The sequence below is a fragment of the Cornus florida genome, unplaced genomic scaffold (assembly GCF_030987335.1).
Source record: "Cornus florida cultivar Cherokee Brave unplaced genomic scaffold, ASM3098733v1 CherokeeBrave_3.0.0_Hap2_Chr03, whole genome shotgun sequence".
Classification (NCBI taxonomy): domain Eukaryota; kingdom Viridiplantae; phylum Streptophyta; class Magnoliopsida; order Cornales; family Cornaceae; genus Cornus; species Cornus florida.
Window position 1 is genome coordinate 20,312,754 of NW_026775573.1, and position 125,446 is coordinate 20,438,199.

The following is a 125,446-nucleotide window of genomic DNA, read 5'->3' on the forward strand; positions in this document are numbered from 1 at the left end:
TGTCTTTCTTTTATTCGAGATAGGGTTTATAAGAGAAGATTATTAATCATCAAGGGTTGATATATCATCTTCTGCCAAACTATTTCAAGGTTAAAAGTTTAAGCTAGGGATTCTACCAAAAAAAAAAAAAAAAGTTATCTGAAGTTGATTACATATACTATTATGATATGAGGAAACAGTAAATTGAAACCAAAAAATGACGGCAAAAATAAAATCCATAGAATCATATTTGAGTAGAAGAAATAAATTTTTTTTTTTTTTTAAATAACTTAATTAATAACCTAAATTAGATGAAGCCTATTTTAATAGGGGGTAAAAGTGTTTTGAAAAGTATACTTCAAGGGTGTTTTTTGCACTTCTCCCTTTTTAATACCATATTTTGTTTGGATAGATATTGTGTTGTTCTTAGCTGGTTACTTTCTTCAAAAATGGAGGATTATATGAAATTGGTATAGATTATAATTTTGTAGCTTTATGTGTTTTGACATTTTGTTTTTTTGTTGAAAATGTTTGATTGAATGCTTGAGATAGAAGAGTTATATGTTAATTTTATGTTTTCTATGTTAATTGTTGGCACCTTATATGTGTGGATACCTCTCACAATATGAATTCTCGGTTTAAGAAAAATACCTTGAGCATCGAAAGAAAGAAATGCAAAACGAATAATATTTACACTGACTGGACAGGTCGTGACAATGTATGTCCGAGTAAACTATGGATTATCAATATGTTTTAAGTGTAAATTTAATAATTGTATTATACAAAAGTGCTAGTGTGTCCACTGTCCACTAACTGTAACATAAATGAATCCCACCAATTCAGTCAATTTTTAATTTAGCCCTTGACTCTTAGTTCATGACTCTAACCTTCATTTCATTGACACTTCTTTTGATTCTCGCATTCCCATAATAAGATTGCAAAATGAAAAGTTTGCAGCCTTTGTCAGTACAAGCCTTTTAGAGTTCCATGAATTCCAGAATAGAAAGGTAGTCCTCAAATGATATGAAAATGTATCATGTATTCATCAATATTTATCTCTTTGTATTTTCTTATGTGACCAGTATGCAAATATTAGGGAAAGAGGAAGATCAAAGTTGACGTGGATATTGGTTGTGCTAGTGATGAAGGATATGATGCATGTAGTTTGACCCCTTAAATAGAACAGAGTTGAAACATAGGATTCATGTAGCCAACACCAAGTAGTTGTAAAAAAGGCTTGGTGGTTGTAGTTGTATTACCAGTGAGGTATGCACAAATTGAGGTCTAGGATCGGTGATAATCTGAGCTATTTTTTTCCCGATCTCAGTAGTTTGGGGTTTCCTGCTGACCTTCTTGCTAAAAGTAAAAATTCATAATATGTGGTGTTACAATCGTTTTCTTTGTAAATTTTCTACACCCTTTTCTAGGAAAACCGATGCATGTCAAGTTTGTTCTGCTTCTTTATTTGTTAAACCTTCTGAAGAAACCTCACCTCTTCAAACCAAATTTTTTTTTTTTTTTCCTGAATGATGCATGATAAGCGTAAGTAATGATTCTCTAAATGCAATGCAAGATTGAATATTGAGAATAAGAATATTAATAAATTGCTAGTCAAACTGATATTCCAAGGAAAATTTCCAAAAAGATATCTTAATCAGGTAGAATGGTGTTTATGAAACGTGGTTCGTAGTTACGGTATTGGTCGCGGTCGAGATGTAATGGATTCGGGATGAATATCGGTGTAAACCGATCGAATTGGTCGAACCTTTGAAGAAGGGTTACGAACCGTCCGCCATGCTATGAAATGCATAATAGCTAATATAGTGATAGCCAACAGGTCAGTGGTCTAGCGGTACCAAACTCTTACTTCCCAAAATGATATCAGGTGTTCGAGTCTCGGTGGAGGCATGTGTGTGTGAGTACTAATTAAGAAAAAAATATATATAATATAGTGACAGCCATTTCCACTTACTTTGACTTGTGAGGTATTAGGTATTAAACTCAAAATTAAATGAGAGCGAGAGAGACCGGGGAATTCTAAGGTCTTTGTATTTGTACAGATATCACTTAAATTCTCATTTACATGGAATTGCTCAGAAATAAAAAGCTCCTTTTTTTTTTTTTTTTTTTTAGGGGTACTAGAAAATGAACAATTTATACAACCCATATCACTTCAACCTTTCTATCACTTGAGCACAGATAAACAGATCTACTCTAATCCTGCTAAACTTTTTGCACCTGGATCCTCTGCTATAACAATTCTCTGATGTAGTGGTGTGCTGAAAACAGTTTTTTTTCTTCGTAAATGGTGTTGAACACATTAATTCTGCTTTTATGAAAAACCCTACAGCATGGTGCTGTAACAGCAGATGATCCGAGCTACAACCCTTGTACCAGTTGAGTTGAGACCGGAAGCACACAGATCATTGCAAGCCACTTGGTGAGTGAAGGCTGAACGGTGTCGCACACTCGTGCAAAAAAATCATGTTTCTCCACAGAACCAATGTCACAGCCCTTCTTCTGCCCAGTTTGAAATTACTGGTTTTGTGACTATATTTGCGATTTTGTGGGTTGACTCTGTCTCTTTTCTTTGAAGAACTCCCTCTATTTCATTTTGTGAGTCATGGTTTCCGAAACCGATATTTAAAGTGAGACGGAGGTAGTAATAAGATTGTCCCGTAGACACCACCATGAAACCAAGCATTAAAAACTTTACACTAGCGGGATCCCTACCTAGAAGAGGGTCAAATCATACTTTTTCATTACTACTTTGACACCACCATGAAAGCAAGTTCTGTACTGATTACATATTCCCATCAACAAACCACAAAAAAAAAAAAGAAGGAAATATTTGATGTAATATCATTATGGAACTATTCCACTTCTGAAGAGTTCAATCAGAAATGTTTTATTTTTCGTTGGTTAGAAACACTGGCACACATTTGTACCTAACAAGAGTAAAACCCTCATCTTCCACTTTCAAAAGTAGAGGAATGTTGCTGGATTACAGACCTTGGCATACAACCAGCAATTTAAGAAGAAGAAAAAAAAAAAGAAAAAAAAAGATAACATTTCATCGTTGAAGCAAATTAAGAAGTACAAATTCAATTCAGCCATTACATTACACAACAGCCCAACCAGCAAATGTCTCCCATGCCTAAGGAGTGGGCATCACTTACAGTCTTACAGTACACTACACAACTTGATAGATAATTTCACAATAACTCAATAACCAAATGAAAAATACTGGACAGCCCAGCAATATATATATATATATAAGTTCCATGATTTTGTGATTCAGCATTAGTTTTCCAACACAGTATCCATTAAAATCCACATGTCCCCTGCCAAAAAAAGAAAAAAATGAAAAAAAAAAAAGGGGCATCCATGGGTTTTGTCAGTCAAGAATGTGAAAATTATAATACCCAGTAACAATAAAATAATTAATAATAAGAATTGAACTCAAAACACCCCATAGATGTCTGTTACCATATTGTAGTGGCTTTGGCACAATTTTATATTTCACCAAAAATGATTCAAGAAGAAGTCTGCATGTGTTTTGAACATATGCTAGTCAATTTGCCTACCTCATTAATTTTAAATCGGTCCAATTTTTATTTTTATTTATTATTATTATTTTTTTTAACAACTGAATTTTAGATGTTGAAGTTTTGAGCAGTATTTATAGATTGAGCATTTAAAAAAATATATATATATATGTCTTAGAAAATAAAAAATGAAGGAAAAAGAGAAGAGGATTTCAATAAAAAATTATAAGAAAACAACTTTGGATAGAAAGCAATTAACAAGGAATAGAGAACATTGAGAGGATCCGTGATTTGGTGGCCTTGTATAGTCACAAAGCTGCCCACAACAACTTATTCCTGTACCCGTAACATAATAGCACTTCCACCACGTACATAATAGAAATTCAATGAATAGAAGCACTTCCACAACAACTTATTCCTGTACCCGTAACATAATAGAAATTCAATGGATAGAAGAAAGAAACAAGTTTGGTTAAGTTGCAGGGAGTGTAGAACAAGTACCTGATTCGGTTTTTCTGGACGATTACAAACCACTCAATCATTCTCACTCTAAGTTTATTATGTCTTGTCCATAATCGAGCTGTATGCGGCGGATTCGGGAAATCTTGGACCAATCTTCCCCTTTCTCCCTTTGGCAACGTGGTTCCAGCAATGGACATTCTAATATCCCCAGGTAAGAGAGGGAGTTGGGCAGCCCCTCTTCTGGCAAGGACTGGAGCTTAGGGCAATCATAGATGGATAGGTTTGTAAGAGAGGTGAGGTGTTGAAGGCCCTTGTGGTTCAGTGCTTTCAGATTTGAAAGGTTCCAGATGTGAAGTCCAGTAAGAGTGGTGGGCAACAGGCACTCCTCCGGAAATGACTCCAACTCTTCTTCTTCATTTTCACTTTTGATCCAGAATTCTTCAAGAGATGGGAGTTTTTGCTGCAAATCCCACCTCATCCGGCCCTTCATCAGTTTATTGCAATTAATGATACGAAGTCTCCTTAAGTTGGATGGCAAACCTTCGTCTGGAAATGATTCAACTTCCGGACATTCTTGTATCTGAAAAGTATTAAGAGATTGGAGGGTGTGCATTTGATGCGGTAGCCGCTTCAGATTCTTGCAACCCCAGATTCTCAAATCCATGAGATTGGGAATGGCCAATAATCCTCCTCCATCTCCACCACCATGGGGAAAGGATACCATTTTAGGGCAATTCACTATTTCAAGCGTTATCAGATGTTGAAGCATGGTTGGGATCAAGAGCGTCTCCAAATCCATACACGACTGGATGTAGAGATCACGAAGCTTTGGAAAGAAGCCTAACCACAGCGACTTGAGAAGATCACAGCTTTCATTAATACTCAAAACTTCAATGGATGTGGAGTAATTATACTCCTTCATCTCCTCGGACAGGGGAAACTCTAATCTCCTACAGGAGGAGATGTCAAGTGTTTTCAATGTAGCGATGGGCAAAGACACCTTAACAAGAGATGAACAATTAAAGATGTGCAACTCTTCAAGACGAATATTAATGATTTCCTCTGATGGTACTGTTGCTGCTGCTAGTGACTGTAGAGCTTTACAACGTTTGATGCCAAGTTTTTTCAATGTAGCGATAGGAAAAGACACCTGAAGAAGAGATGAACAATCAGAGATACGCAACTCTTCAAGACAATTGTTGATGATTTCCTCTGATGCTAGGGACTGTAGACCTTCACAACTGCTGATCTTTAGCGTCTTAAGCTTCGGCGGCAGCCCCATGTCTGGAAATGACACAAGCCTCGGGCATTCCTCTATCTTCAACCTTTCAAGATTTACTAATCTGCACAACTCCTGTGGCAATTCCTTCAAGTTTGACATCCCTGAAATCTCCAATTTCTGTAGAGAAGACAGGTGTTGCATTTGCTGCGGCAATTCCGTCAAATTTGGAATATTTGGAATCTTCAACCCCTGAATGCAAGGAAGTCCTTGCAGTAACAGCCTAACTTGATTGGATTCGGAAATGTTAAGCTTTGTTAGGATTGGGGAGCGGATAGATAATTCACTGGTCAACTTAGGACAATTGTCTATAGAAAACTCTATAAGCCTAGAGAACTCTTCAATCCCTGATGCATCCCATTCCTCCCACTCTGCCATTTTATGAAACCTTAGTGTCTCCAAAGATTTAAACGGTTTGATTGAAGAAGAAGCATTCCCATACAGCTCCCCACCGACCTTCCTTATTGCATTCATGCTTTCAATTGTTAAATATTTTAGAGAGGGTAACTGCCCAATTGACGGCAAAGAAGAGCAATTTTCACAGCCTATAAGATCCAAGGACACCATGTCATGAAACAAATTACCTTTCTCTAACCAATTTGAAAATCTTGTGCCCCCATAGTTAATGATATGGAGATGCTTCACTCCCGCATGAGGATGTAGGTTGTCAAGTACAAGTTCTTCATTTTGTAAATTGTGAGTATGGCTGACCCATTTCAGCTCTAACCCTTCAAGATGCTCCTTTCCTTTTAGATTAGCCTCTGATGCCTCCGGACCACTGGTTACGTTTTGAAGCTCTGAAATGCAGAGTTGCCCCCGAAGTTGACCGAGTTCCTTCAACCCACTAAATCTTGACCAACCATCCTTGGCAACAACAAAATCTGTTAGATGTTGGAGATCTTTCAATATGCTCATTTGAGTTGGCATCCTAGTCAATCTAGTTTTTCGGATATCAAGATAGCGCAACTTTACTAGTTTTCCTATGTTGACAGGCAACTCAATAAGATCCCCACAAAATGACAAATCTAATGTCTGTAAGTTGCACAACGTTGTTACTGTACCAGGTAATCGTTTGAGTAGAGTCCGAGAGAGATCCAAATAGCGTAAATGTATCAAATTTTCAATCGATTGAGGCAGTTCATGAATCTTATATCTTGACAAAGATAACACCCTTAAGCATCTCAAACTTGGTAACATATCATGTAGGACCTTACTGCCCAAGAAAAAAGACCGTCCTTCACTTCGAAATGATATGAAACTCCGTAAACACTTAACCTCATTAATAACCTTGAATTTCTCAAATGCATCAAATTGGCACTGAAGATATGAGAAATGGCGAACTTTTTCACATATATTATGAAGTGGTTTGTCATCATCCAACCTAACACAGAACTTCCCAGATATATCTTGAGCTAAATCATTGAGTAGGTCATGCATTACAAAATAGGAAGGACTGTCACTTAATCTCTGAAAGAATGACCTTGATAGTAGTTCATGAAAGTAGTCATTACCTTCTTCCATTGAATTTTTGCTTTCGGGCTGCTGCGGCACAAGATCTTCGGCTATCCATAACCGGACTAATTTCTCCTTCTTAAATACGTAATCTTTAGGAAATTTCGAACAATATGCAAAGTATCGCTTTAAATACGAAGGAAGATACTGATAGCTCAATCTTAGAGCTGGAATAACGTTTTTCTCCTTCAAACCCCATATCTTGCTTTCCAGTATTTTTTTCCACTACTCAATATCCTGATTGGACCTCAAGAGACCCCCAAGTGATTTTACAGCTAAAGGCAGGCCTCCACACTTCTTCACAATTTCTCTTCCAATTTTCACTAGCTCTGAATTAGGCCTATGATCTCCATTCACAAATGCATGCCTTGCAAATAATGACCAAGAATCGTCAACCAACAGTGGCTCCAAGTGATGACTAGGAATGGCGCCCATTACTGATGCAACCTTTTCACTGCGTGTTGTTATCATAATCCTACTTCCCTGTGCTCCACCAATGAAAGGTTTTCTTAAGCGGTCCCAGACATTATAATCATCGTTCCAAACATCGTCTAAAACAATAAGAAATTTTTTGCCAGTGAGGCTCTCTTTCAACTTGATTTGAAGCTGGTCAAGGTTGTCGATGTCCTTGTTTGTTCCGTTAACATCGTCCAAAATTTTCTTTGTTATCTTGTAACTATCAAATGCATCGGAAACGCAAACCCATGCTTTCAAATGAAATTTGTCCTTTACTTCAGTGTCATTGTATATATGTTGAGCAAGGGTTGTCTTTCCCAAGCCACCCATTCCAACAATGGAGATCACAGGAATCTGATTCCCAGTTGCAATATCGTCGGTCAACAATTTCATTATATCCTCTTTGTCTTTGTTCCTCCCATAAATCTGAGACTCATTTACCAGGGAAGTTTCTTCTCTGTTGTTTGGTAAGTGGGAAGTTCCTTGTCTTCCAACATTCTCCATCAAATGAAGAGAATTTTTTTGGTTGATGAACTCGTCCAACTTACTGATGACCTTTTTCATCATCGACTCTATAGCATTATCAGAATGATAAGCAGGAGTCGAGACAAAACAATTAATTCGTAACAGAAATTGCTTCATTAGATGGAGAAATCGACGAACAATACTTGTGCTGCTTTGGGTTTGGGGAGGATGATGATCATCAGCTTCCAACTTGTGCCTCAAGGCCTTGGTAGCTATCTCGTCCAGTAAGTCGTCAGCTTGGTAGACAACATGTTGAAGCTCGTCCAGCCAAGCTTTCACTGCCGGGTTGGTAATCTGCTTGTCCTCGGCATCATCCAACACTACTTGAAGGGCCAGTAACTTTGTCTTCATATTGCCTATGAGTCCATCATCAAATTTTTGTTTGGAAAAGAAGCTTATGAACTCCGGAGAAGCCAGACGATCAAACAGCACGTCAAAGGAAGCCGAGAGAAGTGCTCCAACCACCATTTCAGCCATTTTCTTGTTCTTTAAGTTGCTGAGTAAAGCGCAGAATAGAAGGAAAGAGTGAGAGTGCAAGCAGAGTAGGTATGTTTGCACAAATATGGATGCTGCAAGCAATACTATTAAAGGTCCCCCCACACGGCTAAAAATTAATGAAACTATTTGATTGTGCATTTGGGTAAGTTTGTTTCTTTTTATTTTTATTTATTTTTTTTGGTTTAATTGAGATGTGAATAATTACTCTGTACTGAACATGAGTGGGCAATCATAAAAACAAATTTGAAAATATATTTCTATAGTAATAATATATTGGCCACAATCGTGTTTTTTTTTTTGGTTATTATTATTATTTTTATTATTATTTGGTTATTATTATTATTTTTGTTAAATTGATATCGACGTGAATAACTTACCCAAAAAAAAAGATTTCGATGTGAATAACTATTCTGTACTGAACTTGAGTGGAATCATAAAGATATCGAAAATATATTGTAATAATTGACCACAATTGTTTAAGATTCTTTTTAAAAATTTTATTTTATGGTGATCATAAAATGAGGATTTGATAAATTAGACAAAACTTTAAGCTACATTTTGTAAATTTCTTGTTAGTGGCTAGCTAACTTAAAAATATCAGGAAAAATCTCTTCAATCTTCAATTTTCTGCTTTTGTTACATTGGATACTTAGTACAATGAATTGCATAAAGCTCAAAAACGAGCCAATTTTATACTTTTTCTTTTTCATTTTTTCATAGTTTTGAAATTTTTGTTACATATATTAAATATAAAAATAGAAAATATAATGAAATTATAAAAAAAATATGTTTTACAAATTCAAGAGTCCTTGTTTTAAAAATATGTTTATTACATTGGCCGTGAATAAAATTTTAAATTTACCCCTTTGATGAGGTCCACCCATTTTTGGAAAATTGAGACTTTGATAAATTAAAAATGTTATAAAAAATAGTACATTAATTTTTAAAATGAAACAACAATAATAAAACAATCGAAAATAGAAGATGGATTATTAATATGAGAGGAAGGAAATAAATAAATAAACAAAATTGTATAATAATATATTTTTAATTATTTATTTTTGTAAGGAATTCTTAATTTCTTATGATCATGATTGCAAGAGAATTGGAGGATGCATTTGCATTCATTCACATGGGCATGTGGGGACCTCTGCCCATCAAAAGCGACAGTGTAGCTGCCAGGCTGTACTAGATTCATTTCACATTTGACTTTGTAATAATTAGACCACAAAAGCTAATAATTTGTGCTGGGAGGCCATTGGCTCTTCTCATATGTTTTTATTTTTCCTATTATAAAGATAATTTTCACACTGATAAATGCACTTCACTTGTTTGTCTTTAATTTTCGTAAGCAAATGACAAAAATATCCCTAATTCTTATACCCTTGAACTAAATCATCAAGGGTTGATATATATATATATCACCAAACTATTTCAAGGTTAAAAGTTTAAGGGATTCTACCAACACCCAAAAAAAAAAAAAAAAAAAAAAATAGTTATATGAAGTCGATTATATATACTATTATGATATGAGGAACCAGTAAATTTTAATTAGAGAAGAAAATACTAATAATAATATAGTAACAACAAATATTAAAATTCAATAAATGAAAATTTAATTAGAGAACAAAATTAAAATTTTAAAAAGTTTATTTAATAATAGAGTAGTAGAAAATCTAATTAGTGAAGGAAATATATACAATTAAAAAACTAAAAATACTAAAATTCAATAAAAAGAAATTTAATTGGAGAAAGAAATATATAATATTAAAAAACTTATTTATTCTATTGAATAAAAGGAATTATAATTAGAGGAGGGAAAGAATACTGAAATTCAAATAAAGAATATATAATTAGAGAATGAAATATATAATTTATTTTAATAAATACAAAACAATTCTAAATCAAAATATACCAATAAAATAACAATGCAAAACTTTTAAATACACACTTTCACTCATGTGCACCGCACATATGTAAGTGATTATAATTGAAATCAAATAATGTTGCATTTTTTATAGTAACATTTAAAGAGTTTAATTTATTAAAAGAAAAAAAATCTAAAAATAACATGTAACAAAATTTTCAATACACACATATTTATATATATATTAAACAGCATATTAAATTTCAAACTTTAAATAATTTAGTAAAAAACTCTTTTTTTCTCAATTGTCTCACACCCTTGCAACTCCATCTCTCTCTCTCACTTTATGCACTTTTTTTGTTTCTGTTTGTCTCTCACCTTCCTATCCGAAACATAATTTTTAGGTTTGCATTGAAGAAACGTATGAATTAATTTGTTTTTTCCCTAAGTGAAAATATAAATTAGTTATGTATTCTCTCTCTGGTAGAGATCAACCTCTCCTTTTTTTTTCAAAAAAAAAAAAAAAAAGGAGGAAAAAAAAAATGATGATAAGCATTTAGTGTTAATTAAATTACATAAGATAGTTAATAATATAAAATATTTGCGTTCTCATTCAAGATTGGCAAAGAAAATAAAAAGAAAAAAAAAAGATGGAAAGGATAAGCAAATAAACTACGGCTAATAATACAAAATAGGGACTTGAAAGGGTAAATGTAGTGAACTTTGAAAAACTTAATCATAAATGCTTCAAATATTGTTTTGTGATTAAATTATGATGTGGTTACAACTTATTACAATTGTTCTTTTGTGATAATGAAAAGTTTATACTATTTAACTACATGCCTTTTGGTATCAGGAAAAAACCTCTTCAATAGTATAACCACAAAAAGGAATCAAATTTTACAAGAAAACAAAAACAAAAAAATAATGTCGAAGGTAAACTCCCAAGAATCATATTCAAACAAAATAAATTAAAGAATTAAAAATTCTTTTAAATTGAAACCTCAAAAAATGACAGCAAAAATAAAATCAATAGAATCATATTTGAGTAGAAGAAATAATTCTTTTAAATTGAACTCACAAATGAGATTTATTGGAAAACAAAATGTGTATTTTTAATGATCAATGTACCAAACACTTAATCAGTTCACAACTTGTTATAAAAAAAATAAAATAAAATAAAAATGATCAGGGAAATTTTGAAAAATAATGTAACTTTTGATAATAGGTCACATTCAATAAGGGTTTTGGGGAAAATAAAATGTTGAATTCTCATTCTAATAGAACAGATAAAATTAGTAAAAAATAATATAGAAAAATATTTTAAGATATTGTAATAATTGGCCACAATTATTTAAGATTCTTTTTAAAAAGTTTATTTTTTGGTGATCATGAGGTTTGATTGTAACTTTAAGTTAAATTTTGTAAATTTCTTGTTAGTGGCTAGCTAGCTTAAAAATATCAGGAAAAATCTCTTCAATCTTCAATTTTTTGCTTTTGTTACATTGGATCCTTTTTATGGTGAATTGCATAAAGTTAAAAAACGAACCAATTTTATACTTTTTCTTTTTCTTTTTCTTTTTCCTTTTTTCAAAGTTTTGAAATTTTTGTTACATATATTAAATAAAAAAATAGAAAATATAATGAAATTATTAAAAATATATATATATATGTTTTACAAATTCAAGAGCCAAGCTGGCTTGTTTTTGAAATTGAGATTCAAAATTAATTTTCTAAACTTGTAAAGAATACTAGTTGAAATCCAAACTATGTATGCATAAATCAAATTCAAACTATCTTGAACTCAACTTGGCATGACTTAAAATATATATATATATATTCAAAATCATTAATATATCGTCTCAATAAAATTATCAACTAATGAAAATACAAACCCGTATATTATTTATATATATATATAATTTTAAAGAAAAAAGTTCAATATGGACTGAAACATCACTCCACAAGTTTAAAAATAAAGCAAGATTCCAATCTGACTACTGAAAGAGATTTGGCATTGATATTGGCACATCGAAGCCAATAAAAAAAATACTACGTATGTTTTACAAATTCAAGAGCTAAACCAGCTAGTTTTTTGAAATTGATATTCAAATTTAATTTTCTGAACTTGTATAGAGTACAAGTCAAAATTGAAGTACGCATAAATTGAATTCAAATAATCTTAAACTTGGCTTGGCATGACTCAAAAAATATATATATATATATATATATATATATATATATATATATATATATACATATAATTACTAACTAATGAAGATACAAACCTATATATTCGAAATATATATATATATATATATATATATACACAATTTTAAAGAGAAAAGCCCAATATGGCATGTGTAACATCACTAGTCTAACATTAAAGCAATTATTTGTTCGGCTAGGTAGAAGAAGAGAATAAACTTAGGAGAGAATGAAAGAGAAAGTTTAATTGTTTTTATCATTATATTCAATAATATTTAGTGCTAAACTCATAAAACTCTTACTATTTTTAATTTTTGATCATAAAATCTCAAACTGTTTTGAAAAACTCCAGTACTATTACAAAATTATCACATTGCCCCAATTCTGTTAGTTTGGGGTGTTAAAATTGCACGTCCTGCTCACTTGTATTGGCAAAATATTTTTAGTGACAAAATTACTACTGCAAAACACATGTGCCAACCATGTGTTGATACATTTTTTGTTATTCGAAAAATGCCCCTAAGCATGTTAAATAATAGAAGGCAAAGTTTACTCATTCATGAAAATGATTGAATTAAAATTTTAAATAATTTATGACTGAAGACATTAAAAGAATATTTTTTAAAAAAAATTACCATCAAATTATGTATTTCCTTTTAAAACACAGATAATTCCTTTCATTTTATTTATTTTTTAGAAATATAATAAATCTAACTTTGAAAATCTTATTCCAATTGAGTTTTGAATCAATAGTTTTTTTTTATATATACTATTTTTCAAAATAATAAATAAAGTTTTGTAATTAGAGTTTTATTCTAAATTAAGTGGTTATCCAAAATCAATTAGTTTTCCATTTAAACATATTTGAAAAACAAAATATTAACTATCCTAATTGTTGTCAATTTTTACATCTAAATTGTGTAGTAATTAGTCAATTTTAATGACTTATTTAATTTTTTGTTTACCAAATTGTGAATTATACAAAAGACTTTTTTATTTAAATTAAATGAACTAAATTATAATTTAACACATAACGTAATATTCATAAGAGAATTGGAGGATGCCATTCACATTCACATTCACATTCACATTCACATTCACGTGGCCATGTTGGCACCTCTTCTCATATGTTTTTGTTTTTTTTATTAAGAAGAAAATTTTTGCAGGGATGAATGCGCTTCACTTGTTTGCCTTTAATTTTCGTAAGCAAATGACAAAAATATCCCTATTTCTTATACTCTTAATTATAAAGTTAGGAACAATAATGTCATCTTGTTTAAAAATAAAGTATGGTCATATAATAAAGTGTAAATGTTGTCTTTCTTGAATAAAAGTATGGTCATATAATAAAGTGTAAATGTTGTCTTTCTTTTATTCAAGACAGGGTTTATTAGAGAAGATTATTAAGAGAGAACTAAAACATCAAGGGTTGATATATATATATATATATATATATATATATATATATATATATATATATCATCTTTTGCCAAACTATTTCAAGGTTAAAAGTTTAAGGGATTCTACCAACAACAAAAAAAATAGTTATACAAAGTTGATTATATATACTATTATGATATGAAGAAACAGTAAATTGAAACTTCAAAAAAATGACCACAAAAATAAAATCAATTGAATCGTATTTGAGTAGAATAAATAATTTTTTTATTTAAAAATAACTTAATCAATAACCATAAATTGGACGAAATATATTTTATCAAATTTAACAATAAAATAAAAATTTTAAAATAACTAAAAAGGTAAAATCAATAGAATCACACTCAAATAGAATAGAAGAAAGAATTAAAGATTCTTTTAAATAAAAAACTTAAAAATAACATAAAAAAAAATAAATCAATAAAATTATACTCGAATATAATAAAAGAAATAATTTTAAAAAAAACTTAATCAAAAACTCTAAATTGGACGAAACATATTCCATCAAAATTCACAAGCAAATAAAAATAAAAAATAATTAAAATCAATAGATCGTACTCAGATATAATTAAAATTCTTCTAAATCAAAATATTGAAAAATAAGGAAAAAAAAAAATCAATAGTCAATAGAAAAGAACAAAGAATTGAAAATTCTTTTAAATCAAAACTTTAAAAATAACGGCAAAAGTAAAATTAGTATAATTATACTCAAATAAAATTTAAAAAAAAAAAAAGAATTTTGTATAAAAAAAACTTATTTAATTAATAAAGCAATTTTTGTATAATTAAAAAAAAAAAAAAAACTTATTTAATAATTTTTTATAGCATTTTCCAATTAACATTGGACAAAGTAAAGCTACTTTGGATTACGGGTCCCTCACAAAAGCATCATGAAAGAAAATACTCCAATAAGTCTAATATGGTTGCTGCAATAACACGGGACAATGTACCTTCCAAATATATATAGCTCCACTATTAAGTTTATTATTAAAAGTACAAAAATTGTTTTCATCAGTATATTAATTTATTTAATAATATAGTAATAATAATAATAATAATAATAATAATATAATAATAATAATAATAGAAAATATTTGAAATTCAATAAAAGGAAATCTGAATAAAAAATATATATATTGAAATTCGATAAAAAGAAATCTAATTAGAGAAGAATATATATAATATTAAAAAAACTAATTAGAGAAGAAAATACTTATAATAATATAGTAATAGAAAATATAGAAATTCAATAAATGAAAATCTAATTAGAGAATAAAATTTATAATATTAAAAAAATTATTTAATAATAAAGTAGTAGAAAATCTAATTAGCAAAGGAAATATATACAATTAAAAAACTAAAAATACTAAAATTCAATCAAAAGAAATCTAATTGGAGAAAGAAAAATATAATATTAAAAAGCTTATTTATTAAATTGAATAAAAAGAATTATAATTAGAGGAGGAAAAAAATACTGAAATTCAATTAAACGATATATAATTAGAGAATGAAATATACAATTTATTTTAATAAATACATAAAATTCTATATCAAAATATACCAATAAAATAGCAATGCAAAACTTATATATACACACTTCCACTCATGTGCACCGCACGTGTATAAGTGATTATAATTGAAATCAAATAATGTTGCATTTTTCATGGTAACATCTAAAGAGTTTAATTTTAAGAAATAATAATAATAATAAGAAAAAAAAAAAAACATGTAACAAAATTTTCAATACACACATATTTATATATAAAATAAACAGCATAGAAAAATTCAAACTTTAAAGAAATTAATAATAAACTTCTTATATTATTCTTTTCTTTATCTTTTTTTTATTTCAATTTAAGCAATTCTCTCTATTGTCTCGCACCCTTGCAACTCCATCTCTCTCTCTCTTACTTTATGCACCTTTTTTTTTTTTGGTTTCTCTCACAACGTCTCTCACTCTTTCGTAGAGATTTATCTCTCATTTTTTTCAAAAATAAAAAATAAAAATGATGATAAGCAACAATATTTGATGATAAGATTGTACCCTAACCGAGACATAATTTTTTGCTTTGCATTGAAGAAACGTATGAATTAATTGAAAAATATATATATTATGATGCAGATTACATAATATATACAAGTAATATGCATTACCTAAGTGGAAGTGGAGATTCTGAATTCTCTGTTTGTTTTCAGGCTTATACAACAATCAACAAATAAAGATGTGTCTGCAAAACAATAATTGAATAATTAGTATAAATTCTGACAAGAGAGAGTAGGAGATACCACATATGAAATGAAATGAAGATATAATAAATTCACAATTCAAATCTTATATATACTATAATGAGATTTATAAGAGAAGATTACTAACAGAGAACTAAATCACCAAGGGTTGAGATATATATATATATATATATATATATATATATATATATATATATATATCATCTTTTGCTAAACTATTTCAAGGTTAAAAGTTTAAGGGATTCTACCACTCAATAAAAAAATATATATATATAGAAGTTATATGAAGTTGATTATATATACTATAATGATATGAGGAAACAATAAATTTTAATTAGAGAAGAAAATACTAATAATAATATAGTAATAGAAAATATTGAAATTCAATAAATGAATATCTAATTAGAGAACAAAATTTATAATATTAAAATTTTTATTTAATAATAGAATAGTAGAAAATCTAATTAGCGAAGGAAATATATACAATTAAATAACTAAAAATATTAAAATTCAATAAAAAGAAATTTAATTGGAGAAAGAAATATATAATATTAAAAAACTAATTTATTCAATTGAATAAAAGGAATTATAATTAGAGAATAAAATATATAATTTATTTTAATAAATACATAACAATACTATATCAAAATATACTAATAAAATAATACAAAACTTATATAAACACACTTTCACTCATGTGCACCGCACATAATTGAAATCAAATAATGTTGCATTTTTTTTGGTAACATTTAAAGAGTTTAATTTCTAAAACAGAAAAAAAATAAAAATCTAAAAATAACAAAAAGGGAAAAATAACTTAAGATCAACATTTAAAAATTGTGATAAGCATTTATGTATTCTCTCTCTGGTAGAGATCTATCTATCCTTTTTTTTTTTCAAAAAAAAAAAAAAGAAGAAGAAAAAAAAATTGATGATAAGCATTTAGTGATAATTAAATTACATAAGATAGTTAATGATATAAAATATTTGCGTTCTCATTCGAAGATTGGCAAAGAAAATAAAAAAGAAAAAAAATTGTAAAAGATAATCAAATAAACTATGGCTAATAATACCTGAATCTCGATTTTATCTTGCACATATAAAAGGGAAAAAGAACTTAAGATCAACATTTAAAAATTGTGTTATAGACAAGGTTATATTAGTAGAGTTATTTATATTCAAATGTATCCTTTTATAAAGGATAAAAGAAAATTATATGTATACCCGATAAAGCTCTCTAATAAAAAAATGCAGTCACTATGGTAGTTAATAAAAATGGTATCTCATACCAGCACAATTGTAATATAGGAAATTTAAAATCAAACAACAAAATCAAGCAGTGAATTATAATTTTAGAACACCTACCGGGAAAAATAATAATAATAATAAGCAGATTACATATTATACACAAATAATATGCATTACCTAAGTGGAGATTCGGAATTCTGTACTTGTTTGGAGGGTTATATGACAATCAACAAATAAATAAATTGTGTCTGCAATACAACAGTTAAATAATTAGTATAAATTCCGAAAAGGGAGAGTAGGAGATAATTCATATGAAATGAAAGCAGCGTTTGTTTTGATGTAAAATATTCTTTTTGAATTTTTTTTTCAAGTAAAATATTTTTTTATTTTACTTTATCGGTATTTGCAAAAGATCTATGTTGAGATTGAGGTCATCTGCATCGGGCGGGACATGTAAAATTATTTGCCGAAAATTTATGAATAAATTATTTTTATTAAATTTTAATTTTTTTTTTCTTTGTAAATATTTTTACGACAACCAAATACTCAAAAAATAAAAATATATTTTTTAAAAAATATTTCACGTCTAGACAAACGGAGTTGAAGATATAAATTCATAATTCAAATCTTTTGTAGATAAACTGATAAATATATAATGCCAAATCGTAGCGAAGTGATGGAGAAAACCCAATTGTTTACACAAATAGAACCCAATAGCATTAATTTTGACGCAGGAGTATGGTTGAGGTAGGATAGCTCAATTGTCAAAGAATTGTAAAAAATTCAGATCGATTTGTTAGACAGGATTTACGTGACACAAAAAGACTAAAAATATTTAGTAGTGGGCTATACTGACTCATTACAAAGCATTGAACTCCTAATTTTCTTTCTTTAATTATCTTCATTTTCTTTCATCTATGGAATTTAATTCCTTCTTTAATTATCTCCAATTTTTACTCCCTAAATATCTCTGATCTCTATTTTTTGTCGTCTAGACTTAAACAAAGGAAAAATATATATATATATATATATATAGAGGTTTAATTGATTGTAAAATAAGAGATAATAAGAAAAGGTAAATGAAAGTCAAAAATTAAAAGGTTAGTACCCACAAAATCACTTTGAACTCTATTAACATTTAGTACTCACATCCATTCTTTATAATACAATTTAATTTTATTAAGATAATTTATCATTAAAAAATATACAAAAGTCTCAACAATCATTTTAGACTCCATTAATATTCATTTTTTTTTGTAATACAATTTGATTTTATTGAAATTTTATAAGTAAGCATCATCACTAACAATTAATCAAATCTCTCTCTACAATTACACGAAGGTAGAAGATGGATGAAATAATCAGAGAAAAACTGAAGAGAGAGAAAGAGAAGGAGAGAGAAAGAAAAAAAAAAGGAAAGAAAGATAAAGATTGGACTCATAGGGTGAAGATGAGAAATGATAGTAAAAAACAAAAGAGATAAAAATTTAATAGTTATTGCTTTAAATATTGTGACATCCACATAGATTAGGTAAGATAAATTAGTTTACTTCTTCTGTGCAATTATCATTTCTCTTATATATATAATAAACAGCATATCAAAATTCAAACTTTAAATAATTTAATGGCAAAAGAGGTAAAATGAAAAATAAAAAAATAATAATAAAAAAACAACTCCTAAACTATACTATTATTGAATTATTTTTAAAAACAAGTTGTTCCCTTGAATTATACCATTATTGCAAAATGCCCCTTTAAAGGCTTCCGGAAGCTAAATTCCGGCCAACAGATAGACACAATTACTAATATGCCCTTCCTTAAAAATTTATTATAAAAAGTGCAGCTAACAGAGGCATCGATAACTAATATTCTCTCTCTACAAACTATCTCCTCTATCTGGCTAAAAAGTGCAGAACCGTTCCGGCCAAACTATTGGTATATTAAGACATCAAAAACAAGTGTAACTGAACCAACTGAACATTTCAGTTTAGATGCTTTTGATGGTGCTGATGAATTCAGTGTCATTCTTTCAATTAGGCAGATCTTGATATAGACAATGTTATATTAGTATAGATATTCAAATGTATCCTTCTTATAAAGGATAAAAGAAAATTATATGTATACCCGATTAAGCTCTCTAATAAAAAAATGCTGTCACTTTGGTAGTTAAAAAAAAATGCTATATCATACCAGTACATTTGTAATATAGGAAATTTAAAATCAAACAACAAAAGCAAGCAGTGAATGATATTTTTAGAACACTACAGGCAAAATAAATAAATTGCAGATTACATAATATATACAAATAATATACATTACCTAAGTGAAGATTCCGAATTCTCTATTTGTTTTGAGGCTTATATGACAATCAATGAATAAAGAAATTGTGTCTGCAAAACAAGGAAGAGTAGGAAATGCTAAGGAAGAAAAGTCTTGGGCTAGATTGAGATACCACACATGAAATGAAGATATAAACTCACAATAGCATTAATTTTGACGCACAATAGCATTAATTTTGACGCGGTAGTACGGTTGAGGTAGGATAGTTCAGTGTCAACAACTCGTACAAATCCAATTATTTAATGACAAAGTAGAATCATTGTTAAAAGTTTAATTTACGTGTGTATTATGGTTCGTCATATCAACGGACATTCGGTTCGTAATTTTTTTTTAAGGGTCCGATATTGTTCCGCACATCATGAATTACTCCGTTCGGCCAGTTTACATTTACATTCGTCTGAGCCTGTTATACCGTAATTGCGACTGATATTACAACCGTGAACCATAGTGTTTTTCTTTTCCATTGAATTGAGATTGTGATTGTGTGTTTATTTTGTCCAGTATATGGAAAATTTGGCAGAAGTTTGCAATTTACCATCAAAGTACCTGTCCAAAAAAAAAATATTTATGAAAAGAATTACCTATCATAAAGAGCAAGTCGGAGACGTCAATGGATTCCCCACACCCACCAATAATGCGACCAAGTCCATGGACCCAAGAAAAGGGACCTTTCTTGGAGGGAGGACAAAAGCACATGCCAGGTAATAAATACATGAACTACTAACAAACTTTTAATTTCCCAAATTAAAGCATTTATTTATGTTTTTGGGTCACATAAACTAAGCAATTCTACAATTTTGGACCGTCATATTAGTTATTTCAAATTACAAGCGGCCATTCGGTTAATATAAATTACAGCGAATACAAAATTTGTGCTATGCTGAATAATATATTCAGCTTCAATTTGTAAAGTATCTCTATTAGATTTTCGAATTTCGAACAAAACGCAAACAAATTTATCCAAATTTGGCACGTTAGTGTTCTTGTATAAGTCCAAAATTCATGAACGATAATAAAAAGAATAGAGGTGAGTAGATTCCAGCAAGGATGAAGGAATGACGGCGAGGAGAAACTGAGGACGCGAGGACTGTTGACGACGATGAGTTTTGATTCGTTGTGGTAGAGAAGTATGGAGAAGATACGAGGTGGGTGTTGACCAGAGAGTTGGTCAGCGATGATGTGGATACGGTAGCGGGACGACGGTGTCAACCTTGGTTCCTGATCGCGCCGGCGATGGATACTCATGCTCTAACCGGTGTCTCCGACGATGATTGCGCCGCCAATGGACGACGAAACCAACTATGAACAATTGATTTGCTGATCGGCCGTAACCCTTAATCCTTTTCACCGTTTGCTGATTGCCCGTCACCCTTAACCCTTTTCACTGTCGTCACCTCCTCCTCTGCAACCCCTCATCGTCGTCCTGATAACCCTTGACCCCTTTTATTTTTTTAATATTATATAAATTTTTTGTACACATGATTTTTTTCTATCTGGCCGTGTCTGTGTCTAAAACGATAATTTTATCTTGTTTTATTTTTTTAATATTATTTTATTTTACTAAGAGGGTATTATAATATTTTTATATAAACAGGAAGGTATTTGCACTTGATTAAAAATAGATGGACGTTTTATATTACACAGAGATTTTTTTATATTATAACAATAGGGTTTTTTGCACTTAACCCCATTTTTTATTGCATTAATTAGTGAATGACAAAAAATAAAAATAAAAAACCAATTTTGTAGTTTTACTTTTTCCTTTTTTTCCAGAATTTTGAAAATTGTGTAACATATATTAAATACAAAAATTGAAATATAATTAAATTATATAAAAATATATTTTACAAATTCAAGAGCCAACGGCTTGTTTTCCAAAATTGAGATTGAAGTTTAATTTTCTGAACTTGTAAAGATATCCAGGCTAATACGCGTGAATTGAATTCGAAGATTCTTAAAATCATTTTGGCATGACTCAAACAAGTAGATGAAATATATATATATATATATATATATATATATATATATATATATATACCGTTTCAATAAAATTACCAACTTGTCAAGACACAAACCAATAATGAGATTGATATATATTAGAAAATACGTAAAACTATTCCATCCATCCAAAAAAAAAAAAAAAAGATAAGATAAATGGTATTTCTCACATTAAATTTAAAAACTATGATTTTTTAGTTAAAATCCCCTGTTGGCGTGATCATAAAATATTACGGAGTATATTCTTCTCTAAGTGATGAAATTAAAAAAAAAAAAAAAAAAAGAAGTTCAAAATGACTTCTGCAACATGACTACACAAGTTATGGACCAATTAAATGAGTAACTATTTGTTGTGCTTGTAGTGCTTGTATCGGGCACATCGCAAGTTCACAACCGTCCGCACTTATTGTGCACAGCAAATATTTATTCTTAGTAAAGAAACAATGCATTCACATTCACTTGAGCAACAATCTCTGCCCCATCGAAAGCGACAATACAACTACTAAATTCAGACATTGAAATAATTTATGGACCACGCAAAGCCAATTTCAACATTTATTGTTTGGTGATTATAAAATGAAATTTGAATCAAATTTCTAGATATGAGTTCTATCTTAGAGCAAATACAACTTCTATATCATAGAAAATAATTAAAAATAGGGTAAATTCAGACATTGAAATAATTTATGGACCACACAAAGCCAATTTCAACATTTATTGTTTGGTGATTATAAAATGAAATTTGAATCAAGTTTGTAGATATGAGTTCTATCTTAGAGCAAATACAACTTCTATATTATAGAAAATAATTAAAAATAGGGTAAATTACATTTACCTCCCTCCTAGTTAGCTAAAAGCTCAAACAGCTACCCTCAATTATTCAAAATATCATTTGCCTCCCCTAAAACAAACTTCCGTCAATTAATTGATGATGTCAGCAATCTAAAGTTACAGAAACCCCATATTGCCCTCCAAATATATATGAAGACCATTTTGCCCAAACAATATGCTCTTGCCAAAATGGAGCACACATTTCCCTCCACTTCTCAAGTTCCATCTAACAGCTTCATTTCCCTCCGTTTTCTATATATATATTAATGTATTATATTGTTGATTTTCTATATTTGATGATTTGAATTGCATTAAATATTTTCTACTTAATATATTGGTAATTTATATTGATTATTTGTCTTATTTAATTTGATTATTTAATTAATTTGTATATAGATAGCACCTTAGTTGAACTTGCCCCACTTGCAAAAGTTAAGTTTGCCACATATGGCAATTCAATAAAATTAGATCAACTAGTTATAAGTTAAAACAAAAACATAAAATAATAAAAATTCACAACAAGAGAAGAAAAACCAAACATATAATGAAAAGTCGTAATTAATAGTGAACATAATTTTCATTACATAATTTCATTAATAAAAGACCCAACAGGTTCTATATTTGTCATTACATAACTTCATTTCACCCAAAAAAAAAAAAAAAAAAGTCACTTGCATCCCCCAAAAAACACTGTACCACATCATTTGCAATTTTTTGTACCACAACGCAAAAAACCTAGGTTTAAGAGCTACACATCAGTACTTAAGTTTCATCTACAAAGTTTATAAACATAAAAGATTGTTGCAACTGGAATTGTCATATATTGCAGTGGCGTAGCCACATAGCGACAAGTGGGGGCAGCTGCCCCACTGAATTTTTAATTTTTTTTTTTAATTTTATATGCAAAGATTTTTATATTTGTTTAATTGTCCCCGCTAAAAGATTATATATATATTATCTTTCCAAAAAATATGATTTTTTTTTTTTTTTTTGCACTTTCTCAAAATATTATATTATTTCCCACTTTCCCCAAAAATACAAGATATTCTTTTACACTTTTGACTTTACCACAAATAAATGCGTTGTTAATTTCCATCACATTTTCAATCTTCAACATTTCTCTTCCGGCGAGTTTTCAATATTTCAAAAATTCACAAAATCCAAACAAATACTGCAGTGCGGAGATAGGTAATCTGATATATATATTTTTTATCTCTAAATTTACTATTATAATGCCATGAACATTTTGAAAACTCGACTGCGTGCTTTTAGAATATGAAAAATATTCTGAAATATTTAGTACTGTTTAATTTTTACATATATTATTTTGGTTCAAATAATATATATCTTCAGTGGGGGTAATTTTTAACAGCAATAATATATATAATATTTAGTACTGTTTAATTTTTATATATTATTGCTGTTAAAAATTGCCCCCACTAAAGGAAATTTCTGGCTACGCCACTGATATATTGGTTTGGCTTCAGGAGCTTGCACCATGACCAACATTGCTACCCATGGTTGAATGTGTCCTTCCTCTGCCAACTATCCTTCCATGAAAAGTTCCCCCATTGTGATATGTTCCTTAGGACTGAACAAGAGTTTATGTTGAAAACAAAAGAGAGTGAGATGGAAAAATATTAAGTTTCCAAGCTACTTCGAGGGTAGCAACCTCCACAAGACTTGTAAGTCTAATTTAATTCTTGCTTTCTTTATTCATGTCAAATTCTTAAATACAAGAAGGATAGAGTTTGTTGCAAAACAAACTTCTATTATCTAGGAAACAAAAAGTTAACAGAAGACTAATTCTAAAGGAGATAAAAAGAGAGAAAACAAGGAGACTAATTCAGCTGGGAGACTAATTCAGCTACAGCAAGGAAACTCTACTTCAGCTAGCAACCCCATTATGCACATAACAGTGCCTCCCCCTCAAAATTAACCTTGTCCCCAAGGTTAAGTTCTGGAAAACGCCTCTTCATATCTAAGAGTCGTTCCCATGTTGCACTGTATCTAGAAGTACCCACCCACTGAACTAAAATTTCTGTGATATTTCTTTGACCTTTGCGAACAATACGATGTTCCAAAATTTGAGCAGGCTTCGGCTCCAATATTCCATCGTTAGAAATTTCAGGAAGTGAAATTTGTGGTACTTCTTGATCGCCCAATTTTTTCTTCAGTTGAGAGACGTGAAAACCATTTTGTATTTTTGCTGAAGAAGGCAAATTTAATTTGTAAGCCACTGCTCCAACCCTTTCTAAAATCTGAAAAGGTCCATCATAACGAGGTGAAAGTTTAAGAGATTTTCGGACTGCTACCGAACATTGGCGATAAGGTTGAAGGCGTAAATAAACATAATCACCGATCTCAAAAGTTCGTTCTGTACGCCTCCTATCTGCAAAAATCTTCATGCGGTTCTGAGCTTCATGCAAATTCTGACACAACTTTAAAATTAAATCACGGTTCCTTAATTGTTCGTCAAGTTGTGGCAATGTGCTTGACCCATCTGTATAAGGAACAAGCTTCGGAGGTTTGCAACCATAGACTTAACATAGGACTCTCCATCCACATAGGACTCTCCATCTACAGAGTTGCACTTTACCTCTGTACCATTTGTTTGGCAAAAAATCATGTCTATACATACTGGTATTTATGTCCTTTTTGCAATGTATGGATACTGAAAACAGAAAAGGCTTTTGCCTCTTACGATTTTCGGATTTCGTGGTTGTGGTACTAATGTTGACGATTTAGGGTTCCGGTGATTATGAGAGGTGAGTTGTTACGGTAAAGGGGTGGAAATGGTTGTTTTGTATGGTGTCGATTGTGGGTGGTAATGGTGGAGATGCCGATTGTGAGTGGTGGCAAAAGGTTAGAGAGAGATGAGAGGACTAGTGGCGGCGGCCATGGTGGTAACGGTGCCGGATAAGGGCTACACACAAAGAAGAAGAAGAAGAAGAATAGGCAGTAAGGTTTGGTAGGGGTATTTTTGGAAGAGTAAAAGGGTAAAATGGGTATTATATTAATTGAGGGGTATTTTTGCACAAATTGAAAAGAATAGGGGTGTTGTTTGCACACCTTTTTAAATAGAGAGTAAAAGTGTTTTGAAAAGTATACTCCAAAGGTGTTTTTTGCACTTCCCCCTTTTTAATACCATATTTTGTTTGGATAGATATTGTGTTGTTCTTAGCTGGTTACTTTCTTCAAAAATGGAGGATTATATGAAATTGGTAAAGATTATAATTTTGTAGCTTTATGTGTTTTGACATTTTGTTTTTGTGTTGAAAATGTTTGATTGAATGCTTGAGATAGAAGAGTTATATGTTAATTTTATGTTTTCTATGTTAATTGTTGGCACCTTATATGTGTGGATACCTCTCACAATATGAATACTCGGTTTAAGAAAAATACCTTGAGCACCGAAAGAAAGAAATGCAAAACGAATAATATTTACACTGACTGGACAGGTCGTGACAATGTATGTCCGAGTAAACTATGGATTATCAATATGTTTAAGTGTAAATTTAATAATTGTATTATACAAAAGTGCTAGTGTGTCCACTGTCCACTAACTGTAACATAAATGAATCCCACCAATTCAGTCAATTTTTAATTTAGCCCTTGACTCTTAGTTCATGACTCTAACCTTCATTTTATTGACACTCCTTTTGATTCTCGCATTCCCATAATAAGATTGCAAAATGAAAAGTTTGCAGCCTTTGTCAGTACAAGCCTTTTAGAGTTCCACGAATTCCATAATAGAAAGGTAGTCCTCAAATGATATGAAAATGTATCATGTATTCATCAATATTTATCTCTTTGTATTTTCTTATGTGACCAGTATGCAAATATTAGGGGAAGAGGAAGATCAAAGTTGACGTGGATATTGGTAGTGCTAGTGATGAAGGATATGATGCATGTAGTTTGACCCTTTAAATAGAGCAGAGTTGAAACATAGGATTCATGTAGTCAACACCAAGTAGTTGTGAAAAAGGCTTGGTAGTTGTAGTTGTATTACCAGTGAGGTATGCACAAATTGAGGTCTAGGATCGGTGATAATCTGAGCTATTTTTTTCCCGATCTCAGTAGTTTGGGGTTTCCGGCTGACCTTCTTGCTAAAAGTAAAAATTCATAATATGTGGTGTTACAATCGTTTTCTCTGTAAATTTTCTACACCTTTTTCTCGGAAAACCGATGCATGTCAAGTTTGTTCTGCTTCTTTGTTTGTTAAACCTTTGAAGAAGGGTTACGAACCGTCCGCCATGCTATGAAATGCATAATAGCTAATATAGTGATAGCCAACAGGTCAGTGGTCTAGCGGTACCAAACTCTTACTTCCCAGAATGATATCAGGTGTTCGAGTCTCGGTGGAGGCATGTGTGTTTGAGTACTAATTAAGAAAAAAATATATATAATATAGTGACAGCCATTTCCACCTACTTTGACTTGTGAGGTATTAGGTATTAAACTCAAAATTAAATGAGAGCGAGAGAGACTGGGGAATTCTAAGGTCTTTGGATTTGTACAGATATCACTTAAATTCTCATTTACATGGAATTGTCAGAAATAAAAAGCTCCTTTTTTTTTTTTTTTTTTTAGGGGTACTAGAAAATGAACAATTTATACCACCCATATCACTTCAACCTTTCTATCACTTGAGCACAGATAAACAGATCTACTCTAATCCTGCTAAACTTTTTGCACCTGGATCCTCATCAATTCTCTGATGTAGTGGTGTGCTGAAAACAGTTTTTTTTCTTCGTAAATGGTGTTGAACACATTAATTCTGCTTTTATGAAAAACCCTACAGCATGGCGCTGTAACAGCAGATAGCTACAACCCTTGTACCAGTTGAGTTGAGACCGGAAGCACACAGATCATTGCAAGCCACTTGGTGAGTGAAGGCTGAACGGTGTCGCACACTCGTGCAAAAAAATCATGTTTCTCCACAGAACCAATGTCACAGCCCTTCTTCTGCCCAGTTTGAAATTACTGGTTTTGTGACTATATTTGCGATTTTGTGGGTTGACTCTGTCTCTTTTCTTTGAAGAACTCCCTCTATTTCATTTTGTGAGTCATGGTTTCCGAAACCGATATTTAAAGTGAGACGGAGGTAGTAGTAAGATTGTCCTGTAGACACCACCATGAAACCAAGCATTAAAAACTTTACACTAGCGGATCCCTACCTAGAAGAGGGTCAAATTATACTTTTTCATTACTACTTTGACACCACCATGAAAGCAAGTTCTGTACTGATTACATATTCCCATCAACAAACCACAAAAAAAAAAAAAAGAAGGAAATATTTGATGTAATATCATTATGGAACTATTCCACTTCTGAAGAGTTCAATCAGAAATGTTTTATTTTTCGTTGGTTAGAAACACTGGCACACATTTGTACCTAACAAGAGTAAAACCCTCATCTTCCACTTTCAAAAGTAGAGGAATGTTGCTGGATTACAGACCTTGGCATACAACCAGCAATTTAAGAAGAAGAAAAAAAGAAAGAAAAAAAAAGATAACATTTCACAAAATGAAATTAAGAAGTACAAATTCAATTCAGCCATTACATTACACAACAGCCCAACCAGCAAATGTCTCCCATGCCTAAGGAGTGGGCATCACTTACAGTCTTACAGTACACTACACAACTTGATAGATAATTTCACAATAACTCAATAACCAAATGAAAAATACTGGACAGCCCAGCAATATATATATATATATATAAGTTCCATGATTTTGTGATTCAGCATTAGTTTTCCAACACAGTATCCATTAAAATCCACATGTCCCCTGCCAAAAAAAGAAAAAAATGAAAAAAAAAAAAGGGGCATCCATGGGTTTTGTCAGTCAAGAATGTGAAAATTATAATACCCAGTAACAATAAAATAATTAATAATAAGAATTGAACTCAAAGCACCCCATAGATGTCTGTTACCATATTGTAGTGGCTTTGGCACAATTTTATATTTCACCAAAAATGATTCAAGTAGAAGTCTGCATGTGTTTTGAACATATGCTAGTCAATTTGCCTACCTCATTAATTTTAAATCGGTCCAATTTTTATTTTTATTTATTATTATTATTTTTTTAACAACTGAATTTTAGATGTTGAAGTTTTGAGCAGTATTTATAGATTGAGCATTTAAAAAAATATATATATATATTTTAAGTGTCCAGCTATTAGCAATAAGTGAAATCACTCAATTAAAATCTCACCTTATTTTAAGTAGAACTTATATTTTTATCGATACTCAAATTGTGTTATACAATGATTCAAGTCATACTCGTGGTGAACACATATTACTTTGATGAATAATTGAACCCCAAAAAGACTTTGACATTTTATCAACCACCATCTCCTCTTTTCTAAAATCAAATTATTAATATCATGTTGAGTAACAAGTCAGGAACCAAAACACTTTTTACCGTGTGCAAACTTGAGGATACACTTAAAAGTGTTTGACTCTTTTTATCAGTCCTCAACTATCTAGAGAACTTCCACCAATTTATGCAATGCTGAACAAAAAGAAATCTTGAAAAATCTGAATGGAGTACCTTGCCAAAATCAACCCATAATGACTTTAAGAGAGACCAAAAAAAAAAAAAAAAACACAGATTAGTTGATGAAAGAAATTCAACATACAATAATGAGATTCCCAGCATTTTTGGACATTTAGTTCTTCAGTTTTAAACAACTGAATTTTAAGTACAGTAAATTTTAAGAATTGAATTTTAAATGTTGAAGTTTTGAGCAGTAATTGTAGATTGAGGTTTTTTTTTTTATTTTTTTTATTCTAAGTGTCCAACGATTAGTAATAAGTGAACTTATTTTTTAAGTCCTCCTTTTAAGTAGAACTTATTTTAAGTAGAACTTATTTTTTAAGTCCTCCTGTAGACATAATGTGTACAAGTAGGAATTTGAAGACTGTACTGTGTAACAAATGAAGAACATTGGCTTGAAAGTTGTATTAGATTTAGAACTACCTGAAATTTCATGGTAGAAACAGAATTCTAATCAAACATAACCGTCACCATTTCTTACGCAGGAAAAAGTGTTATATGTCTTAGAAAATAAAAAATGAAGGAAAAAGAGAAGAGGATTTCAATAAAAAATTATAAGAAAACAACTTTGGATAGAAAGCAATTAACAAGGAATAGAGAACATTGAGAGGATCCGTGATTTGGTGGCCTTGTATAGTCACAAAGCTGCCCACAGCAACTTATCCCTGTACCCGTAACATAATAGCACTTCCACCACGTACTAGCATAATGTCACACCACCACTGCAGTCTGCAGTGCAATGAAAGAGAAATTCAATGGATAGAAGAAAGAAACCAGTTTGGTTAAGTTGCAGGGAGTGTAGAACAAGTACCTGATTCGGTTTTTCTGGACGATTACAAACCACTCAATCATTCTCACTCTAAGTTTATTATGTCTCGTCCAAAATCGAGCTGTATGCGGCGGATTCGGGAAATCTTGGACCAATCAAGAACAAGTTCCACCAATGAAGTATATTCGGTTTGTATTAGCAGGAAAGAGAGGGAGTTGGGCAGCCCCTCTTCTGGCAAGGACTGGAGATTACGGCAATTCCAAATGGTTAGGTCTGTAAGAGAGGTGAGGTGTTGAAGGCCCTTGTGGTTCAGTGCTTTCAGATTTGAAAGGTTCCAGATGTAAAGTCTAGTAAGAGTGGGGGGCAACAGCCATTCCTCCGGAAATGACTCCAACTCTTCTTCTTCATTTTCACTTCCGATCCAGAATTCTTCAAGAGATGGGAGTTTTTGCTGCAAATCCCACCTCATCCGGCCCTTCATCAGTTTATTGCAATTAATGATATCAAGTCTCCTTAAGTTGGATGGCAAACCTTCGTCTGGAAATGATTCAACTTCCGGACATTCTTTTATCTGAAAATTATGAAGAGATTGGAGGGTGTGCATTTGATGCGGTAGCCGCTTCAGATTCTTGCAATCCCAGATTGTCAAATCCATGAGATTGGGAATGGCCAATGATCCTCCTCTATCTCCACCACCATGGGGAAAGGATACCATTTTAGGGCAACTCACTATTTCAAGGTTTATCAGATGTTGAAGCATGGTTGGGATCAAGAGCGTTTCCAAATCCATACACGACTTGATGTAGAGAACACGAAGCTTTGGAAAGAAGCCTAACCACAGCGACTTGAGAAGATCACAGCTTTCATTAATACTCAAAACTTCAATGGATGTGGAGTAATTATAATCCTTCATCTCCTCGGACAGGGGAAACTCTAATCTCCTACAGGAGGAGATGTTAAGTGTTTTCAATGTAGCAGTGGGCAAAGACACCTTAGCAAGAGATGAACAATTATAGATGTGCAACTCTTCAAGACGAATATTATTGATTTCCTCTGATGGTACTGTTGCTGCTGCTTGGGAATGTAGAGCGATACAGCTGGAGATGTCAAGTTTTTTCAATGTAGCGATAGGAAAAGACACCTGAAGAAGAGATGAACAATCAGAGATACGCAACTCTTCAAGACAATTGTTGATGATTTCCTCTGATGCTAGGGACTGTAGACCATGACATCTTTTGATCTCCAGCGTCTTAAGCTTCGGCGGCAGCCTCATGTCCGGAAATGACACAAGCCTCCGGCATTCCTCTATCTTCAACCTTTCAAGATTTACTAATCGGCACAACTCCTGTGGCAATTCCTTCAAGTTTGACATCCCTGAAATCTCCAATTCCTGTAGAGAAGACAGGTGTTGCATTTGCTGCGGCAATTCCGTCAAATTTGGAATCTTCAACTCCTGAATGCAAGGAAGTCCTTGCAGTAACAGCCTAACTTGATTGGATTTGGAAATGTTAAGCTTTGTTAGGATTGGGGAGCGGATAGATAATTCACTGGTCAACTTAGGACAATTGTCTATAGAAAACTCTATAAGCCTAGAGAACTCTTCAATCCCTGATGCATCCCATTCCTCCCACTCTGCCATTTTATGAAACCTTAGTGTCTCCAAAGATTTAAACGGTTTGATTGAAGAAGAAGCATTCCCATACAGCTCCCCACCGACCTTCCTTATTGCATTCATGCTTTCAATTGTTAAATATTTTAGAGAGGGTAACTGCCCAATTGACGGCAAAGAAGAGCAATTTTTACAGCCTATAAGATCCAAGGACACCATGTCACGTAACAAATCACCTTTCTCTAACCAATTCGAAAATCTTGTGCCCCCATAGTTAATGATACGGAGATGCTTCACTCCCGCATGAGGTTGTAGGTTGTCAAGTACAACTCTTTCATTTTGTAAATTGTCGGTATCGCTGCCCCATTTCAGCTCCAACCCTTCAAGATGCTCCTTTCCTTTCAGATTAGCCTTTGACGCCTCCGGACCACTGGTTACATTTTGAAGCTCTGAAATGCAGAGTTGCCCCCGAAGTTGACTGAGTTCCTTCAACCCACTAATTCTTGACCCACCATCCTTGCCAACTACAAAATCTGTTAGACGTTGGAGATCTTTCAGTTTGCTCATTTGCATTGGCATCTCAGCAAATCTAGTTTTTCGGATATCAAGATAGCGCAACTTTACTAGTTTTCCCATGTTGACAGGCAACTCAATAAGATGCTCACAAAATGACAAATCTAATGTCTGTAAGTTGCACAACGTTGTTACTGTATTAGGTAATCGTTTGAGTCGAGTCCGAGAGAGATCCAAATAGCGTAAATGTATCAAATTTTCAATCGATTGAGGCAGTTCATGAATCTCATATCTTGACAAAGATAACACCCTTAAGTATCTCAAAGTTGGTAACATATCATGTAGGACCTTCCTGCCCAAGAAAAAAGACCATCCTTCACTTCGAAATGATATGAAACTCCGTAAACAATTAACCTTGTTAATAACCTTGAATTTCTCAAATGCATCATATTCGCACTGAAGATATGAGAAATGGCGAACTTTTTCACATATATTATGAAGTGGTTTGTCATCATCCAACCTAACACAGAACTTCCCAGATATATCTTGAGCTAAATCATTGAGTAGGTCATGCATTACAAAATAGGAAGGACTGTCACTTAATCTCTGAAAGAATGACCTTGATAGTAGTTCATGAAAGTAGTCATTACCTTCTTCTTCCACTGAATTTTTGCTTTTGGGCTGCTGCGGCACAAGATCTTCGGCTATCCATAACCGGACTAATTTCTCCTTCTCAAATTCGTAATCTTTAGGAAATTTCGAACAATATGCAAAGCATCGCTTTAAATATGAAGGAAGATACTGATAGCTCAATCTTAGAGCTGGAATAACGTTTTTCTCCTTCAAACCCCATATCTTGCTTTCCAGTATTTTTTTCCAGTGCTCAATATCCTGTTTGGGCCCCAAGAGACCCCCAAGTGATTTTACAGCTAAAGGCAGGCCTCCACACTTCTTCACAATTTCTCTTCCAATTTTCTCTAGCTCTGAATTAGGCATATGACCTCCATTCACAAATGCATGACTTGCAAATAATGACCAAGAATCGTCAACCAACAGTGGCTCCAAGTGATGACTAGAAATGGCGCCCATTACTGATGCAACCTTGTCACTGCGTGTTGTTACGATAATCCTACTTCCCTGTGCTCCACCAATGAAAGGTTTTCTTAAGCCGTCCCAGGCAATATAATCATCGTTCCAAACATCGTCTAAAACAATAAGAAATTTTTTCCCAGCGACGCTCTCTTTCAACTTGATTTGAAGCTTGTCAATGTTGTCGATGTTATTGTTTGTATCGGTGACATCGTCCAAAATTTTCTTTGTTATCCTGCAACTATCAAATGAATCGGAAACGCAAACCCATGCTTTCAAATGAAATTTCTCATGTACTTCAGTATCATTGTATATATGTTGAGCAAGGGTTGTCTTTCCCAAGCCACCCATTCCAACAATGGAGATCACAGGAATCTGATTCCCAGTTGCATTATTGTCGGACAACGTCAACAATTTCATTATCTTCTTTTTGTCATCTTCCCTCCCATAAATCTGAGAGTACTCATTTACTATGGAAGTTTCATCTCTGTTGTTTTGTGTGGAGGAAGTTCCTTGTCTTCTAACACTCTCCAAAGGAAGAGAATTTTTTTGGTTGATGAACTCGTCCAATTTATTGATGACCTCTTTCATCATGGACTCTATTTCATTATCAGAATGATAAGCAGGAGTCGAGACAAAACAATTAATTGGTAACAGAAATTGCTTCATTAGATGGAGAAATCGACCAACCACACTTGCGCTGCTTTGATCATGAGCTTCCAACTTATGCCTCAAGGCCTTGGTAGCTATCTCGTCCAGTAAGTCGTCAGTTTGGTAGACAACATGTTGGAGCTCGTCCAGCCAAGCTTTCACTGCCGGGTTGGTAATCTGCTTGTCCTCGGCATCACCCAACACTACTTGAAGGGCCAGTAACTTTGTCTTCATATTGCTTCTGAGTCCATCATCAAATTTTTGTTTGGAAAAGAAGCTTTTGAACTCCGGAGAAACCAGACGATCAAGCAGCACGTCAAAGGAAGCCGAGAGAAGTGCTCCAACCACCATTTCAGCCATTTTCTTGTTCTTTAAGTTGCTGAGTAAAGAGTAAATTGAAACCTAAAAAAAATTATGGCAAAAATTAAATCACTAGAATCATATTTGAGTAAAAGAAATAATTTTTTTATTTAAAAATAAGTTAATCAATAACCGTAAATTACACGAAATCTATTCTATCAAATTTAACAATAAAATAAAAAAATTTAAAAATAACTACGAAGGTAAAATTAATAGAATCATATTCAAATAGAATAGAAGAAAGAATTAAGGATTCTTTTAAATAAAAAACTTGAAAAATAACATAAAAATTAAATCAATAAAATTATATTAGAATATAATAAAAGAAATAATTTTTTTTTTAAAAAAACTTAATCAAAAACTCTAAATTAGACTAAACATATTCCATCAAAATTCACAAGCAAATAAAAATAAAAAATAAGTAAAATCAATAGATCGTACTCAGATATAATTAAAAATTCTTCTAAATCAAAATATTAAAAAACTAAAAAAAAAAAAAACTCAATAGTCAATAGTCAGTATCAAAGAACAAAGAATTGAAAATTCTTTAAAATCAACACTCTAAAATAACAGCAAAAGTAAAATTAGTATAATTATACTCAAATATAATTAAAAAAAAAAAAAGAAGAAGAAGAATTTTATATATAAAAAAAAAAAAAAAAAAAACTTATTTAATCGATAAAGCAATTTTTGTATAATTTTTTTTTTTAAAAAAAACTTATTTAATAATTTTGTATAGCATTTTCCAGTTAACATTGGACAAAGTAAAGCTACTTTGGATTACGGGTGCCCTCACGATAGCATCATGAAAGAAATTGCTCCAATAAGTTAATATGGTTGCTGCAATAACATGGGACAATGTACCTTCCAAATATATTTATCTACAATATTAAGTTTATTATTAAAAGTACAAAAATTGTTTTCAGTGTTTCAGTATATTAATTTATTTAATAATATAGTACTGAAAATACTAATAATAATAATAATAGTATAGTAATAGAAAATATTTGAAATTCAATAAAAGGAAACCAGAATAAAAAATATATATATTGAAATTCGATAAATGAAAATCTAATTAGAGAACAAAATTTATAATATTAAAAAATATATTTAATAATAGAGTAGTAGAAAATCTAATTAGTGAAGGAAATATATACAATTAAAAAACTAAAAATACAAAAATTCAATAAAAAGAAATATAATTGGATAAAGAAATATATAATATTAAAAAACTTATTTGTTAAATAGAATAAAAGGAATTATAATTAGAGGAGGGAAAAGAATATTGAAATTCAATTTTTTTGTTTCTCTCATAAAGTCTCTCACTCTTTGGTATAAATATATAAGTGATTATAATTGAAATCAAATAATGTTACATTTTTCATGGTAACATTTAAAGAGTTTAATTTTCAAAAATAAATAAATAAATAAAAATAACATGTAATTTTTTTTTCAATACACACATATTTATATATATAATAAACAGCATAGAAAAATTCAAACTTTAAATAATTTAGTAAAAAACTTCTTATATTCTTCTTTTCTGTATCTTTTTTTATTTCAATTTATGCAATTCTCTCTATTGTCTCACACCCTTGCAACTCCATCTCTCTCTCTCTTACTTTATGTACTTCTTCTTTTTTTGGTTTCTCACAAAGTCTCTCACTCTTTCGTAGAGATTTATCTCAAAAAAAAAAAAAAAAAAATTTGATGATACGCAACAATATTTGATGATAAGATTGTACCCTAACCGAAACATAATTTTTCGCTTTGCATTGAAGAAACGTATGAATTAATTGAAATATATATATATATGATGCAGATTACATAATATAAACAAGTAATATGCATTACTTAAGTAGAGATTCCGAAATCTCTGTTTGTTTTGAGGGTTATATGACAATCAACAAATAAAGTTGTGTCTTCAAAACAATAATTGAATAATTAGTATAAGTTCCAACAAGGGAGAGTAGGAGATACCACATATGAAATGAAAGATATAATAAATTCACAATTCAAATCTTTATATACTGTCAAATCGTAGCCAACTAATGGCGGAAACCCAATAGTATTAATTTTGACACATGAGTAAGGTTTGAGGTAGAAGAATAGTTCAGTGTCGGTCAAGTGCAGAAAATACTCTTAAATTATATTTAAGTGCATATCACACCATTCACATACAAAAATCATCCCTAGAGTTTTAATTTGGTGCAAATACGTCCCTCTAATAAATTTAAACCCTAAGTTGACTAAATTACCATTACTAAATTATTTTATAAAATATATAAAAATAAATAATTTTGTAAAATGACCGAAAATGACATTATTGGAGGATGTCCCTCTCGTGCAAAAAAACACCCCTAAAGTTTCAATCTGGTGCAAATAGGTCCCTCTAACAAATTTAAACTCTAAGTTGACTAAATTACCATTTCTGAACCATTTTATAAAATATATAAAAATAAATAATTTTATAAAATAACCGAAAATGACATTATTGGAGAAACCTGGCAATGGACAAGTAAAGGTAAAAACATAAAATAAAAATAAAAGTCTAAAAGAAAAGTAAAGATAAAAATAAAAAACTACAAACTAATAAAAATAAAATTTTTCCAAACTCCGAAAACAAGGGCACACTGATATTGGAAATTTTTTTTTTTTTTTTTGGTTTAACAGTGTTGGTACGAAAAAAAATAAAATAAAGAAAAAAAATTAGTTGAAAAGAGTAAATTGGAATCTCAAAAAATTCAAAACCTTGCTCTACAAATTCTCAAAGTTTTTTTTTTAAAAAATGTTTAGAGATATATATATATATAAAATGTTTCAAAAAGAAAATATAAGGTAATGTGTAGTGTGCACATAACACCTATATAGTATGAAATTAATAGCATATATATCCCCTTGGGCATTTTCGGAAGAGTAAAAGGGAAAAACATGTATTACAGCACTAATTTATATCAGATGGGATATTTTTGCACAATATGAAAAGATTAGGGGTGTTTTTTTGCACATTTTTTTAAATATGGGTAAAAGTGTTGGGCGGAATATAGTTTAGGAGTGTTTTTTACACTTGTCCAAAAATAAATGATCAAGGAAATTTTGAAAAATAACGTAACTTCTGATAATAGGTCACACTCAATAGGAGTTTTGGGGAAAATAAAATGTTGGATTCTCATTCCAATAGAACAAATAAACTATTACTTTAATGAATGATCAGTAATTGATTTTTGATTGTCTTAATTAATTAGTAAATGGTACTTCAAATTACAGCTCATCTTGTTTTTGGTTTTAATATTTTGGTAACGTTTTGGTTTAATAAAATAAAAAAAATTACAAAATGTTGTACCTGGCAATTAATGCAGGGTCCGGTTCTCCCTTCTCAGTCCACACTTATTATAAATACTGCAACACAAGCCAATAGAGACAGAGAGAGAGCAACTGTAAAAAGCCTGGAGAGAGAGAGAAAGTTGACTGTGATATTATTGCTAAGGGCAAGCCTCAGCAGTGAAAAGCGTCTTCAATGTTTCCATATTTTGATTAAGGAGGAAGAAGTAAAGCTTAGTGGTAAATTTTTTTTCTTGGAATTTTAAATTTTTGGGACAATAAAATAGATAAAAGTAAATCAAATTTTCTGGTAACAAATCAGAGATTGAAAAGGTTGTCTCATTCGAATAATTCAAATAAAAATAATTTACTAAAAAAAACTAAAATTTACCTGAAAACAAAAACAAATAAATATAGTAAAAAAGAAGAAGAAAAAAATAATATAAACACAAAATAGGGACATGAAAGGGTAAATGTATTGAACTTAAGTACACACTTAGAAGGGGGGAAAACTTAATCATAAATGCTTCAAATTTTGTTTTGTGATTAAATTGTGATGCTGTTACAGCTTATTACAATTGTTCGTTTTTTGAGAATGAATAGATTATATTACGTAACTGCATGCCTTTTAGTATCAGAAAAAAAAACTCTTTCAATCTTTAATTTTCTGGTCAAGTAAATTGCAAAAACTTCACAAATATGAATATATTCTTAAATATATTGACTAAATATACTAAAATATGAAAAAATAATATATAATAAAATTCTAAATAATATTATCTAAAATTTAGTTTCAACTTGGGAGTGCATTTAAAAAAATAAATAAATAAGCTACTACTTTGGATTATATTCCTCATAGGCTCCCCCTAGATGCTTCTCGATCAGGAATCATTTTGAAGGGTATAGCTTTTTTTATTGACTTGTGGTGGAACCCAATATGAGGAAAAAAAAAAAAAAAAAAAAAAAGAAGGAAAGTTTTATTAAATTATTATTTTTATTTACATCTTTATCAAAAATGATAGATATTGAGTGTAAAAAAGCAAAGGACCCATGCTGTCACACTAAAGCAAGAGCCAACCGTAATTTATTCGCTACTGTGTGAAAGAGACACGCACTCAAAGAGGTATGTCACATATATACACATTACACATGGGATATTAATAATAATAGGTGACGTTCCAGCACAACAGTGAATTTAGATTTGATTACACAAGTTACACATATTTTGTCGTCTTCTAGATTTAATAAATGTGCTTTTTTTTTTTTTTTCTCCACTTATATAAAAGAATATTTAATTTTTAACATGATACAAAAAGGACATACCCTTATTTAATTACTGAAAACTTCTAATTTTTCAAATACAACATTTATTTAATTTTCTGGATCACATAGAAACTAAGTGTAACATTCTGTCGCATTAATATATTTATTATCAACCAGTCTTTCAATGCGGTAAATTAGAGCAAATGCAAAATTTGTGTTATACTAAATAATCAATCTCCAATTAGTAAAACATTTCTATTAGAATTTCCAAATTTAAAAAAAAAAAAAAAATTTAAATTAATCAAAAAATTGGCACATCATCTTTCTTGTGTAAGTCCAAAATTCATGAATGATAAACGCAAAAAAAAAAAAGATAAAAGAGAGAGACAAAAAACATGCAGAAAAATCCTTGGAAAGAGAAGTATTTGATTTTTTATTACATTAATTAGTAAAAAATAAGTAAAATTACGTATTATATTGAACTCGCAAATTGAATTTGGTGGGATATATAACAGCTCAAGTTTCTAGTTTTAATAATTTGTTTACTTTTTTGGAAAACTAAATGAGAGACGATTGTAAGAGAAACAAAAAAAATTGCATAAAGTGAGAGAGAGATGGAGTTGCAAGGGTGTGAGACAATAGAGAGAATTGCTTAAATTGAAACAAAAAAAGATTATATATATAAAAAAAAAGAATATAAGAAGTTTTTTTACTAAATTCTTTAAAGTTTGAATTTTGCAATGCGGTTTATTTTATATCTAAGTATGTGTGTATTGAAAATTTTGTTCCATACATAGGACATAGGAAACGTATTTTTAAATGTTATTTTTAGATTTTTTTTAATTTTTTATTTAGAAATCAAACTCTATAAATGTTACCATGAAAAATACAACATTATTTAATTTAAATTATAATCACTTATTGAACATGGAAATAAGTATATATATTATATTAGACTTATTGGAGCATCACTACTCATGTCATATATATATATATATATATATATATATATATTACTATATGTGCACTATGGACCTAAATTTGAGTTCATTTCAAATTCAAGGGCTTAGGCGATCGCCTTAATACCACAGGATTGACCCCTGCATGTGGGGGAGTGTATTAGACTTATACTTAATCCAATGCTAATTAAGCAATGTGATACACATATTAGACTTTTTTTTCTTTATTTATTTATTTAAATTAGAAGTAACTTTTTTTTTTTTTTGGAAATTGAAGCAAAAAATTAGAAGTAACTTTTGTCATAAGAAGTTGTTGACTGAGTACCGGCCCCTCAAGTGTCGGGTAAATTGATCATTAAAAAGACACCATTTATAAGGGAGTGATTAAGTAAACTAAATTATAAATTTAAAGAATAAATATTCTCAATTGCTAGATGAATATTTGCAGCTGCTAACATTAGTATCTTTACTTATATATAATGGTCAAAATTATCATTAATTTATTTGCTCATAATTTTGATTAAAAAACCATAGAAATTTATCATTGCTAATTATAATTTATTTCAAAAAATATCAGTGGCGGGTGGGTTTAGCTTTCTCAGGGGAGAGGGGTGTAATACCCCGTATTTTATTAAAGAATTTAGTTTATTTAATTAATTAATGTGTAGATTTCTTTACCATTCTTATATTGAGTTCATTTAATGGTGCATGTATTATTATTAATAATTTTATTTGTTGATTATGTTTAATTAAGCATTATTAGTTAATCAAAGTATTATATTTGTGTTATATAGTATTATGATGATACAATGTATTTTTATGTAATAATAATAATATTTATAATAATAATAATAATAGTTTAATAATAATAATAATAATAATAATAATAATAATATAATAATAATAATATTTATAATAATAATAATAGTATTAAATCGTCATGATGAAATTAGAGATTAGGATAGGATTTCATTAATGTTTATGGGTAAGACTTAAAGCCATATAGGTGGGAATGTTGAAAGTTAATGAAAATTTAGATATTTGTATTATATATATTATATAAGTTGTATATATATATTAGTTAGCCAACTTACCCTTAAGGCAACTCACTTAAGTTAGAAAGCTTAAAAATTACAGAGAGCTATTTTATAAGAGTGAAAGGAAAAAAGAGAGAGCAAGAAGCTTGGACCGGTGTAGGCGATTTTACCCGACGACGCACAACCGGCGGATTTATTTTAAATCCATAAGGCAAGTTGTTATCTACTTTTCCCCTTTGAATCCATAAATTATTCATTTAATTTATTTCGGGTTTTTAGAGACTAGAAACCATGCTAGGAATTTCAATAAATTAATTTTTAGTTTATTAAAATAATGAGATTTTAATTATTAAAGAGGTTAGATATTTATTTATTAGCCTATGTAATTAAAATATAGCTGAAAATAATTAAATAAGGCTTTAGGGATTTTTCTAGAATTTTCTAGATTTTTCCAGGGCTTTTCTGCAATTTCCGGCGAGCCTCCGACAAGGTTTCCGGCCACCGGCAGTGAAGAAGATGACCGGAGTGATCCGGTGTGATGTGGCGCATTGTAGGTTAGTGCGCGCGTGCATCCTGGCCATTGGTAGAGTCTGATTGATCCGGTGCATCGCAGTCCATGTTACTGCAGTACACCCGGATCAAGAACCGTTGGATTAGGTAGATTCATCTAGTGTAGCGCGCCCATAGCAAGACCATGCAACCAACGAATCGGCAAGTGCCGCGTCATCAGGATGCATTACTGCGCGCATGGCAGCGCGTGCGCGCGCGTGACTGATTCCAGACGCGCGTGGGGGCGCGTGCAAGCGCGTGCGCGTGTGAGAATAGTGGAGGCGCGTGTGGGAAGCTCTGGGAGGCGCGTGGGGGCGCGTGAGGGACCCCTACAGCTACTGGAAAAGTCCAGAATACCCCTAGGGACTGTTTTGTAATTTCTAGAACCTTAAACTTGCATTTTTGGGCCTATGGTTGGTACTTACGGGTTTAACGGGACATTAAATTATTATTTTATTACCCGTTAGTTATTATTATGTCCGATTATTATTTTTAAATAATAATTGTATCGTTTTCAATACAGATCACCATTCAACGGATGTAGTTAATTTAATGACATTGTTAATTATTAATTGTGTTATTATTTTATTAAACGGTATTAATCATTAATGTTAAAATTAAATTACATGGTTTTAATTCAAATAAATTGTCCGTTATACATTGCAGGATTATTTATGTTGTTAATGATATACAACTCATTATTATTATGCTGTGTGCATTTCCGGAAAATAAATGGACTGTTTAAATTATGTCGCATTTATATTATATGGATGTGTTGCCATATAAAACCATGTGAGCTGACTCATTTATACCTTATGCATTCGTTACGATAGACAGATGTGTGGCTATCGGGGTATGTGGTTTAATATTATTGGCATGTGTTGCCTAATTGACATATTCGGTATATTTATTAATATTGTTGGTATGTGTTGCCTAATTGATATGCTCAGTATATTCATTAGTATATTGAGAGGTGTTATCACTGTGTAGTTCGTTATAGTCTGTGTTGTCAGTATCGTGCACCATGTATAATAGCTGATTTTCCGGGTAGGGAAAGGCGACACTTAACCACCTAGTGTGAGTCTAAGTGATCACCGCCTATTCTGGTTGAGGTCATGTTATACATTGGCTAGTTCCATTAGGATGTATACAGATATAGTACTCATCCGGATATAAATGATTAATTTATTTGATTCTCTGATTTAAGTCATAGTAGAGAGGACTTGCTCGTGGGGTTGACCCATCATTGTTGTTATTTCAGGATACGGTCAGTACCCGTTCCAAGGTTGAGGTTAGCAGTGAGGGACCACCATCCGAACTCATCTACTCTTACGATCCAGTTCAGGGTAGAAGTTTTATGCATTACTTCAGTTTCCGTTATTATTTACTTTTGACGTTGAACTCTTCGGTTTATATTTAGGGATCCTTGACATAGGATTTCCAAGTTGTAATGGAGTACTGTATTAAATAAAGGATGGATGGATGTTGTATTATTTAGTGTTCCTTTCCTGTCTAAATTCTTTTATTACCATCATTTTGTATTCCATGCTTGTATATTGCCAATTGTTTTGATATCCCTCGTTTTTCGTGTATAAGCCTGATCAACTTATGCGTGGAAAATGTGGGGGTGTTACAAGGGGTCAGTGAACTTCCTTAGTGGAAATATATAGTTCAAGATTTATAGAGTTAGTTGAATCCCAGCACGATGTTGAGAGAAAAAACTTAATAACCATTTAGTGTTAATTTAAATACATAAGATAGTTAATAATATATAAAATATTTGCGTTCTCATTCAAAATTGGCAAAGAAAATAAAAAGATAAACAAGATGTAAAAGATAAACAAATAAACTATGGCTAATACCTTAATATCGTTTAGTTTTATTTTGCACATATGAGGATGCGGCAAGTGGCATGGGCCGGATATAGTTCGCGGGAACGAGATCGGGTCGAATGATTGAAGTAAGATCCATGCCAAAGCGCCTAGGAATGGGCCGAACCTGGGGGATCCACCGAGGAAGGTCAAGCCCATTGGAAGACCAAGCCCAGAAGGAAGAGAGCTTTCGAATATATGCCCAATGTAATTGGTTAACTGCAATAAGGGTGATGGCCTATAAATAGACCATTACAGGTGGAAAGTGGAAAAAAGAAGGCTAGAGAGAGAGAGAGAAAAGAAACGAAATCTTGTATCTTCAATTGGCGCCGTCTGTGGGAATCGAGGACGAAGATCAATTCAAACCCGATCAGTACTATATTAGTTCAATCGAGTTTGTGAATACGAAGTGTGATTTCTGGAAGTTGAATCCAGATCAGTGAGATTGTAGTTTGTTCCGAGAGAATTCTTGCTTATTGTGGATTCTGAGGCATTTGCTTTGGAATGACGCAATTGTGATTTGCTCAGTTTCAGTCAGATCCGACGAGTTTGAAGCTAGAAAAGTTCAGATCTAGCAAACAGTGATCACGATTCGATGAAGTTAAGCCCAGATCTAGCGAAGTTTGCATCGGTAATGATTAGATCTGTTTCGAAGTTCGTAATTCATGCCTTTGCTTCGATCCGGAATCATGATAGGGGGTGACAACTCTAATACGGTTGAGAACGTCCAGCAAGTGAAACTTGATGAGTTGATGAACATGATCAAAGCTCTCCGGAGAGAAAATGTGGATCTAAAGAATGAAATGCAGCGTCAAGAAGCTCCAGTAATTCCACGACCACTCCCGGTAGGAGAAAAAGGCGCACGTACCGATGCAGCACATCACGGTGAGGAGGCTGGAAACAATCTAGTAGATCCTCACCGCGAGGAAATCCGGCGGGACGGTTTGCCGCCAAATCTTCGTCGTATTATTGATCATGAAGGATCGACTCACATGAATCCACGACGTGAGCAGATCAGGCGAAACGAAGCAATGACTTTTGATCCACATCAAGAAACGCTCAGCCGAGGTGAAGCAACAGAGGTGATTCATCAGAAAGCTATGCCTCCATGGCGCAAAGACTTCGTTGAGGATAGATCATTCGATCCGACCTATCGGCCTTCCATACCGACGTGTGACTATCACAGCTCGGAGAGGAGATCAGTAGACCAGAGAGTAGCCGCGGGGTTCCAGAGGGAAAATGAAGCACTCCGTTCAGCAGCTCGAACGGTTGATTCACCGTTCACCGATGAGATTCTGAATGCTCCGAGTCCGAGGAAATTTTCCATGCCCGTTTTCATTCTGTTCGACGGAACGACTGATCCGATCGATCATGTGTATCACATCCAGCTGAAAATGGCTCTAAACACTGAGAATGACTCTTTGATGTGCAAGTGCTTTCCTACGAGTCTGGCTGGACCAACTCTGAATTGGTTCAAGAACCTGCCGAGGGGTTCAGTAGATAGTTTCCGAAGCCTGTGTGATCGGTTCATAAGCCAATATTATGGAAACAAGCGTCCAGCGAAAGATATTTCGAGCTTATTCACAATGAAGCAACACGCTGAAGAGCGTCTCCAGGCTTTCCTAACCAGGTTTAACCTTACCAAGAGCATGGTTATTGAATGTCACCCTTCAACGGCAGTTCAAGCATTCATACTGGCCATGAATCGTGGCACCCCGTTCTACACAAGCTTGGTGGTCAACATACCGAGGACTATGGATGAACTTAACAAAAGAACCGATGGATTTGTGCGCTTGGAAGAAGAAGAGGCGGCAAACGCTCGGAAGACATCCGTTATATCCACGGAAGAAAAGACCAAAGCAAAGATCAGGCAAAAATAGGTTCAACCACAACGCTCCTCGTGGAAATCCGAGAAGAGGCCCAGAGATGAAGAGCTGATTACTCTATTGAAAGTTACCCTAGCGAGACTATACCAAGAAAATAAAGATAAGTTCCGACCTCCTTTACCAATCAGACAACCTCTCGAACAGAGGGATTAGTCTAAGCACTGTGCATTTCATTCTGATTTTGGCCACCAGACTAACGAATGCAGGAACCTAAGGAGACAGGTAGAGATGCTGATAGCCAGAGGGGAGTTCGCAAGTTATATTCAAGGACCAACGGTGGAGTAGAACCGACCAATGGAGCATGTGAAGAAGAATCAGAAGTCGAGTTCTCACAACACGCAACTAGTTCGAGTAATTAATGCAATTCACGGTCGGCCAGAACCTGCTGAGATATCAGATGAACTGCTTCGAACACGCCTTCGTCAGGTACGAATGAAGAGAATGATAGGTAGTGTAAACACTCTGCACCAGCAGAGCGCATCAACGCAGATAAAGTTTGACGCAACAGACTTGTTACGTGTTCAGATCCCTCATGAGGACCCGCTGGTCGTAAGTTTGACAGTGGCCAAATGCTTGGTGCGCAGAGTTCTAATTGACCCTGGAAGTAGTGCGAACATCATGCCAAGAGATATGTTCGATCGGCTCGAGATCAAACAGAATCAGCTGAAATCCACCGGGAATCCGCTAGCGGTACACGCTGCCGAGAGGGTTTTGATGGAAACCTTTGTAGTTGTTGAAATTCATCCCTCTTACAATCTTCTGATGGGCAGAGGGTGGATCCACAGAGTTCAAGGTGTTCCTTCCACTCTGCATCAGGGAATGAGATGCCTGGGACCGGACGGAACCAAAGTGATTGACATTCATGGAGACCAAGTTGCAGCTAAAGAATGTTACTCTGTAACGCTGAAACATGCAGGAAAGGGGAAAGCTCTCATTCGTTCAGTAAGTCCGAAATAGCAATTACAGGAGCCTCCCTCCAAGCAGAATGGAGAGGAGGAACCAGTAGGCTTGACTGAAGAACCACTGCTTGATGTGCAGATCGATCAGTTCCGACCGGAACGGACAACCAGAGTAGGGGAACGACTCGTTGAGGAGGAATAGCAGGAATTAGTTAATTTTTTGTCTCAAAACGCAGATGTGTTCGCATGGAGTCACCTAGACATGCCATGGATCAATCCTTCGGTATCCTGTCACTCCTTGAACATTAACCCCAATGCAAAACCTGTAAAGCAGAAGCAGCGACGGTTTGCCCCCGAGCGCAACCGAATTATTGCCGAGGAAGTTAACAAGCTGCTTGATGCGGGGTTTGTAAGAAAAGTGTACTACCCTGACTGGCTGTCGAATGTGGTCGTTGTGCAAAAGAAAAATGGAAAGTGGCGCGTATGCATTGATTTTACCAATTTAAACAAAGCTTGTCCGAAGGACAGCTTCCCGCTGCCAAAGATTGATCAGATGGTGGATGCAACTACTGGATATGAACGCTTGACCTTTTTAGATGCTTATTCGGGTTATAATCAGATCCCCATGGACCCCGCTGATGAAGAAAAAACTTTTTTCGTTACTGAGCGCGGGACGTATTGCTACAAAGTTATGCCATTCGGATAGAAGAACGCCGGGGCAACTTACCAAAGACTTATAAGCAGGATTTTTACGGAACAAATAGGGAAGACAGTGGAGGCTTACATTGATGATATAGTGGTCAAAAGTAAGAAGAAAGCTGATCATGTGCAGCATCTTCGAGACGTGTTTGATGTGTTGCGGCGATATGGAATGAAGCTCAATCCGACCAAGTGCTCGTTCGGTGTAAGTTCAGGCCAATTCCTAGGGCACGTGGTTAATCTCAGAGGCATCGAGGCAAGCCCTGCCCAAGCAGATGCTCTGACTAAGAATGCCGAGCCAACGACAATCAAAGAAGTGCAAACACTTACGGGACGGATTGCTGCACTGAGTCGTTTCATTTCCAAATTGTCAGATCGATGCAAACCATTTTTTGACACAATACGGAACCACGGCAGGCAGGTTTGGGGAGATGAACAACGCCTAGCGTTAACTGTTCTGAAAAAATATATGCAGAACCTTCCGGTACTGTCAGCTCCAGAATCAGGCGAAAAGCTGTTTTTGTATCTCGAAATATCCAGCATCGCGACAAGTGGCGTTCTGATCCGCTACGCAGAAGGGAAGTAATATCCAGTGTTCTATGTTAGCAAGACAATGACTGAGCCCGAAAGACGTTATTCAAAGGCAGAGCGGGTGATACTCTCGCTAGTGCATGCAAAAAGAAAGCTCAGGCATTATTTTGAATCCCATCCTATTATTGTTCTAACCACTTTCCTATCAGAATAATCCTGCATAAACCAGATCTCTCCGGAAGAATGACGAAGTGGGCCATAGAGTTAAGCTCATTTGATATCACATACGAACCTAGAACAGCAGTCAAAGGGCAGGCGGTGGCAGATTTTTTACTAGAATGTGATTCAGAGGACGTGGAGGAGGATCTTTGTAAGTGCTTATGGAAACTCTTCGTTGATGGATCCTCAAATCAGATGGGTGCAGGCATTGGGATCAAACTGCAGACGCCAGAAGGTATAGCCTTAAGCCAAGCGTTTCAGCTTGAATTCGCAGCCACGAACAATGAGGCAGAGTATGAAGCGTTGCTGGCAGGAATAAAGCTTGCCAAAGAACTTAAGGTCAGGAATCTGAATGTTTTTAGTGACTCACAGTTAGTCGTTCGGCAAGTGAGGGGTGAGTATGAAACCAAGGATGAAACGATGGAAGCATATCGTTCTGCTGTTATGCGGGAGGCGAAGAACTTTGAAAAAATTGAATTCATTCAAATTCCGAGGGAGTATAACGAAGATGCCGACAGGCTAGCATGTAGCGCCTCGGGTTCTGGAGAAACATTGGCAAGGGTGGTTCCAGTGGGAATATTAAACCAGCCATCCATTTTCGAAGAACCTTCAGGCTCGGATCCTTGGCAAGTGAATGTTATTCAGTATGAGCCAAGTTGGATTGATCCGATCATAACTTACATCCGAGATGGTACTCTGCCTGAACAAAGAGATGAGGCTAGGAAAATCAAAGCGAATGCTGCAAAGTACGCCGTAGTACATGACCAGTTATACAGAAGATCTTTTTCCGGATTGTACTTAAAGTGTATTACCCCCACAAAGGCTCGGCAAATATTACGAGCCATTCATGAAGGCGTATGTGGAAACCACTCAGAGGGGAGATCATTAGCACACAAAGCAATGGCTCAAGGGTACTTCTGGCCAAACATGTCGCGAGATTCGGAAGAATTGTCCAGAAGGTGCGATAAATGCCAAAGGTTCGGACCATTGATTCACCAACCGCCTGAAGACTTGCATGTAATGGCCACACCATGGCCTTTCACACAATGGGGGATGGACGTTGTTGGCCCTCTACCAACTGCCAGAGCTCAGAACAAGTATGTGTTACTGGCTACAGACTACTTTACTAAGTGGGTGGAAGTAGAGCCATATCCGAGCGTTACTCAAACTTATGTGAGACGATTCATTTGGAGTAATATTATTTGCCGGTTTGGTGTTCCGAGGTCAATCGTCATGGATAATGGTACCAACCTTGACAGTAAGCAAGTAAGAAAGCTGTTGGAGGAGTATGGAATTAATCAAAAGCTGGCAGCAGTAAGTCACCCACAGGCCAATGGACAAGCGAAAATTACAAACAAAACAATCTTTACTTGTATCAAGAAGAAACTAGAAGAAAGGAAGGTGATTAAATGAACTACCGAACGTCCTATGGGCCTACAGAACGACCCCTAGACGACTGACCGGTGAAAGCCCATTCACCATGGCGTATGGAACCGAGGCAGTTATACCAGTCGAGCACTTAGTTCCGACTGTTCGAAGCTTGGCATGGAACCGTGAGCATAATGACAGTATGCTAAGGTTTAACCTCGATTTGCTGGAAGAAAAAAGAGACGCAACAGCGGTAAGGCTCGCATCTTACCAGCAGACGCTTGCGAACAGCCATAACAGGAAAGTAAAGTACAGAGACTTTAGGCCAGGTGACCTGGTTCTGAAAAAGAAGGTGGGGATAGTCAAAAAGATGATGCCACCATGGGAAGGCCCATTCAGAATTGCAGAGGCCATAGGAAAAGGCGCATATACCTTAGAAACCATGGCCGGAAGGCTGGTTAACAAGCCTTGGAATGCTACTTCTCTGAAGAGGTATTATCAATAAAAAGTTGAGATTCAGTACCGAATTTTTTTTATTTTAAATTGAAAACAGTTGAATGTATAAGTTTCTGAGATTTATAAAGATTCCACTCCTCTTTAAAATCCTAAGCAAAGTAAGTGGCAGTTGGCACTATGAGCCGAACGCCAAACACTTGCTAAGAAAAATAGAAGGCCAAGTGGCAAGTGGCATTCTAGCCGAACGCTAAGCGCCTGAGCAAAGTAAGTGGCAGCTGGCACTATGAGCCGAACGCCAAACACTTGCCAAGAAAAATAAAAGGCCAAGTGGCAAGTGGCATTCTAGCCGAACGCCAAGCGCCTGAGCAAAGTAAGTGGCAGCTGGCACTATGAGCCGAACGCCAAACACTTGCTAAGAAAAATAGAAGGCCAAGTGGCAAGTGGCATTCTAGCCGAACGCCAAACGCCTGAGCAAAGTAAGTGGCAGCTGGCACTATGAGCCGAACGCCAAACACTTGCTAAGAAAAATAGAAGGCCAAGTGGCAAGTGGCATTCCAGCCAAGCGCCAAGCACCTAAGCAAAGTAAGTGGTAGTTGGCACTATGAGCCGAACGCCAAACACTTGCTAAAGAAAATTAAAGGGCCAAGTGGCAAGTGGCATTCTAGCCGAACGCCAGGCGCCTGAGCAAAGTAAATGGCAGTTGGCACAATGAGCCGAACGCCAAACACTTGCTAAAAAAAAAAAAAAAGGGAAGTTTACATAAAAAGTTTGACCAAAAGTCGGCCATCTCATTAATAAGGTTCAGAGGGTTACAAAAAATGAGGTGTAAAGATGGCAAATATACCAAAGTCAGTACATTTTAAAAAAAAAAAAGTTCTAACTAAGAGGCGTTTGCCTCGTCGGCCTCTTGATGATGTTGGGCTACCTCCTCATTATTGGTGGTGTCGCCGTCTTCACGAGGTGGAGAGTCGAGGTGAATGATAGAATCGTTCTGTTGAGTCCTACCCTCAACAGCGTTGGAAGATTCATTCTACTGAGGGTTATCTTCAGCAGTGACAGCAGACGGAGTCAAAGTGGACAGAGGAAGAATGTCCAAAGTCAGAGCAGCAGGAGGAGTATGAGTGATCCGAGAAGACGCAATCTCCTGACATTTATCGAATATGCCCTCGGCAGCGGTGGAGTCTGGATCGGTATAAACACCAGGAGGGTCAATATCCAGGTCTTTATCTACATCATCATGGGTAGAGCCAGTCTGACCCTCATCCGGGACGCGATCGGCGTAACCCTCTCGGAACCCCTGAGCATATCTGAGGGCTCCAACTCTAGAGAACCGAGCATGCAGAGCTAGCATACCACCATTTACCCTGCTGATGGTATCAAGTAAAGTGTTGCGCTTGTCCAAGGCCTTTTTCTCAAAGGCCATCCGAGCGGATTGCTCATCACTCAGAAGGCGTAGCAGTTCTTCCTTCTCGGCCTTAAGGGATTCCCGCTCGGTATGCCAGACGCTCCTTTCAAGCTGCAGAGCATTCCTCTCATCCTGAAGAGAGTCAGTTTCCTTCCTCAGCGAATCCCTCTCTTTTTCAATTTTACCAAGCTGAACCATCAACCCGGTCTTCTGAGCAGCTAAATCGTCGTTCTCCTTGTTCGCTGCATTAAGGCTGTCAGAAAGCGCGCGGACCTTGGCATTCACATGCTCAACTTGTTTCTGCATAGCCATCATCCCGTATAAGGTGTGTAGAGATATACAGGACAACTGGTTAAGCCGAGCAGATGGTTAAAAGAAAATAAGTGTCAAGAGTATGTAAAGATTTATTGACTAAGGGGTAGAAGTTACCTCCATGGCGGACAAAGGAAATCGGCTGAACACCTCCCTCTGAGACAGACTTTTGGCTACCTCGATGTCCTTGGGAGTCCACATACTCCTGTAGTAAGCCATTGCGGTCTTACCATCTTTGAACATAGTCTCGGTCGGTTTCACAGACGATCCGTCTGTTCGAATGAAGCGAGGGCTCCATGGCGCCGTTCCTGAAGCGGAGGCATGCCCAGAAGGGGTGGGGGGCCTAGCTTGAGGAGGTCTCGCCAGGGATACCACATTCGGCCCAGAGGGCCTAACCCTCTGAGACAAGGGAACGTCATCCATGTTGAGGGCACTGTCAGGTTGATGTCTTTTTCCTCTGGCCTTCTCCCGTGCGGAAGCAGTGGTAGAACCAGGAGGATTGTTGACAGAGGGGGTAACGTTCGGACTGGCAGTCGCCGTGTTAGCGACCGGGTCAGCAGCCGTCACGGATGGATCGGTGGAAGGAGTTGTAATACCCCTAAATTCAAAAGGATAATTCTGATATTTTTATTAATTATTTTATTGCATTTTTAAATTGTTTAAGTGTGTATTTTCATTAATTGGTGTATTAATTGGTGTGTTATTTGATTTTATCTGAACTTATTTGAACTACTTGATATTGTTTAATTTAATTGTTATTAGTTGATTTTATTTGAATTAAATGTTTTATTTTTAGTTTTAATTTGATTGTTTTAATTGTTTATTTATTTATTTATGTTAATTGGTTTAATGTGTTTTAAATGCATTAATTGTAACTTAGGGTTTTAGGTTTTATCATAGCCGACATTGTTATAACCTAGGATTACCTATGGGCCGAGTGATATCTGTATGGACTTAGGGTTTCTGTAGAGTCTATATATATATTGTTTATACATTGATTTAGGGTTACAAATAAAAACCATATTCACCATAATCACGTATACAGTGTGATAGAGAGAAAATAGAGAGAAAGATTGAGAGGAAATACATAGTGAACTTGAGTGATTCAAGGAGGAGTTCGGGACTGAATTAGGAGCAGCAGAGGCTGTTTGATACAACCAAGGTAGCCAAAGAAGATAGAGACAACAGTTGGGGGTTTTTAAACCAAAGTCTCAAGGCAAGTTCTGTTCTTCTCTCTCCCGTTAATTCGTGTTCTGTGCATGACTAGGAAGACTCCAGGGATTATACTAAGGCTTAATTATATCTATTATGCATGTTTAATCAGTAATTAAATTGATGGTATTAATCTGTTCTTGGTTGCTTTAGGAAAATTAACTTGTAACCTTGCTGCCGCTGTGAATCAACTTGTGTTTCAATTTAAGTTTTGATTGTATATCATTGTTTGTTAACTAATCTACGACTGAATTTGAACTCCAAAACAAGTGTTTAAAATAGAATTTAATTGCACCAAATTTGTCTGAATTAAATCTGTTGCAACTTGCTTAGGATTTGCTAACAGAGGTTCTGTAAACGGGGCTTTGAAACTTGTGTTCCTACACATGTTAGGATTAGAACTCAGTGGCTTAAACTTATTTAGGACTAAGGTTGAACCTAGAATAAGAATTAGAACACACCACAGAGGCTCTGTAATCACCGGAGTTGAAGAAGATGAAGCTAGAACGGACGTAGACTGCAACGGAGAAGGAGCAGGCTCTAAAATCACCTTAGAGCCGGCTCAAAGAGGATGGAGCCGGCTCTATTAGGAAGATGGAGCCGGCTCAATGCTGAAGGAGCCGGTTCTAACCTAAATTTAGAGCAGGCTCAATGTTTTAATTGAGCCTGCTCTTTCTTGAATTGCCCAGAAACGAGTTATAGGGGCTGTTTGGCTGTACAGTGTTTTCTAAGGCTGTTTAAATGATATTGTGGGATGTAATTAAATGTTAGGGACTTAAATAAGTGTTGAAAACATTTAATACCATAATGGTTTAAGGGTAAGAGCAATGAACAGATCAAATAATGGCTATACGTTGCACTGTTTTTGCTAGGATTATATAACTGGAACTTGGCAAAGTTTTTATATATAATTCAATTATATATAACCCTATATTGTTACTGTGTTATAAGTAGGGTAAATTAATTATATTTATTTATACTTAGTTGAATTTAAATTGACATTTAACTTGTTTAATATGTATCAATTTATTGGCTGTTTTGGAGGATTCAAATGCTATGTCTTATTCTAGCTGTTTAAATGATTGGAGCATGATATTTAGATTCTGTAGTGAATACCTAATATTGATATATGTATGAATTTATACCAATGCATATACTGGAGGATGGTTGTTGATTATATAGTATTGTTTTAATAACTATGCTATATGGAGAATTTGTATGTACCGGTATGGGACGGTGACATACTAGGTATGGATTAGTCAAACACTAAATCCTACCTAATTTGGATTAAGGTATGGATTAACCCTATGAGTTAAGTCCATCACCTACTTGTGTCATATCATCAAATAATTGAATGACTTAATATGGTTTTCAGGATGGATTTGCTTTACATTTATCAAACCACTTTTCAGATGGTTGATATTTTGTAATAGAAGGACACGGACTTTATATATTTATTATATGTACCATGGTATGAGCTTGAGTCTCAGGACCATGGTTGGGGTGCGTATATTGCCTAGGATGGATAGCTGGACAGAGGTGTTGTTCCCTAGTAGGTCTAGATACACATGACCACAGTATGTGCGATTTGCATGGTATCTCTATTCAGGCTGAGACAGACCTTTTTGGACTAGTGAGCGTCCTATAGTGTGTACTTATACATATATGGACTATTCTAGATATTGTTGATTCTTTCTAGTATGTATCTGCGTATCGGATTTCTGTTTGGATTGTCGTAGATCAGGATTTGCATGTGGGCCTGACCCACCCATATATTTTTCAGGTACTCGTCAGTTCCAGGGTTAGAGTTTGATCGTGCAGAGCAGATACAGACTTCTATTCTACCGACAACGTAGGACTTCTTTCCAGATATTAGATTTGGATTTTATCTTCAGTTTTCTTCCATGCAGTTTGGGATTTTATTAGGGGTCCACTAGAGATGGATTCCCGAGTTGTTAAACTTATGGAGTTTGGATTGTCAAGGTTTAAATATTTATATTTGAGGATTTATTTTAGTTTCTTTCAGCTTAAATTTTTTCTCTTTAATCACTTTTGTATTCCGTGTTCGTTTTAATATATTAATTGTTTGATATCTCTCGGATTTGGGCCTGGGCCTAATCAACCCGTGTCTCGGATCCGAGGGGTATCACAGGAGTGGTATCAGAAAGGGTAGCGGAGGAAGATGCTGAAGCCGGGGAGGAATTTGATGCAGGGGTGGTAGCGGGCCTGGGGGCAGTTTTCTTCCTGCCGAAGGAAGGGATCTGGAGTTGGCTCATTGTCTTGCCGAGGACTGAGATATCAAGGAGATTATCTGAGGTGAGAAGGTCCGAGCAAGAGGGAACGTTGGTCAGAACGTACCGCTTCAAGTAGTTATCCCTATCCCTGCACACACTGTAACTCAAGTCATCACAAGGAATGCCTAAGAAATGGCACAAGAAAGTACAAAAACGAGGAGTGCAAATCTCGCAAGGACAGTCACTCTTATGGTTTTTATATTTCTTGTAAAACGAGACAGAGCACTCTCCGAAAGCGCTCGGGATAGGGAAATCCTCTGCAGCTGGAGAGAACCAGGCCCCCCTAACCCCAATAATGTTTTTCCTCCAACCCTTCTCGGATTTGATTTTATCCGTGCAGATGGACCTCTTCTCAATGGGGAAAAGGTGGTAAAACGGTTCGTCAGTTCTGATCTTGCTGACTTTGTAACAGAGGAAAAGATCTACGAGGTCCAGATCCAGACCTCTGTCACGAATCAGGAGTAGCATAACGGATAAAATCCTAGGAAATTGGGGTTTACTTGTAAAGGGGAGAGATTTAGCTTGTTAAAAACATAGCAAAAGAAAGAATGTAAAGGAAATCTAAAGAGATTGAGATGGAGGAGTGAAAATAGGACCTTGCTGGGAAGAAGGCCAGCACCGGTTCTAATATTCACTTCTCAGGGGCAGTTTCTAATTTCTACATCGTCAGGAAGGTGAAGTTTCATGCGAAGAACGTCTTGATCTACTGTCATGGTAAGAGTGAATGAGGATTCCGGGGAGGAGAAAGAAGTCTTCCAAAAGAAAAATGCAAATGAAACTAACCTTAGAGAGTGAAAACGGCAGAGAGTATTGCAAAGCCACTGAAAGGAAGATCTTTCGCAAGAGATCGCCGGAGAGGATTCAAACAGCAAAAGGTGAGATGGAGACGGTAAAAAGGATCGATGGAGAATCAATGGAGCTTATAAAGACGAGGATAGCCCAAGAGCCGAGGAGTCAGGAAAGCGATGGGTTGTCTTTTTGAATCTCGAAACGCCGACCCCTAGATCTAACTGTCCATTCTCCCACACGATCTCCTCGAGCCGTCAGGTCATCATTAGCAGCCTTTAATAATTACCACCTAATCAATAAGGGGTAATTATGGGGGCAGTTGAGGATGCGGCAAGTGGCATGGGCCGGATATGGTTCGCGGGAACGAGATTGGGTCGAATGATTGAAGTAAGATCCATGCCAAAGCGCCCTGGAATGGGTCGAACCTGGGGGATCCACCGAGGAAGGTCAAGCCCATTGGAAGACCAAACCCAGAAGGAAGAAAGCTTTCGAATATATGCCCAATGTAATTGGTTAACTACAATAAGGGTGATGGTCTATAAATAGACCATTACAGGTGGAAAGTGGAAAAAAGAAGGGTAGAGAGAGAGAAAGAAAAGAAACGAAATCTTGTATCTTCAACATATAAAAGGGAAAAATAACTTAAGATCAACATTTAAAAATTGTGATATAGACAAGGTTATATTAGTAGAGATATTTATAGCCAAATATATCATTTTATAAAGGATAAAAGAAAATTATATGTATTCCGGATCAGGCTCTCTAACAAAAAAAAATGCCGACACTATGGTAGTTAAAAAAAAAAATGCTATCTCCAGTACAATTGTAATATAGGAAATTTAAAATCAAATTACAAAAGCAAGCAATGAATGATATTTTTAGAACTCTACACGAAAAAAAAAAAAGAAAAAAAAAAAAGAAAAAACAGATTACCTAGTGGAGATTCCGAATTCTAGGGTTATATGACAATCAACAAATAAAGAAGTTGTGTCTGCAAAACAACAGTTGAATAGTTAGTATAGATTCCGAGAAGAGAGAGTAGGAAATGCAAAAGAAGAAGGGTCTTGAGCTAGATTGAGAGACCACATGTGAAAGGAAATGAAAGAAAGATATAAATTCACAATTCAAATCTTTATATACTGTGAAATCGTAGCGAACTGATGGAGGAAACCCAATTGTTTACACGAACGGAACTCAATAGCATTACTTTTGACGCAGTATGGTTGAGGTAGGATAGCTGAGTGTCAAAGAATTGTAAAAACTCAATTATTTAAAGATAATTAAGGGTGAAAAGTTCATTTTATCCTTTATTATTTTATTAATTTTAATTATAAAATATCAAAATAATTAAAGGACCAAACTACCCTCTTCCATCTCTCTCTACAGACTTCCACTCCTTCGTCTTCTTCCCTCACACCCATTTCCACAGTCAGCTGTCATTACCACCCTCTGGTTCTCCAACTTCATGGCCTCTCCACAAACACTCTTCTCTCTCTCTAAAGCTTATCTTTTGTCTAGATGGGCAAAGAAAAAAGGGTTTAATAATTTATAAATCCGTCATACTCACTCACCATCATCTATATATATATATATATATATATATATATATATATTTCTTTTTCTTTTTCTTTTTCTTTTTCTTTTTGTGATTTGTTTCTGTATGTACGTTGATCTGTTATTTTTTGTGAGGACTACTATAAATTTTTTCTTCCATTGGCAACCACCAATATTATATAGAAGGAGAGAGGCTGCAGATATATATATATATACACTCACATATACAGAGAGTGGCGACAGACACATAGAGATACTATATATATATATATATATATATATATATATTATATTCTGAATTTTTGATAGAGAGATGGTGTGTGTATATTCTGAGTTTTAGATTGAGAGACAGTGGGCTTGTGTGTGTGTGTGTATAGAGAGAGAGAGAGTGGTTTAGGGATTTTTGGGAAATTAGGTGGTGTTTGGGTGTGCGTGATTGGGTGTTTGGATTCAAGTGTTACAAAAAGAAAAAAAACAAAAAACCTTCATTGGGTGTTCAGATCAAAGTTGTTGCATTTTAATTCTGACAAATAATCATGATTTTTCAATTCAAACCAAGGAGCTTCATGTACAAATTGAGCCAAAAATGAAGGTAAATCATATACAAATTGAGCCAAAAACATAGTAGAGTGAGCCAAACAGAAATTAAAAATCAGAGAGGTCCAAAACCTTAATCTGAATAGTTACCTTCAGAGACCAAAAACAGTAAGCTTTAGGGATCAAACCAACAAAGAACAACGTCCAACCGGAAAAGATTAAGTATTGGTTGCAATATGACGCCAATGAATGAATGAAAGAGATAAGTTGTGTGGTGGTAAGGTTGCTGAGGTTGCTGAGGGGAGAGAAGGAAATAAATTGGTCTACAAATACTAAATCAAGTGGAGGTTAAAAAGGTAATTCAAAAGGGGTGTAGTTATTCAAAAATAAAAATCAAATGGCAAAAATATTAATTAATTACTGTTGGGTGTCTTTGGTGATCGTATTAAATTTGAGGCGCTGTCCCAAAATAGGCTAAGTTTCGTCTATATGTCTTTTTGACAAACTTGAAAGAGTGTTATTGTACTTTATAAAATAGAACCACTGGTTAAAAGTTTAACTGAGGTGTGTACTTTATTGTACTTTATCAACTTATCCACAACGTATTATCGGGTTCGTAATTTCTTTTTAAAGATCCGATATTGTTGCACACCCTCATAAACTATTCAATTCCGCTAATTTATATCAATATTCACAGTTATACCGCAACTGCGACCGTGAACCGTGATATATATATATACACGAGTGACATTCTATTTTTTTATTTTTTTTTTATTTTAGATCTTTTTGCGCTTAAATTGAGACACTGATAGAGATTGTGTGTTTATTTTGTCCGGTATATGGAAAATTTGGCAAAAGTTTGCAATTTACCATCCAAGTACCTGTCAAAAATAAAAAAGGACAAAGTAAAGCTTCTTTGAATTATGAAAAGAAATACCATCATGAAAAGCAAGTTGGAGACATCAATGGATTCCACACACACACACACCCCAAAAATGCGACCAAGTCCATGGACCCAAGCAAAGGAAACTTACCTGGAGGGAGGACAAAAGCATATGCCAAGTTAATAAATCCAAGAACTACCAACAAACTTATAATTTCCCGAATTACAGCATTTATTTATGTTTTTCGGTCGCATAAACTAAGCAATACTACAATTTTGGACAGTCATATTTATTTCAAATCACAAGCGGTGATTCATTTACTATAAATTAAAGCAAATACAAACATTTGTGCTATAAGAATAATTCATATTCAGCTCCAATTTGCAAAGTACTCTTAGTAAGGGCTTCATGGAAAATATTTCAAATGTTGAATTCTCACTCTAACAACACAAATAAAAATAGTAAAAATAAAATAAAATAGAATATGAACATGAATACAAAATCAGGACACGACAATAACGGGCAAGTGTATTGAACTTATGCACACATTAGAAGGGAAATTTTTTAAATAGTTTATGATGATGATGATAAATATTTCAAATATTGTTTTGTGATTAAATTAAGTTGTGGTTATTATTGTGAGATGCAATTGTCTGAATCATGGATTTTAACAAGTTTTCTAATAAATCACGATCACTTCGTGGTTTTCATCCCGATTGGTTAAATTTCTTCCAACAAAAATTTTCACCAACAAAATTTGATGCTCATCTTTTACTCTTGCGTTTATCTACTTGCATTTAAATGTTTTATTTCATAATTGTTTTTGTTTTATCATGATAAAAAAAAAAAGTAAAATTTAATAAATAAGCAGGTTACACTTGTACACCCTCTCAAGTGTTTTTACAACCATTTAGCGTAAAGCAACCCACATTGTTCTGTTTTTTATTTTTATTTTTATTTTTATTTGATCTTTTATGGTTAAGATGAGAGGCGAATGACCAAATTAGGCAGTGGGAATCACAATAAATTTTTGCGCGAATTTTTTACTCCGGATATTGGATCCTTGGTACAATGAATGGCATAAAGTTCACAAAGGAATCAATTATATATATATATATATTTTCTTTTTTGTAATCTTGAAAATTTTATTACAATGATTAAACATACTAAAATATAAAAAAGAAAATATAATCAATTATAAGTTTTACTAGCTAATTCAAGTACCAAACTGGGTTATTATCGGAAATTAAGCTTCAAGATTAATTTTCTAAACACATAAAGTGTAGAACTTGAGTATAAGTAAAATTCAAGCCAATTAGACAAACAAATGAGCCAACAATCTCTACTTGACATCGCTAAAAACGATAAAAGTATAAATTAGTTAAATTTTTTTATTTTTTAACACATAAAGAGTATAACTTGAGTACAAGTCAAAATTCAAGCCGATTATACAAACAAATGAGCCAGCAATCCATGATTGACGTGGCTAAAAACGTTAAAAGTATAAATTAGTTAGGTGTATATATATATATATATATATATTTTTTTTTTTGAATGAATAAAAAAGATAGACTAGATAGTTGATCAACCATCTCAATAAAATTATTAACACGTGAAAATACTAACTCGTAATGTTAAATATATTGAAGAATATCTTAAACTCAAAGAGAAATATTCTATCCAAAACAAAAGAAAAGAAAATTAAATTTTTAAGAAGTCCCAACTATCACATTTAACTAGAATTCCCTTTATGCATTAGCTCAAATAATCATAAGATATTCTCATCTTCTCTAAAGTGATGAAATTTAGGGATCAAATACTTTTAAAGAGAAAAATCGAACAGGCTTCTGCACAATAATCTACCTACCTACTGTAGGAAAGGGACAAACACTGAAAGCTGTTTGGATGATGCATTCACATTCACATTCACATTCACATTCACATTCAAGTTCAGCTGAATGATGCATGTCATTTCCTCTTTTCTATCAAAATCGACAGTTCAGCTGCCACAAACATTTGACATTTTGGCCTTACATTGACTAACTTATGGAACCACACAAGCCAATAATGCATTTGAAACTATGGACTTTTCGCATACACACACACACACACACATATATATATATTTATTTGTTTTATTTTTGTTAGAGAGATTATATTCACTGATAAATTACACTCTAATATATTTTTTTTTCTTTTTTTAAGCAAATAAAAGTGTTCTTAATTCCCATGCACTTAATTATAAATTTATGGTTAATGATGTTATTTAACCTAAAATTAAAGTGCATTTATCAAATATTTGCAGTGTGGATATTACTTTGCTTTTATAAGTTTTCATATCAAGCCTAAAAAAACACAGAAAAAAATAATACTAATAAACTGCACTACCAAATTGAAGGTAAAACACAATAGAGAGATTGACATGCACTTTTTTGAAAATTTAAATGATATTTTTATAAAAAAAAAAAATGCTAAAATAGAGTGGTATTTTTTATAATTTATTTTATAAAAAAAAAAAAAGTCGAGTTACTTTGGATTATTTGCCAGTGGACCTCTCAAAAATAAACATTAATCACAAAGTTTAAAATATACATGACAGACACCAATAATGCACTCCATTGACCCAACACTACAGACTGGACACCATGTTTGTTCTAGAGTATATAGTGGGTTGCACCAATAATCTATCCACCGCAAAAGAGACATTCACCGATGAAATTGAACGTGTAACTTTTTTGACTAGACCTTGTGAAGCGACCCAACGTGAAAAAGAAGTTAGAAATTTAGGGACCCACCGTGAGATTTTGATTGCAGAAGAAAAGATGACAAGAATATCTACCGTTGAACACGTGGCAATAATGGTTTGGAAGCTGTGTGCTTGTTCATATTTTATTTTATTTTTACCGGAAAGAAATTTCACATTGATAAATGTACTTCAGTCTGTTTCTTAAACCTATATAATTGGTTTGAATAGTTAAAAGGCCAAACTAGCATGATGACATAATTTTTCTTTTTTTTTTTTAGAGAAATGATTGTTGATTATTTTAAAATTTTCGTTCGTTGTTTAAATGAATAATGCTTTCAATTTTTATATTTAATAATCTTCATTAATTAGATTTATCAAAAAAACTTTATTTTTAGTTTTAATTTTCTTTTGAGATTGGGCTTATGCATGTAATAAGATTTATTGATGCAACTAATTTCTTTATGAATTTATTTTAAACTTTGTGATTTCAAAATTGTTTAGTGTATATTTGTAGCTTCCCCTAGTGTCAAATGCCCCTAATTCTTATATTCACATTACAAAATTTAGGGACAATAATGTCATTTTATTTAAAAATAAAATGGGTATATTGCTTTCCCATTATTAAAGGTTGATATCGTAACAAAATATTTTTATAAAATAGGACAAAAGGATCAAGTCCCATCCCATGGACCCATTACTTTTTCGAAAGTAGTTCATATATCACGCTTGAAAGTATAAACTTTAAGCCATTATATAGACAAAAATAAAAAATAATAATAATGTTATTTAGAGATTGTTTGATTTGTGATAGAGATAATTTTCAATTCTTTGAAAATTGAATTTTTTTTTTTAAAGAATTTTAAAAGATTGTTATTTGAATCATTAAAAATTATTTTTAAAATTACAAATCAAACAAATAGGTCTTCAGTGTTAGAGTTCTTCTATTATTACTATTATACAAGAAAATAGAATAATTCCTTCCTAATAGTTGTAATATTTTTATTTATTTATTTATTTTGACGGAAAGTAATCTCAACAAATAAGCTTTTTCTTGTAACCTTACCACTTCTTCTCAACCAAGAAGTAAATTTGCATCTATAATGTTGTATATTACCTGAAATTTATATGAACAACTAAGGCAATTTTAATTTTTCAAATTACAGCATTTATCTATTATCAGATTTTGATTGAAATAGCAAAGATACTAAAGAAGATAAAAACCCATCTACGGTTGAAAAGAGACATACACCGAAATCCACAATCCAACATACATTTATAGAACCACGTACATGTGGCAATAATGGATTGGGGGTTATGTTTGTTTGGATGTAAAATATTTTTTTAGTTTATGGTGTTCGATTGTATTAAAATATTTATCAGAAAAAAAATATTAAAATATAACAAAAATAACTTAAGTAGCACCAATTTTTGACAGTTATTTTATGCATCTACCTGATGAATTCGACCTCAATCTCAACCTAAACTTGACCTTAATAATAATGCACTCCATGGATCCAACACTACAGACTGGACACTATGTTTGTTTGAGAGTACATATTGGGTTGCACAAAGTCGGGTGAGCATGTCATTGGTTTGTTTGTCTCAATAAAATATAATATATTATCTCGTTATTTATAATTTTATAAATAAATGAGTTAACTTTTTATGAAATAATTTATTATTATTAAACGAGTACACTGATGACATGATGCGATCAACACATCCAAATACATCCTGTCCAACTGACTCGGCTTCAACCTTAAACTAATTTCTTATCAAACTTAGAAAATAAAAAATATAAAAAAAAAATTCTTAAAAAAAAATCTTTTACATCGGAAATAAACAAAACAATTAAAAATTTAGGGATCCAACGTGAAGGGTGTAACTTTTTTTACTAGACTTTGTGAAGGGACCTAACGTGAAAAATGAAGTTGGAATAACTTTTATTTATTTTAATTTATACCCAAACCGTGAGATTTTAATTGCAAAAGAAAAGCTGTCAAGAAAAAAAAAATTTATCTACTGTTGAAAAGAGACAAAATACATTTATTTCACTTTGAGGTTGGAATAATTTATGGAACCACACGTGGCAATAATGGATTGGAGGCTATGAGCTTTTTCACATTTTATTTTATTTTTACTGGAGAGAGTTTTCACATTAATTAATGTACTTCAGTCTGTTTCTTAAGCCAATATAATCAGTTCGAATAGTTAAAAGGCTAAACGACGACATATTAGTGAATTCCCCACACCACACAAACCAAGAATGGGTTTAGTCAAAAGATAAGAAGAGGGAACTTTCTTGGAGCGAGGACAAAAGCATATATATATATATATATATATATATAGACACCAAGAAATTAATATGCACATACACCGATATCCACAATTCAACAAACATTTATGAAACCACGTGCACGTGGCAATAATCGATTGGAGGTTATGAGCTTTTTCGCATATTTAATTTTTACCAAAGAGAGTTTTCAATCCTCAATTTGATTTCTAGTGAACAAGGATTGAGCAAAGCTAAAATTGACAAAGTAAAGCTACTGTGGATTATTGGCATCTTACAAGAAGCAGCCAAGAAGTAGCACTGAAATTATTTCATGGACAGAAAATTTGAACGATTGGTGGAACCCACAAGCCAATAATGCAGTCCGTGGACCCAACATATAAATAAATTGCATCACTAATGTGGTACGTGGAACAGTTGGAAGAACAAAATAATTCATTACATATTTTTATTTAACTTTTATTAGACAGATCATTTTCACATTTCAAACAGCACACAACAATAATGCAATGCAGTCTATGGACCCAACACAACAGTGACAGACTGTGTTTGTACACGAGGCAGGCTTTAGTCAAGGACACAGAAATATCCACCGACACCGAAAATTAGGAATAATAATACAATATGATAAAGTGAATTTAAATTTAATTTATTATTGTTAAGATCGGTGGACTTAAATTTATAGATAATTAAACATGTTGTAATTTGTTGAATTACGCAAGTCATGTTCGCATTGTTTTTAAAACCTTATTTGTAAAATTGGAATGCTATGCAATAGGAAATTCTTGAACTCAAAATTAAAAAATTTCATTTATTTCTTTGATTTATTCTTTTGCATAAAAACTTTGTTCTCGATTGTGGTATTAAAATGTTCGCTAAATCAATGGAAGAGAAAGTGAGAGTAAGAGGAGGAAGAAAAGTAGAAAAATAAATAATGATAGAAAAAAGTGGAGACATTCCTTAAAATGTGTGCATACTACTGAGAAATTGAAAAAAATTAAAAGAAAAATATATGAGAATATTTGTGTGACGTATCCTTGGCATGTTCTATTTTTTGAGCTTTGAACGATTCATTCATATTCAATTGCAAATTCAGCCTCTAGCCCATCAATAGCGACAGTTCAGCAGTACTTCAGCTACTAGATTCATTTCACCTTGAGCTTTGGAATAATTTATGGATCACACAAGTCTATAACGTGTTGGAAGGCCATTGACTCTTCTTCACATATGTCCCTTTTTTTTTTCTTTTCTTTTTTTTTTTTTTTTTGGTTAATTGCACGGTCCTTTTATAGATTTTGCCATAATTATAAAGATGTTTCCGTAGTTTAAAAAATTACTGGGTAGATAAATGTTTGGAAAAGGTTTTTAATCACTTTATTATTATTTTTATCCTTTATGGTTAAATTGAGATGTGATTGATCGATCACTCTATGTTAAATGGGTCATAAACGGATTATATGGATTGAACCGTTCAACTCTAATCCGACACGATTAAATAAACGGGTTAATTATGTCGATTATTTTATAACCTAAATCCATTTATATCAAATTCAAACCTTTTTAACTCGTGTCGTGTTATAATTTGTCACCCCTAACAAGAGGACTCTAGCTAAATATGTATGATGATAGTTGGGAATTTTAATGTGAGAGTTATTTTTTTTTCCTTTTCTTTTTAGATACCGAGTATATTTTTTTTGAGTTGACAATAGTTAGAGAGTTAATTGTTTGTAGGGTTAGGAGAAGATGATTCAAATCTAGAATTATAAGTGGCGCATTAAGGTCTGACATTTTATTACTTGGACAATCCGTCCATGCTTTATTTTTATATTTTTTTAAATATAATGTTACTTTTTAAGGTTTCAAATTGAGGAATTCTCGTGATTTTTTTACATTTTTCCTAATATATTTAACATTATGGATTTGTATCTTCAAAATATTTTTAGGGAGCGAATATTGATACTCCATTTTTCTTTTTCTTTTTCTTTTTTAAAGAGAAAGAAAAAAGGTCTTTAAGCTCATTAACCATCCTTCCTCATTTTTTTTTAATACCATATCTCACCTTATTTACTTTCTTTACAATATTTTTTCTTTTCACAAAATCCTTAATTTTTTAAATTTATTGTCAAAAGAGTTAAAAAAAAACTTTATTTAAATATTCTTTTATTAGTTATAATTTTATTTTTTCATTTATTTCTTTTGATAATTTTAAATTTTAATAACATTTTTGTTATTATGATTATTAAATATTTGACTATACTATAAATTTTTTTTTAATGATTTTTATAAAAAAATGTATATTGGGACACTATGAACTCACCCCATCGATGTAGGACAACCCGAATTGAATAAGGGAAAACATTTTTATTAGTGGGACGATAGGAGTGTGCAGTCCCCGAACCCACCCCATTACATCCCTAGATTTGTGAATAAATAATGGCTCAACTGTTTGGTTTTTATAATATGTTTATTTTTTGTAAAAACAAAATGGTGTTATTTAATGATCAATTTAGCTAGCACTTCAAGGGCTGTACTCCGTCCACAATTTATTAGTACGTAATTAACACAAGCTATTCAAAAATGGAAAAAATAAATGAAAATTTAAAGTTTTGGGGCAATAAAAAAAGTTAAAAGTAAATCTGTTCTTCTGTTAACAATCAGAGATTGAAAAGGTTGTCTCATTCGAATAAATCAAATAAAAACAATTTATTAAAAAGAAAAACTAAACTTTACCAGAAAACAAAAACAAATAAAAATAGTAAAAAAGAGCTCGAACACTTCTCATAAAAATATAAATGTCCCATAAAAATATAAATGTTATACTATTGAACTACATGCCATTTGGTATGGCCGTATAAGTAAAACACACACATTCTCTAGAGATAGAGATTGAAGTGAACTTTTTTGAGAGTTTAAATGATAGTTTTATTAAAAGAATGCTAAAATAGAGTTGTATTTTTTTAATTTGGTTCAGAGAAATCATCTGTCTTTTGATATTTGAAGAAAAATAAAAAATATAGCTAGGACAAAGAAAAGCTACTTGAGATTACTGACCTCTCAAAAAGAGCATCCTGAAATGAAATATCATCACGTTTGATGTTCCACACCAATAATGCAGTCCATGGAACCAACACAACATAGTGACAGACTGTGTTTGTCCTGGAGGCAGACTTCAGTAAAACGGGTCCATTGCAAAAAAACACATCTCTAAAATATATTTACAGTGCATATCATATTTTTCACGTATAAAAAAAAGCACTTCTAAAGTTTTAATTTAGTGTAAATAAGTCCCGCTAATAAATTTAAATCCTAAATTGACTAAATTACTCTTACTGAAATATTTTATAAAATATATAAAAATAAATAATTTTATAAAATGACTGAAGACGTCGGTAATAGATAGGTAAAAATAAAAATAAAAGTATAAAAAAAAGTAAAAATAAAAATAGAAAATAAAAAGAAAGAATAAAGTACAAACTATAAAAAAATAAAAAAAATTTTAAACTCCAAAAACCAGTACACACTAATATAAATAGTTTTTTTATTTTTTTTAACACTGTTGGTACGAAAAAAAATTTAGTAGAAAAGAGAAAACTGAAATATTAAAAAATTCAAATCATTGTTCTACAAATTCTCTAATTAAAAAAAAAATATATAATATGCACGTAACACTCCTATATTATGAGACGTAACACTCCTATATTATGAGATTAGTAGCATATATACCTCCTTGGATATTTTCAGAAGAGTTTGAGGGTAAAATGGGTATTATAATACTAATTTATGTCAGATGGGGTATTTTTACAACATGTGAAAAAATTAAGGGTATTTTTTACACACTTTTTCAAATAGGGATAAAAATGCTACGTCAAGTATACTTTAGGGGTGTTTTCTGCACTTATCCGTTAACAAAACATGCATATTCCCTAACTCTATTTTAAAAGTACGAGTTTTAGTAGTTTTTTAGTTTTATTTTTATTTTTTATTGTAATAATAGTAAATGAATTATTAAATTATTTATAGCGGACGACACGCGATGAGCATAATTTTCTCAACTAAAATTCACATAGTAATGGGAGGTAAGGACCGTTAATGGTAAATTGCACAAAAGTCTACACATCTAATTAAAGATGGGACAAACTTCAACAAAGAAGCTTTGAGGAAAGAGAAAATAAAAAATAAAAAAATGGGCAAAGTAAAGCAACTTTGGATTATGAAAAGAAATAATGCAGTTCATGGACGCAACACAACAATGTCAACAAAAGCATATGCCATGGACCAAGAAATATGCACCTACAATGTTACACACATGAACTACAAGGAAACTTCTAATTTCCCAAATTAAAGCATTAATTTATTTATTTTTCTCTATCACATATAAACTAAGTAATAAAATTTAAGATATTTGTAATATTTCTAAATTATCATTGAGTCAACCAATTAGGTAAATTAGAAAAATAGAACATGAGTAATGATAAAGAGTTCAATGAGGAAGGTTTTGACTAATTTAATATGAGTGATATCATCATGATATCAAGATATTAATGACATCATGAATATAAAAAGGCACTAAATAATGGATAAGTGTATTGAACTTATGGACATACTTAGGGTTACAAATGAACCGAGTTGTTCATAAACAGTTCGGACTCAGCTCGCTAAGGATTCGGCTCGAGCTCATTCGTTTAATAAATGAGCTGATCCTGAACTTAATTTTTAGACTTGTTTAGTAAACGAACTGAGCCCGAACAACGTTGTGCCCGGCTCGTATAAGCTCGTGAATAAGGCTCAGACTAGTTATATATCTATACATATTTATATAAGTATATAAAGTAACGATGATTCACGATAGTGACTTTGAGAATACATGTGACTTTGAGCTCTGTTGTTGTGTTTATAAGTTGGGTTTTGCGGATGGAAGCTAGCATCACTTTGGTGCCTTATTTGGACTATATCATGTAATTTGGGCTTTTCTATGTTATGGGCTTGATTTACGTTATTCTTATATTTATAATACAAGTTTACCTTTCGGATTTTTTATTTTTATTGTTTTGTGAAATAATAATTAATTTTGAAAACAAGTTTTTTTTTTTTTTTAAAAATTATTTTTATTAATTGAGTCGAACCCGAGTTTTTAAAATCAAAACGAGCCCGAGCTCAAGTTTTTGAGCTCATCACGAGCCGAGCCAAAGCAAACTCCGTAAACAAACAAGTTGAGCTCGAGCAAACCCAAGCTTGGCTCGGCTCATTTGTAGCCCTAGACACACTTGGAAGAAAAAAAAAAAAAATTAAAGATAGTTTATGATCATAAATGTTTCAAATATTGTTTTGTGATTAAATTGAGATGGTAGCTCCGATTGTGTGATAAAATTATCTATGAATCATGAAAATTCTAACAAATTTCCTAATAAATCGTCTAATAAATTTCTTGATTGAAAGAATGATTTGATTTAAGAATGATAATTTGGTACTTTGAAATAAAAGTTTGAAGGGTATTTTGGATTTGATATATATATATATATATATTTTGCTTAATTTAATCAAAGTGAAAAATAAACTTTAAAAATCAACCAATTTGTAATTTACCCCCTAATTTGATGATGAATGTTTCAAATGTTATTTTGTGATTAATTTGTATGGGAATCATGGAAATTTCAACAAAATTCATAGTAAACCACGACCAATAATATTTGGGTATATATGTTTAAATTGAGATTTGAATGTTCACTCTGTGCTGAATTTGGGTCATAATAAATTTGGAAAAAAATTGTAATAATTGGCCACAAGACCCGAACTGTTTAAAGATTGTTTTCCAAGATTTGTTGTTTGGTGGTTATAAAATGGGAATATATAGCAACTTTTTGTTGGAATCATTTCAAATCTGAAATTTTTTCCAATAATGGGCCACAACATTCTTGGAATTGACGGAAAATTTTCGACTGTAATATTTTTTTGGAGTTCGTTGACTTAGATCTTCAATTTTCCGGTTTTGATACATTGGATCATCCTTGGTACAGTGAATTTCATAAAGTTCAAAATGGAACCAAATGGATAGTATTTTTTCTACGTTAAATTTTTTTCTTACACTGTTACACATATAAAAATATACTCAAATATAAAAATCCAGATATTGAAATTATAAAGTAATATGTTTTACTAATTTAAGAGCCAAATCGGTTTGCTATCGAAAATTGAGCTTCAAGTTTAATTATATCAACTCGTAAAGATTATGACTTGAGTATGAGTTGAAATTCAAGTGGACTACACAAACAAATGAGCCAACTCTGAACAAATCTTGAATTTGGCTTGACCCGGCTCAAAATGAATAAATGGTTTGATATATACTAAAGATTAAAGTAGAAACCTGTCACTCCAAATTTCATTGGAGGCACTATCCCACTGAATTATGGACTAATATCCAAATTTAATGACATTGATTAGTTAAGGTTTAAAAATAGATTGCTTTGGACCTATGAAAGAGTTATTTATTTATTTATTTATTTTGCAAATAACTCTCATAATGCAATTAGGGACACATAAACATTTCACCTTTGTTTTGAAAGGAAATGAGATACCACTTGACCAAATTTGATGGAGAAATAATGAGTATAGGTTTTTGTTTCAAAACTTTGTTTTTTCTTTTGGTTCATAAAAGAACTTTCTTGTTAGTTTGAAAATCTTATTGTGGCCATTTTGGTATTTTACCCAATTAAAAATAAAAGAGGCTAAAAAATGATCTATCTCCTGTTAGTGATTCATGTACCCTGGACCTAGCGTAATTAGGGTTTAATGCTCAGACAATAATTTAAAACAGTAAAAGCTTATTCTGGAGAACAAATTAAAACACTAATTTTTTTTTTTTAGTGATCATATCCTGTTAGTGATTCAAATTTATGCCCGTGAGATACATGTTATGATTAAATATAAATCAAAGCCAATACCTTCATGAAGAAAGGTAAAATTTGGTGAATGTCAAAAACAGAAAGATAAAAAGCCAATAATATAAACACAAAGCCCATAATTAGGTTTAGAGGAAGAGAAAAATTACCCTAATCATAGGAGCTTTAGAAGGTCCTTCTTCTTCAATAATCCAAACAAGTCCCATTTTTTCAAACCTTGAATGATTTAGGTAAATCACTTCTTCAATGCTTTTCTGTTCATTCTAAATCAAGGAGTTTTGGTTTGTATGAGTACTATCAATTGTAAAATTAATATATCAATTTATATGTCAAAATATACCATCTCAATAAAATTTCGCAACTTGTAAAGATACAAACCCATAATGTGATTAATATATATATTAGAAAATACATAAAACTGTTCCATCCAGAAAAGAAAAAGAAAAAAATAATCAGAAAATTGTATAAAAATTTATTTGGTTGCATTTTTATAAAAACTCGCCTATAAAAATGTTTGTTTTCAAATAACCTGTTATATTTTTCTTTACTGAATTCTAGAGAACTGTTTTAAGAAAATAAACAAGGATGCCCAAAGTCACGCAAAAATAAATAAATAAATTTCTAAGAGGAAACCAAATTAAGAAATACAAAGTCAATTCAGCCAATCCAAAACAGTCCAACTTCCAATGCTTCCCATGCCAAAGGAGTGGACATCATTTACAGTACATCTACACAACTTGATATATAGTTTCACAATACTCAATAAGCAAATGAAAAATTACTGAACAGTCCATCAAATATAAAAAAAAAGTTCCATGATTTTGTGATTCAGCACAATTTTTCCAACACCAGCATGCATTCGCATCAATAGGTTTGGTAAGTCAAGAATTTGAAAATTATAATTCCAAATTAACATTAAAACAATTAATAATCAGAATTAAACTCAAATCACCCCATAGATGTCTGTTACCATATTGCAGTTGCTTTGGCATAATTTTATATTTCACCAAAAATGATTCACATAGAAGTCTGCATGTGTTTTGAACGTATGCTAGTCAATTTGCCTACCTCATTAATATTATATGGGTCAAATTTCAAGTCATGCCTAGGTTCATGTGACCAGCATGCATATATACACTACAGTTAGTGAAAAATTAAGCGAATTGCTTGACTTTTAAGACCCGAAACGAAATGAATTCTTACCTCGGTATATCGTTATTATCTACAACCATAGCATTAGCCGAAAATACCAAGTTTTACAGACATATGGAGAATTGTGTTAAATAAATTGATATGGGACTTTAAGTCTAAGTTCGAATGGCATGTAAATCCAAGAGGTTCCATAAATTACAAGTGAAAAGGCTAGCAATGACTACACTTCCCGATGACTCTCAAACGTGACCAAAAAGTCTAGGGACTAGTTTTCTAGCTAGGAGGACACTACTACTTCCAAAATCCCTCTATAAAAGAAGGATCGGTTAAACCATTGGGGAAAGAGACATTACTTCCGGAAGAGTCTTTTCTTGATTGTTTTTTATCAGGGTAAGGTGTAGCCCCAGATTGGAGCAAAAATTTGCATCTACAGGAACAATAAGGGCATGTTTGGAATATATTATGATATTATTTTTTTAATATTGGTTTTTAAATTTGGACCTATATAATGTTTGGGATTGTTGATATTGGTTTAAAATAGTTCATAATATATTAAATTTTTTTGCCCACACTCATGTCACTAAATTATTGATATTATGTGTTTTGGTACTGTAGTAGAGAACTAAAACAACTTTTCGAATTTTCTAAAACAATTTTTTGTTACCAAATATGATTCCGATTTCTTCCCAAAACACTCTTACAATAAAATGATTATTTTTATATTGACCAAAATCATAAGCCCTAAAACACATTGCATGCCAAACGGGCCCTAAGTACGCCATCCTGCTATTATATTCACTTGGACAATGAAACAGTTCTCAGAAATGCCAAAATGGCTGTTTATATTATGGAATTGCTCAAATTAAGGATACATTTATGAGTTCGATCAACTAGTGAGAACAGGACTTGCCTGAGACCAGTATCTCTTTCTTTCCTTAGGCAACAATTAATATGATGTGAAAAAAAATATATATGAATGCAAAAAAAATAAAAAAGAAAGGAAAAGATGGATTAGAAAAAACCATTTTATATGCATATTTATTGTATTATTGTAGTTACATAAATAATTTAAACATATATGGCCTATATATAAATTTAAAATACTATAATGTTACGTTTGGAAACACCTATTCGATCATAGCGTAATAATAATTTATAATTATATATATATAATTTTCTTCCTATCATTTCTTTATTAAAAAATTGTGACAAACAATCTAAGAATCATATTGAATGAACATAAACTATTGATTAAGCTGGACATGGTATACTCTCGTAATTTCTCTTGAGAAACTCCAAGTATTTGAATCCCTTTGGTTATGTTTGACGGCATGGAATTAGAAAAATTGGACCAAAATTTTTTTCAATTCCAATTCTAAAACTTTAATTTCATGCTGCCAAAGATAGCTTTTAAAGTTTTCCAAATAATTATATTATGACTTTATACTTAGACAAATTACATTATAATATTCAACACATGATAGACATATTTTCAAAGTATTTGAGAAGTATAGATATACGGTCAGAGTATTTAAAGGAGTATCTAAGAAGTATGGTATATGTGTCCAAAATATATATTAAAACATTATCTTTAAATCATGTACACATTTAGAAAGTAGTGATTTGAGGAGTATAGATACATGGTCGGAGTATCTGAAAAGTATAGTAAATATTGTTGGAGTATCTAAGAAGTATAATATATGTGTCCAAAATATATATTAAAACATTATTTTTAAATTATGTATATATTTATAAAGTATTAAACATGTATTCACAAGTAAAAGTGGAGTATAGGTATTCAAAATGATCTATGTTTCCCTTACAGAAATATCCATGCTTCATAGTCCGCATCATATTCTTTGAGAATTGACATCAAAATTTAATCTTTAAAATGTGGCACACACCTGATCAAGAATCAAGCTTTAGTCGAATAGGTCGAAGCCGTCTCCTATGACGTATGTTGATTACGCAGAGAAAGCAAGGGAAAAAAAAAAATCAAGTAAGACAGTAAAAATATGCATTTTTCTTTCATTCTTTACACGAAATCTAACAGTTTGGTTTATTTTGCACATAGTGTAGTAGAATAAGTACCTGAATGCAATTACTCCTTGGGGGAGCAAGCCGTCCGAAGTTTCCAGTAATGCCAGGTCTGATTTCTAAGGGAAGCCAGCAACCCAGCTTGATTGGAATCAAGCCTTTGACATCCAGCAGTATCGAGTTCCCTTAAAGATGGGAGTTGGCTGGGTAATTCCCCGATCAGCTTGGGACAATTCAGTATGGAAAGCTTTGAAAGGCGAGAGAACTCTCCAACCCCTAATACATGCCATTTCTCCTACTCTGGCATTCCATAAAAGCTTAGTTTCTCCAGAGATTGAATTTGTTGACACCCATTTTGGTAATTGGGTTTGAACTCCAATTGAGCTCGATGAATAATGTTATAGTTAGAAGACGGTTGGGCTTCACACTGATTATAATTGGGCTTGATGGACAGTGATGTAGCAAAGGCTTGGGCTGTTGAGATGTTGGGCTAAAGATGTGCAGTTGGGTCATGATTTGGATTCAAATGGTCTGCAGGAGAAGGTGCAATGGATATGGCAGATTTTGTACCAGATTGAAGCTACACACAAGGGCGCTGTTAATCGAGTATTTTGAAAATGCAACAGATAGGGTTGGTTTTGATAACTGAAGCAACAAGGAGATAGGAAGCATTGGGTTGGTTGTAAAAGGATGTTTCTCGATAGGATTAGTTGATTTGAATTTAAATTTAGTAGTGAGTTAGAGTTTTGTTGTAATTAGAATATTTATTGGTAAGAATTTGTTTACAACGTTTTCTATAAATAAACAAAAGGGTACGCTGTACTAGAGTTCCAGCACCCTCAGAATCTTTATTATTATTTGTTTGCTTTCTCAAGCCCTTTCTAAGAATAGCATCCTTGCTATTTCTTCTTCATCTCTATCTATCTATCTTAATCTCTCGATCTCTCTTCCTCTATTCTCATTCTTTCTCTTTCTCTTCTTGCTATATCTATTTTCTTCCCCTTTCTATTCTCTTGTTACGTTACTATAAATTGTTTACGGAAAGTCCTTTTAACTAAGGCATTTTTGAACCCAAAAGAGGAATTTTATTGTTCTTTTTTTCCTTGCATCGTCTGATAATCAACTTTCTCAAAGGAACTAACGTTGACTATTTACAATCGAACTACACAAGTGGTTCTGGCACGCCCGACTTACATCGATTTGAGATCGGCTCCATAAAGCCGATTTTAGGGTCAACATTCTTGGCACGCCCGGTGGGACCCCATAAGGTGAGCAAATTATAGTAAAGATGCCTCCAAAGCTAAGAAATTCGAAAGGCATGGCTACAGGTGATAATACTGACGAAGAAAATCAACAGATCGGCGTAGGCGATGATACCGACTCTTCTATTCCATTCGATTTTCCTTTGGGTCGGATACTGGAATCGATTATGCAAAAATTCGATGCCCAGCAAGCACAGATCGGTGAGGTGAGATCTCAAATGGGAGAATCAAATCAGCTTTTGGTTTCTCAAATTCATGAGATGAGATCGATGATGGGGGAGTTAAACCAAATGATGTACGCTCAGTTGGAGAAGATGAATCAAAAACTTGAAACCAATATATCAGCTAATCAAAGCCGACATGATCAAGCCGAAGCATCTCATGTCAATGAGTCCATTATTCAGCGTATGGCGGCGCCATTGGTACATATATCCCAAGGACCACGAACAAACACCGTACCGCTAAGTGCAGGACTTGGTATTACAATCAGCAGTGTACCGAATCATACACTTGGCATGCCGATGGGAAATCCACCAATCTTATCAGTTCCGCCAACAGTGAATACAGTGTCGGTGTACCAGCCATCGATGAATGATCAGCACGTGCAACGTCCCAATGTGCAGCCTATTCCACCGATGAATGATCAGCATGTGCAGCGTCCTAATGTGCAGCCGATTCTGCCAGTGAGAGATCAGCAAGGGGTCGGTAATCTAAACCAAGGTAGGGTTAATCCATTGATACCTCCAGCAGCTGCTGGGGGCAAGTAAATGCCGATTATCAAAGGGAATGGGTTAATCCATTCATTCCGCGACACTTAAATGACCTTCCATGAAGAAATGTAGGGATTGATAGGGCTCAGATTTTGGCTTTAATACAGGCCAAAGTAGCACAGGGTCGCAGACGTGCTCGGCCAGTATACAGAAAGCCATATCCTGACCATGTCGATGCTCATGAGCTGCCTAGAAATTATCGGTATCCTGATTTTTCTATATACCATAGCGAAGAGAATTTCTCTACGGTGTAGCATATTGCAAGGTTCACTGCACAATGTGGCGAAGCAGGTCCTAGCCCTTGGTTAAGGATGAGGTTATTTTTTAGTTCTTTAGCCGGAGCGGCATTTGAATGGTACAACAATTTACCGGCTAATTATATTCAGACTTGGGATGAGATGGAAGAGGAGTTCCATACCCAATTCTACCGAACAGAGACAGAAGCTACGCTGGTAGACATATCTCGGTTGTCTCAGTTGCCGAGTGAATCGGTTGAGACTTTTGTTGCCAGATTCAGAAAGGTTAGTGAGTTTGCCCAGACCAGAATACATTAAGTTGGCATTGAATAGTCTAGACATTGAACATCGCAAGAGGTTTGATGGGGTTGAGTTTCAAGATCTTTTTGACTTAGCAGACATGGCCTCTCAATATGAGGAAATACTAAAAGAAGAGAAAGAAAGGAAGAATTCTTCTAAGGGTACTTGGTACAAGGATCCTAATTATGAGGTATTCTAAGCAGACGTTGGAGATGAATTAGAGGTTGATGTTGCAGAAGTCAATATCAAAAAGCTATACGTTTGTGAGGCGTTGGTTAAATCTAAACCGATCACGGGGGCAATGCATCATTAACATCAACATCGACAACAAGGAAAGGGCCTGCCGATACCGGGAAGAATTATTCATTCGACTTGTCGAAAACAGATCAAATATTTGATCACTTGATGGCCGATAAGATGATATCTTTACCTAAAGGGCATAGGATTCCATCAGCAAATGACTTGAAAGGAAAAGAGTATTGTAAGTATCATAATTCTTGGAACCATGCTACTAATGATTGTACTGTTCTACGAAGTGTATTGCAGAAGGCTATCGATGAAGGTACTTTGAAGTTCCTAGAGAAAACTTCAGAGACCATGAAAGTAGATACCAACCCATTCCCCACGATCGCGTATACTAATGTGATAAGCTTAGCCAAGCGAGAAGATCGGTAGGAGGTTGAAAAGGCATCTGGTGAATTCCTTTCATCAACTGCGACGCCTGAAAAGATGGCAGAGTTACAGAAACAGTTGAGGGAGTCACAATTGGCCCTGATAGACCAAGGTTGTTGCCTAAATTACAAGGGAAGGCAGAAGCTTAAAGAGAAAGAGTCTATGGAAGTTCAACCAAAGAAGAAAGGAATTCTTGAGAGGCTTACATTCCCAATTAAGCCTGGGGAAGAGCCTCGGCAAGGTGGTACTAGCAACAGCCATTTGAAAGCGGGAAGACCAACTCGACAAGTAGATAAATCTAGCCGATTTAATCCCCAACATCCCAGTTTTAAGAGACAGTCGTCAGTTCAGTAAAAAATTTGGGTACAGAAAGGAGCCGATTCATATAGAGTACGAATTGTGAAACCAAGGACAGACTCAATTGAAGATAGATGGACTCAAGTTAATCAGCCAAAATTCCCTAAAGCTCAACAATATCAGACTCTCAGAAACGTAGGGAACAAAAGAGGGCTGAAGAAAAAAGGAAGGCTGAGGGAGGAAGCAAAGTAGTTCAAGCCGAAGAAATCGGTATTCCAGAAAAAGATGAACCGGATGAGGAGCATCAGCCGACGTGGCCCAGACGCAGCAATGATTTCAGAATTCAGTTTGGCAGTTTCCCAGATGAGATGTCATGTAACATGGCATTTGTATTACCAGCAATGTTCCAGGCTCCATCGGCATCAAATGCATATACTGAGAAGAATGAGAAGGAAACTCAGCCGATTCAGAATTTATCAATTCTTTCTTCAGAAACGGCAGAGAAAGTGGTTTTTGAAAAACCTTTGTTAGCAATGACTCAACAACTCAGGCCTTTGTATGTTAAGGTATGGGTAGAAGGTCAATCTATTAATCAAGTCTTGGTAGACAATGGCTCGGTTTTGAATGTTATTCCAGCAAACACATTGAAGAAACTTGGCAAGAGTATAGAAGATGTTAGTCCTACCAATGTAGCAATTTGCGGTTTCAATGGAGGTTCTACTAGCACTAAAGGGATCCTTCCTTTAGAAGTAGAAGTTGGAAGTAGAACATCTTTTGCGGCATTCTTTATTATTGAATCCACGGCTTCGTATAATTTGTTACTAGGCCGTGACTAGATTTATCCAAATATGTGCATCCCATCATCATTACACCAGATGCTGATTTTTTGGGATGGAGATAAGGTAAAGATAATAAATGCCTATGACAAGCCATTTGTGGCAAAAGTATACTCTGCAGATGCAGTTTTGTATGATGAAGAGTGTGTTCCTATTCGATTTGTGGGAACAGGAGCCGATGGAAGACCAACCTCGGAAACCATGAGAAGAAGTCTTGCCGATCGTGAAATCGGCGAGTTGCAGCAGGAGAATTATAGGTCGAAGGTAGAACTCCCTCCGCTTGCTATAATTGAAGAAGTTGTTGATAGAAGCGAAACTTGAAAGGGAAGTTACTCGGCAGCAGGCCTTTAGGGCCGCTTGCATTAGGCTACAAGTATACATAGCCGAGAAACGGCTAGAAAAAGGAGCAATAATAGAGCCAGGACCATCGGTTAATCTTACTGAGATCGATCGGTTCAATAATGAAAAATTGGATGTAATTCAGTTGGAAGACTTGGAATTGGCACCAACTAAGCTTGATAATCTTAAAGCAGAAACTCAGGATCCTTTAAAGGAGGTGAATTTAGGCACTGACGCAGAGCCTAGACCAACTTATATCAGTGCATTGTTAGAACCAGAATTACAAGCCGAGGTTATCGGTATGTTGAAACAATACAGTGACTGTTTTGCTTGGAATTATGAGGAAATGCTAGGTTTATCCAGAGATCTGGTAGAACATCGGCTGCCTATTAAAGATGGTTATAAGTCATATAAACAGCCACCTCGTCGAATGTCTCAAGAGGTGGTAGACAAAGTCAAAGTAGAAATCGAATGATTGTTGGATGCTGGCTTCATTCGAACTACAAGGTATGTTGAATGGTTATTAAATGTGATACCCCTCGGATCCGAGACATGGGTTGATCAAGCTCATACCCAAACCCGAGAGAAATCAAACAATTAAAGTATTTTAAAATGAACACAGATGAAAAAATGAAATAAGAATAACTATTAAAAGCTGAACAGAATACTAATATAAAATCCTCGATAGCCTGATAAAACTTAATAAAATCCAACTTCCAAAACTTCCATGAATTACAACTCGGGAATCCATCTAGTGGGCCCCTAAATAAAAATCTCAACTGAAACGTAAACAACTGACATAAAACCAAATACTAAAATATGGAAGGACATCCTACATCGTCAGAAGAGTGAGTGACCGTCTCTGCTCCACATGAACAAGCTCAAGCCTAGAACTGACGTATACCTGTAAAATAGGAGTGAGTCAGGCCCACGAACAAGTTCTATCCTACTGCAATCCAAGCAGAGACCCGATACGCATGTACATACTAAATAGTTCAACAATAGCTAATAGTCCGTACATAAATATATATCCACACTACTGGGCCTTCGCTAGACTATGAAGAGGGTTTCAACCTGAATAGAAGGCATCACACAAATCGTACCTGAGTGGGTATGAGTACCTAGGCCTAAACAGGGTATACCTCAACCTCACAGTCAGCTACATATCCAATTGCATATACGCACCCTAACCGTAGACACTGAAACTCAAGCTCATGACACGGTATCATAAAAATATATCTAAACTCCGTTCCTAACCATCCCCAAGGAATCCAATAAGTCATTCGGCAGATTCAACCGTACCGACTTATATATATAAGGAGGATTGTATTTAATAACTCGTGCCCTTATTCCAAAATAGGTAGGACTTAGCAATTTGAGCTAATCCAAACCTAGTATGACACTGTCCCATACCGGTGCATACAATTCCATCCATCCAACAGTTGATAAGGTATTGACAATTAAATAATAATATCAACAAGTCCCTACTAGGTATAGTAAAGTAATTATCAAACATACTTTAATTAAACCAGTTGATAAACATACTAACCATATGAATGTCAATCCCAAGAATTCTAAACTAAGCAGGATAAAGTAGTTTAACGGACATGCTTTAATTAAATCAACACAGAAACCATAACCTGATCACACCGGACTGTAACTGTATTATAACTCCATTTCCAGTTTCCATATAACCAACAGAGCATAAATAGATATTGTTTAACTCAATTCCATGACATGCAAAAATAACTATAAGTAATTTATCATACTTGTAGTTTTCTGTCCAACAAGTTTATGCACTCAATTTTACAATAAAATCTTAGCACAACATAGACTTAAAACATGTATATGTCTTTATACTTGCACAGACACATTCCATTAACAGTGAAATAAGCTCTCACAGAAACTTCTAATAACATTAAGAAATTTAATTAACCAAAACCATACCTCTCTGCAGAACACCTAAACTGATTCCATACAATTTTACCATTAGATGCTCTGAGTGCAGCTTTATAATATTCTGTTCTTGGCAATTTAAATTTACTCTAAACCATTTCTCACAGTATTTAATTTCCATTTAAAACATAGGAAATCAACCCCTCATGAAGCCTTATCACTGCAATTGAAGAAAAAGCAAAACAGAAAATAAAACACCAAAGAGAACACCCATGGAGCAGACTCACCACCCTTAAATCTTTATCCACACACCAGTCCACTGTTAAACCATTCATTAAAGTATTGAAATCTCTTAGGAAAAACTTAGAAACTTCATAACCAAGCCTCTGTCTCACTGAAAATCAAAAGAAAAATCAATAGAATGTAAAAACTGGGAAAAACCAAAATGGAGCAGGCTCCAAAAACCATGGAGCCGCCTCCATTGGCCTTGGAGCCGGCTCCTAATTCCTTGGAGCCGCCTCCTTTACAAGGAGAGCCGGCTCCCTCCAAGGGAGAGCAGGCTCTCTCCCTCCTTGTCTCTCTGTTCTCGCATTCTAGCTTCGTTTACACCTTCGGCACATCTGTATTTTGGTTTCCAGAATTTTTGCCTTACTTCCAGTAAATTTCCACCCTTATTTATGTCCTTAGTATACTACTAGCATGGATTTAAACAAAGAAATTTACAAGAAAGTTTCAAGTGTACTCAGTTTAACAAGTATAAACACATACTGATACGCTTCCAATTTCTAAACATGAAAACATATATTTTCTTTTTGTTTTAAACATGTAACTCAACCTGAAACTATTTAAGTATGCAAAGAACACGAAGCCTAAGGGAGAGAGTTAAGACAGAACTTGCCTTTGAGACCTTTGTTTAAAAATCTCTACGTCTTCTTCTAAGCTTTCCGGCGATTCCTACTGCAAAAGTTCCTCTGTTCCTCCTCTGCCTCCACAGACGTATACTTGGTTTTGTTATTTTTTCCTAAAACCCTAACCAAACATCTCACATATATTTATAGGATTTTACTAAACCCTAGCTTAATGCAAGACCCAACTGTAATCCTAACCGGCCCATCCAACTTACTTAGATTCCTACGACGGCTATAACATGACTTTTTTTTTTTTAAAACACAACCCTAATTAAAACAACAATTAAATGAAAATAATTAACACTTAAATTCAAATAATTAACCATTATATTAAATTAGATTAAATCACCTAAATAGTTAAATTAAATCAATTAAAGCATTTAATCCTAATTAAAATAACTAATTCAACCCACTTAAAGGAAAACTACAATTAAATCTATTAAATAACTAAATGCAATTAAACCACAGCAATAAACAATTAAATTAAAATAAGACATACACATAAAACAAAATAAACTCACATTGAAATATAAACAAATTTTCAATTAAAACAAATCAATTCATAGTTAAATAAATAAAAATATAATGTAAACAATAAAATAAATTCCAAACCTATCATTTTAAATTAGGGGTATTACATTAAATGTAGTTCCTGTTATCAAGAAGAATGGAAAATTTCGTATATGTGTTGATTTCCGAAACATAAACTTGGCAACTCCAAAAGATGAGTATCCAATGCCAATAGCCGATCAGCTGATTCATGCGGCTGCAAAGCACCAAATTATGTCTTTTATGGATGGACACTCAAGTTATAATCAGATTTATATAACTGAAGAGGATATTCCAAAGACAGCTTTTAGGTGTCCTGGATCGATTGGAACTTTTGAATGGGTGGTAATGCCTTTTGGGTTGAAGAATGTTGGTGCCACATGTTAGCGAGCCATGAATTATATTTTTCATGATATGCTTGGCAAGTATATGGAGGTGTATATTGATGATGTAGTAGTGAAATCAGCAACAAAAAAGGAACACTTGGCTCATCTCAAAACATCATTTGAGAGGATGAGGGCTCATAAGCTAAAAATGAATCCAATAAAGTGTGCCTTTGAAGTATCGGTAGGAAACTTTTTGGGTTTCCTGGTTCATCAAAGGGGTATAAAGGTCGATAGAAACAAAGATAAGGCAATTATTGATACAAGTGCGCCGAGAAGCAAGAAACAGTTACAGAAGTTACTTGGGCAAGTAAACTATCTTAGGAGATTTATTGTCAAGGGGAATTATATGTGTTTTGCCCGCTACTCAAGTTGAAGCCGATGGAAGAATTCAAATGGGATGACACATATCAAAGGGCATTTGACCAGATTAAGAAATACTTGTCGACTCCTCCTGTCATGATGCCACCAAGGAAGAAATGGCCGATGAAGTTATATTTATCGACTACTGAAGAATCCATTAGAGCTATGTTAGCACAAGAAAATGAAGTAGGAAGTGAGCAAGCAATATATTATCTTAGCCGAGTTTTAACTCTAGTCGAGTGTAGATATACACCAATTGAGAAATTATGTTTGGCTTTGTATTTTGTAGCAATGAAATTAAGAGTCTATATGTTGCCTGTTTTGGTTTATATTGTTTGTCAAACCGATCTTATAAAGTATATGCTATCAAGGCCATTAATCACAGGCCGGATTGGCAAATGGGCTTTGGCACTAATGGAATTCAAGTTTGCATATGTTCCACAAAAGGCAATTAAGGGAAGAGCATTGGCAGACTTTCTTGCCGATCATCCATCACCTGAAATTGAATCACAAGTGTTTGATGAGCTTGACTCGGTAGCTATATTCATGACCCCTTGGACTTTAATGTTTGATGGGTCGAGTACCAGTGAAGGGTCAGGAGCTGGCATTGTGCTAATATCCCCAACAGGGAATCAAATTTCGTTTTCTTTCTTTTTGGATTTCAGGTGCTCAAATAATCAAGCCGAGTATGAAGCATTGATTATGGGCTTGGAAATTCTGCTAGAAATGGCAGTCAAAGACGTCCACATTGTGGGAGATTCGAGTTTAGTGATTAATCAAATCTCAGAAGACTTTAGATGCTTGAATTGGCAATTAAGACCATTCCATTCATTGGTAACCCAATTGGTTAACCAATTTCATAATGTGACTTTGGAATATAGACCAAAGGCCATGAATAAAATAGCTAATGATTTAGCACAGATTGCTTCAGGAGTTAGGGTTTCGAGTGGTATGAAGGAAAAGATAATGAGGATTACACGCCGATCTCTTCCATCGGCTGAAATAAGAAATCAAGTTATGGAAGAAGTCTTTGCCACTGATGTTGCTGAGTTGGATGATGATGATTGGCGAATCCCTTACATCTTGTTCTTGCAACATCCAACTCAAGAAACTGACCGAAGAATAAAGAAAAGTATAGTTGACTATGTGCTTATGGATGGAGATCTTTATAAAAGATCGGCTGATGATGGTTTGTTATTTCAGTGCATTAGTAAGTTTGAGGGTTTGAAGATTATGGCCAAGGTACATGAAGGGATATGTGGAGCTTACCAAGCCGGCATAAAGATGAGATGGTTGATACGCCGATATGGATATTATTGGCCTGGAATGAGAAAAGATTGTATGACTTATGCAAAAGGTTGTATAGACTGTCAAAAGCATGGCCCAATACAGTGGGTTCCAGCAATAGAATTATAATTATTGGTTAAACCATGGCCTTTCAGAGGTTGGGCCATGGATCTAATCAACAAGATTAATCCGCCTTCATCAAAAGGTCATCATTGGATTATTTTAGCTATCGATTATTTTACTATGTGGGTTGAAGCCGAGGAATATGTCTCAGTAACTCATAACACTGTGATACAATTTCTAGAGCGACATATCTTTCACCGATTTGGTTTACCAGAAACAATCGTTGCCGATAATGGACCTGTGTTTCGAGCAAATAAAGTATTACAACTCGGCATTGATATGCAAGTGAAAATGGTTACCTCAACACCCTATTATGCTCAAGGGAATGGCCAAGCAGAAGCTTCAAATAAAGTTGTGATTGAAATTATTGAGAAGATGATAAAAGACAAGCCGAGGCGTTGGCATAAAGCCCTTTCAGAAGCTTTGTGGGCTTATAGAAATTCGAAGTGAACAAGTACAGGAACAATTCCTTATCGGCTTACATTTGGCCACGACGCTGTGTTGCCGATTGAGTTAAATGTAAAATCGGAAAAAGTAGCTTTACAACACAATGTTATACCTGCCGATTACAACGAAGCTATGCTGGCCGAGTTAGAAGATTTAGATGAAGTCCAAAAACTTGCTTTAGATCACCTTATGGTTCATAAAGCAAAAGTAATGAGGGCTTACAACAAAAGAGTGAAGTTCAAGTTATTTGCAGATAGTGATATGGTTTGGCAAACAATTCTTCCACCTGGGAAGGTGGATAGAGATTATGGCAAGTGGTCACCTACTTGGAAGGGTCCCTATTTGGTTAATCAAGTATTGCATGGAGGCGCTTATAGGTTAAAAGATCTAAATGGTGAAATCCATGATAGGCCAATAAATGGAAGATACCTTAAAAAATATAAGCCAATTATTTTTGAGCTCATGGAAGAAAAGAAAATTCCAGTAAGTCAAGATAGTGTGGATTGTATTTTATGCAAGTTGTGTAAAGATAAAATTTGCTCCTGCGATAAATAAGTAGTAGCATCAATGTATTGTGAAAGCAAGATTGTTCAAAGAAAACCACATTACTTCCCAAAAGATGCAAACTGTTCGAAAACCACATTACAGATCCATAATAGTTGTCATGAGATAATAAAAGTTCAAGGTTGTTTAAAGTTCTGATGAAATTCTTCAAATTGGGCTTTGAAACTTGCCCATAATACTCTGGTTTGATCGAGCTTCGATTCTGCCTGCTTCTTGGACTGCTCTAACTTTAGCATTTGAGCCTGGAGTGCTTTGAACTTGGGGGCAACAACTTCTGCTTCTTTCTTTAGTTTTGCCACTTTGTTGCTGAGTTGGGATTTGTCTTGTTAAAGCTGAGCTAGTTATGCCTGAAGCTTTTTCTCCCTTGTATCCAGTTTAGCAGCTTTTTTCTTCTAAGACAAATGCAATTCTTTTCCATTCTTCAAAGATTGAGAAAGCAGTTCTTTCTCTTGGGTTTGAGCTGCACAATGGTTGAGAGCTTGAGTAGACTCAACATAAGCAGTAATCATAGAAAGGACTTGGAGTTGGAAGTTTTTGAAGAAGGTCTGGTCCTCCAGGGAGAAGCTAAGGTAGCTACTCAGAAAAGACAAGGTCTCGGTAAGGTTTTCTTTGAAGGAGGGGACATAGGACAAATCTTGTTGGAACATGTGGAGTAGTATCAGTTCAGCTTTAATTACTTCTAAGAGAGTTTCAGAAGTTTTTTCAGGTGGGATTTCAAGAGACTCAGGATCTGGTGAGTCGAACACAGAATCGAATAGCGAATCAAGGGCTGCAAAAGGAGAACTCGGGTTGATACTAACAGGAATGGTTGGAATAGCCGATTCTTTTTGTACCTGAGATATGTTGGGTTAATTACAGTTGTTACAAGTCTACAAGAACAGGTGATAAAGGTCTTAACTTACTTCATCAGAAACTCTAATTTGTTCATTAATTGAAGTCGCAGCCAAATGTGGAGAAGACAATAGGGACTTTTGCTTTTGCCCTACTAATAACTCAATTTTTTCTTCTTCATCAACATGGTCTGTAGAAATTTCTTGAATTGGTTGTTGGTCTGAAAAGAGTTGAGTTTTTTTGAAAATAGTGCCGATTTATTATAGAAAAAAAGGTAATATGTAAAATCAGGCAAAGAAGGGAAGTACATTGGGAGATTCAGCAACAGGTTTATTTTTCTTGGATATGACCTCATCATCATCGATTAATTGAAAGTTTCTTTTGGCTTTTGCCTTTTGAGTAGGTTTCCTTCCTACAGTCTTTTTTCTTGTTGTTTCCTGAAAATGAATGATTAGTAAGAAAAACAGTATGCATTAAAGTAAATATGTGGTTCAGTTGTGGGTATTACCTTAGTAGCTGAAGATGGAGGTATACTTTGGAAAGGGACATAGAAATCAACATGGGTCTCCTCAGACTTGGTGGGTATGGATTTGTCTGGTACATTGGAATGTGTGCCTGAATTTATGATTAGTAAGTGTATAAACAAAACAGAAGTTTATATGGAAAGGAAGAAGATGTGAAACTTACTTTGCCGAGAGCGAGATTTGGTCCTATCTGCAGGGGTTGTAGGAGGAGGACGAGTTGGTGCCACATTTGTTGTATTCTCTGGTTTCAGGAGCAGTAGAAAGGGCAATGGGTTCAATGGAATCCAAACTTTGAAAATTAAAGGAAATGAACTTGTAGGAGCCGAAAAGATTGCACACAAGTTGACTGGAATCCACCGTCTTGGTAAAAGTGATATAAGATGCCTACCAATTCTCAAAGTTTGGGTCAGTACGTGGTTTTTCAAGGAAAGGTTTATACTGAAATCCTTGAAAGAGTTAAGTGAATCGATTAAACACATCTTGAACTTGTTCACTGTTTGAAAGCTTCACTCGCCGGTGATAGTTCTTGTTATAAGAAAAATAGGGAGGTACTGGAATCATTTGGGTTAGTCTAAATTGCTGGGCTAACTAGGCTGGGTTGTAAAATTCAAACCCAGTTCGGCTCTTGGGTAGATGGGGAGCAACGGTGTTGCAAGATATATCTCTTGCAATCAAGAAATGGCCCCATGAATTGGTGTAGAGGTCAATCTGTTCAGTTGAAAAATCGGTAGTAGGTGGAAATAACCAGGATGGAACTAGTTGACATTTGAAAAAAGAAAGGAATTGGGATTGAGTCCTGATCTTGCACTGATGATAGAAAAACTTAAAACAGTCATTAAAGGAGTGGTCTTTGGGTTTGACTCTAGCATACCCAAATGACAGCAAAGGATCGTTTAGAGTAGGCCGAATGGGGGAGGATAACTCAGGGAAATATGCATGCAGCCAGAACTGGTATAACCAGAATGGGCCTCCAGATCTTGCAAAGTTGGAAGTAATAAGGTCAGATAAGCCTCTATAGAAGGACGCTAACAGGAATGGAGCTAAGGCCATGGGTCTCCCTTTGGATAGTGTGATAGCCAATTGGGTAAGGTCCTTGGTAATCTGGATAGCAGGAGCACACAACAAATATCTACACAACCATAATAGTAAAAATCCTATATGTTCTTGTTCATCTATGTCAGTCCCTTCTTCTCCTAACATTTCTTTCAAGAATGGTTCATGTGATTGCACATAGGGTTTAGCTCCTTTTTGTCCTGGAAAGTAAAAAGAGGTTTCCTCATCCTGGAGGAGATAGTTAATTTCATCTCCTCCAGGCTTTAAACCCGTTAGAAAACAAACGTCCCTCAATGTAGGGGCCATCATGCCAAAGTGCAAGTGAAATGAATTGGTTGTGGGGGACCAAAAGTGTAAAGAGGCAAAAAATAATGGTCGGTCAAAGGAAAAGGGAATCTTACTGAGCTGAATGAGGTCAAAGATACCCATCATTTTCCACTGCTCTCCTTTTGCTGCTGATACACGATCTACCCAATCGTTCCACTGGGACATTGGTGGGTGCCAATTTCTGACGGAGAGAGTTAGTCGGTCCCCTTCCGCTGTAAGATAGGGAGTTTTGGAATAAAGAAGGTACGGCTCAGCTCGGCTTGTGGATAAATTGGAGATAAGGAAGGGGGAAATCGATTCGGAAACGCTGGGCCAAGTCCCTTAGCGTTTTCAGAGATGTTGATCAACGTATTGGAATCTAGTTCGCTTTGATCTAGGGTTTTGATCATTGATTTTGTTAGTTGTGTATGCGATGTCACTTCTGGAAAAGGGTTTTCCAAGTTCAGATCATTTTGTTTCACTTGCTTTGAAGTCATGTTGTAGAAGAGATTTTAGACGGAGAGAATTTGGAGAAGAAAGTGGTGTGATGGAAAGGAGAGTCTGCAGATGGAGGTGGGTTATGGAAAGTCATGTGTGGTTGAAAGGTTGGGATTACGACAATAATTAATAAGTGATAAGATGGGTTGCTATAATCAATATGTTTTGGGAAGTGAATCAAGATAAAACTGATAGGATTATAAGATATATACAAAGTTACGATGCAATGGGTGTATTTGAATTTTGGAAGCCGAAGAGTTAAAACGGTTACCAAAATTGGAGGGCATTGTTGACACCCATTTTGGTAATTGGGTTTGAACTCCAATTGGGCTCGATGAATAATGTTATAATTAGAAGAAGGTTGGGCTTCACATGGATTATAATTGGGCTTGATTGATAGTGATGTAGTAAATGCTTGGGCTGTTGAGATGTTGGGCTAAAGATGTGCAGTTGGATCACGATTTGGATTCAAATGGACTGTAGGAGAAGGTGCAATGGATATGGCAGATTTTGTACCAGATAGAAGCTACACACAAGGGCGCTGTTAATCGAGTATTTTGAAAATGCAACAGATATGGTTGGTTTAGATAATTGAAGTAACAAGGAGATAAGAAGCATTGGGTTGGTTGTAAAAGGATGTTTCTCGATAGGATTAGTTGATTTGAATTTAAATTTAGTAGTGAGTTAGAGTTTTATTGTAATTAGAATACTTATTGGTAGGAATTTGTTTACAACGTTTTCTATAAACAAACAAAAGTGTACGCTGTACTAGAGGTCCAGCACCCTCAGAATCTTTATTATTATTTGTTTGCTTTCTCAAGCCTTTTCTAAGAATAGCATCCTTGCTATTTCTTTTCATCTCTATCTATCTATCTTAATCTCTCGATCTCTCTCTCCCTCTATTCTCATTCTTTTCTTTCTCTTCTTGCTATATCTATTTTCTTCCCCTTTCTATTCTCTTGTTACGTTACTATAAATTATTTATGGAAAGTCCTTTTAACTAAGGCATTTTTGAACCCAAAAGAGGAATTTTATTGTTCTTTTTTTCCTCGCATCGTCTGATAGTTAACTTTCTCAAAGGGACTAACATTGACTATTTACAATTGAACCACACAAGTGGTTCTGGCACGCCCGGCTTACATCGATTTGAGATCGGCTCCATAAAGCCAATTTTAGGTTAACAAAAATGGTTTGGTCTAAGAAGAAACATCCACATAGAACTCCCAACCCACCTACACTAGTCCACTCATCCTTCCTATGATGAGGTGTTTCAGAGAGGGTAGCTGCCCAAGTGGCGGCAAGGAAAAACAATATGCACACCCTTCAAGTCTTAGGGACACTATACCACAAAAAGAATGATCGCCCAACCAATCTGGAAATCTTGTTCCCATGTAGTTTATAATGCTGAGATCCTTTAACCATGCTTGAGGTCGTAAATTGTCAAGTATTTCTCTTTCCTTTTGTGAATCATTAGCATTGCCATCCCATTTCAACACTAACTTTTCAAGTTGCCGCTTACCTTTTATATTGGCCTCTAATGCATCCTCGCCATTGATTACATTTTCCAACCCTAGAATGGACAGTTCCCCACGAAGATGACAAAGTTCTCTCAACTCAGTAATTTTTGATCCAATATCCTTGCCAACTACAAAAGTTGTTAAATGTTAGATACTTTTCAATCTGCTCATTTGTGTTGGCATTTTAGATAACTGAGTTCCTTTGATATAAAGATGACGCAAGTTAATTAGTTTCTTCATATCTTCAGGCAACTCAGAGAGTACTCGACAGTGTGACAAGTACAATGTCTGTAAATTGGACAACATTGTTACTGAATCAGGTAACCTTTTGATATGTATCGAGGAGAGATCCAAATAGCGTAAATGTATCAAATTGCCAATCGATTCAGGCAATTCAAATATATAGTAATGAGACAAATATAACACCCTTAAGCATCTCAAGCTTGGTAATGTATCATTGAGTACCCTAATGCTTAAGATGAGCCGATTTTTGTGACCTCTAAATGATATGAAAGTCCGTAAGCACTTGACTTCACTGACAGCCTCAAATTTCTTAAAGGCATCGTATTCGCTAGTGACATATGAGAAATGCCAGGCCTTTTTAGAGATACCACGTGACTTGTGATCCTCTAACCTAAAACAAAACTCTCTAGATACAAGTTGAGCTAAATCATGAATTCGGTCATGCATTACAAAATTGGAATTCCAATGATTTTGATAATAGTTCGAACTAGTGTCATTAAACTACTGAAAAAAGGATCTTGATAATAGTTGACGAAAGTAGTTGTTACCTTCATCTTCCAATGATGCATTGCCTTTGGGTTCTTGCACCAAGTCTTCAGCTATTCACAATTGAACTATTTTTTCCTTTTCAAATTTGTGATCTTTATTAAATATCGAACAATATGCAAAGCATTGCTTTAAATGAGAAGGGAGATAATGATAACTCAATCTTAAACTTGGAAGAATGTCACTCTGCAAATCCCAAATATCACTCTGCAAATCCCAAATATCACTTTACATTTTCTCACAATTTCTTTTCCAATCATCTCTAGGTTTGGATGCTTACTATTATCTCCATTCTCAAATGTATGCTTTGCAAACAAGGACCAACAATCTTAAGGTGACAAATGCTTCAATTGATGACTTGGAACAATGCCCATAGTTTTAGCCACATCATTAGTGCGTGTCTGTCACAATAATCTTAATTTCCCGCGCCCCACCTCTAAAAGGCTTACTTAAGAGGTCCCAGTTAAGGAAACTGTGATTCCATACATCATCAAGAACAACTAAAAATTTCCTATCTCGTAAGCAATTTTTCAACTTGATTTGAAGTTGATTTAGGTCTTCCATGCCAGTAGTTGCTGTGGATATAGCCTCAACAATTTTCTTTGTTATCATAGAAACATCAAATTCATCAGAAACACAAACCCATGCTTTCATATCAAAATTCTGATTCACTCTGACATCATTGTATACGAGTTGAGCAAGGGTTGTCTTGCCCACCCCACCAGTGACGAAGCCAGGATTTCAAGTGAGGGGGGCATACTGCCAAGCAAAAAAAAAAAAAAAAAAAAAAAAAAAAAAAAACGGAGTACACACACACATATATAACAACTATAAAATTCAAAAAGACAAAGAAGAAAAAAATTATTAAAATATAAAAGGAAAGAAAAATGAAAGAACTTTAATAGGAAATAGTTAAAAAGTTTCAATTGAGGAAGAAAAATTTGACTTTTTCTACTAGGAAATTTAAGGAATGTGAAGAGTAAAAGAAAAAACTAAAGAAAAAATAAGAATATAATTTTAGGAACTACAAATTTGAGGGGGGCACTATATAAATTTTTTCTTACATATGAAATTTTTTAAAAAATCACCACATATATTATAGGTTGCTGACCAACTCGGGGGCACGTCCCCCCTCTAGGCCTTCATTGGCTCCGTCCCTGCACCCCGCCCATTCCAACAATGGGTATCACACTGAAAGCATCACGACACAACACTAATTCAATTATCTTCTCTTGGTCCTTATCCCGACCATAGACACCAGATTCATTTACCAGACTAGTTGATTCACGGCTCTGCAACTGTTTTCTTCCCTTATCCTCTTTCAAACCAAGGATATCTTTTTGTTTTACAAAATATTCTAATGTATCAATGATCTCCACTATCCTCGACTCTATCCCTTCATTAGATGAATACCTAAAAGTGGAGATGGTGCTCCATACCTAATTTCTGTTGCATTGGGACTCAGCCTCCAACTTGCTTTCAAGGGCCTTGGTATTGATATCATCCGGCAAGTCATCAGCATGGTAGATAGCGTCTTTGAGCTCGTCGAGCCAATCATTCACTGCTTGGTTGCTAATCTGCTTCTCCTCCGCGTCATTGAGCACTGCTTTAAGGGACATCAAGGTCATCTTCAGCCTCTTTTGGAGTCTTTCACCATCTTTTCGTCGCGAAAAGAAGTTTATGAAGTCGCGAGAACATATCCGATCAAACAGCACCTGAAGGGAAGCTGAAAGAAATGCTCCACCCACCAGTGCTTCAGCCATGTTTATTTTCTTCAGCAGAGAAAATTATTTTTAGGAGTAGAAGAGAAGGAAGTTATGGAGAGTGAGAAACACAGAGAGAGACGGAAACAATGAGTAACTTTGAAGAGACTACTCAATCTTCAATTTGATTTCTAGTAGAGTAAAGCTAAAATGGACCAACTAAAGCTACTTTAGATTGATTACTGGCATCTTACAAGAAGCACCCAGGAAGTAGCAGTGAAATGCTATGATGTTGGAGGGGGTAGCTTTTTGACTGAATTGGGGTGCAATCCGACATATGGACAGAAAAATGGAACAATTAATGGAGCCCACACGCCAACAATGGAGTCCATGGGCCCAACATATAGTGTTTGTGTTAAAGCAGGTTTCACACAGGGAATTTTCTTAGAGGGAAGACAGAAGCTTACGCCAAGGGCCATGACTTTATTAAAAGTAATTTATGCATCATGTGATTGGGTATATCACTTGCGACTGGTTTGGTGTGCAATTTGAAAGTTTTAAAGTTGGAATCAGCATTCTTATTATTATTTAAGAACAATTATTTCATATTTCCATTTTAACTTAAAAAAAATAGGGACTAAAAAAATATTAAAATATAAAATTGAAGTGATGTCCCTAATAAATTACAAACTCACGACAATTCAGAGAGCAAGGAGTTAACACACCGGCGACGAACAAGGAAGAAGCAAGGCCGGAGTAATTTACCGGCTAGCAAGGAATAACGGCGACGGTCTGAGCTTGGTGACCGTATCGCGGAATGAAAGGGCGGACAACTAGCGAGCAAGACTGTGAATTTATTGTTTGGTGGTCATAAAATGGGGATTTGATTGTAACTTTAAATTAAATTTTGTAAATTTCTTGATAGTGTGACCAACATAGAAGTGGCAGTGAAAAGTCTCTTCAATCTTCAATTTTCTGCTTTTGTTACATCGGATCCTTAGTACAGTGAATTGCATAAAGTCCACTGAATCCTTTGTACGTACAGTGCTTTTTTCCTTTTCTTCAAAAATTAAATTTGAAAACTTTGTTACATATATGAAATATAAAAATATAAAATATGATAAAAAATTTTTAAAAAATGTTTTTAAAATTCAAGAGGCAAGCTATTGTCTGAAATTGAAATTCAAGTTTAATTTTTTAAATTTGTAAAGAGTATATGAGTCAAAATATCAGTACAATACGCATTAATAGAATTCAAACAATTTTGAACTCAGATGAAAATGATTCAAAAAAGAGATGAAATACACACTATACCATCTCAATAAATTATTATTATTTTTTTTAACGACATCTCAATAAAATGACCAACTTATGAAGATACAAACCCATGTATATATTCAATATATATATATATATATATATATATATATATATACACACACACACAATTTTAAAGGAAAAAAGTCCAATAGAGTATTTGCAACATGACTCCACAAGTCTAACATTAAAACAAGATGCCAATTTAGCTAAGATTTGAAATTCACATTTACATTTGGCACATCAAAAGTCTCAGTGCACCTACTATATTCATTTTATCTAAAGCTAATAATGCATTGGGAGCCTTTGACTCTTCACATATGTTTTTTATTTTTTTATTTTTTTTATTAGGAAGGTAATTCACCCTAATTTATGGACCACACAAGCCAAATGCAATCTCGCATTTTTATGAAATCAGATTCTTCACTAAAGTCTGAATTTGATGCAACATAATAATAATAATAATTATAATAATAAGTTATATACTTTAAAGAAGGACTGAAATAGTTTGGTCCATTCACATCGTAATTGTTTAATTATAAGTCAAACCTCATCGATGGTTGATGAAATTTACCCAAAAAAAAAATATTTGGTCTATTTATTTGATACATATAATTAGTTGTTCATAATTCTTTCATTTTTAGAACTTTTGAGCCTTATATCTAGAAAATATGATGACATTTCTGAATTTCCAGCATTGAATAATAAGAAAATAAAATGACATTTTTAGATTTTCAATCAGAAGTTAAATAAATATTTTACTTCCATACGAATCTAATCCAAAATTGAGGTGGATGTTTGAAAACTACCATCATATTTTATTTGTTGGATTTAAGATCCTTAAGATACCATCTCAATAAAATTATCAACTTGTGAAGAGACAAGTCCGCAATGTGATATATATTAGAAAATACATAAAAGACCAAGAGAATTCTTCAATCTGAAACTCTAAAGACATTCCATCCAGAAAGAGAAGGAAAAATAATAATAATAAAAGTAAAAAAACAAAATAATTTAATTTCTCACATTTAAATTCCAAAATACCATTTGCATGATTAAAAGATATGTTTTTAAAAAGAAAAATCCAATATGACTTGTGCTACAGGACTCCACAAGGCTAGCATCAACCAAGTTATACTATTCCTAGAAACACCTCAGGAAATACTCCTATCATTTTCGAAAGTGTTCAATATCTACTCCTTGTGGAGAGAGCAAAGATGATAAAAGAAGTTGGAATAACTTTTTTTGTTTTAATTTTTTCTATTTAAATTCACATCTTTACAAATTGTGAGATTCTAAGAAGTAAGGACACAAGGCGGTATCGGATCCACGCGGCCAAACACGTATTTGACACGGCTAAAAAAGTTCACTTTTTTTAAATAATTATATTTTTTGAGATGGACATGGCCTGAATACGTCAATAACACGACTGCAAAGACATGGCCTAAATACGTCACTTTTTTTAAATAATTATATTTTTTTAGATTGACATGCCCTGAATATGCCAATAACACGACTGCAAAGACATGGCCTAAATACGCCAATAAATTTTTTATTTTTTGGCTTTGTGACGAATTCTCAAGTGCGATCTTGATTGCAAGAGAAAAGGGGCCCTTATTGTCACACTAAAGCAAGATGCATTCTCACATTCACATGGGCACCTCTTGCTCATCAAAAGCGACTGTGCAGCTACCACACTCCATATTCATTTCACCTCGACATTGGAAGCAAATGACAAAAATATCACTAATTCTTATTTCTCTTAATTATAAATTATGTCATCGTGTTTAAAAATAAAGTGTATTTGTCAAATAATAAAGTGTAAATGTTGTCTTTCTTTTATTAAAGGCCGGTTTATAAACGTGTGCTTGGGTTGTTTTAAGTGGAGAGAAAAGAAAGAACATACTATTCTTCAAAAAATGAGAAGATTCAGAGAGAAATAATCATATATGAATATATAATATTTTCATAATTTCAAAACTACCCTCAACAATTAAAATAATAAACATATTACGACACCTAAGTCCAATCTTAAAATAAGAGTATCATAAAATAATTGGATTGTTATCTTTTTTTTTCTTCGCTCTTATCTACCTTTTTCAAACAAGAATACTATCATTTCTTTTTTTTTCTTTCCAAATTTATCCAAACATGAATAATGGTCCTTGCTAATTTGCTATTCTTTTATTTATTTTCTTTTCTTTCATAATTAATGTTATCATTTCTTTTCTTTTATTTCCTATTTATCCAAACGAAATCTAAATAAGGTGTGAAGTAGTTTGGTCCATTCTCATCATAATGGTTTAATTATAAGTCAAAAACCTAAAAGAATTCTTCAATTTGAAAGTTATTTATTTATTTATAAAAAAGTAACATTCCATCCATCCAAAAAAGAGAAAAAGAATACAACTACTCCATTAAAATTCCGAATTATCATTTTTAGTTAAAAACCCTTGTGCATGATTATGACTTATGAGATATTCTCTTGCACATCACAAAAAAATCGAGTAGATGCACATCAAAAGCAATAGTGCACCTACTAGATTCATTTCATCTTTTAGGTTGAAATAATTTTTGCACCACACAAACGCCAATTATGCATTGGAGGCCATTGACCCTTCACATAATTTTTTATTTTTATTTTTTATTAAGAAGATAATTATTCACACTAATTTATGGACCACACAAGCCACATGCTATCTCACATTTTTATGAAATCAGATTCTTCACTAAATTTTATGTAACATAATAATAATAATAATATTTGGGTAAGTTTTGTTCTTTGTCCTGAACATGAATCGGAATTACCAAAAAAAAAAAAAAAAAAAAAAAAAATTGAAAATATATTGTAATAATTTTGAAACATGATTAAGAAAATTTTGAAAAATAATGTAACTTTTGATATATTGGTCACACTCAATAAGGTTTTGGGGAAAATAAAATGTTGAATTCTCATTCTAATAGAACAAATAAAAATAATAAAAAATGAAAAATTAGAATATGACCATTAAATATAGGAACCATATTAACAACTAATGTTTTCTGAACTTGTAAAGAGTTTGAATCGAAATCCAAGCTGAGTACGCATAAATCGAATTCGAACAATCTTGAACTCTAATAAAAATGACTCAAAAAAGAGATTAAGCATATTCAAAACTGTTAATATACCGTCTTAATAAAATTAATATTCAATATATATATATATATATGCACACACACCTTAAAGAGGAAAGTCCAATATGGCATCTGCAACACGATTCTTCAAGTCTAACATTAAAGCACGATCTCAATCTAGCTACTGAAAGAGATTGACATTGACATTCACATTCACATTAGCACATAAAAAACGACAATACACCTACTATATTATTTTCATCTTTTATGTTGGAATAATTTTATGGACCACACAAAGTCAATAATGCGTTGGAGGCCATTGACTCTTCACATATCTTTTTTTATTTACGAAGATAATTATTCACACTGATTTATGGACCACACAAGCCAAATGCTGTCTCACATGTTTATGAAATCAGATTCTTCACTAAATTTGATGTAACATAAAAATAATAATAAGTCATATACTTTAAAGAAGGTATGAAGTAGTTTGGTCCATTCACATCATAATTGTTTAATTGCAAGTCAAGCCCCGTGGAGATCAACATATACCGTCGAGCAAAAGCTAAAATAAAGTGTTCGTTTTCATAATTTGGTACTAAGCTAGTGAAAATTTCATTTTTGGTAGTATCTCATAAAAATCGTAAAAAAATAAAATAAATAAATTAGAAGAAATTTATATAAATAGAAAAAAAAGTTCAATTCAGTTTTATAACATTAAAGCAAGATGTCAAGATGTCAATCAAGCTACTACTAAAACCTTGTGACAAGATTGGAATATTATCAAAATAACAATTTTATTTTGTTTTAATTCACATGTTTATACGAACTATGAGATCCTAAGAAGCAGGAACACAAGATGATATCGGATACATGCAAGAGATATGGTCGAAGACATGTTCAACATAGCTAAAAGATTTCACTTTTTTAAATGATTATTATATTTTAAACGGACACAGCCTGAATACGTTAAGAACATGACTTGATACGCAAAGTCATGACTGAACATGTTTTGGCAATTTTGAAACACATGGGTCAATTTGTGAATATTTAAAAAAAAAAAAATTAAATCATGGGGCTCAACTCAAATTTTAAAATCTAATAGGTAAAAATAAAAACTAAACTTAAAAGTCCAACAACATTATAATGTTATTCATTCATATCTTTTGCATAAAACTTTCCTCTCATATTATAATATAATGTAAGCCAAATCAATGAGAGAGAAAGTGAGAAGAAGTAGAGGAGGAAGAACAAGAAGAAGTAGAGGAGAAATGAAGAGGGGAAGTAGAGGAGGAAGAACAAGAAGAAGTAGAGGAGAAATGAAGAGGGGCACAAATCCTCTGCTGTTTATAACCATGTGGTCCCCTGTAGTCCATATTCTTGAGGCGTTGCTTGGCCACGTATTTTGTAGTTATAATATAAGAGGTGGGGTCCATTTTAACAATAGAAATGACTTTTTCCGTTATCCTTAATGGAGAGAACTTTTTATTAAAAAAGAAAAGAAAAAAGAAATAACAATTGATGAGTCATCAACACAATCCCTAAACAAAACAAAAAGCTAAACTCATCAAACAAAACAAAAATCCCTCTTTTGCCGTTCAAAGAATCCTAAACTCACAAAAAGCCTTTTTCTGCCGTCCAAAGAATCCTAAACTCAAGGGGCGACAAAACCTTGAAATTGGAAACTTTAGGGAAGAAAAAGGTCCAATTTCGCAACAAGTGTTGTTCAAATATTTGTTTGCTGTATCAACTTCAGCAACCCACAAACCCTAAATTCAAGCAAGGGTTTCGAACAGAGAGCAACAAAACCATAAAGCAAGATTTTAGGGAAAAAGGTCCAAATTTGCAACAAGATTACAGGTGAGTCTCTAGTAGCATTGTCTATATTTAATTTCATTTAATCAAATTTAATCAGATTTGATCTCCTGAGAATGTTATGAATTGGGTTGTTAAACTGGTGAGTTGTGTTATCTAAATGAGAATGTCAATGATATTGAATATAATTATTTTGGTTGGATTATTTAGTTCTGCTTGACAATATTTTAAACATAATTCATTATTTATTCTTGAGAGGAATTCTATCAGCAGTAATAGAACTCTCACATTGTTGTTAATTTTTAAATACTTAGATTAATCAAGAATACTAATGTGGTTGTGATGATTAAAATCATTCATAGAGTTACAGTCTTCTGTGTGTGTGTGTGTGAGCATAATCCAAATAGTTGTATTTACAAAGGTATGGCAGATGATGGAGCTTCAATAGAAATGTATTTGGGTGAGAGTATGGCTGTGCATAAAACATAATTTTTATTTTATTTTTCCTTTTAAATTGCCACCCCAGCCCTCTCCTTTTGTCAAAATTAAAACAATGTCCTTTGTAGGTTTGTTTCAACTAAGATCAAGGCATGTTAAAGTTGGAACAGTGCCATTTTTTTTTTTATGTCTCTTTCAACTATGGGGAGGACATGAAAGATGAAGATTGTGTTTAAGTTTGTGGTTATACTATTACCAACCACATTAGATTCTCCTTTGTAGCATTGTCTATATTTAATTTCATTTAATCAAATTTAATCAGATTTTTTATGGATATCATAAGTATACAAAGGTGTGTTCGTATGTATATATACTCTAATTTGGTGTAACCTTAAAATCTTGTCACATTAGTTTATCAGTTCTTCTATTTAAAACAAAATTTTAACTGACCCATTTGATCCACAGAGCAGAGAGTAACAAAACCATAAAGCAAGATTTTAGGGAAAAAAAGGTCCAAATTTGCAACAAGATTACAGGTGAGTCACTTGTAGCACTGTGTATGTTTAATTTCATTTAATCAAATTTAATCAGATTTTTTATGGATATCATAAGCATACAAAGGTGTGTTCGTATGTATATATACTCTAATCTGGTGTAACCTTAAAATCTTGTCACGTTAGTTTATCAGTTCTTCTATTTAAAACAAAATTCTAACTGACCCATTTGATCCAATTTTAAAGGATATAAAACATAAATCTTTTTTGGCCAAAAATATGTATCACTATCATAAGATCATAGCCCACTGAAGTCTAGGATAGTGTCTCCATTGTCATTACTATCTTTGTCTACCATGCACCATGTCATACCCTCTATGATCTTTTCCTATATCCTACTAAAAAGCCGTCTCCTATAAATATATTTCCCTTCGTATGGCATACCTTAAATAAATTCATCCACATTTCCTGAAATTGCGATTTATCAGTGTTCATCTATTTCCATTTGGATTTGGATGCATTAACACTAATTATAATAAATATATTTTCTCTCATTATAAATTGTGAATCTTGTGGGAAAAAAACCCTTAATGTAGTATTTAACTTAGAATCATTGGCTGGATGGCTTGAGCGGAATTATCACTATCAGTAGTATTTAACTTAGAATCATTGGTTGGATGGCCATTGAAGAAATCATATGCTGACTGCTTTGGTGGCTGGTTTCGCCCTATGTAGCTGCATCGAATAAACAAGATCATAGCAAGAGCTATAATCAACACACCTCCTGGCCACTTCTTCATCTTCAAAAACTTCTTGAATCTCAAATATTATGTACAACAAACTGTTTAACTCTTCAATTGTATAACTAACAAATAAGCATAGCATGTATTGGATTTAATGATTCGCCATTTTTCGTAGTCATCTTCTTTTTTCTAGTCCATATATAGATAACCCCTGCCATGATATTTCTTCAAAAATTTAAAAGAAAATCACAATGTTCATCATAGGAAGCAAAAGGAAGTAAGAAAATGCTAATTGTAACGACCCGCTCCACCACATGGTATGATATTGTCCGCTTTGGGCCTGAGTCCGCACGGTTTTGCTCTTGGGCTTCACCCCAAAAGGCCTCATACCAATTGGAGGTGACACACTTACATATAAGCACTTCACCTTTCCTCTACCCAGGCGATGTAGGATTGTGCACCTGTAGCTCGCCAGTGTGGTAGCCTGACAGTGTCTCTCGCACCCGCCCACGGCACACCCGCCCACAAGGTGGTCACAATCCACCCCCCTTGGAGGCCCGGCGTCCCCGTCGGCACACTTCCGGCTGGGTCAGGCTCTGATACCATTTGTAACGACCCGCTCCACCACATGGTATGATATTGTCCGCTTTGGGCCTGAGCCCGCACGGTTTTGCTCTTGGGCTTCACCCCAAAAGGCCTCATACCAATTGGAGGTGACACACTTACATATAAGCACTTCACCTTTCCTCTACCCAGGCGATGTGGGATTGTGCACCTGTAGCTCGCCAGTGTGGTAGCCTGACAGTGTCTCTCGCACCCGCCCACGGCACACCCGCCCACAAGGTGGTCACAATCCACCCGGAAGTGTGCCGACGAGGACGTCGGGCCTCCAAGAGGGTGGATTGTGATGACCTTGTGAGCGGGTGTGCCGTGGGCAGGTGCGAGAGACACTGTCAGGCTACCACACTGGCGAGCTACGGGTGCACAGTCCCACATCGCCTGGGTAGAGGAAAGGTGAAGTGCTTATATGTAAGTGTGTCACCTCCAATTGGTATGAGGCCTTTTGGGGTGAAGCCCAAGAGCAAAACCGTGCGGGCTCAGGCCCAAAACGGACAATATCATACCATGTGGTGGAGCGGGTCGTTACACTAATTTTCTTCTACATCACACACATACACACACATAAACATAGATAAAAGCATGGACATAATTAGGAATATTCTGAAAAATCATAAATGCACAAAATACATAAATATAGTTAAGGCTAATCTGAAAGCATATAACTTTACAATTATTCAAAAGCCAAATCACTGGGATTACAATAAAGATTCTTCCAAGTCTATGCAATGTCTTCATTTGTATAGATGTTGAAAGTACTTCTCTTAGCTTTTGGGAAGCAAAATCTTTATAAAAAGCAAAAAATAAAAAAATAAAAAAAGTTTTGCTTTGAAAAAGTAAAGAGCTGTGTTTGACAATTACACCACCATTTATAAGTAACATTTCACCATCATTTATAAATAATATCATAGGAGTCTAAAAGTAACATCACCATTTGTAAAAAAATAATATCACCACTTAGGTAATATATATATATATATATATATATATATATATATATATATATATATATACAAGAACACTTTGAGACTAAGGTACTAAATATCTATAACATCACCATGTTTAATTGAGTTAGATTTATGTGTGACTATTAGTTTTTCAACACTATGTGAATATCTTTTTTTAATGGTGAAGGTGGTGAGTATGGCAATTAATATTAAACTTTGCCAAATTTATTCTTTTGATGGTGAAGGTGGTGAATGTGACAATTAATATTAAACGTTGCTAAAAATAATTCGAAGATATGTTAAATAATTTATATCTAAGTGTATGTTTTTTTTTAATATTTGGAAGAAAAAATAAAAGATGTGGCTCTTTTCATTATTTTTGGAAACATAATGAAAATAGTCATAGCCTTTTTATTTTTATTTTTTATTATTCCCATGTATCAAAGAAATAATAAATTTAGTTATTCTCTAAAAGTGAATCATGGAATTCTTTTATAGTATTCCAATCACTTTCGTACCAAACAAAATAGTTGATGTTTAAAAAAATTACGAAAAGAACCGCATCTGTTTTTTATTTTATTTTTTTTTGTCTTTCTTCGAAATATTAAAAAAACAATTACATAAAAGTGAAAATTGTTGACAACCAAATACCTCATAATCCCTGACAAAATCGTCTTTAAATTAACATGTGACTGTGTTTTTTTGGATGCTTTTTTGATATGATAAAATTTAACTTTTATCTTCAAATAAAATATAAATAATATGATCTTTTAAGCTTGTAACTTTTAACTTTTAAGCTTCTAAATTTATTTAAAGTCTTGTTATGATCTTTGTTTTTATAAGTGCAACATCTCATTATGAACTAATAAATTAGGAACATTGAATGGGAAGGATTAAGCATGTGGCCAAGCGCGTTGAAAAAAAGGGAAAAAATGCAGCAAAAGCCAAAGGAGATGAACAAAAAAAAAAAAGATGTGGCCAAATGTGGTCTAAAAAGGTAGAATAATGTGTCCAAACACGATGGGAAAAAAATTGCTTTAGATAGTGAAAGTAATTCTAATGATGCTTCATATTCTCCATCTGCCAGTTCTCCGTCTCAATCATCAAGTAGTACGGATGAGATCGAAGATGGGAGCTCAATTAAAGCGTAGAAAGGTTATTTGTCGATCGGGACAGAGTGAGAGTTTGAAAAACAATGTAGGAAGTTCAAAACTGAAGAGGAAGGGAGGAACTACAAGCCATCATAGACCTTGCTTTTTCAAATTTAGGTATATTTTCAAAACCTTGAATGACAATGAGATCAAATTATTATAAATTTCATGTATTCTGTTATGATTTTAATTTTTTTCTTTTTGTAATGATAAATTATGTAATTGATATATATATATTTTTATTAAAGTTATTAATTTATTAATACAAAAATTGATTAGAAAGAAATAGAATAAGAAAATATTGAGACTAAGGTACTGAATATATATTGATTAGAAAGAAATATAACAACTCAATATATGTATATATATATATATATATATATGTATATGTGTGTATATATACAAGAATGCTTTGAGAATAAGGTACTGAATATATATTAGTATATAAATATATATATAACATCACCATGTTGAATTAAGATAGATTTATGTGTGACTATTAGTTTTTCAGCACTATGTGAACAAAGTCGATTCAATTAAGACTTACAGCTGGTGTGGTTATATTTATAAACATTTGGTTGAACCCCTGAAAAAGCCAGGAAAAGAAAGACATACTTGGACAGACTGTTTAATTTTTCTGCAGATATAATATTTTTTTTTACTGAATGTTACTTTTTAAAATACATAGTATATTGGATAAAGAAAAGCCTTTCCTCAAACCTCTATATCTCAGGAGATGTGTATATATGTTAATTATTTGATGTCATTGAATTCAGTTACTAATCTCATCCGAGTTGATGTGAAATGGCCCGGCAAAGGGGATGTCCAATCTGTGAGTTTTTGGACAGATGAGAATGTAAAGAAATGTCTTCAATGGGAGGAAAAATTGGGAGGCTTTGGACATGGTCAGGTAATTTAAATTTTTTCCGTACTTGTAATTTTTACTATATCTCATCTGAGTTTTTAATTTTTAATTAATTAAAGCATACACCCCTATAGTTGTATTCATTTATATAACTGAGTGTAAAACACTTGTGATAGACTCGTCCCACAACCAATTGTACAAGTGGTCATGAAGTCTCTATCACTGATTATTATTTGTCACCCTTACATTCTACATTTCGTATGACCAATCCAACTGCCGATACAAGTTCGGACTCAGAATACGAGGTAAATATACATTCCATTAATAAATGGATTATTTTTATCAAGTTTACATTGCATTATGTTTATTTTGTATATTTATTTTTATTGTCATAAGATCGCAACTTCTTAACCTATTATCTGATGTCTGCAGCGCTGCTTTCAAGAATTGAAGATGCAACTTCAAAAAATTGACCAAATTTTCAGGAGACTTCAATCCATTAGGGAAAGGCGATGGGAGAAATGAATGAAAGGTAGTGTGGAGGGTAACACCAGTTCAGGTCACACAAGTATTGGAGAAGAAAGTGGTGAGCATTTGAATATGCATCCGCAAAGCAACTCCTCCGATTCCCATACGGTGGTTTATGGAATAAGCGGTGAAGGAGTAAACATTGATGAAAATGACATTTTTGAATCTAATGATGAATGTGGAGTTGATGATAGATTAAACAATTTTGACCAAGTTCAAAGGTCCTTTAATAATGTAGAAGAATCAAATGTCGAAGCCAGAATCTCAAATACTGACCAATACATGGCTTATACTGGGACGGGTAATAATGCAACAGGGGAGGGTGTTGAAGATGGCTTAGCTGAAGATGGCTTAACTGTTGTGCAAGAGGCACAAATGATATCAATTTCTCAAACATCCCTACAGGTATAATTCTTTAAATGCTCAACCATCTTTTCATTTATCCTATTATGATTACCTTAAATTAATAATTGATATTGATTATACACAACAGAAGTTGATGATTATGTCCCCAAAGAAACTATTAGTGGTCGTCAACGAGGTAGGTCACAATATGCACGCTCTCCCTGGGACCAAACAGAGTTTAAGAAAAAAATTAGACTCAGTACTAGTGACAAAACGTTGTTGAAATATGTCAAAGCCCCTGACCGTGACAAAACGTAAGTAATGGATAAAATGGGCTATGACAGCTTCTAGGCATGCCCTTTTTTATGCTTAATGTTCTGTTCAATGTATCATAAATACTAATTTTTTTCCTTTATGTTACTGAAACTTTGGTAAGTATTGATGCTACACAACTAAATCGGGCTGATGTTCTTATGATGTTCGGTGATGAATGGATGGCAAATGTTGTGAGTGGATTACATGAATATTAACCCCCATTCATATTTTTAGTCCATGTTTAATTTGGTTTTTTTTTTTCTCTCCTTAACATATGATTTTACTTTCTTATAAGTAATTGATTGTTTTTCGAAGCTTCTAAACAAAAAACAGGATGAGAAGAAAATGAAGTACTATTTTTCCACCTTTGCGGTAAGTTGCATTAAAGATGAGAATGTGGAGTTTGTAAGTAATAAGGAGGAGCGCAGGAAACGCTTGGTGAGTGCTTGGGACAAATACTGTAGAAAATTAAAAACAAAGACTAACGACTTTCATAAATCTGAGTTGGTATGTTATTTTCTTTAACGATCCTTGTCTTCTACCTATGGTTTCCTGTTGTGACAATCTTCCACTACTAATATGTTATTAATGTTTAACAGTTCTATTTCCCTGCATGCGTCAGTAATCATTGGTTTTTGTTTGTCATTCACCGTCCGAATAAGCTTATTCATTACATACGTAGCAGTGGAGTTGGTTTTAGGCACACAAATTATGGTTTATTGGTGGTATATAACTCTTCTATTATAATTCATTTCCTTTTTGTTACTTTGATATGATCATATTGTTAGTAATTTGTTTTCGTATTACAAAAAGATTTTCTTGACATTGCACTAGGAGAGAAATTGGATTGCTATGGTATCATAAAGCATCAAGATTTACCCGTGCAGCCTGACCCATATGTCTAACTTTATACTTTTGAATTCTTTTTGTTATTTACCTTATTACCTATATGTTTGTCACGAACTTCCTAAGTAGCTATCTTATATAATTTTTAATTATTGTTCAAACATTCATGTGGATTTTTTCTTATGAGGTTTATGGAGTTATGGGATGGCAGAAGATTGTTGGGAAGCTTCAACGTTAGTATAGTGTCATTGTGAAATATTTTTCTATTTTATAGTTGTTTAAACATAATATATATTTTTTCCTAACAGTATTTTACTTCTATGTAATGGTACAAACGGACTCTAATGTGATCCGTATGGAAATGGCACTGTAACTTTTGACCGATCCTTTGAACGAATGTAGGCAAGAGATTTTGAACAACAGTGCCAAACATAGGAGAAAAGTTAAATTTGCACTAGGTTGCAAGCTTTAATTTTAGGCGGTGATGAAGCTGGTGGTATGTTAAGGTTTAATGAGCTGTCGATGGAATGCCTTTTGTCATGAAAGTTACTCTGTTTTATTTTTGTCCTACCTTGTAACGATGCAGACTGGTATGGGATTGTTATGTAAATGTTTTGTACAGGTTAGTTTTGTATAAATTTGGGCTTTGTTTGGATTGTACAGGTTAGTTTTGTAGAAATTTGGGCGCTGTATTCATATGGTGAATCTGGTGAATCTTTTAAACTAGTTTTCCTATCTCAACAGGTTTATTTGGTTGATTCTTTTATGAAATCTAAGCTTATGAGAGCCTAGATTTTGTTACTCCAATATGCTTTGGGCGCTGTATTCATATGGTGAGTCTGTATTCATATACTTTGCAATTAAGATTTGTGAAGAAACATAATGAAACTTGTGCAAAAATGTTAAAATTTGGGTGAAATTCTGGAAAAGCATTTGTTATTGTTTATTTAGAATTGTCGAGATCAATGACTCATCTCTTTGATATATATATACATAGATATTATTTTTCTTTATTTTCACTTCAAATAAGAACATAATAGTATGGTGAATTCAGATAGTTTTATATGTGCTATTGCTTAAATAGCAGGATGTGAATACTTAGTTGAGAGGGTGAATGTACTTAGTTTAAGTATGAAGGTTGTGAGCGAAGAAATTATAACAGGAAGATGATGAAGAAATTAAGAATACTTAGAAGGATGATGAATGATATATAACAGGAAGATCTTATATTCATTCATTAACTAAAATCCCAAATTACACATATTCACATCATTATTTTAAAATTTACAATACAGATTAAGAACCCAAAGAGAAAAAAAGGCAATGGAATATATCATTCTGGCACAAGGATGAACTTCAACACTTTTTTTCACTTTTCTTCCCAAGTCCGCTACCATATTTTCTAGCTCCAGTAACCTTTGACCATTCATATTTATGGGTGCTTCTGAAATTGTTGTTGATGCTTTAGCTCGTTGTAACTCTCTCACCTCTGTCATAAGATCCTAAATTAATTTGCGGTAGTACTCAGGCAACTCCTCATCGTCCCACCTTAAAAAACCACATGAAGCAGTTCTATAGTTTACACAACCATAAAACCTTCTACCTGGATTTTTAGCTGTATTTGAAATTTTCAAAGGACTTCTAACTCCACAATGGCAGTAATATTCTTTCAAACCAACTCTATAGGGGTAAGAATGATTTCTTGAGGTTGAAGATGATCCCATGTGAGATTATTGTACACCTCTTGCTAAAACAGAGAAAGAGAGATGCACTATCAGAGGTATTGAGAGAGAAGGTTAGAGATGTCAAAGAAATATATAAAGAAAGAAAAAATATATAAAAATTTAAATATACTATGGCCCGGGGTGATTGATTTGTACTCCTTACAAAATCCAAATTTGTAGTGATTAGAAAATCCTTCGTAAATAGTGTGGCCATTATTTTTAGGCAAATACACAACTTTTCATAACTAGTTTCGCCATTCCATCCATATATATATATACATGATATTTTGGATACTAAGATAGTCATATATATATATATACATGATTGATTTGTACTCTTTACAAAATCTAGATTTGCATTGATTAGAAAATCCTTCGTAAATAGTGTGGCCATTATTTTTAGGCAATTACACAACTTTTCCTAACTAGTTTCGCCATTTCATCCAAGTACTACATATATGATATTTTGGATACGAAGACAGTCATATATATACATGATTGATTTGTACTCCTTACAGAATCTAGATTTGTAATCATTAGAAAATCCAAGTGGCGTCATGTGACTATTATTTTTAAGTAAATACACAATTTTTCATAACTAGTTTTGCCTGTTCAACCAAATATGTATATATAATAGAGTTATACATAAACTTAGTCATATTAAACAAGCAGTGCATTTAATTATACATTTACAGCCAACACCTATAACTTATTACACAATTTCGTGTTCAACTAATCCTAACCTACCACATTAATTAGCTATGCATATTGACTATATATCCAACATAAGTTCTTCCCTTTCTGGATATACTGGTTAACCTTCCCCCAAAAGGTAACCAGCATACACAGAACAAATAGTCTAAAAATGAAAATGGAAGAACTCCCACCACCGTTGCTCACTGAGGTGGTTAGTAGAGTAGCGGCAAATATTTTTCAAGACCTACTACAAGTTCAACAATGGTAACGATGTAATTGTGATAAGTGGTAGTTTTTATTTTATTTTTATTTTTATTATTATTATTTTTTTAATACAACAGGTTATATGATAAGTGATAGGAATGTTAGAATTCATAATGATGTAACTAGATCTCCTTCCATTATTTTGAAATGCATTGTTTGGGATGTTTTATATATAGCTGTGATTTCTCTTCAGGATTTTTTATGTTCTTAGGAGCTTAGTGTAGTTGCAGGTATGTCTACAATTCCTTTGCTGCCTTGGGTGGTTTCAGTGAGGGGTGTTACCTCACTTTCATTCTTTGTACATTATTATCCAATGTTCATAATATTTTCTTCATTCAGGAAAAAAAAGTTAAAAGTGTTTCAATATGTGCAGTTCTCATAAGCTAGCTATGGTGTGTTTGGAGCCACATATGTTACAACATCTCAGTTTTAAATCTTTGTACGAAATACAGATGGGGGGTACCAGTGATACTTACTATTTGCGATGCGTGTTCATGCAAAAGTATGTTGATGATGGCAATCTGGAGGCTATGTTTGTCTTTGGAGTGGTACGTTGTTTGCACTCATTTGACTGAATTGTGAAAGTAATTTAATTGGGTTTTATTTTTAATAACATTATGTTGGATGTAGGAGCTATTTTTCTTGCATCAAAATTGGGCAGATTGGGTAAGTATTCTAACCAAAGGTGCATATCTTCAGCATACTAGTTGTAAGTTTGCTTTGGCCATTGCATTAATACATGGCAATGATTGTAATACCCCGTAATTTTAAAGAATGTATTTAAATTAATCTGGTGTTAGGTTACTTAATTTTATTTATTTGTGCATACTACATTATTATATTAAGTTCATTTAATTGTGCATGTAAATTAATTGTGTATGTTAAAATAGTAAATTTATTCATTTAATTATGCATGTATTATTAATAATAATTTCATTTGTTGGTTATGCTTAAATTAATCATTATTAGTTAATTAAAGTATTATATTTGTGTTATATAGTATTATGATGATATAATGTATTATTTTGTAATAATAATAATTATATTAGTTTAATAATAATAATAATAATAATAATATAATAATAATAATAATTATTATAAAAGTTTATTAATAATAATATTAGTAATAATAATAATAATATTTATAATAATAATAATAGTATTAAACCAAAGTCATGATGAAATTAGAGATTAGGATAGGATTGCATCAATGGTTATGGTTGGAATTAAAGCCATATAGGTAGGAATATGAGAAATGGGTGAGAAGTTATTATAAATTAGATATTTGTAATATTTATATTATATATTTTGTCTATAAATTAACTAGCTTGCCTTAGAAAAAAAAATAAAGGGAGTTAGAAGCAAAGTATAAATTCTAGAGAGCTATTTTATAAGAGTGAAAGGAAAAGAGAAAGAGAAAGAAGCTTGGACCGGTGTAGGCAATTTTACCCGACTACGCGCAGACCGGCGGATTTATTTTAAATCCAAAAAGGCAAGTTATTATCTACTTTTCCCCTTTGAATTAATAAATTAATTGTTTAGCTTATTTTTATGCATAGAGCCAAGGTTTGGAGGTTAATAAATTATTAATTTTATTTTATTAAATTAATGGAATTTTAATTATATAGGATGGTATATATTTATTTAATGTCCTATGAAATTAATAATGGCTAAAAATAATTAAATAAGACTTTAGGGATTTTTCTAGAATTTTCTAGATTTTTCCGGGCATTTTCTGCAATTTCCGGCGACCTTCCGGCGAGTTTTCCGGTCGCCGGCAGTGGGGGAGACGACCGGAGTGATCCGGTGCAACGCGGCGCACCATAGGAGGGTGTACGCGCGCATCCTGGCCATTAGTGGAGTCTGATTGATCCGGTGCATCGCGGTCCATGATACCGCGGTACACCCGGATCTGTGGGCGTTGGATGGAGGGAAGATAGGGTGAGATGATCCGGTGTGACGCGAGTACGGAATCCGGATGCAGCCAACCAACCAGGAAGTGACACGTCAGCAAGGCACCCTTAGTGCGCGCGTGGCAGCGCGTGCGCGCGCGTGGGACTCTCCAAACGCGCGTGGGAGCGCGTGTGCGCGCGTGGCTGACGCCAGACGCGCGTGGGAGAGTGGGAAAGCTTGGCGGCGCGTGTGGGGAGCTCTGGGAGGCGCGTGGGGGCGCGTGAAGGGCCTCTGCGGCTGCTGGAAAAGTCCAGAATACCCCTAGGGACTGTTTTGTCATTACCAGGACCTTCACTATACATTTTGGGGCCTCGGGTTGGCATTTTTGGAATTAACGGGACATTATATTATTATTTTATTTCTCGTTAATTATTATAATTGTCCGATTAATATTTCTAAATATTAATTGTATCAGTTAAAGTGCGAATCGCTAGTAAACATATGTAATTGATTTAACGACTATTAATGGTATTATTTTATTAAACTGTAATAACCATTAATGTTAAATTAATTAGTGCTTGGTTTTCTTCATATAAATAACCCATTATATATTATGGAATATTTATACTGTTAATCGTATATAAACCATGATTATTATGCTGTGTGCATTTCAGGGAATAAATGGACTGTTTATTATGTCGCATTTATATTATATGGATGTGTTGCCATATAGAACCATGTGAGCTGACTAATAAGTTTAGACTCATTTATACCTTATGCATTAGTTGCGATAGACAGATGTGTGGCTGTCGGGGTATGTGGTTTAATATTATTGGCATGTGTTGCCTAATTGACATACTCGGTATATTTATTAATATTATTGGCATGTGTTGCCTAAATTGACATTGTCGGTACATTTATTAATATTGTTGGCATGTGTTGCCTAATTGATATGCTCAGTATATTCATCAGTACTTTGCGAGGTGTTATCACTGTGTAGTTCGTTATAGTCTGTGTTGTCTGTACCGTGCACCATGTATAATAGCTGATTTCCCGGGTAGGGAAAGGCGACACTTGACCACCTAGTGTGAGTCTAAGTGATCACCGTCTATTCTGGTTGAGGTCATGTTATACATTGGATAGTTCCCATAGGATGTATACAGATATAGTACTCATCCGATTCATAATGATTAATTTATTTGATTCTCTGATTTGGGTCATAGTAGAGAGGACTTGCTCGTGGGGTTGACCCACCATTGTTGTTATTTCAGGATACGGTCAGTATCCGTTTCAAGGCTGAGGTTAGCAGTGTGGGACCATCATCCGAACTCATCTACTCCTACGATCCAGTGCAGGGTAGAAGTTTTATGTAGTAGTTCAGTTTCAGTTTTTATTTACTTTTGACGTTGAACTCTCAGGGTTATATTTAGGGATCCCTGACGTAGGATTTCCAAGTTGTAATGAAGTACTGTATTAAATAAAGGATGGATGGATGTTGTATTATTTAGTGTTCCTTTCCGGTCTAAATTCTTTTATTATCATCATTTTGTATTCCATGCTTGTATATTGCCAATTGTTTTTGATATCCCTCGTTTTTCGTGTATAAGCCTGATCAACTTATGCGTGGAAAATGTTGGGGGTGTTACAGTTGGTATCAGAGCATTCCAGGTTCGAGTGTCTTAGGGATCTGTGATTACTATACTTCCGCGTTGTGTATTCTGATAATTAGAGCCTAAGTATTAGGGTTCTTTGTATTCTTTTAGTCGGTCCATGATAATGTACTGACGTTAGATTCTTTCTGAATTTAATAGAAGGATGTCTCGGCGTGGGACAAGGAATGCGAACCGTCATCGCAGTATTTCCCCAACTCAAAATGAGAATCAGGAATTTTCTCCTCAAGTTGCTGATATCATTGCACGAGCGGTGGCAGCAGGAGTAGCATCTGCTCTACGAAACCAGCAACCTCCTCCGATAGTACCTGTTCCTGAACCAGTGGCACAGCCAATGTCATGGGACAAAGTTCGTCACTCGTTCATCCGGGGAAATCCACCGACATTTGCGGGGTCCACAGATGTCTTGTTAGCATATCAGTGGAAACAGGAGAGCGAGCGTCATCTTCGGATGGTAATCTGTACCGAAGTGCAGAAACAGATGCTGGCTACGTTTATGCTGATAGGCCATGCATTGCAGTGGTGGGAGTCTGTTACTACTGTCGAAGACAGGACCAGATTGACGTATGCTGAATTTCAGACTCGCTTTGACGACAAGTATTTTCCTATGTCAGTAAGATCAGCGATGAAGACCGAATTTCTGGATCTGCAACAGGAAGATATGACTGTGGCTGAGTATGAACAGAAGTTCATAAATTTGTCATTATTTGCACCAGAGGAGGTCAATACGGAAGAAAAGAAGAGAGACCGCTTTGTGAAGGGGTTAATATGGCCGATTAAAGTGGTGATCTTAGGTAGTCCGGCATATACTACTTATATCCAGGTGGTTAATGCCGCCTTACAGCACTGCCAGATGAGGAGTGATTACCGGAAGTCCAAGGGAGATAAACGGACTAACCGAGACTACCAGACAGTGGAGAAAGGAAGCAGCAGTGGTGCCAAGTCCAATGATCGGGGCAGATTTCAAGGACATCAACCTTGGAAGAAAAACAAAGGAAACCTAGATGTGCAGAGGGATGGAGTCCCTAATCAGGGTAGACAAGGTGGGATACCTCAGACCGGACAGGAACAGTGGTCGGGAAATCAACAGAGAAGGCAAGCAGGTCCTTTTACGGGACGTTGTTATCACTGTAGAGAGATTGGGCATCCGGCCAAGATGTGTCCCAAAGCTAAGCAGGGACAGTATGGGCAGCCGAGACCTAATCAGCAGTTACCTCTACCGGCCCCACCGATGCCACGTGGGCAAGTTCAGAATTTTCCGGCACTTCCAGCACCACCATTTCCTCCGGGACAACCTCCACAGCAGTTGCACCATGGCAGAGTTTATAACTTCATGCCACATAATACGCAGGCTCCTCAGGCTATTGAGGGTATGTTTTCTATACATGGTAGAACTGCTCGTATACTGTTTGACACTGGTGCATCACATTCTTTTGTGTCTAGATCTTTTGTTATCTTATCTGGTATGACGACTCAGTTATGTGACCAACCTCTTAATATTTATACACCATTGGGAGTTGGCGCAATTTTACGAGAGTATAGCGGTGATATCCTTATAGATATGGGCCGGCTTCGATTTCTTACAAATTTGTTAGTGTTAGATATGCATTCGTATGATGTTATACTTGGGATGGACTGGTTATCTCAGTACCATGCTCAGGTTAACTGTTACGAAAAGTCTATTGGATTTTCTATACCAGGACAGGAGATGTATCTTCTTGTTGTACCACAACCTGATAGAGGGCCTAGCACTTATTTATTCGTTCTTGAGGAGGACTCACAGGAAGCGACTGCGGTATCTCTTGACAGCATCCCGGTAGTACAGGAATTCCAGGATGTATTCCAGGAAATTCCAGGCTTGCCACCGAGTCGAGAGATAGACTTCGTTATTGATTTAGCTCCAGGCACTACGCCTATTGCTAAGGCGCCGTACCGAATGGCACCAGTGGAGATGCGAGAGTTGAAAGATCAAATTCAACAGTTGCTCAGCCAGGGATTTATTCGCAGGAGTACTTCACCATGGGGAGCACCAGTACTGTTTGTAAAGAAGAAGGATGGATCTCTTCGTCTTTGTATTGATTACAGAGAACTGAACAAGGTCACTATTCGCAACAAGTACCCGTTGCCCAGAATTGATGACCTGTTTGATCAGTTGAAGGGAGCTACTTACTTCTCAAAGATCGATTTGAGGTCTGGTTATCATCAGCTACGAGTCAGAGAACAAGATGTTCCAAAGACAGCATTCCTCACAAGGTACGGATCTTATGAGTTTCGTGTTATGCCTTTCGGTTTGACGAACGCTCCAGCTGTCTTTATGGACTTGATGAATAGAGTATTCAGAGAATACTTAGATCAGTTTGTCATTGTTTTCATTGATGATATTCTGGTTTACTCTAAGTCGGAGAAGGACCATGCCAGACATTTACGCACAGTATTGCAGACACTTCGAGAACATCAGTTGTTTGCGAAGTTTGAGAAGTGTGAATTTTGGCAGAAAGAGGTCAAATTTCTGGGACATGTAGTGTCAGAAGAAGGATTAGCAGTAGATCCAGCCAAGGTTGCGGCCGTTATGGAGTGGGGACAGCCTACCTCACCGACAGAGATTCGCAGTTTTCTGGGATTAGCGGGGTATTATCGCCGGTTCATCCAGGGATTTTCCAAAATTGCGGGTCCACTTACTCATCTAACTAAGAAGAATGTACCATTTGTATGGGATGATTCTTGTCAGACTGCTTTTGCTGAATTAAAGAGTAAGTTAACTTCTGCACCTGTCTTAGCCACACCTCAGAGTGGAATCGAGTATTTAGTATTTACCGACGCTTCTCTGAAGGGTTTGGGTTGTGTGTTGATGCAAGAAGAGCGACCAGTTTCTTATGGGTCTAGGAAGCTTAAGCCTCATGAGCTTAATTACCCGACTCACGACCTAGAGCTCGCCGCAGTGGTTTTTGCCTTGCGTATTTGGAGACATTATCTTTTGGGGGAGACTTTTCGATTGTTTAGCGTTCATAAGAGTCTACAGTATTTGTTCACACAGAGGGAACTGAATATGAGACAGCGCAGATGGTTGGAATTCGTGAAAGACTATCACTTCTCTATTCAGTATCATCCAGGGAAAGCGAATGTTGTAGCAGACGCACTCAGCCGCCGACCATATGTCAGCCTTTCAGCTTTGTTTACAACAGAGTGGGATGCTTTGAAGACTGTTGATGAGTTAGCAGACGCTTTTATGGCATGTGTGGTAGTAACTCCTTCTATCATTCATCAGGTCATTCAAGCGCAACTCTCAGATCAACAGTGTATTGATCGGGTTTCGGAGTTAGCCTCCGGAGATGTTCCTTTTTATTCTATAGGGACTGATGGAGGATTGAGGTACAAGGGACGTTTAATTGTGCCTTCAGCTGATAATTTGAGAAATGTTGTGATGAGAGAGACACACACTTCTCAGTTCTCTGTACATCCAGGGGGAGACAAGATGTATCAGGACATGAAACGCCAGTTTTGGTGGGCCGGCATGAAAAGAGATATAGCTATCTTTGTCTCTAAATGTAGCACCTGTCAGATGATTAAGATTGATCATCAGAGACCGCCAGGATCGTTACAGCCACTTCCCATACCAGAGTGGAAATGGGAGAGTATTTCCATGGACTTCATAGAGGGATTACCTACTTCACAGCATAATCACAACTCTATTTGGGGCATTGTTGATAGATTGACCAAGTCCGCTCACTTTCTGCCTGTTCGGTCAAACTTTACGTCAGAACAGTATGCTAAGCTGTATATTGCAGAAATGGTGAAACTTCATGGTGTACCATTGTCCATCGTATCAGATAGAGATCCGAAGTTTGTATCAGGATTTTGGAGGAGCTTTCAGCAGGCTTTGGGTACAGAACTATATCTTAGCACTGCTTATCATCCTCAAACAGATGGACAGACTGAGCGAGTTAATCAGATTTTAGAAGACATGTTGCGGGCATGTGTTCTTGATTTTAAGGGCAATTGGGAGGAATATTTGCCGCTTTCAGAGTTTGCTTATAACAATAGTTATCAGAAAACTATTGGTATGGCACCATTTGAGGCTTTGTACGGCAGACCGTGTAGGTCTCCTGTCTGTTGGCTTGGAGTTGGTGAGAACAGCTTTTTGGGTCCTGAATTTATTAAGGACACGTCAGAAAAGATCGCTATCATTAGGGATCAGATGCGTACAGCTCAAAGCAGACAGAAAAGTTATGCTGACCGTCGAACTCGTGCTTTGGAGTTTAAGGTTGGTGATCAGGTTTTGCTTAAGGTTTCTCCTATGAAGGGAGTAATGCGGTTTGGGTCAAAGGGTAAGTTATCGCCTCGTTTTGTGGGTCCTTTTATGATTACAGATCGGATTGGGGCAGTAGCTTATCGTCTGGCTCTACCAGATAATCTTCATAGGGTACATAATGTTTTTCATGTATCTATGCTGCGAAAATTTCTACGGGACGAAGATCGATATCAACACATTGATGTGGGTGAGATTGAGTTGCAACCCGATGCAACCTATTTGGAACAACCTTACTGTATTCTCGATCGTAGGAATCAGATACTGCGCACGAAGACTATTCCATTAGTACGTGTACAGTGGAGTCATCATAGTGCTACAGAGTCTACTTGGGAACGGGAAGATATTATCCGTGCCAAGTATCCAGAACTTTTTAAGACAGGTATGTAGTGAATTTCGGGGACGAAATTCCTTTATTAGGGGGGGAGAATGTAATACCCCGTAATTTTAAAGAATGTATTTAAATTAATCTGGTGTTAGGTTACTTAATTTTATTTATTTGTGCATACTACATTATTATATTAAGTTCATTTAATTGTGCATGTAAATTAATTGTGTATGTTAAAATAGTAAATTTATTCATTTAATTATGCATGTATTATTAATAATAATTTCATTTGTTGGTTATGCTTAAATTAATCATTATTAGTTAATTAAAGTATTATATTTGTGTTATATAGTATTATGATGATATAATGTATTATTTTGTAATAATAATAATTATATTAGTTTAATAATAATAATAATAATAATAATATAATAATAATAATAATTATTATAAAAGTTTATTAATAATAATATTAGTAATAATAATAATAATATTTATAATAATAATAATAGTATTAAACCAAAGTCATGATGAAATTAGAGATTAGGATAGGATTGCATCAATGGTTATGGTTGGAATTAAAGCCATATAGGTAGGAATATGAGAAATGGGTGAGAAGTTATTATAAATTAGATATTTGTAATATTTATATTATATATTTTGTCTATAAATTAACTAGCTTGCCTTAGAAAAAAAAATAAAGGGAGTTAGAAGCAAAGTATAAATTCTAGAGAGCTATTTTATAAGAGTGAAAGGAAAAGAGAAAGAGAAAGAAGCTTGGACCGGTGTAGGCAATTTTACCCGACTACGCGCAGACCGGCGGATTTATTTTAAATCCAAAAAGGCAAGTTATTATCTACTTTTCCCCTTTGAATTAATAAATTAATTGTTTAGCTTATTTTTATGCATAGAGCCAAGGTTTGGAGGTTAATAAATTATTAATTTTATTTTATTAAATTAATGGAATTTTAATTATATAGGATGGTATATATTTATTTAATGTCCTATGAAATTAATAATGGCTAAAAATAATTAAATAAGACTTTAGGGATTTTTCTAGAATTTTCTAGATTTTTCCGGGCATTTTCTGCAATTTCCGGCGACCTTCCGGCGAGTTTTCCGGTCGCCGGCAGTGGGGGAGACGACCGGAGTGATCCGGTGCAACGCGGCGCACCATAGGAGGGTGTACGCGCGCATCCTGGCCATTAGTGGAGTCTGATTGATCCGGTGCATCGCGGTCCATGATACCGCGGTACACCCGGATCTGTGGGCGTTGGATGGAGGGAAGATAGGGTGAGATGATCCGGTGTGACGCGAGTACGGAATCCGGATGCAGCCAACCAACCAGGAAGTGACACGTCAGCAAGGCACCCTTAGTGCGCGCGTGGCAGCGCGTGCGCGCGCGTGGGACTCTCCAAACGCGCGTGGGAGCGCGTGTGCGCGCGTGGCTGACGCCAGACGCGCGTGGGAGAGTGGGAAAGCTTGGCGGCGCGTGTGGGGAGCTCTGGGAGGCGCGTGGGGGCGCGTGAAGGGCCTCTGCGGCTGCTGGAAAAGTCCAGAATACCCCTAGGGACTGTTTTGTCATTACCAGGACCTTCACTATACATTTTGGGGCCTCGGGTTGGCATTTTTGGAATTAACGGGACATTATATTATTATTTTATTTCTCGTTAATTATTATAATTGTCCGATTAATATTTCTAAATATTAATTGTATCAGTTAAAGTGCGAATCGCTAGTAAACATATGTAATTGATTTAACGACTATTAATGGTATTATTTTATTAAACTGTAATAACCATTAATGTTAAATTAATTAGTGCTTGGTTTTCTTCATATAAATAACCCATTATATATTATGGAATATTTATACTGTTAATCGTATATAAACCATGATTATTATGCTGTGTGCATTTCAGGGAATAAATGGACTGTTTATTATGTCGCATTTATATTATATGGATGTGTTGCCATATAGAACCATGTGAGCTGACTAATAAGTTTAGACTCATTTATACCTTATGCATTAGTTGCGATAGACAGATGTGTGGCTGTCGGGGTATGTGGTTTAATATTATTGGCATGTGTTGCCTAATTGACATACTCGGTATATTTATTAATATTATTGGCATGTGTTGCCTAAATTGACATTGTCGGTACATTTATTAATATTGTTGGCATGTGTTGCCTAATTGATATGCTCAGTATATTCATCAGTACTTTGCGAGGTGTTATCACTGTGTAGTTCGTTATAGTCTGTGTTGTCTGTACCGTGCACCATGTATAATAGCTGATTTCCCGGGTAGGGAAAGGCGACACTTGACCACCTAGTGTGAGTCTAAGTGATCACCGTCTATTCTGGTTGAGGTCATGTTATACATTGGATAGTTCCCATAGGATGTATACAGATATAGTACTCATCCGATTCATAATGATTAATTTATTTGATTCTCTGATTTGGGTCATAGTAGAGAGGACTTGCTCGTGGGGTTGACCCACCATTGTTGTTATTTCAGGATACGGTCAGTATCCGTTTCAAGGCTGAGGTTAGCAGTGTGGGACCATCATCCGAACTCATCTACTCCTACGATCCAGTGCAGGGTAGAAGTTTTATGTAGTAGTTCAGTTTCAGTTTTTATTTACTTTTGACGTTGAACTCTCAGGGTTATATTTAGGGATCCCTGACGTAGGATTTCCAAGTTGTAATGAAGTACTGTATTAAATAAAGGATGGATGGATGTTGTATTATTTAGTGTTCCTTTCCGGTCTAAATTCTTTTATTATCATCATTTTGTATTCCATGCTTGTATATTGCCAATTGTTTTTGATATCCCTCGTTTTTCGTGTATAAGCCTGATCAACTTATGCGTGGAAAATGTTGGGGGTGTTACAATGATGCTGATAAAGTAAATAGTATTTAACAACTTTCGAATATGAACACAGACATAACAAATAAAATCATCATAAAACATTAAAGGGAATAAATGATTTCAATAGTGAAGAGAGGGTGGTCAAATGGGTTATTTCTTAACATTCCCGCTTGTTGTGAGGAAGATTATGGACCACCGAACTATGAAGGTGACATGGTTCACGTTAAATGGTGGATGATTGAGCGAATAAATAAGAAGAAAATAAAATGTAATTTTTGCCACTGCGATCTCCATATATTGATGGTGTCTGGCATCATTGGAGAAAAAGTCTTAGTCAACTAATGGTAACCGTTGACGTCATTTTCTGTATGTAATGTGATATACGTAATACAATGTATGTAATATGATATATGTAGTGTGATGTTGTATTTAACTTTTGAAGTAACATAATGGAACTTTTGGGATAGACAGTTTAATTAGCACTGTCTAACATAAAATCGCCATATGCAAAAGGCAACTAAGTATCGCCTCATTGGAGAAAATAGCCAGATGACATTCACAGAACCATGTCACTTGAAATTGATGGTTTCAACCTATCGCAAATCAATAACAAAATGGACTAAACAACATATATACATATACATATTTCAAATGACATAAATGGCCCTTAATTAAAATCATACAGCCAGTATAATGCTTTCATTAGTAGATTGGAAAAACCTACATATTATCCTTACAGAATCCAAATTTATAGTGATTAGAAATTCCTTCGTAAATAGTGTGTCCATTATTTTTAGGCAAATACACAACTTTTCTTAACTAGTTTCGCCATTACAGAATCCAAATTACATATACACAATAGAGTGACCAACAACAGAGTTCATCCACCCACCATACCATACCTATACATCATCATAAATACAATCAAGCCATCAACAGAGTGACCATTATCATCCATTTCATATTCCATATATACAAAACCCAAAAAACAAAAGTGAACAGGTTATCCATACATTTACACAAAAGGGGATATATTTTTTATACCAACATTTTTTCATTCATCCATCCACCCTAGCATACCTATACACCATCACAAATAAAGTGAAGCCATCAATTTCTCATCAGCATACAACTAACAATAGTGTGATCAACTTCGACATATATGACAAACAAAATAAATACAAAATTAGTTATTATCAAGAATTTCTTAACTCAGAACAACTTTTGCCGAGCTCAAGGATTGATCACGGATGTTGTCTCTTCGGACATTGGCATCGAATTACGGTGACCACTGGTGTGATCAACATCTTTAGAATGGATCATACAATCACAATGTTTGTATATACGTTAATTAATGCAAAGTTAAAACATACATGTTTAGAATATATCGCGCAAGTATAAATTTTATAGGAGATAAACTTATAAGATAATCTGAGAATCGGCATTCATGATATGAAACAAATGGAGTCCCCTACCAATATATTGTCAACGTTTATTAGCTGGTGGATTCCAAAAGTATGATATAATGTTGAACTTAATTTTTATATACCTAGTTCAGAATAAAAGTTTGTTTATACTTGTTCAGTTAATGGAGTCCTGGGATGACTGAAGTTAGCGGTAGGACAGTATGCCATTTGGTCAATATTTGTTTCCGAATGTAAACGTGCATATGGGTTACGATCTTCGTAAATCCAAGTGGCGTCGCTAGGAATGTCACAACCCTTATTTCAATATAAACATTCTTTGTTAAGAGATTATCGTACTGAAAATTATAATAATATATAAAAAAATTAAAAAATCAATGTTTTGATTTAACAAAAGGAGAAAACTCACATTCAGATGTACATATGTAATAGGTGGCATGGTACCACTGCTACCTACCCCTGCACCAACACTGTTGTTGCCATTTGATTTCTACAAAACAATAGATTTATTCATTGTAAAAACAAAATTAGGACATTGCTAATATCAAAATGTCAATGACATATACTAGAAAATTAAATTATCAAATAAGAATAAATAAATTAAATTAACCTTTCATTTCGCATAGTTTTTTTTTTTTTTCTCTGCATGGACTGTTCAAACTTATTCTTTTTCCTGCGCCTTAATCCCTTACCACCTATTTCTTTATTCTTTATACCCTTGGCATTACTTTCGGTCGTGGCTTGCCCAATGATACTTTCATTATGTTCATGATTATTACTTCTTTCAGTTGAAAAAGCTGAATTGGTTGCCTCTTGTTTAACATCAGAACATTGTTCTTCAACATTAATGTGTTTCTTTTTCCATTTCATCCCCTTTAGCATCAAATTATTGAATACCTCTTCTTTCTCGGATGCAAATGAGCTGATTTCTATAAAAGAAAATGACATAACATCCTATACCTTTTGCGTACTTCAAGTTTAGGATCAGCAATAACTTCACATCCACGGATATCTTGTACGCTATTATCCCTAGCTTTTTTGGTCCACCTTTTTAGTATATACATAGAAGGTAATTCTTTGAAATAATGAGTGTCGTCTTTCAGTACTTTAAGTATATGGCTGCACAAAATACCCTCCATTGCATATTTCCCGTACGAACAACTTAGAAAGCCATCATCCCACCTTGTCACAGTCCGATCTATACTGCCATCATGAACAGATACTATAGAAACATGTAAGCTATTTTCATCTAAAGTTGTTCATTCCACGGTAGCAACCACACAATCTTCTATGAATTGGTCCTGGAAAAGCTCTAAAATCTTCGACGTATACATATTGCCCGCTTGCTTTAGAATTGGACAATTTTGTTTAAGTCTAGGTAGCTTACTGAGTAAACCATACTCAGCTTGATATTCCTTGTAGCGTTTGTCCGACAATAGCCTGTTAAGGTGCATGAAGAAATCCGGAATACTCATTTTCTTGGTTAAGTACTCTTTCAAGCAGCTATTTAGACTTTCACTTAGCTGCGTTGTCCACATTCCAACGATAAACCAATGTTTAACAAATGAATAACCCCATTTTTCTCTCAAACCAAACAAATTGTTCAACCATGTGTTACTAACAACATCGTACTCCCTTAACATTACATCCCATTGTATACAAAAATCATCCTTATCATCATAACAGTACATGAATTGACTCAGCACACTTTTTATTCCTTCATCATTCCTAAAAATGGTGCCAACATGCTTCTGTGCATTTGCCATAATGTGCCACGTGCAAAGTAGATGTCTTGTCCTTGGTATAACTTGTGTCAATGCCTTTGCCATTGCACCATCTTGGTCAATAAGAATTGTTTGTGGAGCTTTACCTAACATCACATTCAAGAATATATCAAAAAAGCATATAAATGAATAGGCAATCTTATCATACATCATTACTAAAAATCTTAGTAGTATTGAAAATTTAAAGGCAATAACAAAATAATATAATACATATATTATATAAAACTTTCATTAAAAATTATGCCCTAGTAAAATATCTTCATTTCAAAAAGTAATTCACATAAAAAGGAAAAAAAAATGGCTATGTTCAATTATTAATGGCTTAAAACATATGTATATATAGGATGACCAAAATGATTGCAAGAAGAAAAAAAAAATAATAACCTGTATAAGATTTACCTGACATTACATTCAAGAATGAATCAAACAGCCACGCAAATGAATTGGTAGTCAAGTCATACATCAATGCTAGTCGAAAGACAGCAGTCTCCCGATGATGATTCAAACCAGGAAAAGCCGCAAAAGGATGGTTGCTTGGACGAGCTTGTATGTCGTGTCGAATGTGACGACGTCTCCAAAATGCCCATAGTCGATTATCATTCTCGAATCTGCCCAGAAGATATTAGTTATCATTTCATCGCTATCCAACTGCATGGTGTGGAAAAATGAAAGATTCTCACAAGATTGAATTTTTAAATAATTTATTAGCCACGTCTTCTCTCAGTATTCTAACTCACTCTGTTTTCTGGTCCTTAGAAAATTTTGTTAATCAACTTTGGTGTAGCCAATTGATTGCCTCCCACAGCCTGCCTGCTCATTAACTCAAACACATTACCGAGTGGAACTCCAAATTGGCAAGCCAATTCCACGTCAATTGCTTGGGCAACACTTATTCTTCGTTGTGATGGCATCATATGTGTGCATTTTTCAATTATCATAGGATGATTGTGAGATTCGATAAAATTATATACAACATACTTTCCCATCTTGCAGTCATATCTAATTTGCATCAGTGCACCACAACCGGTTCGAGTTTCAGCCCTAGGCTTTCTTGTATGGATATCCCTTTTGTCCTTCACCCTAAAACCTTGTTTGGAACACACAAACTTGCTTGTTGTAATATTTCCCATCTTACTGCTTTTATTTGTATAATTCTTACGAATACTGAATCCAACTATACCCCTATAAGCATTGTAAAAGTCGTATGCTTCATCCTTAGTGTCAAACAGCATGTTCAATTTTGGTGTGAATTCTATCTCAATGGGATTGACAACTTCTGCTGCTAAACTTTCGGAAATATTGATTTCGGTAATGATTGGAACGCTTGTTCTCACATCATTAGTACTTAAGTCGTCGTCCATTGGGATAACTTTAGTATGAATGCTACAAGGAAAAGAAAAGGTCCATCAGAAGGTTAAAGTCGGATTCTATAACTTGTGACAATAAAAAAAATACTAAATATTTATAGAACTAATGAAAAGGGCTAAAAAATCCTACAATTATCCAAGATTTTAGATACACTATAATATTTAACCAATGTCAATTTCAACTAAAAAATATCATAATTTACACTAATAGATGACAAATGAAAGAATTAAAAATTCTTAAATTTATGTGTGACATTAATTATTCAGCACTGTGTGAATACCTTATTTGGATGGTGAAGGTGATCAGTGTGCCTATTTATTAAACTTCACAATGTTTTTTTTCCTCATAATATCAAATTATTGCTTGTGAAATGTGTAATTAGCGCATACATTTAAAGCCTAAAATTTTGGATAACACATTGGTATCTAATAAAGCCAATTCAGTTCAAAAAATCAATTATGGAAGATTTTACATTCACTAGAATGCTTATTGAAGATTATAGAAGAAAACCCTAAAATTATCCAAAGATTCAAATATACTAGAATGCTTAACCAATGTCAATTTCAACTAAAACATATCATAATTTACACTAACAAATGACAAATGAAAGAATTAAAAATTCTTAAATTTATGTGTGATATTAGTTATTTAGCATTGTGTTAATACCTTATTTTGATGGTGAAGGTAATCAGTGTGCCTATTTATTAAACTTCACAATATTTTTTTCCTCATAAATATCAAATAATAACCTGTGAAATGTGTAATTGACGCATACATTTAAAACCTAAAATTTTGGATAACACATTGGTACTTAATGAATCCAACTCAGTTTAAACAATCAATTATGGAAGATTTTACATTCACTAGAATGCTAATTAAAGATTATAGAAGAAAACCCTACAATTATCCAAGATTTCAGATACACTAGAATGCTTAACCAATGTCAATTTCAACTAAAAAATATCATAATTTACACTAACAGATGACAAATAAACGAATTAAAAATTCTTAAATTTATGTGTGACATTAGTTATTCAGTATTGTGTGAATACCATATTTGGATGGTGAAGGTGATCAGTGTGTCTATTTATTAAACTTCACAATGTTTTTTTTTTTCCTCATAAATATCAAATAATAACATGTGAAATGTGTAATTGGCGCATACATTTAAAACTAAAAATTTTGGATAACACATTGGTACCTAATGAAGCCAACTTAGTTCAAAAAATCAATTATGGAAGATTTTACATTCACTAGAATGCTTATTGAAGATTATAGAAGAAAATCCTACAATTATGCAAGATTTCAGATATACTAGAATGTTTAACTAATGTCAATTTCAACTAAAAAATATCATAATTTACACTAACCGATGACAAATGAAAGAATTAAAAATTTTTAAATTTATATGTGACATTAGTTATTCAGCACTGTATTAATACCTTATTTTGATAGTGAAGGTAATCAGTGTCTCTATTTATTAAACTTCACAATGTTTTTTTCCTCATAAATATCAAATAATAACCTGTGAAATGTGTAATTGGCGCATACATTTAAAACCTAAAATTTTGGATAACATATTGGTACCTAATGAAGCCAACTCAGTTCAAAAAATCAATTATGAAAGATTTTCCATTCACTAGAATGCTTATTGAAGATTATAGAAGAAAACTCGACAATTATCCAAGATTTCAGATACACTAGAATACTTAACCAATGTCAATTTCCACTAAAAAAATATCACAATTTACACTAATAAATGAGAAATGAAAGAATTAAAGATTCTTAAATTTATATATGACATTAGTTATTCAGCACTATGTGAATACCTTATTTTGATGGTGAAGGTGATCAGTGTGCCTATTTATTAAACTTCACAATATTTTTTTCCTCATAAATATCAAATAATAACCTGTGAAATGTGTAATTAGCGCATACATTTAAAACCTAAAATTTTGGATAACACATTGGT

At 33.9% G+C, this 125,446-nt stretch overlaps 5 protein-coding genes and 1 pseudogene across 6 annotated transcripts; 3 read left to right on the forward strand and 3 right to left on the reverse strand.

Annotated features, from left to right (window-relative positions):
- Positions 1 to 3,345: 3,345 nt before the first annotated feature.
- Positions 3,346 to 57,294, reverse strand: LOC132299849 (putative disease resistance RPP13-like protein 1; annotated as a pseudogene).
- Positions 28,250 to 33,989, reverse strand: LOC132301234 (putative disease resistance RPP13-like protein 1). Its single transcript, XM_059798506.1, has 2 exons — positions 29,810 to 33,989; positions 28,250 to 29,727 (listed from the first exon to the last, which is right to left on the reverse strand). Exon 1 carries the CDS (start codon positions 33,987 to 33,989, stop codon positions 29,853 to 29,855), a length of 4,137 nt encoding a protein of 1,378 aa, XP_059654489.1. The 3' UTR covers positions 28,250 to 29,727; positions 29,810 to 29,852.
- On the forward strand, positions 45,170 to 45,976 carry LOC132301236 (uncharacterized). The gene is made up of 2 exons (XM_059798507.1): positions 45,170 to 45,817; positions 45,914 to 45,976. Exons 1-2 carry the CDS (start codon positions 45,170 to 45,172, stop codon positions 45,974 to 45,976), a joined length of 711 nt encoding a protein of 236 aa, XP_059654490.1.
- Positions 49,808 to 55,986, reverse strand: LOC132299850 (uncharacterized). Of its 2 annotated transcripts, none has more exons than XM_059796714.1 (2): positions 50,882 to 55,986; positions 49,808 to 50,752 (listed from the first exon to the last, which is right to left on the reverse strand). In XM_059796714.1, the coding sequence occupies exons 1-2, from the start codon at positions 51,185 to 51,187 to the stop codon at positions 50,078 to 50,080; spliced, it is 981 nt and encodes a 326-aa protein (XP_059652697.1). In that variant the 5' UTR covers positions 51,188 to 55,986; the 3' UTR covers positions 49,808 to 50,077. The 2 variants fall into 2 exon arrangements, with proteins under 2 accessions (XP_059652697.1, XP_059652696.1); XM_059796713.1 differs by having other exon boundaries at positions 49,808 to 50,800.
- A 24,693-nt stretch (positions 57,295 to 81,987) lies between the features above and the next one.
- On the forward strand, positions 81,988 to 83,385 carry LOC132301237 (uncharacterized). Its single transcript, XM_059798508.1, has one exon. The coding sequence runs from the start codon at positions 81,988 to 81,990 to the stop codon at positions 83,383 to 83,385; it is 1,398 nt and encodes a 465-aa protein (XP_059654491.1).
- A 114-nt stretch (positions 83,386 to 83,499) lies between these two features.
- Positions 83,500 to 84,680, forward strand: LOC132301238 (uncharacterized). The gene is made up of 3 exons (XM_059798509.1): positions 83,500 to 83,776; positions 83,840 to 84,309; positions 84,624 to 84,680. Exons 1-3 carry the CDS (start codon positions 83,500 to 83,502, stop codon positions 84,678 to 84,680), a joined length of 804 nt encoding a protein of 267 aa, XP_059654492.1.
- Positions 84,681 to 125,446: the final 40,766 nt, after the last annotated feature.

Excerpts from the sequence above, each read along its gene's own strand:
- LOC132301234 (XM_059798506.1), bottom strand. The coding sequence starts at position 33,989 with ATGGCTGAAATGGTGGTTGGAGCACTTCTCTCGGCTTCCTTTGACGTG.
- LOC132301236 (XM_059798507.1), top strand. The coding sequence starts at position 45,170 with ATGGAGCATGTGAAGAAGAATCAGAAGTCGAGTTCTCACAACACGCAA. Across the intron at positions 45,818-45,913 it reads GGAAAGCTCTCATTCGTTCA|ATCGATCAGTTCCGACCGGA; the intron begins GTAAGTCCGAAA and ends CTTGATGTGCAG.
- LOC132299850 (XM_059796713.1), bottom strand. The coding sequence starts at position 51,187 with ATGGATGACGTTCCCTTGTCTCAGAGGGTTAGGCCCTCTGGGCCGAAT. Across the intron at positions 50,801-50,881 it reads TTCCTTTGTCCGCCATGGAG|TTGTCCTGTATATCTCTACA; the intron begins GTAACTTCTACC and ends CGGCTTAACCAG.
- LOC132301237 (XM_059798508.1), top strand. The coding sequence starts at position 81,988 with ATGGAAGAATTCAAATGGGATGACACATATCAAAGGGCATTTGACCAG.
- LOC132301238 (XM_059798509.1), top strand. The coding sequence starts at position 83,500 with ATGTGGGTTGAAGCCGAGGAATATGTCTCAGTAACTCATAACACTGTG. Across the intron at positions 83,777-83,839 it reads GATAAAAGACAAGCCGAGGC|GAACAATTCCTTATCGGCTT; the intron begins GTTGGCATAAAG and ends GAACAAGTACAG. Across the intron at positions 84,310-84,623 it reads TGGAAGAAAAGAAAATTCCA|CATTTGAGCCTGGAGTGCTT; the intron begins GTAAGTCAAGAT and ends CTCTAACTTTAG.